The sequence below is a fragment of the Sus scrofa genome, chromosome 14 (assembly GCF_054392235.1).
Source record: "Sus scrofa isolate SSC_HxYL_T2T_F1_AM1 chromosome 14, Sscrofa_HxYL_maternal_Yorkshire_Landrace_v2.0, whole genome shotgun sequence".
Lineage (NCBI taxonomy): Eukaryota > Metazoa > Chordata > Mammalia > Artiodactyla > Suidae > Sus > Sus scrofa.
In genome coordinates, this window is record NC_139396.1 from 70974139 (window position 1) to 71087862 (window position 113724).

A 113724-nucleotide genomic window follows, 5' to 3' on the forward strand; every position below is an offset into this window, starting at 1 on the left:
GGGAGCTGTCAGACATAGCTCTGCAGGGGATCCCCCTTGAGGGAGGAGGGGAAAGCAGAAGAGGGAGGGGCACGGCCCCTGGCTACTTAACCCTGGAGTGGGATGGGGGTGAGATGGGGAGCTGAGCCCAGGATACTGGTTTCCCTTGGAGGGACTCCACTGGGCTCCTAGGAGATTCCATTAGGAAACAGGCTCAGTCAGGCTCCAGCTGTGCCTCTGCCCTGGGCTGGGGACCAGGAAAGGAGCCGCCCAGCGCCACCGCCCAATGCCAGCACCCCTCTCCTTTCACTGCAGAGTTTGCATAATCTCTTGTTCACCTCCCTCCCACTAGTACAGGTGAAGAAACTGAGGCCCAGACAGCAAAGCAGGGAGGGGCGGTGAGGTCTCCCTGGAGATGGTTTCTGCAAGCTCTATAGCAGGTGGGGTGGGAGTGGGGTGGGGAAAGCACAGGCCTGGGACTCAAGTGGGCCCTGCTACCTAGGCTGGGGGTCTGGAGAGGCAGACAGCCCTCTCCCCAGTGGCAGTTTCTCAAGGAGACAGGTTCCTGGACCCCTCAGTGGGGCATGGGCCTAGGTCACTAGGCTGTGACCAGCCTTGGCTGTGGGGGGTCAGCCAGCATTTTGCCCTGGTCACCGCCCCTCAGAGCCGGCTCTCTCACAGATGGCTGGGCTAGTTGGGAACCACAGCTCCCAACTGCATGACTGAGCACCTGGGGTACCCTTCGAACAGGTACCCTGGGTGTGGGCACTGAGGCCTAGCCTGGGGGCTGGTGCTGGGACTCACCTGGGCCTCAGGGCTCAGGAAACGAATGTTCCGGGTGGGTCTGAGGTGTCCTGCGTCCAAGTCAAGAGGGGCTCTAGGCTGATCCCAGGAAGGGGGTGTGAGGGCCTGGGGGAAGGTAGCCATCTTTTCACAGCCTGCACTCTGTTGGTGCCTTAAGAGGGTTGGAAGCAGGAGTGCAGCGTGTGGGCCCTGGGGATCTGCTGGGTAAGTGCTGCCCCCTCAGCCTCTGTAGCCATGAGACGGGCCTGAACCAGGATGGGTTTGGTGCTTCTGGGTTCCCAAAGTGGCTCTGCCAGACCTAGTCTGGGGACCCTGGTGGTGCTCAGCCTCTTGGGCCTTTCTTCCTAGAGGGTCCAGCCCATGAGGGCAGTAATGAGGATCTCTGCCCCCATCCTGGACAAAATGCCGTTCAGGGGAGGCTCCAGCCGTGGGGGTGGTGGCCAAGCCTCACAGCACCGAGAGGCTGGACAGTGTGGAGGGTGGGCTGGACCTCTAGAAACCTATGCTTCCCCACACAAGATGGGCTGGGAGCTGGGACAGCAGGGCTAGCATTAAAATGGTTGTTTTGGGGGGTTTCTGTTCTAGTGCACCCAGTAAGGGATCCGGGGTCTCTGCAGCAGCTTGGGTTCAACCAGAGGCCCGGTACTGTGCTTGGGTTAAGGACCTGGTGTTGCCACATAGCTGTGGCACAGGTTCGATCCTGGCCTGGGAACTTCCATATGTGGCAAGTGTGGCCAAAAAAACAGAAAAAAAGCATGTGGAAGTTCCCGGGCCAGATATTGAACCTGCGCCACAGTGGTGACCCAAGCTGTTGCAGTGACCAGGCTGGATCCTTAGTCTCCTGCACCACAAGGAAACTCTTAAAAATTCTTAATTTTTGAACGAGGAGCCCCATGTTTATGTCTTGTGCTGAGCCCAATTCCCTTGGCTGGTCCTGTCAGAGGGGGAGTGTAGTAGGAGGTTACCCCCGCCCCAGTCCAGGGTTCCCATCACACTGCGGTGCAGGCCAGTCCCCAACTCGAGGGACGGCTCTCAGCCCTCTGCTCCCTCCAGGCCTGGCTCCTGTCTCAGTGGGAAGGGTTGCCCTCTGACCACCCCCTCCCAGGATGCCTGTGGGCCCGGCCCTCCCTGGGCCTGGGTGAGGAAGGTCAGGGGCCCTGGACATGGGGTCACCTCCCCGGGGCACAAAGAGGCCAAGACAACTGTTCCATCTTTATTAGAAAAGCAACCAAAAAAGGACCCTCGCCGCCATGACCCAGGCAGAGCCTGTGGAGCGTGGCATGGCCACCTGGGCTGGGGGCGGGCACATGTACAAAGTCAATGCTTCATAAAAAGGAAGCAGCCTGCTGAGCTCACATGGCCTGTGGCTGGGCAGGTGGGGTGCGGGAGGCCCTCAGACGTCCATGTAGTCATCATCCTCGTCCGTCTCGCTCTCCAGCGAGGACTCTTGGCTCGACGTCTCCAGGACCTCCAGGGCTGGCTGGCACAGGCTCTCCTTCCTCACGTTGGCAGCCGACTGAGCAGACAGGATGGCCGACTGCACAGACCAGGCAGAGCATTGGTCAGTGGAAGCCCGGGCCTGTCCCCGCCCCGTGTCCCACCCAGGACCCTTGGTCACCTTCAGCTTCTGCTTGGTCTCCTCCGAGATGCTGCCTTTGGGCGAGAGCAGGGTAGGGGTGGGTGGCGTGACGGTGATCTCAGGGGGGAACTTGGTGGCAGCAGAGGGGATGACCAGCTTTGGCATGTTGGGCAGGAGGCGTGACTTGGCCCGGCTGGGCTCGGTTTTACCCAGGTGGCCCTCGGGTGGCTGGGCACTCCCACCACTGGGCACCTTGCAGCTGGAGCCTGTGGGGTGGACCCAGGGGGCTGAGCTGAGCTCGTGGCCCCTCCCCTGCTCGGGCCTGTCTTCCCACAGGATGACAGAGGCACCAAGAGGCCACCTCTTGCTGCGTCAGACCGCAGTGCTCTCTCTCGGCTTTTTGGCCTGAGCTGGCTGGCAGGTTCCCAGGCCTCCTCCCGTCCCTCTTGGCCCCTGACCACCTGGCGCTGCTCTGGGCTGCCTCCAGGAGCAGAGCGTTCACTGGGAGCCGAGGGTCAGGACCCCAGCAGCCCTGAGCCTTAGGGACAGCATGTGTGCATGCACACATCAGCTCTGACTTCCCCACAACAGCCTGAAGGCACACATCCTACTGCTCGCTCCTGCCTCAGGGAGGATGCTGGAGCCCAGAGCCTTCCACTCAGCGCCCACCCCCCGCTCACGCTCCAGGGTGAGCCAGAGATGCGACGCGGCAGAGCTGGGTTGGCAGCCTGCGGGAGCTGAGTCTGGCTAGTGTCCACATTCCTCCGCAGCTCCATGGCTTTAAAAGGAGTGCAGCTTACTCAGGGCCCATGCCTGGCCCCCTGGGGCTGGCACAGGGCCCTGCTGTCCTGACTGGGGTCTGTGACAGGCCCCAGCCCAGAGAAGTCCCCGAGGGGCCTGGCTGGTTGGGGGGGCTGGTGGGAACGAGCTCTGACGGTGACATGGTTCCTAGTCAGATTTGTTTCCGCTGCGCCACAGCAGGAACTCCCTGACTGTGACATGGACATCATAGACACAGACATGGATGTCCCTCAGGCTTGGCCCAACCCAGCCACCCTCTGCCTGCCCGTGACTCCTCCCACCACACGGCCCCACCCCACCCACTCTGGGCACAGGCACCCCTTCCTCTTGGCCAGGCAGGATGGGCCTGGGCTCAGCAGTGCCATAGCTAAGCCCCTCTGTGGACCAAGGGTGGAACAGGGGGCTCTCGGAGCCCTTCCCCTGCCCCAGGAAGCTCTCAGCTGGGCCTCCCCACCTGGCCCACCTCTCCCTGTCTCCATCACCACTGGGCTCCCCCCAGGCCCCGGAGGGAAGCAACCCCTGGGGCGGCTGGCCTTACCCTGGCTGCAGGTGGGCTCAGTGCCTGTCCGGGATGTGGCCTCGGCTGGCCAGCAGTGTGGCTCTGCTGGGGGGCCCTCAGGTGCTGTCTTCACCTGTTCACTGCTCGGTGGCTCCTGGGGTGGGAAGCCCGTGCCCTCTGCCCCTTCTCCTGCCAGCTCTTCCTCTGTAGGGACAAAGAGTGGCTGTGGATGACCTGTTCCCCCACCTTGGGACTGGGCTCTCCACCTCTACCCATGGCTATGGACCAGCAGAGGCTCCCCTGGAGCAAACACACGGTGGGGCTAGGCTGGCACCGGCAGGAAACCACTCAGTGGACACAATGTCAACCTGACACAGTGGGGCCCCACCCGGCTCGTGGGAGTGGCCATTAGAACCGAAAAATCTAGCTAAGGTCAGAGTAGATGGAACAGCAGTGGGCACAGCACCCCCCTGCCAGGCCACACCTTCGGGAGCGAGGCAGGGCAGGGAATTGGCCTCAGTGGTGCCAGGCAGGCAGTCAGTCAGCACTGGTGCAGCCTGGCCTCCAGTCCCACACTCTCATTCTTCATGCTGCTGTCCTCATCCTTTTCATAGGACCCTGGACTCTCCCACCACACTGGCCATGACCCTACCCCCCGCCACCCCCCCACTTTGCCCGGAGCAGCTGACACCAAGCCCTCCTTAGCCAGGCAGGAAACAAGATGTGCCTACTGCTTGTTGGCTCCAGCTCCTGAAGGACAGCAGCCTCCTTGCTGCATGACCTCAGACCCTCCCTTCCTCAGTCTGACCAGCCAGCAGTGTCCCTGGGCCCAGTCTCAGGATGCTACAGACGGGGACAAACACCTCAGAGGCTCCTGCCCCACTGGCTCTAGGGTAGGATGCAGGTTACCATGCTGGGCAGGCACCCACAACACAGGCCCAGTCCCTCCATAGGTGGCAGTGCCTGATACTGGTTCCCCGAGTACCTGGCCGAGTGACCTGGAGAGGCTGCTTGAGTGGGAGGGCAGGTAGCTTCCTTGCTGAGAGCAAGGACAGGGATGGGAAGTGGTGGACTGGCAGGAAGTGAATGGTGTCCTCAGAGGAACCAGGTACCAGTCTCCCTCCTGCCCCAAGGCATGGCCCACGCTCCCCAGGCCCTCCCTTCTTGGTGGGCTGCCAAAATGACAGACACTCGGGGCCTAGTGACCAGCAGAGACACTGCCCCAGCCAGGCAGTCTGTGAGAAGGACCACTCTGGGCCTGCTGGGGTGAGGCCTGGCCTGGGGGCTTAGTTTTCAGGGAAGAGTCATCAGGCCATCTCGGGCTCCCTCTGTGGAAGCAGCGGGCCAGGCTAGAATCCTGAGCCCCTGAGCCAACTCTCCCTGCTCCCCATTGCAGACTCACAGCCTTGCTGCTGGGTTCCCAAGGCCCAGTGTCCTAGAGGCCCCCAGGCCCTGGCTCTCAGCTTCTCCCTGGCTCCTCCACAGGCCTGGGGCCTGCCTGGTGGGTGGTACCCTGCAAGGGGAGGTAAGTCTTGCCCCAGCCCAGAGCGCCCACCCCCCATCCTTGGAGGCCTGACCACTTCAGTGAGAGGAACCTTTGCTTGCTTGTGGGCCAGGTGGCGTCTGCAGGAAACTGGGTCCCAGCCTGTAGTGTGCAGGAAGGCAGCGAGGGACCGTAGCAGGGGCTCTCCAGGGGAACACGTGGCAGTCTATGAAGGGGCACATGGGGAGGAACTGAGGCCTCCAGCCCACAGCTGGTGACAACCTTGAGGTCCCCAGTGGCCTGAGAACCTGCAGGTGACTGGCCACCAGCCCAACACTCCTGAATCCCTGATCCTCAAGGGCCAAGAGTCAGGTGGGGGCGGAGCAGGACTGAGGGCAGCAGCTGGGTCTTTGGAGAGTGAGTGGTCGTGGACTGTCATCACTGCCACCACCTGGTGAAGTCGCCCCACCAAAACCCACTGTGGGGTGTGTCTGCTGTCGGCCGCACTGTTCTGAACCCTGGAGGGCTATTCCACTGTGTTTGGACACCCAGACCCTCAGTGACAGCAGAGGAAGTGACGGCAAGGTCACTGGGTGAAGCTGCACTCCCAGAGCCCCAGGGAGGTGGCTGTCTTGGGACCATGGCCAGCAGCACAGTGACTGGCTGGCCAAGGGTTCCTGCACTTCGCTGGCCCTCAGAGGAAACTGGGGACACACTGGGGAGAACGCCAGCCAACCCTTGGGCTCCGTTCAGACAGAGCAGCCTATGTGGGCTCCTGGTCACAGCTGACTGGTCTGGCCCAAGCCGGGTATTCCTGTCAGGGGTAACAGTCCCCTGGTTCAGATGGGTCAGGAAATAATGGAGTGGAGCCTGCATGGCTGGCAGCAGCAGCCTACCTGTGGCCCTTTATGTGGCCAGCAGCTGGGCAGACAGGCAACCTGGCCTTGAGGAGGGGCAGGGTGTGCTGGCAGGTAGGTGCCAGGCCCTGGCCCAGGTGGGTCCACAGAGCAGGGAAGGAGAGGTGGTGGGTAGGTGGGGGAGTCTTTGCCCACTGCCCTCTCACCCACTGGTCTCTGAGGCACCACTTCAGTGCCCCGCCCTGGAGACCCGCTGCCTGTCAGCTGTGACCAGTGGCACCTGGGCTGAGAAAGAACAGGGGCTCTTCTGCCCACAGAGCCTCCAGCCCTACCCTTTACAAGCCAACAGGCCTGGCCCCACCCAAGTCCTGCCTGGCTTCCATTGGCTGCACCCCTGGGGGCACAATGGCCAAGCTGGTCTGCCCCACACCCTGGCAGGCACCTAGGGATGGCTCACAGGCCCATGAGGTCCCGTGTGCACCAGATCAGGATCCCTCTCCTCTCCTAAAACAGCCAGGTGGGTGCTTCTCGGGGATGGCCAAGCTGGAGAGTGCCCTGCTGCCCTGGCCCACACTCTCCCGAGGATGCCCGGGGAAGGGCTGGCTGCTGGCAGGGGCCTGGGTCCCACTCTGGCCAAGCTGGGCATCACTGCCAGGTGGCGGGGATGGTACTCACCTGGGTCCAGGGAGGTGGCCTCGGGCCTGTGTAGCTGTGGGGGCCCAGGGTCCTCAGCCGGGTCTGGGGTAGAAGCTGACGCCGAGGGAGGACAAGTGATGACAGCCGAGGTGGTGGCTGGCACAGGACGAGGCTTGGTGTGGGCATCACTGGGCCGCTGGAGGACATCTGTCGGCATGGGCTCGGAGGCCGTGAGGGCCACAGCCGCAGGGAAAAAGTTTTCTCGGCTGTCCTTGGGGTGCTTTGGGGTGGTGGGTGTGTCCCCTGCAGCCTGTGAGGACAAAGGGGAGGTGAAGAGGGCCAATTGGGCAGGCCTGAGCCCTCACAACTCAGAACTCCTGTCTGGGCCCCTGACGCTGCCAAGGAGGTCCACGGGCCGTCCTCAGGATTCTGCATCCTTCCCGAGGAAGACACTGGGCCCTGCGGCGGCAGGGGAGACTTGACTTGGTGGTGGGTAGGTGGGTGACTCCTGGGTGCCAGGGAGACTTGACTTGGTGGTGGGTAGGTGGGGGAGTCCTGAGTGCCAGCGAGGAAGAAGGTGTTGGTTGTGACCTGGGAACAGGATGGGGACTCCACTTGGGAGGCTAGTTTTGGAGGGTCCCAAGGGTCACTGGGGGGAAGGTCCTAAGAGAGGTGGGTTGAAAAGACTGCAATCCTAAAGCCCCACTGCCCAATGCTGCCCCCAGCACGGCCTCGGCTGCCCTGAAGCACTCCTACCATGGGCCTTCCATGATCAGAGAGCTGGGCCCTTTGGGGCGTCCCTGTCTGGTCCACACCGTCTCCTTTGCTCCCAAAGCCCACCCCTGAGGTGGGTGTGACAGCCACATTTCTCCAAGGCTGCTGCAGGTGGGACAGGGGGATAGATGCACCCCAGCATCTGAGCCATCCCTGAGCCTACCCTTGACCCTGTCTCCTCTGACGTTGGTTCTGCTGGGGGTGACCCATCCTCCCATGGGGCCAGCACCTGGGAGGAGCCTGGACCTCCAGGAGGCGGGCAAAAGAGGACTGGGTCTCTTGGAGGCAGACACAGGAGGAGAAGGTGAGTGCTATATCCCTGCCCTTGCGGGAGCAAGACTCAACCACAGGTGACAGGACTGAGCCTCTAATTTTGTCCCGAGCACCCTCCAGGCGTGTGCCTGGCTGCCATGGCAACTGCGACAGCCTGCAGCAAAATAGGCAGGACATAAAAATGGGTGGGAGCAGTGGCTCAGAGCAGGCCTCCCCCAGTGCTGGCTGGTCCCAGCTTGGTGTTGGGTGCTGGTCATCTGTGGGCCTCATCTCCCCATCTAAGAAATGTGACCCCTCCCTGCCCTTGGCCCCTGTCAGCTCAGAACAGAGACCAGGCAAAGGGGGAAGGTGTCTGGGGGTTTCCTGTGCAGTGCTGTCATTTTCAGCACCTTAGAAGCCTTCTCTCTGGAGGGGTCACTGCTCCCCTGCCCCCACATCTGGGTCAGCAGAGGAGGCAGGGGTGGGGGGGAAACCTCAGAGCCTGAGCCCTGCTCTGGGGCCCCAGGCAGACCACTGCCCCATGGAGCAGAGGCTGTGGTGAGGATCAGATAGCTGCACTGGGAACTCTGGCCACCTTGGCAATGACAGGGTAGTAGGGACCACCAGCAAGGCAGACCTCTCTCTCCAGGGATTCTGGCCCTCAGCTGGGGCTCTGGCCCACAGCCTGATAGGTGCAGGTTGCACCCTGGGCTTCTTCAGACCCAGAGCCCAGGTGGGATAGTGGCCCGATGCTGGACACTGAGAGCAGCTGCCAGTCAGCTGCTGTGGGACCAGGATGCTTCCCGGCTGCAGCTGGACGCCCATGGCCTTGAGCTCCTGCCTCTGGATTCTCTCGTGATGTTCTTCCCCCAGGGGCCCAAAGGAGGGCGAGGGCTGGGAAGGCCAAGCCTGCTGCTGGGGCATGGCGGGCAGGCCACCTCTGGGGACAAAGAGGACACACCTATTCAAAAGGTAAGTACCTGCCCTTTAACCCAGTGACCTGGCCCAGACTGCTCCCACCTTATGAAGGCTCCTGGACCACCTGTGGCTCACCTGACCTGGGCCCTGGCCCATCCGCCCCACCCAACGGTAGGCAGTCTCTCTGAACACAATGAAGGGTGGCGCCCTGCCCACCCCCTTCTGCTCCTATCAGCCTGCACATCCCAGCTCCTACAGCACTTCCTGTCTCTGTGCAAAGGCTCGACCTTTCCAGGTGGGGTCGACTAGGTAAGAACCATCCTTCCCTTTTACAGAAAATGTACAGGGTGAGGGGACCTCAGTTCTCTCACACACACACACATTCTGCAGGGGCTGTGGTCTGTACCTGCTAAGGCCCCACCCACCATGTGACAGTGCCCAGCCCAGCAGGTGCTCCCAAGGGGCCTGAGGCTCAGGTGCCTCCTGCCCATCTTCCCTGGGCCCATGTGACTTCAGGGACAGTCCCAGCCTACAGCCTGGAGCCTGGGGTGTGCCCTCCACCATCAGGCTGGCACAGGCGGGTCATGCTTACCTGCCTCTGGGCGGCAGCCCCAAGATGGACCTGACAAAACTTCACGGCCTGCTCCAGCGCAGCCTCCTCGTCCACCTGAGCAAGGAGATGCCCCAGGTCAGAGGGCTGGGCTGTGGTGGCCAGCCTCCGCCCAGCCCTGGAGTTCCAGGACAACTCCCAGGACCGGCACACCCCCACAGCCACCCCCTCAGGACCCCAACCCTGAGCTGGGCTGGACAGGCCAAGTTCATGTCTGTGGCTGCTGCTGGGGGTGGGGCAGAGGCTAGCAGGGCCCGAGACAGAACTGCCCCTCAAGGGGGAAGGAACACAGTGCCTTTTGGAATCTGGGTGGTGGGCAGGTCTGATGTGTGGGAATGAGGCGGGGAAGCCATGGGGCCCGCTCTGGATGCATAGCAGGCAGGGTGTGAGGTCAACAGGCTGGAGTGGGGAGAGGAAGCCTGGCCTCGTCACAGGGAATGGGGGCTTTTTTCTAGTTAATCAGCAACAATAACAAATAAAAGTGACTGCTAGATGCTGGTGAGGTTGTGATAAAAGAGCCGTTCTCAGAAGTGAGAGAGCAAAGTGACACAATTTGAGAAGAATGTATGTATTGGGATGGCCACCCGTATGGGCCCGTCACACTGCAGGCTTCTCCCTGGGCAAACCACTCTAAACAGAGAAAAAGCCACGTGTCTAATGTGCTTTCATGAAAGATAAAAAAAGGAGGCAAACCGAGAAGGACAGCAGAGGCCCCTCACACTCTGCACCGTGGCCACTTCCTCTGGGCCTGGCTCCCTGTGCTGGACCTGAAGAGATTCCTGTAAAGTAGCTGCCTTTCCTCAAAGGGTTAGTACAAACTTTTTAAAGCTTGTTATTTTTCTTCTTCTTCTTTTGTTTTTGTATATACTCTCCCAGTCTTACTGAAGTATAGATGACAAATAAACCATGACATACTTCAACTCATCTCATGTGCGTGATAGAAAAGCTCAGGTGTAGGGAGTGAACAGCACTCCCAGGGATGGGAAGGAAGGACTCCAGATGCTCCCCCCAGGCCACCTGGCAGTGACCCCACGTGGGAACAGTGCCACCAGGCTCAGTGTGGCCACACACCTGCTTGATGAGCATGTAGGTCTCGGCCATGATCCTTTCAATGCGGCCCAGGTCGTAGGCCATGCCCTTCTGGCCCTGCTGCCACACACGGTAGGCATCCAACAGGAGCGTCTTGCCAGACTCTGTGTCCTCCAGAAGTTTCCTCTTGCGGCTGGGTCGTGGTGGTGCCTCCTCGGGGTGGCTGCCCACCCTGGGTCTGGGGGTAGTGGCGGTGGGGGCTGTGGCTGGTGGGGCTGGGCCAGGTGGGCCAGGCTGCTGCCGGGTGCTGATGCTCAGCTCCTCCAGAGACAGCTCTGCAGGCCGGCTCTCTGGGCCCCGGTCCCTGAGGGGTCGGCCTGGCTGCAGGGGTGGTACCCGCTCTGAGTCTGAGCAGCGGGCAGCAGCTTCCCCTGTGTCCATGGGCTCTGTGGGCCCTGCCCGGGGGTTCTCCCTGTCCTTCCGCTCCCCGCCCTGGTCTGTGCCCTCTCCTGCATCCATAGCCACAGGCCGGTGGGTGAGGGGGCCTGCTTTGCCCCCGGGCTCGGTCCCCGGCCCTGAGCCATCTGCCAGAGGGGGCTTCTTGGGGTGGGGGAGGCCCTCCTGTCCATCCTCAGGACTGGCCTTGTGGGAGACGTCAGTGGTCATCCTGGCTCCGGAGAGGCCACAGGCCTTGGGCCCTGGGCGTTCTGACCCCTAGGAGGAAACCAACGGTAAGCTTCAGTGTCTGCTCTTTCCATTGTAATGAAGCACCATGGGCACCAGGTAGGCCCACCCTGGCCCTCTCCCCTCAAGACAGCTGGCTGGGCCATGGTGGCTGCCTGGGAAGGCCCTCTCTGCTCTGGAACACAGGCCTCAGAGGGTGCTGATGGATCCCAGAGGCAGTGCTGCCCCTAAGGACCAGCTGGTCTGCAGTAGATGGCCTCCTCTACCTGTCAGGGCCACCAATGCTCACCATGAGACCAAGTCCTCATGCTCCAGGCTCTCGTGTGCCCTAATGCAGAGGCCAGGGCGGGGTCTCAGGGGTCCCCTTGAGAAACCTGCACCACTGCCCAGCCAGTCCTCCTGGGCAGGGGCGCTATAACCTGATAGCCTAGCTTAGGTTCAGGGGCCCCGCCTGCTTGGCTGGTGACCTGACCCCTGGGCCTCACAGTGCTCAGTACCCTGGAGCTGGCAGAAGTAAGGGTGCGGGGCTGTTGCTTCACCACTTGTTCCATCGTGAGAGATGCAGTCTCTTGAGTTGGTTCTACCAGGTGGGAAGCATCACCACTGTCCTCACTGGCCACAAAGCCCACAAGGTGCCTGTGAGGTCCTTCTCGTGCCAACCTTCCCACTTGGGGGGCAGGTGCTTGCTGGTCACAGGGGGGTATGGGGACCTGCCCAGAGAAGTGGTGGGGGGTGCATACCTCCGCAAGCTCGCTCAGTGTGTCCTCCAGAACCTTCACTGTGAGGATGAAGGCCCGCTGTGCCAGGACCTGGCGGTCAGCATCTCGCAGATACTTCCTGTAGGCACACGGGGGTGGCCAGAGGAGACAGCAGAGCGTCAGCCACAGAGAACTGTGGCCCATGCCCCTCCCTGATTGCCCCTCAGCATCCCACCCGTCCCACCTGCCTGGGGCCTGCTTCCCAGAAGCCTTACCTAAGCTCCTTCCTCCCATCCAAGCACTAACCAGGCCTGACCCTGCTTAGCTTCTGAGATCAGAAGAGATCGGGCACGTTCAGAGGGGTATGGCGGTAGACCCTAAGCCTCCTCCCTCCACACTCAGCACAGTATCTGGGGCCCTCCGCTAGCCGTGATCCCAGAGGCAGGGTGGGTGGGCCAGGCTCAGTGAAGCTCAGGCCCCAGGCCCCAGCTGAAGGCTCCCGGCACAGCACAGGCAAGTGAGACAGTGAAAAGGTGAGGGGGTGCAGGCACGGTGCTGGCAGCAGGCCTCACAACTGGGCCAGGTCCCGTCTGAGCTGTGGCTCAAGTGGAAGCTGTCCCTAGGTCCTATCTGTCCTAGCCTTTCTGGCAAAGATCACTGGTTACCTCTGAGGCCCAGGCTCATTATCACTGGCCTTCATCGGGGGACCCTGGCTATTTGGACACTGTTGGTCCCCACAAGCTGACAGCATCCCAGAGCCCCGAGCTGGGGGAAGCAGGAGGAAAGGAAGGGCTGGCTCAGTGAGTCTCAATGGGGAAGTCAAACCCAGTGGGCAGAGTCTGTGAGCCCTGAGGAATCTGAGATCCTAGATGGCAGGACAGAGAGGGCCACAGGGAGAAGAACCGAGCTGGGCTCCCCTTGAGGATGGCACGCATGCTTGCACTTGGACCCACAGCAGCACCACCTCCTGAGCTGATGACATGTCAGGCTGGGCCCATGGGCCGGGTGGCTGCACTCACTTGCCCTGGTCTGGGGTCCGCTGCAGCATAGAGGACACCTTCAGCAGGGTGCTATGGTCCCGGAGCTGGGCCAGCACCTTGAGCAGCAGCACAATGGAGCGGTTCATGTGCCAGGCGAAGCTGCCCGGCCGGTCAATCTCATCCACGGGGATCCGCCAGATGCCCTGTGGGGTGGACGGGGCAGCGTGAGAGCAGGGTCGCTGCCACTGAACCTGTCCCATGTGTGTGGGGCGGCAAGGATGCGCGCATGGTTCCGCACCCCTCCTCTCTCCAAAGGCCGCATTGCACATGTTTACTCGATTAGCTCCCAGAAGCACGCAGGCCATGCCTAATCAAATGCCAGGCCTGGAGGAAGCCAGGGCCCACGTGTCTCTGCACAGGTGCTGACCTGGCATGGGACCAGGTCCTGGGGGGAACTGCTGGGTCAAAAGGGGCCACAGTGAGCTGTGGCAGCTGTTGCAGGCCAGATAGCCCCAAGCTGGCCCTGCACCCCCTTCAGCAGTGCCCAGAGACTGGCCAGCTGGCTGAAAACACCTGTAGTTCCCTGGGATGCCAGGTTCCCTCAACACACCTCTGTCCGGCACTTCGTTTTGGTCAGGACCCCCTCCACACATTCTGCCCATTCAACTCCACCATCTGATGGCTGAGCTGGGGCAGGACCGGCTCTGGGGAGCCCTACCACCATCTTCCCCAGGCCGTGCTTAGCCTGCTGCTGCACTGGGCACCCTGCCCATCGCAAGCCCCAAGGTCTGGTTCCCTGCGGTGTCCCCACACCAGCCATGCTGAGAGAAGGAAAGACCAGTGAAAAGAAGCTCACACTCTGAGCTGGCCTGAGGCTGCAGTGCTGTGTCTCCACGTCAAGCCCCCCTGGGCCCTGGCAGGCAACATCCTAGAGAAGTTCTTGCCCAGAATGGATGGGCACTGCTTCCCTCGGCCCACAGCCACTCAGGCTGGAGAGGAGCTCAGGGCCCTCAGGTCCGAGTCCCACAGCCTCCACTGTCACGGGGCTCACGCTGCACGCGGAGGGCCCACTGTGGGCTGGGCCACTGTGTGGAGGCCGACAGCCCCTCCAATCCTGCAGGACCAAGCAAGCACCAACTATGCCCTGTCTGAGGGCCCTGAAACTAGGGCCCAAGGCTGCCGCTCCTCCGGCACTAACACCGACGCCACATCTTCCAGTCCCACAGGTGTGGCTTCTGCAGCAGTTTGGGGAAAACCACCACTGGAGAGGACAAGGGATGGCCAATGTGACCCAGGTCCCCGACCCCAGGTGACAGCAGTGTCCGGGAAGGCACCATCTCTGTCATCTGCTAGGCTCAGCAGCATAAGATGAAGGGCTTGGCCCCCCGAAGCACTACAGGCATCACCGTGGTCCCTACCACAGTACACACAGGGACAGCAACAGTAATGCAGAGCATTTACCTATCTTCTTTTCCCCTTGGGAAGCAGGGGTGCCAAAATGAGCTGTAGTGTGTGCTGAGAAACTCCCTTGAGAATGCAGCGCTCCTCTCCCGGCACCAGGTGGGCTAGCCTGGGACTGTGGGGGTGCCTGACACTGCCAGCCTGCCAGGAATCGCCAGTGAAGACACTTACTGGATGACACCAAGGGGTCTTCCTGCCACCTTCCCCCATCACACGAAGGCACTGCTCACCTGCTCATCTCACCCACTGGGGTCACCCACCCTGCCCTTCCTGCAGCCCTTTCCTGCATCCCAGGGGGCTGCTCCCAGCCGGGCACTGACTGGTGTGCCAATCACACAATCATGTATACTTCTAAGCACATGGCTGGCTGCACTTGCTTGCCGAGTAAGTGGGAAGCAGAGACCAGCGATGGGCAGTCTGCCCTCAGCCACACTGCTGGAGAGCAGCCCACCCAGCCATCCCACCACAGCGGAGGACTGAGCCTGCTAGCAAGCCCCTCCTTGGGCAGGGCTGGGTCACAGCCCCTAGGACAGATCCAGTTTGCACCACAAACTTGGAGGTTTGGCTTGGATCTTTTCACACCAAGCTCCCTCTAATTGCTTTCCTGTGTGGACTGGTGTTCACAGGTGTGATGTATCCTCTTACTGCAGAATGAATGGAAGGCAGATAAGTCCAGCAGGGTCCAGAGGAAATCAGAAGGGAACCAGCTACTCTAAGCCCTGGGGAGGTGCTTGCACGGCCGGCCTAAGGGTGCAGAGGCACAAGCTGGTAGGTGGCAGGCCAGCCAGCAACTTTACCTCTGTCCCCAGTGGGCAGGGTAGTACCACCCCAGCACACCCCCCCCCCACCCCAAGAGCTCAGAGCAGGAAGTCAACACCACTCTCCACTGCCCCTCTGGAGAGCTCTGAAGCCCAAGTGAACAGGAGCCACACACGGGAGGAAAGGGCACAGCCACATCCCACCCACAGCTGCAGAGGACCCTGTGCAGGTCCCTAGCCCATGGGAGCAGCCCTCAGCTCCTGGCTGGCAGAGAAGGTCACCGAGCCAGACTATAACCACGTGAATAATTCATGGAGCCCAGACTCTGGTCCAAGCACTTAATACAAGTTACCAAATGTCCCCTGCCGCCCTGAGAGCCAGGCATCCTCAGATTGCTCTTGAGGAAACCCAGCTTTAGCAGCTGAGCCCCCAGTGGGGTGGGAGTCCCTGGGAGCTAGTTAAACTGTTTCCAAGGGAGCTGAAGCTGGGTCAGTGGCATGCCGGTGTGCTGCTGGGCCAGCCTGTGCCATTGCCCATCAGTGTGCCATCCACTTACAGGGGGACTGGGAAGCAGGGCTGTGAGGTCACTGCAGTCTGGGCAGGTGGCTCCCCAGGGAGGGGACAGACAGCAGATACCTCCGCTGGCCTAGGCACTGCGCCAGGCTGTGAGGTCCATGGCACTCACTGTCTCCAGTAGACTGTGGTCTGGGGAGAGCTGCTTCCTGGAGGAACAGGCGCTCCCCATCCCCAGATTCCCAATTGGCTGGCCAGTCCTTGACTCCCCTAGTTACTCAGCCCTCAGCCAGGGCTCTGGAAGGCCTGCTGGGAACAGATGGGGCAGCACCCCCAGGCCTCAGCATCAGTCTCTGGGCCCTGCTGTGGGAGTGTCCCAGTCTTTCCAGAGTCCTAGGCCCCTCTCGCTGTCTCCTGCTGCCCCACCCTCAGGACTTGGATTGGCCCTTTCCCCACTCTGCTGTCTCTGGTCATGCCCATCGAGGCATTAGGCCCGGCTCACACAGCAGGGCAGAGAAGCCAGCACCCCTGGGAGCACTCAGAAAAGCCACAAAGGAGCCAGGCCTGGGTGCCCCATGGAGAAAGTGAGCAGGGAAGGGCAGCGGGGGCCCGAAGCTCTCTGGGGGAAGCTGCAGAAGCAGGCAGGTGGGGAGGTGACCCAGAAGGGCCTGTGTCTGCTTAGGGCACCCACACCTGTAGCATACAGAGGTTCACAGGCTAGGGTCAAATTGGAGCTACAGCTGTCGGCCTACACCACAGCTATGGCACCTCAGGATCCAAGCTGTGTCTGAGACCTACACCCCAACTCACGGCAACACCGGATCCTTAACTCACTGAGCAAGGCCAAGGATCAAACCCACCTCCTCATGGATATTAGGTTCATAAACTGCTGAGCCACAATGGGAACGCCTTTTTATCTTAATTTTTAACTTAATAACAGAGCACATATATTTTCTTCCAACATCAAAAGCTCCCTATCACTTACAAAAATGCCATCACATCACTATGCACATGCACCCTAATCCAGTCCCTTACTGGCGGGCATCTGGGGCTGAATCTTCAGGATCTTTAGGAAGAATACCAGCTGAATAGCACTCTCCACTGAGCCTCTCTCCCTCTTCTAGGGATGGACCCCCTCCCCTCAGCAGAGGTGTTCCTCACATAGAAGCAGGTGCTGTCTGGGAAGCAAGGCCTGGTGCCTGACCTAAGATGGCAGGGAGCACTCTATCCTCCTCAGTCCTCCCGGCACCAATGGGTCCTGCACCCACAGTGTGACAGGTGATCAAGGCCTCCCTCACTGCTCAGCCCAACATCCCCGTTCATGGTGAACACCATGCTTCAAGCATCCGAGGGAGAGCCTGCTTCCTGGGCAGAGGGAATCCTGCAGCCCCTTTTGGCACAAGTGTAGTGGTGACTCAGCGCTCCAAGCAGGCGAGGGCGGAGAGTCTGCTGGCATCCCAATCCTAGGACGGGGAGCTGAGGGCCGGCTGCCTTGCAGGCAGCTGGGGCTGGAAACCTTTGGCAGAGATGCAGGAGACCAGGGTCCTCTTTTCCCCAGAGAAGCCTAAAAACTCTCTGTTTCCAAGACAACCTTGGAGCTCCCAACCCCAAGCCAAGCAAGGAGTGGGTCCGTCTGTGGACTGTGAGGCCCTGAGTTCAGGAGCAGCGTTGGGGAGAAGAGCAGCACCCTCCACAGTCTTGGGAAGACAGATGCTACCCATAAACCCACACAAACCTCCCAAAGAGAGAGACCAATTGGAGAGGGGTGGGAAAGGGTGTGTAGAGCTGTGCCTGGTGCCCCTGAGTCCCAGGGCCAATGGCACTCACAAGGGCCTTCCCAGCTTCTCCAGCACATGACCCCACTTGCACCTCCCCTGGAGGGACTGGTTCCAGGGCACACAGCCAGCAGGGAGCTGGGACAACACCAGAACTCAGCCTACCCAGCTCTCCCTCCTCCCCTCTGCCTGCCCCCAAGTAAGGGGGCATCCCCCCTCCTATAGCTCGCCCATGGCTCCATTTCCTCCTGGAACTGCCCTGGGTAAGTCTGGAGGCCTTCGGGGCCAGGAGCAAGTTTTCACGTTGCCAACTCCCATACCTCCCGATGTCGCGCAGAGCTAAAAGCCCTGCACCTCCCACAGCAATGAGAGACACCGTCCTGCTCCAGACCTTAGGTTAAGGGCGCGCCAGGGGCGGCAAGTTAAACACCCCTGGGTGCAGGAAGTCAGTCCTGCAGCTTCCACTGCAAACCCATCAGGGGCGCCTCTCTGGCCGCAGGGTTGTGCAGGGGCCGCCAGGGGCGCCCTTGCCCTGCCCCCAGGAGCGGTCCAAGCTGGGCCGCGGAGGGCAAGGGATTCCCCGCGCCATGCACAGGTAATGAATCCCCAGCCAGGCAGGGGCTGGGGAAGCCAACAATTTGCCTGCAGCCAGCGCCCGCAGTTTTCCAGCCTCCGCTGCCAAATGAAACGTCGCACACCGGGTCCCCAGAACTGCCAGGCTGTCCGTCCCCTCCCCCTCCGGAGAAAAGCAGAAATAACAAACTAAGTGCCTGTAGGGAGCCCACCCGACCACTCTACCGCGGCCCCCGGCGCCCAGCCCCTCTGCCCCTCTCTCCACTCTGCGACGGGGCAAGGTCCGGCCCAGCTCCGGGCAGAGCAGGCCTGGCGCTCGCCAAGCCCTGGCACCCTCTTCCCGCCCCCGCACGGCCGCTATTTATAGCTGGGGAAGCACCGCGCGGGCCGCCGCTGCCCACCCGCCGGCCGGCTCACCATCCCCGGGAGCGGCCCGCGCAGCTCCCGGTCCGCGCCACCCGCCGCCAACTTGCTGGCTCGGCTCGGCGAGTGGCTTTCGCTTTCGCGCGCCCACTCGCGGCGCCGGCGGGTCGGCGAGGCTCGCCTGGGGCTCGCCGGCGGGCTTCTCTCGGGCCCCGCCCGCCCCTGCGCGCCGCCCACCTGGCGCTATGCGGGCGCCGCCGGGGGCAGGGGGCGCCGCGGCCCAGCAGCCGCCGACTTCCTCCGCCAGGCGCCCGAGAAACCGCGGCCCGCGGGCTTCCTGCTGCGCCAGGCGGGCCGGGGGCCGGGCGGGGGGCGGCTGTCGAGCCGGCCCGGAGGACTGAGCAAAGCTCGGAGAGCGGCGAGACGGCCGAGCGGAGAGAGGGAGGGTCGCAGCCCCGGCCCCGGGCAAGTTCCTACCCGCCGGCTACGCCGTGGCATCTGTGCACGGAGCTAGGGCGGGCGCCGGGCCATGGCGCGGAGGCTCGCTCGCTCGCTCACGGCGGGCCAGGGCGGGGCGGCAGGGCCGGACGGGGCGCGGGCGCTCGCTCACTCGCTGCTTAGCCTGGAAGCGGGCCCAGCAGCATAACTGACTTTGCCGGCCAATCCTCGCGGGTTCCGGGCCGGACCGCCCGCGCGGCGGTGGTACCTGGGGGCACAGCCCTCACTGCGGGCAGCTGTGGGACCGGGGCATGAAGGGGCGTCCAGGAGTGCAGAGGACAAGGGCGCCAGCAGGGCTGTCGTCCCCCTGCACGCGTGTCCAGCCTCCTGGAGTTGTGTCCCAGGGCTCTCTGCCGGGCAGAGGTGTGGATGAGTGGGGCCTTGACGATCCAGAGGGGCTGTGGGAGCTGTCGACTTTCCCCGTACCATCCTTAGCGGGGAGGGCAGGGAAACTGATGTCTCCCCTAGGGGGCTTTGCAGTTGGGCAGTGAGGCCCAGCCAGAAGACCCTGGTTGGGGTGGGGGTGGGGCGGTGGGGCTGGCCAGGGAGGATCAGGACCATCATCCCCCTCAGATCTCTGCTGATGCCTGAAGAGGGCTGTGCCCATCTAAGATAAGGAATGGGCTCAGCAGGGATGCTCCCCCCGCCCCACCACCACAGTCCCAGTGAGGGAGCACAGGCTGCCCCAGAACTGGCCACAACTCCTGGTTGCTTCTTCTGCCTCTGCTGAGGAGAGAAGACCTAGCAAAGGCAGGGGTAGAGCTAGGTGAGAAGGCACTGCCCCAGCCCTGGCTGGGCACCATGCCCCATAGCCATTTCTCTCCTGCCAGCTTAATGCCTTGCTAACTGCCCTCCCCCCCGCCAAAACACCCAGAGGCAGCAGATCCAACTGGCCCCTATCCTGGGAACATCTCCCTAAGCCAGGCAGTTTCCACCTGTCCCACCCAGGCTTGCCACGTGCCCCAAGCCAAATTGGCCCAAGGCCAACCTTTAGCCGGATATGTCACTCTCTGCCCGCCCTGCCTCCAGAGGTACAGAGGCAGTGTCTCTCACCCCCTGGAGGATCAGGACTCTGCCAGGCACTGGAAGAGCCAGGTCTGGGCTCCCAGAGGTCACACACCTGCAGGGAGACAGGCCACCTTGAGGCCATGCCCACCTCAGGCTGGATCTCAGGGAGGTTCTCCAGCCACATGTCCTCAAGTCACAAGAGCAGCACACTGTCCACACTTGTGTTGTCACAACACCCACAGGGTCACACAGCAGTTAGGTCCAGTATAGCTGAAATCCACCCTCAGGCCTGGTTGGCTCCAGAGCAGGTGGGGACAACCAACCTCCCCCCACCCCTCCCCACTGTCCCCAAGTCTGGAGCAAATACAAAGGCTTACACCCTGCATGGCTCTCAATCTCACTGCATACCTGATCCTCTGTAAGGTCAGATCCAGGGAGGCTCAGCACACCCAGGCCAGGAAGAAACGGGGTGTGCTGAGAGCGTAGTTCCCTGGAAAACAGCACTTGTGTGCAGGGCCCCCACACAGAGCCTGACAGTGGGGTCTCACTGTCACAAGCAGAAGGCAGGCGTGTGGTGAGCGATGGGAGCTCAGGGGCTCTGGGGAGAGATGCCCTGGGCGAATGCCCAGGACCTCAGCCTCCTCCCAGCCCAAGCCATGTCCTGCAGCCCGAGCCATCAGTGCCAGCCTCTCCTGAGACCCAGGGGATGGGGATGGGCATCAGCACCTCTAGCTGACAGGCCATATAACAGGGAGGTGGGGCCCAGAGGATGCATGCAAGGAGCCCCCAGGGCTTCATGTGACAGTGGGGACCAGTAGGCCTGCCTGCACCAGAGCCTTGAGAATTATAGGGGCCTGAAAGAACCTTGTGCCCCTACCCCAGGACTTGTCACGACCCTATGCACGAATGCCCCTTGGGTCCTAATTGCCCACAAAGCACTTGGACATGCAGGACACCAGCCTGTGACACTGCCTGAGAGAAACAGTTCCTCACTCACAGGACCACACCTGAAGGCTCCTGCAGCACTGTGCCACCCTTACCTTGCTCCCTCAAGGCCAACAGGAGCTCCATGTGCAAGGATGGGCCAGTGTAACCTGTGAGTTGGCTGTTCTGGGTGAATCCTGGTGGTGGGAGTGTCCCTGGCCACCGGTCTGGGTGCTGAAGGGTGTGCTCCAGCCTTTCTCTAGAGTCACTCTTATCACTGGCGTGGTCACACTGAGTGCCCAGGGACTGCCTGAGCCTGCACAGGCTCCTGGGAGGAGGGATGTAGAGGTGGATGGAGGGCCTGGGCCGCAGATAGGCCCAGCATCTGAGAAGCTTATACCTCACAAGCCCCCTTGGGAACACACACCTGCTCTTTGCCTCACAGGCCCGCACCCCAGCAGGGTTGGCCCGGACCCAGAGATGGCTGCTGCCCAAGGAGCTGCCCAGGGAACCATGTGGCCTAATGTCCCCACATAGGCACCCCTCTCAAGACCCGAGCCATTGCAGACCTGCAGAGTGCTCCTGGTTCTTTGACCAGGACCCTACCCTGACCTGACCCCTGCCTTGCCCAGGCTGTCCAACATTGCCTCTTGGGTAGCAAAGATGCCTCGTGGAGTTAACAATCCAAATTCTCAGCACTGGAGCTTGGAGCTGCCAGCTAGCTTGGAGGAAGAGCCTTCCCTACTGTGGGACACTGGCTCTGTATGTCAGGTGCCTGGGCAACCTCTGCTATGGGAGTGCCAGCATCACAGTCCCACACCAGGCAGCTCTCTCTCCTTTCCCTGATGGCCGAGACAGAAATGTGCCTTTGTCCTCAGGCACACGGGCCCAGCTGCAGCCCCACATCACCCTCACTAGAGCCTCTGGCATGTGGAAATGGCTCGGACTGCGTGATGCAGCTGCAAAGTGTCCTTGGTTTCACTGAGCCCAGCTGTTTTGCCTGTTTGACCCATGAGTGAGGACCCCGGTGCAGAACAAGGACCTGCTAGGGAAATACAGGGGGCTGGGGGCAAGGGTTCCTATTCCTTGGTCTAGGGCGGCATCTACTTCAGCAAGGCAGGACAAGCACGCATGTCCCTGTTGTGCACACACCCCACCAGCACCTACTGAGAGGGCCTGCCCATGGCCCCAGTCACCATGAGGCAGAACTGGGGTCTCGGTCATGGATGCCAGGGCTCTCACGGGCAAGCATTGACACAACCGTGACCCACATCAGCTCAGCTGACTGGGCACTTCCAGCCCAGCTTGGGGCTCAAGGAGCAGAGCTGGCCACTGAGGAAAGTCAAGGATGGGTGGGGGACAGAGCAGCTTCAGAAAGTAGCAGCAAGTGTCTGGGCTGGGCGCTGAGGGACAGGGATCCCCCAACATGGTGGAGAGGCAGAGTGGAGGTCGGGGGAGCCTGGGACACCAGGGATGGCCAACAGGATGACTTGGAGAGTGAGGGGTGCTTCGTGTGTGCAATGGGGCTGCACATGGCCTTGGGGAGAGGGGATGCTGGGGTCTAGAAGATGGGCAGAGTGGGGGAGAGCCCAGCTCTGAAGCCCATGCGGTGACCTGGGGTTGGGGGTGTGTTTGGTGGGGCCCATAAGAGCCTCCTTGGAGTGAGAAGATGCTGCCCCTGGGCTCCTTCGAGCCCACCCCCCGTCAGGGCTGGAAATGAGCTGCCTGTCCAGGCTTCTAGAACAGCCCGCTCTTTAGAGGGCTGCTGAGCTCCTTTCATCTCAGGAGGGGAGCCTGCATCCAAGAAAAGCCACGTCTGACATGCACACTGAGAAACTAGGACAGCCCATCCATCATCTGACCCTTATGCCTATGAATGGCCTTATGGACTTGGGAGCATCTGCGCCTCCAGCTGGCTGGGCTGCAAGCGAGGCCATGTTTAGGCCACAAGTGGCAGCAGTGGCCATGGCCTGTGTCAAATAGCTTCCTTGTGTGACCCGCGCAGGGTCCTTGTGCAGGAAGGGGCCAGACTGGAAGGGCAGCGGTGATAAGGCACTGACTGCAGAACAGCTGACATCCCAGGCAGGACTGGTGCCTCCACTGGCCTTCGGACCCCAAGCAGCTCACACACACACATCCCACCTCCTCCAGGCTCATCCTGCAGGGCAGGGCTCAATCCCCAATCTGCAGAGTTTCCCCTAGACCAGAACAAGTTCAAGATGTGACTGGATGACAAGACCAAAGCACAGCACCCCTCCCCTCCCTAGAGCCCTGAGCAGCCTCTGCTACGGCCCGGGTCTCCCACCACGCTGAGAGGGAACATGACAAGGCCAGCCCGAGGACTGGGGCCACCATTCACAGCCCTACACCCACTGAGCTGTTGCCCAACTCACAGAGGAAGGCCGAAGTCCACATGCAGCCACTGCCATGTGTGTCCCATCGCTCCATGGCCAGAGCACACCCTCCCTGGATACCCCCTGTCCCCCGTCCCTTCTCAGTCCCATCCCCATGCTCCAAGTTACATGGCCTGCAGGAGGGCTGCGGCCTCCGAGCACTCGTTGTGTCCTGAACACAGCTGTGTCCTGTTTGCCCCATGGCTCCTCCTGCAGCCCTGGGCACCGGCCCCACCCTCTCCAGGCCTCCAGGGTGCCACCACACTGAATTTCCTGTTGTACTGATGCAAGACCGGCTCCACTCCCCACCTGTGAAGGGCTTGGACCAAGTGTGGCCTGAGACAAGTGGCCTGGGCTGAGCAGCCTGAGCCCAGGCTCCCCACCACTCCCCTGATTAGGGCTAGGTGGGCCCCTCTCTGGAAAGAAAGCCCACCACTGAGCTAATGGGGCCAGGAGGCCTTCCCCACAGCCCAGAGCTGGCCCTTACTTGTCCTTCCTGAACAAATTTGCCAACATCCCTGCACATGGGGGTGGGGGGTGGGGTGGCAGGACAAAATCTGAATCTGTCAGAAGATCCCTGGCACTTTCATCACCGTGGCTCAGTCTCCTGGTCTGGGGACTGAGATTCCAAGTCAAGCCCCTGCCTACTGCAGCCAACAAAAAGAAGAATCTGGGAGTTCCCACCGTGGCAGAGCAGAAAAGAATCCAACTAGGAACCATGAGGTTGTGGGTTCAATCTCTCGCCTTGCTCAGTGGGTTAAGGATCCGGCATTGCTGTGAGCTGTGGTGGAGGTCACAGATGCAGCTCGGATCTGGTGTTGCTGTGGCTGTGATGTAGGCCAGCAGCCGTAGCTCTGATTAGACCCCTAGCCTGGGAACCTCCATATGCCATGGGTGTGGCCCTAAAAAGCAAAAAAAAGAAGAATTTGAATCTGTACTGCCATGGTGATGGGCTGTGGTGATGGTCTGGGAGTTGGGAGGTTTCACCTGCTCTGCCACATCCTAATTTTAGATTTTATACATATTTAGAGATTAACATTTCAAAGTTTGTGTTTTTAATCAAACAAATTCCTGCACATCCTTCCCAACTTACACCAAGCCAAGTCACAGGTGTGTTCTTATTCACAAGGCCCCTCCCCCCAGCTCCCTCCTCCTCCTGCAGGGGCTTTCCTGGACCCTCTTGTGGACACAGCAGCCCTGGAGCACATGCAGTAATGGTCTCCTGCCAACCTCAATAACCTCATAAGGCAGATCTGGGCAGCCCCACTTGGCAGATGAAGAAACTGAGTCCCACCAATACTGCCCAGCTTGCCCAAAGCCATCAATCATAGGAGGGGCCAGGCATGCAGGGCATGGGGCTGGTCCGAGCAGAGCAGCAGAGCGGCAGAGCAAGGTGTAGGGAATGGGTGCCCCCCTGTGAGGCCTCTGCCTGCCCGGGTGAGGGAATCTTTGCTCCACCCCCGGGAGTGCTTGGTAGCCATAGCCTGTCACCATGGAAACCAGGCATGGGCTCCTGGAGCCTGCAGCTCTGGTTCGGATTTCATCAAAAGCAACTTGGTCAAACTTTCCAAATGGGAAAAGTGGAAAAAGAGAGAAATTCCCAGTCTGAAGCCACCCCAGAAAGACGGCCTGGCCATTGGGCTGGGGAAGCCTTGTCTGGACCAGCAGTGCTGGCCAAAGAGCCCGAAGCATCCCTAGGGCCTGTGCCCCTCCTTCCAGGGAGCCAGCGGGTGGCAGTGTAGCCAGGGCAGGTGGGCCCAGCCCTTCCTGTTTCATGTTTCCTGGTAGGGTGTGTGAGAAAGAGTTCTTTTGGAAAAAGGGTTGGAAAACCACTGACGTCATCCAGCTGGCCCATCTCTGGAGCCAGGGAAACTGAGGTCAGAAGGGACCAGGACCAGGAAGTCAACAGCAGGGCTGAACCCGAGGACAGGGCAGTGTCACCAGGACAGAGCAGGCTCACAGAAGGATCTGTGGAACCAGCTGACATGGGTGGGAGCCATGGCCTCCAACACTGAGGGCTCCCTGCCCACCCCCCAGCCCCGCCCACAGCCACCCAGCATCACACACAGAAAGAAGGGGCACCAGTAGGGCCAGAGTGTGACCTTCAACCCAGCACACCCAAACCCTGGTGGCCTTCACGCAAGATACCCCTGAACTGGAGCAACTGGCACCCAGCTCTGGGCCATGGGGGTGCCACCTGGGCTCTTTACTCAGGCTCCTGGGCCAGCACCCATTGCTGCAGGAAGGCCATCCTCCCTCGGGGCTTCCATTCCAGCTGAGGATGCCGCTCTGAGCTCCCCGGGGTTCCCAGGAACTGCCCAGAGAGTACCACAGGGGATGGGTGACAGAAAAAGGCAAACCAGTAAATCCTGCATCCCCTTTGCCCTTTTTGGGATGCTCAGCTACTCTCCACCCTGCCCCTCTCCCACCCAGAACCCTCCCTGGAGGGGGTGCTCCAGCCCACTGCCCTCATCGTCCAGGCAGGCATTTAGGAGGCAGAATGGGAGTGTCAAGTGGGGATGACAGCAGGTCAGTCATGCACTCTGCCAGGGGTGGGCCCAGGATGGCCCTGTCCTAATGGCACGAGGCTGCTCCCTGGGGGCTATGTGGCTTGTGGCCAGCTTGACGCTGTTGGGACCACAGGGCTTTCCAGTGCAAGTGCGGGATGCCCATATCTGATCTCACAGACAAGGAGACTGGGTCTGTGCAGTCACATAGCGCCCTGGCTCAATCAAAGGTGCACAGGGCCTATGGGAGCAGCACCCTGGCAGGAAGCAGAGCCTTGGCTCAGCCTCTAACCCTCCCCTTCCCTCTCCCCGGCTCTGTGGCTCAAGGTAACATGAAGCCCCTCCCTCCTGCCAGATTTGGATGGGGGCCAGCTAATTAGGGCACCACAGCCCTGCAGTGTGGGCTCTAACCACAGCTCCAGTCTGGGTGGGAGAGTGAGAGGCATCCCAGCTCTGCTCCTCACAGGTCGTGCAATACTGGGCCTCAGCTTACTTATCGTGAGATGGGGATCATGAGGCTGTGGGGAGGAGTAAATTGGAGTGTCAGGAGAAGTGCCTGCCACTGCCACCGCCCCCCACCCCAGACCCTCTGTGCCCCAGGGAAGCAAGCCCTGAGGCCTCTCTCCCTCACCAACAGTCCTTCCCACCTCAGCCCAGGAGCCAGGCCACGCCCACCACCCTCGCACAAGCTGGGAGCGCCAGAGAGGGCTTGCATCAGGAGTGAGAGCCAAGCTTCCTCCCCACCAGAGGATGGGTTTTTGCAGCGACTCTGCTACAGCAAAGGCCTCAGGGGCCCTAATCCCCCTGGCCCTGAGACGCCCTGTGGTGCCTGCCCTACCGCTGGGTCCTGGAGTCTCAGCAGACACCGCCTTCCCTCAGCCTCTCCCTCGCTCCCAGCCATCCTTGGTTGCTTCGCTTTCCAAAGTCTTGAGAGACCCCAGGCCCCTCAGGAAGTGCCCCCCCCACCCCCCGCCCTCCAGCTGGTGTCCCAGGGGATAAAGCTCAGCCCAAGCTGAGCCTCAGAAAGACACAGCAGGGACACTTATTCCAGGAGCAAGCCTCTGAGAACAACTTGCAGTGGGAAACGATGTTACACCGAAAAATGCTCTTCTCTCAGGAATGTTACGCAGCAAGCACTTGACCATTCTGTTGCGTACACAAACACTGCCATCCTCTGGGAGGGCCAGAAACGCTGGTGTGAAGGCCACCTGCAGTATGTGGGCCACGACACAGCTCCCACTGTGCAAGACCATTGGCGGAGTCAAAATGCTAAGGGATGAAGCACATGCCTTCTGTCCCTGAGTCCACACCTGGACACAGAAAATGTCTGCAAGGGCCAGGCAAGCATGCACATGGGGGAAGCCCGACAGACTGGTTTCTTTTAAAAGTCTAGCTGTTGAACAGGGTGGCCTGATTTGGGCAGGGATTTATATGACTGCTGTCACATCAGAGTGGAAACCTGGGCATCTTATGGCCTTGTCCCCAGACAGTGGGACAAGCCTGTGGGCGGGAAGGCCTTTGGCACCTGCTCCAGGCTGAACCTGCCCAGGAGACAGGAAGCTATGAAGTTCCATGAAGCTTGCTGAGCTGAGGACCTGGGAAGGACAGCTTGGGGCTAGGTTGAGAAGTCACAAGTTTGCTAACCTTTTAAAGACTCTTAAAAACTGGGCCTTTTTCCCTGGAGAACTTGAAGTGATTCTTTTGTTTACTCTGCTTTTGCAACCAGCCCATAGATCATCTCAACAAGACTAAAAATAGCCTGTGGAAGTGCCTCCTACGAGCCAAGGCTCGAATTTCCTCAATCTAAACTTTTCCCTCTTTTCTGTTCTCTAATTTTCACTCATGTGCCTGAGTTTCCTTCAACACACTGTCAGGATGGAGCTGTGGCATGGCCCCTTTGATCTCAGAGGTAACCTGCCACAGTTGTCTCCATCGAGGGCAGGGAAGGGAACTGAGGCCCCTGTTGGGTGGCGTTTGCTGACAACCAATCCCAGACAATCTCTTCTGAGAAGTCAAGGTCAGAATGTGGAGCAGAGCCATCTTCGGGGGGAAAGGGTGGGACAACAAGCCGTGGGCCCATGCCTGGGTCAGAGACACACAGGGACAGTGGGCCTGGGGCGCCAGTCCTAGATGGCTCCCCAGGCCCCCTCCGCCTGCACCCACACTCTCTACTCACTAGCCGTGTTCCCATGCTCTGACCTGGTCAGATGCCTGGATCCCGTGTGGCCAGGCCTGTCTCCTCATCTGCAAGGCTGGGACGATGGCATGACCTGTGCCCGCAGGTCCTGAGGGCTCAAGGCGCTGCTGTGTACAGTGGTGCTGGGAGGGGTGGAGGCTGGAAGCACCCCTGGACTCACCCCAGCCCAGTCTCCCCAGAACATCCGTGTCAGCTGGTGGGAGGTCTCCTATCTCCCGGCCCAGCCCCGCAGTGCCCAGCAGCAGGTGCCCACATGGCGCCTGCCAGCCTCCACACTGGCTCCTGCTACTCTGTGCTGAGGGCACCCCCATCACCTCCCAACCTCCTGCTCAGCCTCAGGCCACAAGGGCTCACCTCTAGGAGGGGTGGGAGTTTGCTCAGGCCTGGGGGTTCTCAAAGAGCACGTGTACAAAAGTGACTGAAAGGGTGGGGCACAGGCAGGGCTGACACTTGCCCAGAAGGACGAGGCTGGAGAGTCGGGGAGGTTGGGTGAGCCTGGGGAGCCTAGGCAGTGACACCTAAGGAGGAGCTGGTGAGGGGGCCAAAGAGGAAAGCCCCCACCAGCATGTTTAAAAAGAAAACACCAAGGGAGATGTGCCACCGCTTCAACAAACCCACCCCTGCCTCACGTCCCCACACTCCTTCCCCATCCTCCCAGCTCCACCCATCCTCCCTGGGCTCCCATGTCTGTTAGGTTACCCCCCAGGGATCTAGGCGCCCTCAGAGTGGGGCTCACACAGAGGTGGTGGGCTTCATCACAAGGTGGTCTCAGAGAAAGGCAGGGGAGGGGTACTCCCCATGAAGGAGGGAGGGGCCGAGGCGCAGTATGCAGTCCCAAAGACCCCCTTGCTCTCTAGAGCCCCACATGGCTGCTGTTCCCACCAGCATAGCAGCTGAGGAAGCCGGCTGTGGATTTGAATCTGGCTCCACTACTTGCCAGCTGTGTGACGTCGGGCCACTCCCTGTCTCTGGCTTCTGTGTCACACTCCCCCCGCCCCCCAGCACCTGCTGTGCAGAAGCCACTGAGCATTTTCTCCCAGGACCCAGAGCAGCCAAGGCAGCCAGGGAGGGGCCTATGAACAGTGCCACAAGCTCTGCTGTCCAGCAGGAGGGGCCAGACCTCCCGGTAGCCTGGTGGCAGAGAGTAGAAAAGCACCTGCTGGTGTCAACCGCCCGCCATACACGTGTTATGGGGACCAGAATGAGTAAATGGGGCTAGTCCTGCCACTGCTGCCCCCCAGGCCAAGCCAGACTAGGCACAGCTGCTCTGGTATCGTGAGCGAGGGTGTAGCCTGTCACTGTCCTCTGCCTCTGGAGCCCCTGTGGGGTGGGCCTGGGGGATCCACCATAGAGGGATGGCCCAACCCAGCAGACAGTATAGTCTCAGCCTCCAGTAGGTGCTGATCAGTACTATGGTCAGCTACTGATCCGGACGCCCAGCAGCCTGGCATTTAGCCTGCCTTCCAGGGCAAGGCTAAGTGCCCGAACCCCAGCCCGCTCCACCCATTCACCTCACCCAGTCACAGCCAGCCCCAGTGTGGAGCCAGCGCTGGCTTTCTGCCCATCCTTCCTCACATGCTAGCCACCACCCACGGCTTCAGCACTAGACAGCGCAAGGTTCACATCCCTCCTCCAGCACAGATGGTTGTGGGACCTCGGCCAAGGTGCCTTACTCCCTGGCGCCTCCATGACACAAGACTGATAATCCAGCCTTGTGGGTTGGCCTGTGGACCCTGGACCTTGCTGCAAATGCAGCTGGCCCAGGGCTGGGCATGCAGCAGGTTTAACACTGAGACATGTGCCTTGAGGTATGGGCAGAGGGACAAGCCATGGTGGAACATGACCTGGTCATAGCAGGGCCTAAATGGAGGGACGGTGACGTGGGTGAGACCAACTTCTGAAAAGCTGTGGGTCTGTTGCCAAGGGGGCACTTCCCATCTTGACAGCTGGGCAGAGCAGGCAGGCGGGCTCTGCGCCGGAGGAGCTGTAATGGGGCTGGAACACCCCTTGTGGGTGCCCTGGGGCTCAATTACCACTGGTCGGCTGCACGGATCTGCTGCTGCCAGGGGGGTGCGTGTAATTAACTAGGTAGAGACCAACACCTCTTCCCTAGGTTGTGCCAACAAAGGCTCTGAAACTGGGGCTGACATCTGGGGGTGACACCAGTGACGTAGCTTGAGGAGTGGGTGAGTAGGGGTGAGGCAGGGGGCTGCATGAACTAGCAGGGTGTCAGGAGAAAGGCTGGGTAGGCCCTGCAGCAGGAGGCTGCTGTTTGGGGCACAGACCCCAGGCCTGGCCAGGGCGAGCTCTGCCCTGCATGGGGCTGCTGTCCTCTAGCTGGTCCTGCTCCAGGGATTCCCTCAAGGACGGGGGGGCCTCATGTGTACCAGGCACTATGTGGGGTGCACTGGGGCAAGGGCAATGCTGTTTCAGATGAGGCCCTACCTTGGGTGGCCAGGTGCACTGGGCTTTTGAGGCTGTGCCCTGACCAGCACCCCCAGCCTTCACCTGGCCCACTGGCTCTCTCCCCAGGGAAGGGAGGCTAGGCAAGGCCTTAGGGTGGGCTGGGCCTGAGTTCAGAGGTCCCTGGCCTGCTAGGTGGGCTCACTGCCCCCACCCCTCCATGTCACCAACATTTGCAAGCAGGTGGAGGTGGGGGACTCCACGTGTCACACAGCCAACTGGGAGGGCTTTGGATAAGAGGGGGGGCCTGGTTCTCACCCAGATGTCTGCTCTGGCCTCAGGCTGACCAACCAGGGGGCCTTCCTCCCAAATTAGGGCCTCATGAGCACTGGGGCTCCAGGGCAAGAACATTTAACAAGACAAGTCCTGATGACCATAATAACTCCCATCAGTATCAGCAACAGGAAGTGAGGACAAACAACCATGTTGGGGGCATGGGGAGCCTGTAGGTGCCCAAGCCGGGGAAAGGCACTGGCCCCGGGCATGAGAAGGAGCTCAAGTATCCCTGGTCACCCCCACAGATGGGGCAAAATCAGTCACCTTTTGTCTGAGTGCCTGAGGAGCAGAGCTGTGGCTGGCTAGAGGGTGCCTGGCCTGGCAGAACGCCAAGCTGAGTGGGAATGCTGGGCACCTGTCCAGAACCCCCAGCACAGGCAAGGATGCAGACCCGGGAAGGCACACTCATGTGAAGCAGTGGAGCACTGAAGCCCGTACCCCACCAGGGACAGCCAGACAGTGGGGTACTCTGCAGCAGTGACCAAGAAGGCACAAGCACTGCCTGTGCCATGGGTGCCAACGGCTGAGCCAGGCCACGCAGAGGTGCCCAGGTGGTAGGTGGAGACAACGGCCACATCTCAGGCTGTCCCACTTGAGCCAGGGCAGGACCTGGAGCCCCACCTACAGCCACACCCCTTCTGGTACCTGCACTGCCCTTGGAAAGCACCAGCAGATCCACAGATAAGCCCTGCAGCCCAATTTCCCAAGCTCAGGGCGAGCTGTGAGATGGGCCAAGAGTGAGCCAAGTGTGTGCCCAGGGCTCCTGTCCACCTGCACGACTACCTGCCAATGGGTTTAGTGGCTGGAAGCCAAGCCCACCAGGGTCCAGAGTCTGTGCTTTTCTCAGTGACCCAGGGCTACCGCCAGCCGCAAGCTGCTTGCCTGAGCTGCAGGCAGACCCCCACATAGGGTGGGGGGCCCAGGCAGGGCAGCCCGGAGGGAGCAGAACAGCATCTCCCTTCCATTCCCTCAAACCCTGGCCACAGCTGCTGCCACCCACACAGCCAGGGAGAAGTGGGAACAGGGCTGGCCAGGCACCCGCTCCCTGTGCTTCTTTCATGGTGGCTGGAAACTGGGTTGAAACAAGAAAAAAACCCTGCCTGCTAAAATCAGCAAACATTTTGGGGAAGGAGGGAGAGCCATCTCTAGCTTGGTTACTATGGGAACATTTCCGAATCTGCTACAAGGAGGATGGAAGTTCGCCCTGGACAGAGCAGCCCAGCTCCAGCCTCCACGGGCCCACCACCTGAAAGTGCATACCACACATGAGTCCAGCACCCACCTACAGCGAGAGCCGTGCCTCCAGCCCACAGGACTCCTCGTGGGTCCCAGCCTCTCCTTTTGCCCCACAGCACCCTACAGGGGCCCACACAAGGGGACCAGCATTTAGGGCTCTCCCACAAGCCTACAAGTGTCCTTCTGGGCCTTCACTGTGCATTCCTGGCCTCCTCTGCAATGGACAGCCCCTCTCAGCAGTGCCCTCAGGCTCAGGCCCTAGCCTGGCTTCCCTGCCTCCCCCCAGGCCTCTGTGTCCTCCCTGCCCCACGCCACCCCCAGTTCACCTGAGAAGGTCACATGCCACATGCCTTCTGCTTGCCCCTCCCCAGGGCCCAGGCCAGAATGAGCCAGGGCAGGGAAGGCCACAGGACCTTGACCGGAAATGTCCAACCACGCCAGCTCTGATCTGCAAAGACCAGGTCAGCAGGGAGAGGCCTGGGGTGATGTGCCTTCAGGTGGGCCTAAGACCTACCCCAGACACGAGCCCTGGACACAAGCCCTGCCCAGGATCTAGCCTGTTCCCCACACGGCATATGAAAAGGTGGTGGAAGCTTTTGCCTCAGTCAAGCTGTGCGACGGCTGGGCTGGAGACACGCCAGGTACATTCCTCTCCCTCAGACGCTCCTCCAGCCACATGGCTGGGCTGCTATGTGCCGCGTCTCTGCCACAGGGCCCAGGCCACCTGCCCCCCAATTCCTTACACACACCCAGCCCTTTGCTGGCCCCTCATGTTCCCCACCAAGGCCCAGCTGGTGCTGCTCTCAGGATATTCCAGCCCCACACTCTCTCCTGCCTGCTCCCTGGCTGAGCAGCACCCACCTTCAGCAGGAGCCCTGCCTCCAGCCCACAGGACTCCTCGTGGGTCCCAGCCTCTCCCTTTGCCCCACAGCACCCTACAGGGGCCCATACGGGGGGACCAGCTTTTAGGGCTCTCCCACAAGCCTACAAGTGTCCTTCAGCAGGGCCCACAGCAGCCAGCACTGGCCAGGCCAGGGGCACACACCTGGAGCCAGCTCCAGGGAGATGATACACAGACATGCAGTGAGCACCTCCTTGGGACACAAAGAGGATGTGGCCCTGGCACAGATGAGCGGGGGTGACCACCCACCAGAGGATCCCAGGCCCGGGCAGACTGCCCCTCTCCTAGGGAAGGTCTCCAAGGCTTAGTGCCTGCCTGTGAGAAAACAGAAGTTACCCAAAAGCCCTCTCCCTGTACAAACACACGCACACACGCGCGCACACACACACACATACACACACACACACACACACACACACACACAATGTGCGTGAGAGAAGCTGCATAACAAACTTATATGATTTTGTACACATGCCCCTGAAAAAAGAGCAGCAAGCCGTTCACAGAGGTGCTCGAAGAAGGGCAGGGTGCCTGGAGGTGGGACCAGGGGTGTGGGCTCCACTGCGTGTGTCTGACAACATGGCCTTAGGTGGCTCACAGTTTTCAAAAACTAGCACTAAAAAGTAACAGGTAGGTCTCCTAGCCCAAGCCCTGAGGCAATGGGGGCTTCAAAGACAGCAGGTCAGAGTGCCGAAGGCCCTTCATCAGCCTCCCTTCACATCCTCCCAAGGGTCAGCCCCCGCCCAGGTCGAAGCAGTAACCCCCAGTGCACACTGGAAGGGAGACGGGCAGCCCGCTCATCCCGAGCCACAGCACAGTTGCCGACAAGGTCCCACCAGCAGTCAGCCCAGGGCCGCCCTAAACACTCCTCTGTAAACGTGGCAGGGAAGTTTACAGAGGACAAATGCATGCTGAGCGCATGCAGGGCCAGCACTTTCCAGTATGCTGGCTGCGAGGCATGGCTGGGAGCCAGCCCGAGGGTCCACCTGTAGCAGCCGCAAGGAAAGAGTGTGTGGATCGGCAAGGGCCATCTGCCACCAGCCAGTGGGGAGCCTGCCCCTGGGTACCACATGAAGGGGGTGCAAGCATCTGTCTGCCCTCTGCCCAGAGGTTCACCTTTCACTGGGAAGCACAGAGGAACAAAGGCTGACCCAGAAGAGGCAGGACCACCCAAAACGTCCCGTTCAGCCTGGGGTTCCCCGGTTCCTACAGGGCTTCTAGCTGTGGGGGCAGCATTACCCAGATGATGGCCTGTGTCCCCCTTGCAGGCACAGCCTGACTGCCCTTCTGGGGGGATTCACTTTCTGGAAGGCTCTGGAAACCACAGGAGGAGCTATGGAGAGTGAGCCCAGCGGGGAAAGGGCTCATAGCACCTGGCCGCCCTTCTGATGTGCTGGGGACAGGCGTCTGAAGGGCTGGCCTCCAAAACTTCGTTGTTGGGAAAACAGGTGTCTCACCCACAGGAGAAAGTCAGATTGGGCCAAAGCACCCCCACTGAGGGGGCAGGGAGAGAGGGAGTCTCTTCCTGAGCCCCAGGTCAGAGGGGGGCACTCTCATTACCTAACTGGCTGCTCCTCTGGCAAGTGATGGGAGCCCAAGGAAAGGAGACTAGCAGGAGAGTGGGGAGACTAAGCCACAAGCCCGGCTCAGAAGAAAAGTTTGCAAAACATCAGAGAAGGCCCCTTTCACTAATATATCAAGAGTTCTTACAGATTAATTTTAAAAAGAGCCAATAATCCAACAGGAAAATGAACAAGAGTAGAAACTGCATAGAAAAAAATTAAAGCTGCTCACCCGTTATCACATTCCATCCCATTCATGCTGAACAGAACACGAGTGTTTATGACCCACTGAAGAGAATGTATGGGTCAGTTCATTAACAGAGAAAGTCCCTGAGTTCAGAGTTGAGGTGGGGCTCGACCTTGTGGGGTATGGCCTCAAACTTCAAGGCACAGCAAACACTTCTGCCTCTCAGAGTTTATCCTAGAAGTGGTCTCCCACACACGTGCAGAGATGTGTGCACGGGCGCTGCCTACAACAACTAAACGCCCATTAACAGGGGTGGCAGGTAAACTAGAGGACAGACATATGACTGGGGTTTTTTTTTTGGCTGTGCCTGCAATCGAGCCTGTGCCATAGCAGTAACCTGAGTCACAGCAGTGACAATGCTGGGTCCTTAACCTGCTGAGCCACCAGGGAACTCCAAGGGACAACCACATGCTGGCAGTACAGGGCAGCTAATTAAAATAATACCAAGTTCTAAAACACCCTCCAAAACACACTCTTAAGTGAAAAAGAAGCCAGGAGCGGATACCTCTGGAAGGACACAACTGGATAAGGGAGAGTGGCTGTGGCCTGGGCTATCCTGGGTGGGAAGGGGCTTCTCTTTCATTGCAAACCTCTTGGTACCATGTAGACTGACTGCAGGTTACAGGTACTACTCGTCTATAAAACACTCACAGACAGAGGGGGCTTCCAGGCTCTGGAGCTCCTGACTAGCCCCTGGGTCAGGCCTGGGAAAGGAGAGTCATGGATCCAGACACCCATCACATGGTGGGCTCTCAGAGGAGACCTCACGCTACATATGCCTGGAGAACCAGCCTTTGCCACACCCCTGCAGACCCAAGACAGGCCCCCTTGGCTCCTGTGCAGGACAATCCCGCCCTTCAGTTTCCCTACATGTAACCAAGGCAAATACAGAAGAAACCAAAGCTCAGAGGACCTGTGTGACGTGCCAGAGCCAGCTAGCTGAAGACAAGTGAGGAAGACAAGCAAGGCCCAGAGGTGGGGCCAAGGGAGCGGCCAGTTCTCTCTATGGGGGCAGAGCCCAGGCTTGGGTGGGGTGGCCAGGAGGGATAGATGTGGTTTCAGGGGGCCTTAGGGACAGACCATGTTCTGCCTGAGGGTGGGTCCCTACCCTGCACAGGATGTCAGAATTGAAAGAGCACTGAAAGCCCAGCACCATCCGCCTTTGTTCTTTTCAGGAGGAGATGGGCTTCAATCAGAAATTCCAGGTGCCTGAGACCACCCGGGGGCACGTGGAGCTGCCCCGGAGGAAGCAGGGCATGGGCCTGGAGCCCCTATCACCACCGCCTGCTAGGGCCCCAGAGGACCACACAGACGGGCAAACCAGTGCTGGGAGTGGGCAGCGACTTGCCAGAAGTCGCATGGCAGGCGGGGCCCCACTCCTGAGTCTGGTGCCCCCCCAGCCTGTCCTCTGAGGATGCCACAATCTGATGGCACTGGGAATGCCCACCCAGGGGTCCGTTCCCACGCGTCCGTGGAAAGCACTGGTGGCGGGAAGCCTCAGAAATCAACAAGGCAAAGTACTCACGTTGAAGAAATTGGTCTTGTTCCTCTCGCAGAAGAGCCCCTGTGCCGGCATGTGCTGCAGCTGTTGCCACGGGATACCGCTGCCTAGCAACACGTCGCGGGCCCACTGGAGGTTCTGGGGAAGCAAGAAGTAGGTTGCAAGTGAGTGTGTGGGCAGCTCAGGGCGCCCACGGGGAAGGCAGGCAGTCCCCTCCTTCCAGGCTCCACTGGCAAAGCAGCAGCGAGTGGCAGCCCCTGCAGACATCCATCCCACAGCGCCAGGCGGCCCTGGCTGCCACTTTGATCATCTGGCGGTGGGGAGTTTCCAGATTGGATTTGCTGCCCTGGGAGAGCGTGGCCTCAGCCTGCCCTCAGAGGACGTGGACAGGGATGCCTTCCCTGACAACTTCGCAAGCTGCTGCATGGATCCAGCACCCCACCTTCTGCCAGGAGACCCCCAGCCCCAACACTCAAGCCTGACCAGTCAGGCTGTCCACAGCCGCCTCAAGCCTGGGAGAGCGGGGGCTCTGCGGGAAGCCAGGGGAGCATGCTGGTGGGGAGGGGCTCTGTCTAGCACACAGGCCGTGGCTCTCTGGACAACAGTGCCTCCTGGCAGAACCCAGGGAATCTGGCAGGGCGGGAACAAGGGCCTTCTGGCCCAGGTGGGACACCAGCCATGGGCCACTCTCAGAGTGGTGCTCTGCTCCTACAACATTGACCAGCAGCAACTTGATTACTGTCTGGCCACTGTGCTCTCCCCAACGACACCCTGGAGCACAGGGCCTGGCATGTTCTCCTCCCTTCTGCTAAAGCCCAGACTCTCACACAAGGCCTAGACTACAGTGGAGCTTCTGCAAACATTTCCTGGCTCAGCCCTGACACAGCCATCATTGCTGTGTGGCTTTAACTGGGCACCGACCTGATCAGGTGAAGGCTCTGGGTCAGAAAGCCAGTCTCCTCCATCTGGAAAGTAAAGGCGGCATGAACATCTGGGCCCCAAGACCCTTGTCAGCCTGGCTGCCCCCTGGGGCAGCGCCAGAACTCTTGGCCCCGCCACATGCTCGCCAGGGTCCAGACAAGCTGCTGCTTCTTTGGGCAGAGTGCTGTGAGCAGCACAACGGGCCAGGCCATTCCCACGGCCTCCACAGTTGGCTTTCTGTCCTCTTTCTCTGAGGACATCAAGCAACCTGGGAGGGCCAGAGAGAACAAAGAATGGGGCTGAGCAGTAACCTCTGGACAAGTAGGTCTGAGAGTGGTCCTGGACTCCATCCTAGCCCCAGGACGGCAGTGAGGGAGGGGACCAGCTTCCCAAGCATCCCAGGCACCCGCTCGGGGAGGCAAACGTCTTTCTGATTCTGGCCATCCTGCTGGGGGCGAAGGCACAGCTCAGCGTGGTTTGGATTATTCACATTTCCCTGCCGGGTAATGGTGCTGAGCATCTTTCCTTATGCTTACTGGCCATCTGTATGGCTTCTTGGAAGAAATGTCTACTCAGATCCTTCACCAATTTGTAAACTGGGTTGTCTTTTAACTAATGAGTTGTAAGTCTTTTAGATATTATAGATATAAGTCCATTATCATACATATAATTTGCAAGTACTTCTCCCATTCAGTGGATTGTTTCACTCTGAGAGTGTCCTCAGAAACACAAAGGTCTTCATTTTCATGGTGTCCGGTGTCCTTATTTTTGGTCTCTTGTGCTTTTAGTATCATATCTACAAAATCATGGCTTAAGCCAAGGTCAAGAAGATTTACATTTACTTTTTTCTTCTAAGAGTCTTAAAGTTTTAGCTCTGAAATTTGGGTCTTTGACCCATTTCACGTTAAATTTTACACATACGGTGAGGCAGGGGCCTGGCTTCACGCATGTGCCCATGGCTGCCCAGTTATGCCAGCACTTTTTGCTGCATAGACTGTCATTCCTCCATTAAAGCAGCTTGGCAGTCTTGTCTCAAAATAACTGACCAGAGATGTATATACTTATTTCTGGGCTCTCAATTCTACTCCATTGACCTACATATCTACCTTCAGACTGGTACCCCGCTGTTTCTTATTTTTAATTGTCGTACAGAACACTTAACAAACCATTTTAAAGTTCAGCAAAGTTAAGCACGTGCACACTGTTATGTGATCGCTTCTGGAGTAACTCTTTCATCTTGCAAAACTGGCCCCATTAAACAACAACATCTACCCTTCCCCCAGCCCCTGGCACACACTACCTGCTTCTGTCTACGAATTTGACTGCTCTGGGACCTCACATAAGTGGAGTCATACAGTGTCTGCCTTCTGCATCTGGGTAGTTTCACAGAGTACCACGTCCTCAAGGTCCATCCAGGTTGCGGCCAGTGTGAGAGCACCCTTCCTTTTTAAGGCTGAGTTGTATTCCACTGTTCTGATTACAGTAGATTTGCAGGGGGTCCTGGACTTGGGAAGTATGGGTCCAGTTCTCCAAGTCTGTCCTTTCTTAAGGCTATTTGGCTCCAGGGGCCATCTTAAAACCTACTGTCTCCCAGACCCCTCACAGCAAGAAGTGAGGGCCTCGGCTGCCCAGATGAGTCAGAGGCAGTGGGTGGGGGGCCCAGGGCAGAGGCACCCATGTCTCAGCCTCTTTCCTGATCCCACCAGCGAAGGCCAGGACCCCATGTGCTGGCTGGATTTTACAAGCAAGGCTGAAGTCCAGGGCTCAAGTCTTGCAAGACCATGCTCCTGGAGATTCAAAATGGCCTTTGCTGAGGCGGGAGAGCACCTGGGTGGGGGGGCAGTTTCCTCGGGCACACATGCCCTGCAAAGGCCAGCAGGATGCTAGCCACTCAGGGCAGACCAGCCCTCAGAAGGCCAGGCAGGGGCAGGAGCCCTGGGCAACACCCACACTGAGGAAGTGGCCCCATGGTCCTGGTGCCCAGGGGAACCCCCACCTCGCCTCATCACAGGTTCTCTGTAGGAGCATCGCCAGAGAAGAGCCCTGAGCTCCATGGGCTCCCAGGTCAGGTTTTGAACCCAAAGCCTAACTCTTCTCCCTCCCCAAACCCTGCCCGTTAGTGGCTGAGCAGCACTGCCTGTGCCCTGGAGGCGCTTCTCCCCAGAGGCCCAGTCCCCATCTTGGGGCATCTGTGTAGGACCAGAGGAGTCTAAAGTCACCCCGCCCAAGCCTCTCTGCTCCAGGCAGCCACTGAGCCTCAAGATGGCAACAGGAAAATGTCAGTGCCAAGCCCACAGGGACATTTTACAAAGAAAGGTGTTACTGTTGAGACCACCGGGCAGGAAGGGCTTATTCCCAACAGCCGTGTGTGGAAAGTGGTCGCTGCTAGTCAGTCAGGGGTTCCGGGGCTGGTAGCATGCCCCGATGGGGCCCCCTGATTCAGCCCTCAAGGCAGTGAGGTGTGAACAACCTCCTCAGCACAGCATCTGGATGAACCAACGGCTCCAGTTGGGTGCAAGCTACCTGGCGAGCACTGAGGCACACCAGGTGCCTACACGCAGCCCACACACAACGCTACGGGAGAACAGGGCTCCTCTGAACTAAGATGGCACTCCAGCTCAGGGGACAGGAAGCCAGCCAGCACATGGTAAAAGGAACCCAGAGATGGGTGTGACGTCCAAGGTGCCCACAGCCCAGCAGCCTCCATCACTGCCGCCAGGTCCCCACTCACTGGGTCCATCGGAGAGGATGTGAGGGGACTCATGGAAAGCACAGGACAGCCCACGGTGAACACAGACATGCTCCTGGTGTGTGTGTGTGTGTGTGTGTGTGTGTGTGTGTGTGTGTGTGTGCCATGCCTGGTGTGTGTGGGTGTGGGTGTGTGTGCCATGCCTGGTGTGTGTGTGTGTGTGTGTGTGTGCCATGCCTGGTGTGTGTGTGTGTGCGTGTGCGTGCGTGTGTGTGTGTGTGTGTGTGTGTGTGTGTGTGTAGGGGGGGCAGAGTGAGCCAGGCTCCCAGTTGCTGAGTTGAGTCAAGGACGAGATCCCCTGCCATGGAGCCTGGAAGTGACAGCCACTGGTGTGTGTGCACGAGAGCTGGGAGCAAAACACGTACACAAAAGAGCCTATGTCTCACACTGGCAGAACCATGGGTATCCCCCCTCCAATGTGTGTCAAAATTCAAGAAAAACACCATTTTCCACTTTAAAAAGCCTGCCCAGCGAAGGGACCAGCTGTGGTAACGGCAGCTTGTGCCTGGCACTGTGCAGAGCCTTTTGATGTGCACAGCCCCTCCACTCAAATTAAAGCCATTTATGGGGGGAAGGGAGCACCAGGGGCCTGCAGCTCAGCTCAGCTCTCCCTCCACCCAACCCCACGACTTCCCCCTCCCCTAACAGAGGTCTTGCACCCCAAATCCTGTTGCAGAATCTGCTTCTGGAGAAGGAAACCAGCCAGTGTGGGAAGGTCTGGGCTCAGCACAGGAAGCTGAGTCTTGCTCAGAGCTGACCACATCTGAAGAGAGGGAGGGCCAGATGATGGCAGCTAGTGTCCCTTCTGCCTGAGATCATGAGAGCACCTGCACTGGACACTGCTGCTCCCAAAAGAGGGCAGGAGAAAGTTCCCCAAGCAACGCCAGAGCAATCCAAGGCCAGGGAGTGTCAACCTTAGGGCCCAGCAGGCCAGGCACCAGAGGTCGGCTCTATGGCCAAGTGCAGCCAGGCAGTTGAGGTCCAGGCCCAGCCCCAGCAGTGATGGACAGCAGCAGCCCAGAAAGCCAGGCACCTTGCAGCAGAGATGGAGGCCCTGCCAAGGTCTCTTCCCAACCAGGCCTGCCGCCAGCCCCACCTGCTCTGCTCCAGGAAAACCAACAGTCACCATGGTGCCTTGCGCCCCTCCAGAATCCTGTCAAGTAACTTCCTGTCACAACCAGTGCTAGGTCATGGTTTGTCTCAGGCCAACTGCCCTTCTTGGTTCTGCAACCATCCCACAGAGAAGCTGGTGAGCAGGTCAGTAGGGCCTCTGGCAAGAGGAGTCTTCTGAGCCCAGGCCTCACTGAGCAGGGGGCCAGACAAAAGCAGAGGCCACAGCCAGACCGCCATGCACCCCACTATCTTCCCGGTAGGGTTTGTCACTGTGGGATCCGTGAGGAGGGAGTGAGAGAACACAGACAAGCTTCACTTCCCCTCAAATCTAAACACCAGCAAGAGATGTGTAGCTGGGAAGCCTGGGCACTAAGAGCTGTGAGCACCAAGCCCACATGCAGCCGTGAAGACTGCCTGGAGGATACATGGAGAGACCAGCCCAGGGTAGGGTGATGGTCTGGAGGCTGTGCAGGATGAAGCCAGAGGGGACAGGCTGGGCGCAAACAAGGCCCTGGGATGGAGGAGAGGGTGGGGAGTGTGGCTGCAGGTGAACAGCAGGGTGAGGGAGCCATCCCTACCCACCGCCCACAGGCTCACCCGGTGGGTCTTGCTGTAGGTGTAGAGAAAGGCCAGCCGGTAGAGGCTCTTGTAGTGCTGGGGGAAGCGGCTGAGGCACAGGCGCAGGGAGGCGACACACTGCTCTGTGAGAAACTGGCGCTGCTCCTCGGCGCCAGCCGGTAGCCCCTGCGGGAAGGCTGCGGGCTCCCCAGGGGGCTCCCCTCGCCTCCTCCCATCCCACGTGGCGGCTGCAGACACTGGAGGCTTGGCAGGGGTGCCAGGGCCTGAGGGGTCTGCAGCTGGCTTCTGGCTGCCTTGCTCTGTGACCCTGATGCCTTCCATGGTCTCCAAGGGCTCCTCAGGCTTCCCTGCAGATGAGAACAAGAAAAGGAAGTCATCTCGGTTTGGGGCCGCTCCCTGTGGTGACACCACTAGTGACGGAGTCACTTCGTGAGGCAGTTGGCACAGCTGGTCCGTGCCCTTACTGGACCGGCTCTGCTCCCTTGTCTCCACTGAGGCCTCTGTGGCCTTGTTTCCACCCAGGTAAAGCAGGCCATCCCAGGGGACACATGGCAGAGGGGACCTAGGCCACAGAGAGCAGGGCCTCCGAGCTGGGCTGGGGGGCCCTGCGCAGGCTGGTGTGGGGAAGCAGTGCAAGGGCGGGCATGGGTGCACAGAGGGCAGCGTCTACTCCATGCTCAGTGCCCCAACACCAGACTGCTTCTGCCAGGGACGGCTTGGGGCCAGGATCAAGGGCGGGGTGGCCCCTTGGGCACTGGAGCTCGGCATAGCCTGCCTGAGGCACCAGCTCCAAAACCTGTTGAGCTCTGGGCCGTGTTCCTGCTGCCCTCAGCCCCTCGGCCTTCCCTGCTGCAGCTGCCCCCAAAGGGCCAGGTAGACCTAGGCCCACACTCCTCTCAGGCTAGGTCTGCGCCAAGCTCACCCACCACCGCTCTTTCTGCCTGGGAGAGAGCCTGGGTGATCTTGCCAGCGCCCCCTCAGCTGCCCTGAGACCAAGCTCTGCTATCCTGCCCAGCTTCCCTCCTGGGTGGCCTCACACCCATGGCTGTGGCTCCTCCTCCAGGACGCACACCTGGCCTTGTACACTCACTCTCACTGCTCAGGATGCAATCAACTCCTCTTCGGGCCTCCCCTGACCCCAGGGCAGTGTCCGCAGGGCGCCCACCACCGGATAGCAGGGACCACTGTGTCTGTGCAATGTCCCTGGCAGGGGGCTGCCCTCCTGGAAGGAAGCGGACCCCATCTGATCCCCGCTCCCAGGGGAGCTTGGCAGAGGGCTCAGGTCATCTCACATGCACCCCAGCCACAGCCCACAACACCACAGGGCCTGGAGGGGACACTTCCACCTTTTCTCAAAGACGTGCCAGGTTGCTAGTGTGGTCAACTCCAAGGCCACACTTCCAATGTGTCCCGACAAGCACAGTCTGAGCAATGATGGGGACCCCACCCTGCAGGAGGAATGAAGCAACAGAGAACTCAAGTTCCAGAGTTTCAAATAAGGCACAAATGCTCAGACATGGACACATGGAAAGTGGACAAAGGATCAGGCATGAGTCCTAAGGCAGCTCAGAACCATGTCTGAGGAGACATAAAGATCAAAAGGAATTGAGATGCCAGAATGAGTTAAAACCCAGGTGCATGGGGGTCTGGGTGGCCTGAAGAGGCCCAAGAGAGGTGGTGATATGCCTCCCCCACAGCATCCCTGGCCCCTGCTGATGGGGCCTCCTAGGTCCTGTTAGCTGAAGGAAGAGGGCAGGAAGGTGGCAAGCCCAGGTACGTTCCCCAGCCAGGGTGCCCAACTCCAGGCCTGCCCAGGACACAGGAAAACAGGCATCCCACTAACAGGAGGTGGCCACATGAGTAGGCTAGTGCCAATAACGGCAGCAAGGGCTGGCTCAGAGCACCCACTGCATGAGCACCAGGCAGGCAGAGCAGCCCAGCCCCCTTCCCACTCAGCAAGCAGGATGAGGTCCCTGGACAAGGTCCCTGGTGGTTGTGCATTCTCAGTCCCAGGCTCAGCTGGCAGGGATGCCCAGGCCCGGCACTGGTGTCCCCTACCTGCACCACATGGGTTGTTGACAACTCTGCTGCCCTCAGAGCAATGTGACAGAGCAGGTTGTTTAGATGGTGAAACTGTGGGCAGCTTTTTTCTCTACTAAAAATATAAATCTGGAGTTCCCGTCGTGGTGCAGTGGTTAACGAACCCGACTAGGAACCATGAGGTTGCGGGTTCAGTCCCTGCCCTTGCTCAGTGGGTTAACGATCCGGCGTTGCCGTGAGCTGTGGTGTAGGTCGCCGACACGGCTCGGATCCCGCGTTGCTGTGGCTCTGGCGTAGGCCGGTGGCTACAGCTCCAATTCAACCCCTAGCCTGGGAACCTCCATATGCCGCGGGAGCGGCCCAAGAAATAGCAACAATAACAACAACAACAACGACAACGACAACAAAAAAAAAAAAGACAAAAAAAAAATATATATATATATAAATCTTTACTGCTGCTACATTCACATTTTAGACTTTTCTTGGGAGCTCTGACTCCTGGAAAGGTGGGCTGAGGGTAGCTGCAAGTCTCCTGGGAGAAGTCTCTTTCTTTGAGGCACCTGGGCACAGATCTGGGTAGAGACCAGGAAGGTAGGTGCATCCTGGGGAAGCCGCTCCTGCCTCCTCAGGGCACCCAGTGACCGGCAGACCTGGGTGCCCAACGATTCACAGAGAATTCGTGAGGAGCTGCACCCTACAGCACTGACCGTGAAGGAAGCAGCACCAACAGGGTGTGCCTGGTGGGCAAGGTGTGTGCAGCACATGGGGCAGGCATGTGCCCAGTGCCGGCCCAGCCCACATCCTGGCTTTGTGCAGGGGCTGAGGGCTGCCACCCACTGGGAGCCATGGTGTGTGTTGGAGACCACCACTGACAGGTTTGGCCTGGAGGGCACTGGCTCAGCCCCTCTTGCTGCCTGCCAGGCCTGGGCTCAGGACCCATCCCCTGCTGTGATTACTCCCCAGCACGAAAGTCAATCCCTGCAGCACGGCGGTGACCAGGAAAAGCAGGGCTTGGAGGGGAAGAGCCCTCCACAGAAGCAGGATGATTCACTTCAGGCCCCCAGTGTCTGCAGTGACTCACTTGACCCTAACCTCCTTGACCAAGAGACAGCCCAACATATTGAGGAGGGATAGGCTATTTTGAGTTTGCGAAGCCACACACACACCGAGCACACTAGAGAGAAGCCTGTGAAGACCCCTGCCCCTCAGACTCCACTGTGTGATGGGCCATGTGCACACGGGTTAGGCCCCACATCTACTAGTGAAAACCACCTCACCCCTTAGATGCCCTGAGCCCCAGCTGCGTGGCAAAGTGCAGGGAGCCGGGCTGCCCTTCCACCCCCCCAGCTCCCTGCAGGCGCTGATGTCAGCCAGAGGGGCCACGGGCCCAGGGCAGGTACACCTGTGGCCTGTTCCATGCTCCTGACCTGACCCTAATGGGGATGTAGCCTCACCTCCCTCTGAGCCCAGCAGGGAGAGGCTGGCAAGGGACAGAGAACTGAGGCAGCCTTCCCTGGTGCAGACAGCTTTGGCCTACTGCCACACCCACTTATGAGCCCCAGAGCCTGGACTCCCCCATCCAGGGCCTGTGTGCTAACTTCCTGGGGTCACCTGCCCCTGCAGCCCACTGGGAGAGGCCGTGTGGGGCATGGCTAAGGGTGCAGACTGAGCCCCTCTGGACCCCAGGTTCTTCTCCTATAAAACAGGAATAGTCAGTGCTTTTCCCCAGGGGGGCTAGGGACCTGCTTGCTGTTGATGCTACTGGCAAGCAGCCCTTTGCCCCATCCTTGGCTGGTATGAGAAAGCTTTAAAAATCCACAGCTGGCTGACAAGCCACAGCCTCAGAGCAGTGCCAGGGACGTCCAGCCTGCCTGCAACCCCTCAGCAAGCCTGATTTCCAATGGGGCCTCAGGACCCTCACAAGCGCTGGGCATACCCCAGGGCCAGCTCAGGGCTCTCTGTCAAAACAACAGAGGTCCAGATTAAAAAGAAAGCACATTTGTGATGTTTAGGATACAAAGACTTTTGGCTCTCCCACAGGGGCCACAGTGAGATCCTAACAACGGGGCTGCGTGAGCACCTTCTGAGATGCTGCATTTAACTCCCAGATCCCAAGAGCAGGCCTTGGGACCCCTTGTATCCTACAGGGAAAACGTCAGAGGCCCAGGGAGGCCAGCAGTTTGTCCAACAAGGCCCCAGGGCAGCTGCAGAGGCGTGAGGCCAGAGGCAGAAGCCCACATTGTCCAGCACTGCTCAGCCCTGGGACACCCACACCCTCCCCACATCCTGTTTCAGGTCTCCATACCTCTCTCCTCTGCAGGACCTTGAAGGTCTTTACCAGGAGGTCCTGCATGGGAACTGGGTGCAGGTGGTCTCTTCTCTGTGAGGGGCTTCCGGGAACCCTCCAGGGAGCTGGAAGGCTCGTTAAAGAAGTCCTGCGTGGAACTGGAATCTGAGAGTGCCACGGCTGTGCTGTCCTGGCTGCGCTCTGCAGGGAGAAGGGAGAGGCGGCAGTGTGAACCCCTGATACATCCGGCACGGGGGGCCCCCTAAGCCACATCTCCCTGCAGAGCCTGGTGACCGCCCTGCGCCGGCCCCGATGCTGCCTGCCCGCCATCCTGGCACCAACTTTCCCAGGGTTTCCACCAAGGGTGGTGTTCTGGTAAATGTTTGACAATTAGATCCTAGGGTAAAAACCTTCATTTGTAGCATTTACTTATTTCTGTGGGTACATACTTGCATCATGGCCAACCTCAAGCCATCAACATGATATATATGAAGTGGAGTTGGGAAGAGATCCCCAGTAGTGTGTTATATGCCATCAGGTAGTATTCCTACCGTAACAGGCGTGCACAGGCAGAACAGGTAAGAACTCAGCAAAACCTCTTAGCTGGTTGCTGAGGCCACGTACAGCCAGTCTATGTGGGGATACAGGCCCCTGGGAGCCGCAGACACCAGGTGGGGGGCGCCCACTTGGCACCTCTCCACGGGCCTCCAGAGGTGCTCATGAGCAAGAGTGGGCCAGGTGGGAAGGAGACTGGTGGACCCCCTCCTGGGGAGCACGCCCAGAGAGAAGATGGCTGTAGGTGTAGGGAGGAGAGGCATGCAAGCCTTCTGCCTTGTGGGGAAGGACGCAGAAAACACCTGCCCTGAGGGAGTGGCAGGTCTCACCCCAAGGCAGGGGGGCATAGCCTGCCAGCACCAAGGCTGGACCCAGACAACAGGGCACCAGACACGCACCCACCCAAGGCAGAACAGTCCCTGCAGAAAGAGGGGGCAAGGACACGGAGGGCCTAAAGCAGAAGGTGGAAAGAAGACCTCCCAGCAAACCCACCCCACCCGAGGTACAGGCACCATCAGAGGGGAACCACAGCATCAGAACCGACACAGCTCAGCTCTGCCTCATCCAACGCACACCCCCCAGCAGCCTAGAAGCAGAGCGAAGCCCATGCCAGGCATAGATAACAGTTAATTCAGTCTCTTCTGTCCTACACAAGACACCCTGTGCTCAAAGTAAAAAGGGTAAGACACACACATACACACAAAAGAAAAGAATGTTGTCAAGAGACAAAATAATCAACAGAACCAGGCTCAACAATAACCCAGATGTTGGAACTACCTGATGGGAGGTTAAAATGGCTAAGATAAGTATAATTAATTCATAAATTATCAATTATATTCACCCAAGGGTAGATGTGATCACGTGAAGATGTATCTTCTTCTTCTTCTTCTTCTTCTTCTTTTTTGTATTTTTTCCTTTTTTTTTTAGGGCTGCAGCTGCGGCATATGGAGGTTCCCAGGCTAGGGGTCTAACGGGAGCTATTGCTGCCGGTCTATGCCAGAGCCACAGCAATGTCAGATCTGAGCCACGTCTGCGACCTACACCACAGCTCACGGCAATGCCGGATCCGTAACCCACTGAGTGAGGCCAGGGATCGAACCCACAACCTCATGGTTCCTAGTCAGATTTGTTAACCACTGAACCACGACAGGAACTCCAAGATGTATCTTCTTAACTGTAAGGCAGTCACTACACTATTGAAAAGGGAGCATAAATAAACCAATAGTAGAGATGGAAAGCACCCACTAAAGAATAAAGCTTAGTTCTACCTTGAACTTTGTGCATCTGAAGGTGAAGCTCTCTAGTCCCTTCCCCACCTCAGAGCTGCAGCCACAGGGTGTCTCCAAGGGGCTTCTGGGGCCACAAGGGGGAGGGCAGACACACCTGGGCCCTGCAGCCTGGGCGCAGCTGCTGGAGAGCCTAGATCCAGTGACGTGCTGGTACCTGCCAGCAGTTCCCTGGGACCCCCGGGAGTACAGTACGAGCTATTGGTGGGAAAACTTAGAACAAAATGGAGAGTTGTTTTGGAACATCAAAAGTCTGGACCCCAGAGACCCGAGTTCAGGTTCTGCTCTGTGCAGCAACAACTGTGTCACAGAGCCCAGGCAATTGCTGTAACTTGTTGACAGTTCATTTTCCAGACATGTAAAGTTGCCTTAATACAAGTGCCCACTTCATGGAGTCGTTAGGAGGATTAAATGGGTTCATACATGCAAAGCACTTGAAACAGGGCCTGATACACAGAGAATGTTCACAAAATGTCAGCTCGACTGTCAATGTTATGATTTCAGCAAACCTTGACCTATTTCATTAGATGTTACACATAGAGATTTAGTTCTAAAGGCCACACTGTAGACAGTGCCTGTTGACAGGGCGGTGACCACTTCTTCCATGCTGACTGGACGGCACCATCCCAAGCAGGCAGGCGGGCACTCAGGACACTAAAAATTAGCCCTATGCTTCCAACACCAGCACCACTGCTCCGGCCTCTTTACCCCCATCTGACTGCAGTCCAGGTTCAGGGACAATGACCTCTCTGGGTCTGCTGTGGCCGCCTCTACAGTGTCCACTGCCCAGTAAGTGTGGGTCATCAGCATTGGCTGGGCTGACAGAGCCATGGACACTGGGACGGGAGGTGTGTGTCTGTGGCCAACACAAGCCCTGCATCTCACTAAGGGGGACCTCGCCCTTGGTGAGGGGTTCTCCCCTCACTGCAAGGCAGACCTCCCCACAAGGCTCCATAAGCCGAGAATGGGGAGGAGGGCAGTGTGAGGGGATCCCCAGTCACAGGGCCAGTGACTAACACCCTTGGCTCCATGGCCCCAGCCCCACATTTCAACCCCAGATCTGCCACTTGGGCTGCTTCAGGCTGCCATGCTCGCTTTTTAACATGTCTATCACTGCTCCCCTGCCTCTGCCCCCGACACACATGTGGGGTCCCCACAGGGGTCACTTAGTATATGGAACACAGACAGAAGTGATGTCCTCTAGCCCTCAGCACTTTCCGGCCAGGACAGAGAACCTAGAAGGCGGGGACAACACAGCAGGCCATGCTGCATAGCTGAGAAACCCTCCTGCCAGTTAGGCAGGCAGTTGCCCAACAGCCAGGCCCTGAGCAGCTGTTGGCCAGGAGGAAGCCTGGCAGGAGAATTTACCAGGAACTGGCACGCGGCCTGATGAGCTAGAGAGCTGCTGGGCTTTGGGCCCAAAAGTTGCTAACCCAGTGCAATGCCGGTTATGATCATTAAGAAAACCAAGGACTGGCTTAAGCAAATGCTGGGACACTTACTCCCAACATACTGATGCCCTGGCAGCGCTGCTCAGCGAGGGGACCCCACACCCTGGGTGTGTGGGAAGGCGGTGCTCTGCACCTCAAGGTGCCTGCTCCTCAGGGGGTCGCATGAGGGGTCTCTGCTGGGTCTCCTTTAAATGCACTCACAGCCACCAGAGAGCAGGACACATGTAAGTGAGGGAACCAGTGGGGACAAGGGTTCCCCTTATTCTGGGGTAGTCGAGGGCACCCAGAGAGCCCTGAGGAAGGCTGAAACTCAGGAGAGATATGAGGAGGTCACCACCGTCATGCAGCCCCTGTAGGAAGGCCATGGTCAGCGATGGCGGGGTGGGGGGGCGGGGGGGGAAGGTGCTGTGAAGCAAGAGTGGGGACGCATGTGCCTGGGAAACAGAATAAGTGTGTCGCCACAAACACGGCTGCCAACAGGGACTCAAGAGGCCCAGGCCAAGTACCTCAAGTCCTTCTGAGTCTCATGTGTCTGAGAGGGTCAGCCTCAGGCTGTTCAAAATGGTCCTGACTGTAAATACTAAGAAGCAAACCAAGGTTTCACACCTAGAAACAGGTCAGAAGAAAGTCAGCTTTGTTTCTTTTACATCGATAAAAATGTCATAAAGTGAAAAACTCCTTCTTAGAGAAGGACTCTAGGGACGTGACCCTTTCACTGCCCGCCTGGTAAATCTACCTTCCCCAGGGCAGCTGACAGAGGCACAAGGACTCTGAGCTGGTCGAACAGACGGACAACAGGGGAGGTGCACCAGGAGGTCCAACAGCCGGGCAGCCGTGGATGGGCCAGCTCAGGGCTGGAGGGACAGGGTGGGACAGGCAGGATAGGCAGCAGGCTCACAGTGCTGGGAAGCTGAGCACAGGCTGGACTTGCAGGGTGGGACAGCGTGGAGATGAGAGGGCCCTGGACTGGGGTGTGTGGAGGCTCTTCTGGGGGAGGGGATGTGCCCTGACCCCCCTGCCCACTCACAGAGGCCTCTGCATGTACCAATTCTAGGTCACCAGGCCCACTGCCAAGGAAAGGCTGGGACACCCAGGGTGGGAACACACAAATGGGAAACCTCTGAGAGAGCAGGGGCAAAGGCACATGGGGTGGATAGCACACAGCCCACCCATCACTCATCACCTAGTGTGGGGACCACGCTCTGTCTGGCCCCTGGACGGAAGCTCAGCCCAGGCCCAGCACCCCCTCCCCCCCACATGCATAGCCCTCCTGCTGCCACTGTGTCCTAACAAAGTAACAAAGTGTGCGTATGCGCGTGCGTGCATGTGTGCATAAGGGGAGGTCTGGTCTGGGGGACACATGGCTTCCACAGGTCGTGAGCAGAGCTTCCAGGCTGCCCCCTACATGTGGCAGTGCCCCCGTGGGTGCCATATACATCGTGTAACCCTGAGCTGGTGTTCAGGAAGGGCCAGAGGGTCTCCTGAGGCTGTGAAGGAAAGGCTGTGTCCCTCCTGCCCACCTCAGCCACCACATGGAGCCTGTGGAGGCGCCTGCCCTGGGGCTTCCCAGGCCTGATCCTGAGGCCCAGCAGGAAGCAGTCAGCATTGAGCCATACTTAGCTGAAAAGACAGATGGCCAACAGGGCTGGGCAGGGAGGCCATCCTAGGAAGGCACATGGGTGGGACCCTGGGACCACGTGCTGCCCAGAAGCCACAGGAGAGAGGATGGCGCTAGGGGCAGGCTATCCAGGCAGCCCTGCTCTTCTTTCAGAATGTTCTTATAGACATCTGCCCATGCTAACCAACACATGAGGTGGTTATGAATGCTGCACTCGTATGTTCACCACAGAGCAGTTCTTTCCACACCTCTGGGCCACTCCTGGCCTCCCCTGAACCCTCAGAAGGAGAAGAATCTGCCAACAAAGCCGGGTGCCCTCCACTGCAGGAGGGACCCACAGGCCCCGTGCAAGGCAAGAATGGGGGTGCAGAGGGAAAGGGGCCGAGGCTGTCCATCCCACTGGGTCTTTTGAACGTTATGTTCAACCTCCCTGGTGGTTCTCAGGATTCCCAGACCGGCCTGAAAGAGCTCTTTGGTTATAAGACACACGTCTCCTGTTGCATCCTTTCCAAGTGCCCAGCAGGATGACCAGGGCCGCTCCACTGCTGTCCAGTCCATTAGTTCAGCTCCACGGGAGTTCAGGAGAGAGGCAGGTGGCTCTGTGATGACCACTGCAGCACCTCTGCCCTGCTAACCCTGGAAAGATTGCAAGGGTTCCACTGACCAGAAAACAATGGGTTTCTAAGAACAGCAAACTTGGGTGGACTCAGTATTTTGAGAAACCTTTCAACCGGAGAAAAACTTGCCCCAGTTGGTCCCTAATGGGGCTGGGGTGTAGGTGGGACACCGGAGGAGACAGGACAGACACCAAGAGACAGCAGACACTGGGGCCCCCCTGACAGGCATCTGGGCGGCCAGGCCCCTGATGGTCAGAGTGGGGAACTTTGGCCTCATGGCCCTTGACACAATGTTGGGGGAAGCAGAGCTGTAAGAAGTGCAGGCAGTGCCCCACAGCCATTGGTGAGATTCCCAACAAGGACGACAGGGGATGGTCTTTCTTGGAGCCAAAGAGCGAGATGCCGAGACACGCCAGCTCCTTGCAGCCCACAGGGAAGAGCCACGCTTCAGGCCCACTGGTTCCAAGTTCTCTTTCCCCAAGGTTTCTTCCACCCACCTGGTCACCTCAGTATCCAAATGCATAGGATCTCCAACCTCCACGTCTTTGCTCCCATTGCCCCTCGCTCAAAATGGCCCTGTAGATCTCTCTGGAGACCCACCTCCTCTAGAAAGTCCTCCTGGTCCACCAAACCCCAGACCCAGATCACGGCACTCCCTCTCAGCACTAAACACTGCCCCAGGGACACACAGGTCCAAGCAGACAGCATGGCCAGGGCACCCTCTTCTAGGCCCAGTACATAGCAGACGCTCAATAATGCACCACCAGCTATGGCCTGAAGTAAAAAGATGAGAATGAAGGAAGGGGACAAAGGAGGTGATGGGCTGTGCCCTGTGACAGCCTCCCTCCCCAGCCCAGCATCTGAGCTGTAGGCAGAGGTCTGTGCACAGAACACAGCTTGCCCACCACACTGATGCCCTCAGCCCAGGCCAGGCCTGCGCTCTAGAAAACCCCCCTGCCTGAGCCTGGATGCTATGCTGCAAACTTGGGGCACACCTCGGAGTGTCCAGCTACTGTGTGCAATGAACATTTTTACACCCTTGTCCTCAGAAAGACAGCTCGGTGTCTTAGAGTCTGTGGCCTTTGTTACTTTAAGCAGGAAAGAACAAAGCAATGGAAATTCAGGGCTGAGCTGCCTGCTGGACAGGCAGGCAGGTGGAGCGAGGAGGCCACCACTGCATGTGCATTTGGCCAGAACTGGGATGATGGGCTGTGGGCAGAAGACAAGCACATCAAACATACACTCTCCAAACTATAGGACCAGCGATGTGGAGGTGCTCCCGATCATGGGGGACGCAGGGAGCCGGACTGAGGGCTAGCATGCGATCAGCTCGGTCCCTGAAGCGAGCCGTGACAGTGCAAGCAGGCAGCCTGGAGAACAGTGTGGCCAGGGTTAGGGGCAGCACGGGCAATATTGGTGGAGGCAGAGAGGGCGAGCGGCGAGGATGAACACAGATGGGACACGACACACGTGGTGGTGGTGACAGTGGCAGTGACGGCATGGCAGTGAGGATGGATGGTCACATGGAGGCTTGGCACAGGCACCCCGGGCTCCCCTGAAGGCCATATGACCCACACCTCCCCCAGGGGTTCATGTTGCAAATGGGGTGCATGGGGGTTCTGTGACCCCATCAGCCCCTGTGGTTCCTGTTCTCCTGACCTCAGCTTGCCTTCCCCTCTTCCCACAGTAGACTCCCCGACACGCATCCCTCGACCTTGCCTAAGCTGCACCCCTCAGAAAGGCTTCCCACCTAGCCAGAGGCTAAATCGGGCTCTCTGGGACTCTGCCATTCACTGATTGACACCTGCCTCAAGAACCAAATGCCCGCCACAGGGCAGGGCGGTGTCAGTGCCAAAACAACTCCAGACGGGCAGGGCCACAGGCTGGCTAGAGAGCCCCACCTTGAGGCCCTTTCTGGCTCTGGCATTCTGAGATGACATGGAGCACCTAAGGCAGGTAGTGGCAATCTTGGCCAAGCCACCACAGACACATTCCATGGCTGAGCCAGGCCAATCCATGCACCAGGCAGTTCTGCAATAGTCCTGCTCCCTGGGCCCTAACACCAACGAGCCTCCGACAGGGAGACACAGATCCAGCACCACCAAACCTGTGAGAACTTCCCCAGTGCAGCCTCACCCATGGCCGGGGGCAAGGACACTCAGACCCCAGGTGCACTGGGCTCCAGCCTGACTAGCCCTGCAGCTTCCCTCCATAGTGGGCTTCCTCATGGAGGACAGGTCATAGCACACTACCCCACTGAGGGTTCCTGCACCTCGGGCAAATCCTGGGACAGACAAAGGGGGAAGTAGGTGGGTGGGGCTGCCAGGAGCGGAGTCCCTACTGTCTCTGTCTCTGAGCTTGGCCAGCGCCCCTTTGGTCAGCTACGGGCATCCTCACCCTCCCAGCTGCCCAGAGGGGACCGGCTCTGACCCCAGTCAGAGTCTCAAGGCCTGAGAGCCAGTTCCAGGGCTTCTCACCTGGGCTGGGGACAGGGGGCAAGAGGCGTCTCACCCCAGTGTGGGTGGCAAAGTCAGGCCATGCTAAGAAGCCAGTGTTACCTGCCCAGCTGCCCATGTACAACTGGAGCCATCTTCCTCAATCTCTCCTGACCACAGAAACATGTAAGAAAGGACCTGGCCAACATCTGTGGTGAAGCACAAGCGCCCTAAAGTGGAGAGCAGCCCTGGACAGGGTCTCCTAGCCACACCCAAGGGAGTCCCTACGCTAGGCTCCCTGTCCAACTGGGCAATGAGCTTGACAGGCTCTGTGCTGCATGAGTCTAGGGCCTCTCAGGGCTGTATGCCCGGGGATACCACCCGCTCCTCTTCTGTGGCCACAGTGCAGCTGGGGAGAGTCAGGGTGCACAGTGAGGGTGAGCGGGCCCATGCTCTGCACTCCTCCCACCAAGCAGCCCCAATGCCCTGGAAGTGTCTGTGTCTAGAGGGCAGCTACAACCTGCAGACATCTGCATTTAACTCCCACAAGGCAGAGGTCACCCCCACCCCACACAGGAGGGCCCTGTGGCTCAGAGAAGGCCATCAGGTAAGTGAGTGACGGGGTTGGGCCTGGAACTCAGGTCCTTGGATCCCAGGCCACTCTACCCTGGCCTCCCCGCCTAACCTTGGGCAGGGCCCTGGGCCTTTCCACGCCTGCTTCTCTCCATCCACCCAGGGCAAGGCACACCCGCACTTGGCCTGTTCTGCACGGCAAGAGACCCAAGGCCTAAACACTCTGGCCCAGAGCCCGTCGGCCACCCCACCGGGTCACAGGAGGCAGAAGCAGAGGTGGGTGGTGTGGACCTCGAGAGCCCAACACAGCCCCAGACACTGGCAATCTGCTGCTTCCTCCCAAACCAGGACCTTTGTTGTCCAAGGACCACTTCTACCTTCTCAGGCCACAGCTATCTCAGGGTCCCAAACGTTTTCACATTGTGGACACTGCCTTCTCCCCAAGGGGAGCGGTATGTGTGGCGGTGTGGTGGGGAATAGGGAGGCAGGTTCCCAGCATCACTCACAGCCAGGCCTGGGTTCCCTGCACACCCGGCTAGGACTGGTAAGTGGGCCATGGGATCTCAAAGGCTCCACGTCATTGACAAGAGGCACTTCACAAAAAAGTTATTACCACCATTCCAAGGTGTACAACCAAAGAAATTACACTTGAGCCTATCTGCACAGCTCCCTACAAACCTCCAGCCCCAGTCACCCAGAACGGTACCATGCCAGCACCTGCCCCCAGCATCGCACTCCCCACAGCTCAAATGGACACGCATGTGCGCATGCCTGGGCCCAGGGACACCCTAAGAGGCGTCCCTCCATCCTGAAACCCGCCAGAGCTAAACTCTCACAGGAAACATCTGGTAGAAAGGAATTCCCAAAGCAGGGACTGATTCCAGGCTGCTTTCTCAATACTCTCAGGAGTAAAAGGTGGCAACAGGCTTTAACTTGATGCGAGGGAGGGGGAGGTCCTTGCTTTGGGAATGTGGGCGGAACCACAGCAGGAGGAGCAGACCCCTGGGAGGTGGTGGAGCCGCAAAGCACACACTCAACTCTGCACTCGGACCCGCAGCCTCTTCACATACCCCACACACCACAAGAACCCTGGAGGGACACCGTCAGTGTCCTCTCCTTGCAGGTCACAAGCCACACCCCCACAAGTCAAGCAGGGCCACCTGGTCCCCCATCAGTTCGGCTCTAGCCCTACTCTCATCCCTGCCCTCCAGGAACACATACACTGGGCCCTGCTGAGGTGAGCCCCAGCATTGTCACTGCCCCCAGGGTTCCACTTAGTGGCCCCCAAGGCTCACCAATCTGCCCCACTGCTGTGAAGGTGAAGGGACATGAAGAGACTGGCATGCAGGCCTTGGGTGTTAGTAAGGAATGTGGGTGACCGGCCACCACCTGCCCGTCCACATGGGAAGCCAGCTGATCCCACCACCAGCCCCTCTGGATTCCTGAGGTGACAGAGTGAGTCATGGCCTTTCCCGACCGTCAGAAAGACATGTCACAATACAGGTGTGAGATGGCTGATAGCCCAGGGCCACTCCGGGCAGCCCAAGACGCCAGGGCCTTGCGACTGCCCTTCGTGTCCCTGGCTTGTAGGCTCAGAGAGGCTCCCAGGTGGGTGGGTGGCAGGTGGCGACCCTGAGCATGTCTGGGAAGCACAGGATCACCGTGAGTCCATGAGGTTAATGAGCGGCCGCAACATTGCCCGTGTCACCCCAGACCCACACCCCCCTCACCAAAAGAGCAACTCATTGCCCCAAGCACCCTCCCCCACGACTGGCGTGCCGCCCTGGGCTGGCAGGAGGGAGAACAGGGACTGTACCGTCCGGCGTCGCCTGCTGGTGGGGTTTTTTACATTTGACGTAATCGTGGTCAATCGGAGTGGCTGTGTAAGGTGGGGATGTCAGACCTGGGCCAGAGGAGGGGAGGGAGGCTCCGGGGCCCGGCAGTGTCCCAGCTGAAGAGTGGGAGTCCTCGTCCACCAGGCAGGCCTTCTCCCTGTGGGGCAGAGGGTGGGGTGCAGGTCAGAACCTCTACATCATGGGAAACAGGAGGTGGGCAGGTCTGGATGGCACTCCACCCCCACTCCTGAGGCCGCTGCTCCCAGCACTTCCGCTGACACCCATGCTGGTTGGTGTCTAGGGGCTGAAGGAGCCGCCCCACAGTGCCCACTAAGGCTCCAGCCCCAGCTGGGCTGGCCCACAGTGCAAGTCTGAGGCCCAGGCCTCCTCAGAAGCACCCACCCAGCACCCCTCCAGGCTGAGTCAGTGCCCTTCGTGTGACACATAGGCCTGACAGATCTCATCCCGATGGATCAGTGTGCAGATCGAACATGTATGGATCAGATCAGTGTATGGATCGATCAGTGTGTGGGCAGAAGAGATTCTGAGATCACTGCACACTCACACATGGACAAGGATACCTGCTGCAATAAGCTAAGAATACAGAAACACCCGAAATGTCCATGGAAATGGCTACAGAATGTACAGAGCACCTATGCTCTGAAGTAACACGGACAAGAGCAGGACCAGACCCACTGCTAGGGAAAAGCAACTCTAGAGCACCTCCAAGAGTTTCTTTTTATAAAATAAAAGAAAATCCATGGGGAGTTCTCTGGTGGCACAATGGGCTAAGGATCCAGAGCTGTCACTGCAGCAGTTGCAGTGCAGTTTCAATCCCTGGCCTGGAAACTCCCGCATGCTGTAGGTGCAGCAAAAAAAAAAAAAAAAAGGAACTCTGATGATTATATTTATACCGTAAGCATGTGCAAATGCACAGAAAATCATTTGTGAAACAACTGTGAATAATGGCTAACTCTGGGAGTGAGAGGAGATTTGTCATGTTTTAGTCTAAACATTCATACACTGCCCACAAAGAAGAAAAAAAAAGTTCATGTACTGCCAGAATTTTATTTATTTATATATTTATTTTTGTTTTTTTGCCTTTCCTAGGGCCGTTCCCACGGCATATGGAGGTTCCCAGGCTAGGGGTTAAATTGGAACTACAGTTGCCGGCCTACGCCACAGCCACAGCCTCGTGGGATCCAAGCTGCGTCTGGGACCTACACCACAGCTCATGGCAATGCCAGATCCTTAACCCACTGAGCAAGGCCAGGGATCGAACCCGCAACCTCACCGTTCCTAGTCGGATTCGTTAACCACTGAGCCACGATGGGAACTCCCAGAATTTTAAACAACTAGAATATATCTGTGTATTACTTGAATAACTATTAAATTACAAAAAAGAATTACAATCAATAAAATACCATATCATTGCATCTTGGAGGCCCTTTATGACTATAACCTCTGGGCATACTGGATCCACCTGGGTGACCTGCCACACGCATGTCCCCTATCCCACAACCCCTCAGGCCTGGGGGACAGGCCCCATGTACAGGTCTGCCTGACACCTGGCAGAGCCCTACATGATACCTGGCTTGGCAAGGGTCCAGAAGTGGGGTGAGCAGTTCCCAGGCCCACTGAGAGAACTGTAGCAGGGCCCCGGCGTTCCCGAGCTCCTGCATCCTTCCTGACTCTCAGGAGAACAGGCAGTAGCCCAGGCCCTCGGGGGCCCTGCCCGTGAAGGATCCAGGGTAGGAGGCTACAGTGTGGACAGTGATGTCCCATAGTGGCCACACAGGCAGACCTGCACCAGGCATGGCCTTAGAGAGAGGTGATCAGGGGCTGCCAGACAGCCTCGCCTTCACGGGCTCAGCAGAAGGACCTCCGCCAAGCTGCCAGGAACCTGGCTGCCAGGCCAGCACTACTCACTTTTCTGAGGCTTTGGGCGCATTCTTCTCCTCGCCCCTGGCAAAGGGCCCTTCTGCGGCCTCCTTCATGAAGCTGACCAGGACCTCCGCACCAACTCCAGAATCAGGCCTCCCTAGGAGCTTCAGGATGGATGCATGGAGCCGGAAGTACACCTGGGACAGTGACACCTGGGTGTGAGCAGCCCTCAGGCTGCTGAGCTTTACCGCCCAGGCCAGGCACCACATGGGAACCACCTGCCAAGGGACGTGCCACCACACGCTGCTAACCCGCCCATCTATAGCTCATTCAGAGCCAGCGCTGACCATCAAAATGGACATGGATTGGCAGCATCCAACCCAGCACGTACCCAGGAGCCTCCTCCACCCACCCAGCACCTCTGAGCCTCTCCTGGCACCACGGAGAGTGAGCTTGCACACACGTGGCCTGCACACTGTGAAGGGGAGCGAGATTTCCACCTGTGTCCCAGCCTGGCCAGCCCACAGGCACAGGCAGGAGGCCAAGCTGTATGGTCAGCCCTGTGCCTGCCTGCCTTCCTTTCCTTGTTCTCACCACCCTTGTGTGTTTACAAATGCATGAGGCCAGAAGCCCAGCACGGCCAGAAGAGACCACACCACAGGTGGCTTGGTCTGCCCTGCCCATGCAGATGTGTGGCCACAGGCTCCGATTAACCAGCCTCTCTTCATCCAGAGGTGATTCTAAAAAGAAACCACTGAGGAGTTCCCTTCATGGCTCAGCAGTTAATGAACCTTACTAGGATCCATGAGGATCCAAGTTCGATCCCTGGCCTTGCTCAGTGGATTAAGGATACAGCATTGCCATGAGCTGTGGTATAGGCCACAGACATGGCTCAGATCCCGTGTGGCTGTGGCATTGGCCAGCAGCTACAGCTCTGATTTGACTCTGGCCTAGGAACTTCCTTAAGCCACAGGTGTGGCTCCAAAAAGAAAAAAAAAACAAAAAACAAAAAAAACACCACCACCTAGAACCCACCCCAGGTGAGATGCCTGGTGGTCCAGCCCAGACCACCCTTTCAAGGGGATACCCTGCACAGAGAGGCCCACACCCAGAGCCAGCTTGTGGACCACAGAGAAAGTGGGAAACTTCAGTTTTAGATGTGGGCACCTGCAGTGCCCAGGTGCCATGCTTTGGGGAGAGCCCAGTGTCCAACTGGCAAAGGTTATTCGAGCAGCAGGTCAAGCACTTGCAATGAAGGCTCAACAACAGAAGGGGGTTTCCACTGGGGTGAGGTTAAGTTCTTAAAGAAAAATGCTGTTTTTAAAGCAAGGCAGGGAGTTCCCGTCGTGGCGCAGTGGTTAACGAATCCGACTAGGAACCATGAGGTCGCGGGTTCGGTTCCTGCCCTTGCTCAGTGGGTTAACGATCCGGCGTTGCCGTGAGCTGTGGTGTAGGTTGCAGACGAGGCTCGGATCCCGCGTTGCTGTGGCTCTGGCGTAGGCCAGTGGCTACAGCTCCGATTCAACCCCTAGCCTGGGAACCTCCATATGCCGCGGAAGTGGCGCAAGAGATAGCAACAACAACAAAAAGACAAAAGACAAAAATAAATAAATAAATAAATAAATAAATAAAATTAAAGCAAGGCAGACTCCTGTTCCCACTGAGCGCCCTCCCCGAAGGCCAGTGGGCTGTGCTGGAGAGTGCGGCCTCGCTGAGTGGAAAGCAAGACAGAAGTGTGATGGGGAAGGACATGGGGCCTGGGCTGTGGATGCCGCCACCAGGACACTGCTGGGGAAGCAGCCCCATGCCTCACGAGGAGCCCACAGAGGTGTTCCAATGCTGCTCCACACTGCACTGCATGCAGCACTTCAAAACAGCAACTTGTTTGTTTTCGGCCACCCCCACAGCATGTGTAAGTTCCCAGACCAGGGATCGCATCTGCACCACAGCAACGACCTGAGCCAGAGCTGTGACAATGCTGGATCCTTAACCACTAGACCAGTAGGGAACTCCGAAAGGCAACTTTATGAGACTTTCTGTTTGCTCACAACACTCACATGTGAGTACAAGCATCCAGTCGCGGGACACCACTGATCCAAGTTAAATGACCCAGGAAACAGTCACAGACGTGCAGCCTGATGCACCCTTTGTGGGGAAGGGGGAGGCCTCACCCAGCAGGAGGGGGCGGGGCAGCCAGTGGGGGCTGGGGACAGGGGGCCTGAGGACAGGGACCGAGGCCCAGCTCTTTCCATCCCACCTTATCCAACGAGAAAAACAAGGGGAAGAGCAGCAAGAAGACATCCCTGAGTGTCACGCACTCACAGGAAATGAAGCCAGAGACAAGGACCAGGCCAAACTGTTCACAGAGACCACTGCGTGGGGACCCAGGACCACTGAGGACCTGACGGCCTCACTTTAAACACTTCTGAATTCCTGGATTCTTATTTCTTAACCACTAATATATGTTAAGAATCAGAAAAGAAAAAAAAAAAAAAAAAAACCTAAAGTAGAAAAGGAATAAGCAAGCAGATTCTGCCCCAAATTTCAATTAGTTTTCTGGGCACATGGGATCAGCAGGAGGGACATGCAGCCTCAGAAAGGACGACGCCAACAAGCCCAGGGTCTCAGGACGCCTGCACATGTCCATAGTCCCACCTCGCAGGGCAGCCCTGGGCAGGTGACAGCATCGTGGGAGACACTTTAGAAATGCTAAATGCAGGAGTTCCCGTCGTGGCGCAGTGGTTAACGAATCTGACTAGGAACCATGAGGTTGCGGGTTCGGTCCCTGCCCTTGCTCAGTGGGTTAACGATCCAGCGTTGCTGTGAGCTGTGGTGTAGGTTGCAGACGCGGCTTGGATCCTGCGTTGCTGTGGCTCTGGCGTAGGCCAGTGGCTACAGCTCCGATTCGACCCCTAGCCTGGGAACCTCCATATGCCGCGGGAGCGGCCCAAAGAAATAGCAAAAAGACAAAAAATTAAAAAAAAAAAAAAAAAAAAGAAATGCTAAATGCAAATCCAAGCAGCACACAGGTGGTCTGCTCTGGAAGGGCAAGGAAGACTTGAACCAGGGGTCTAGGGATCAGGTGGCCCACAGCTCAGTCCCAGCAGGCTGCAGGTGTGACTGCCCACAAATTGGAAGCTGAGGTCACTATCAAACCAGGTTCTCAGGCCTGTGCAGGCTGCTGAGAAGAGAACCCCATGCCCTGCCCCCAGAAAAGATGGGGGGTACCAAAGAGAGAGGGGAGAGGCTGTTTCACTTAACCGCTCAGAGGAGTTCACGGCAGGTTGCAGGAATCAGTGGGACCATTCCCCCCATCCAAACAGCCTCGACCACGCATCCCCACCCCAGGCCCACAGTGTCACCTCCAGGGCCTCCATGGCCAGCTCTGGAGGGTTATGGTAGTGGATCTTCTTAGGGTAACGGGCTGCCTCCTCGTGCAGGTAATGGCCAGCCTGCCGGTAGTGCCGAAGGTACACGGTGGGTGGCTGCTGCTGCTTCTCGGCTACCTTGCCTAGCATGTAGTGGATGAGCCACTCCTCCTCATCCCCGTCGCCCTCGCAGCGGGCCGCCGACGTGAAGCAGTGCCTGGCAGTCTCCAGCATGCTGTCTCGCCGGTCCTCCATCTGTAACGAGACCACGCCGGCCACCCTCAGGCTTCCTGACCCCACAGCGCACCTGAGAGCCCCAGACTCCGAGTGTGATCACCATCTCCCAGCGGGTACACTGAGCTCAGGAGCCTGGGAACTTGGCCAGAGTACCCACCAGGCAAGGCACTGGGCTGCCTGGAAACCCAGCTCACCTCATAGCAACCTGTGTCCTTCCTTCCACCTCCAGCCCCCACATATCTGACAGTTTATGAGCTTATCCAGTACCTTACCGACCACCCTCTGAAGGAAGCCCTGTGCCCAAGAGGGAGCCCCAGCCAACAGCAGCCTGGCCCAGAGGTCTAAGGATGGGTCTAAGGACACGAGAGTGAGCCCTTGTCTCTCACCCTCTCACAGAGAGCAAGTAGAGTGGCAGACGCACTCCTAGGGGCATAGCAGGACCCTGCCCCCCTCCAGAGGGACCAGGGTGTTTGTAAAGGGTGAACTACAGCCTTGGAGACTGTGTGTCTGTGGCCAGGACAGAGGATCAACTCTCAGAGGCTTTCCCTTGGGAGAGCTGCCTCCCTCGGCCCTGGGTAAGGGGCTCCAGCCGGCACTCCGATGCTGTCCACACATGATCTCTGGTGCACGCACCCCTCACCCGAGGCTCAAGGGCTGGGAGCTGAGTGAGAACTCCCATGTGGGGTCACAGAGGGTTTCGGGCCCTCCCTCCTGCCCCGACTCATCTCTCCTCATCTCAGGGCCAGAGGAGGGGAGGGCCGTGGGCGCCAGGCTCTGGCCAGGGCACTGCCTGCAGCCCATAAAAGTAGAGCATGCTTGGATACAGGGGCACCCATGAGTCTGCCCAGTGGATGCTTCTCTACATCAATGTCCTGCAGTGATAATTCTGGGACCACCCCAGTGCTCCAGATTCTTCTTGGAAAAGAAAAGGAGAAACTGTCGCTAGGTGAAATAGGGCAGGAAGAACCGCAGTGTAGGACCAGGACACACTGGCACCAACCACAGTGTGGCTGCCACCTGGGCATGGGCCTGATGGGAGGAAAGCAGCCCCTCACCTGCTGCACAAGCTCGGGGGGCAGCTCAGGCCTCCACTGCTTCAGCTGGCGTGAGGCAAAGGAGTGTAGGGCATAGGACATGGTGCCAAATTCAATCCACAGGGAAAGGTTGGAGCTGTCAATCTCCAGCGCCCGCCGGAAGCAGTTCAGGACCGGCGTCGCATGCTTCCAGATGGGCCCATCACTCTTCAGCTCATTGGAGTTTAGCTTATCCTGAATGCGGCTGGCCCGGGCCAGGGCCATGCCCGCCCAGGAATCGAACCTGCAACCACGACAGATCCTGCTCAACACACTGCCGCCACCCTCACAGCCCCACAGACTCAGTGCCTGCAGCTCATGCAGGCTGGCACATGGATCGCCCCACAGCAACACCACAGCCACCAGTGTCTCTAAGCCTCAGTTCCTGACCCACCTCATGGGAAGATCACCAGGACACAAGTCACCCAACACCCACAGGCCCCCAGGCCTCGTTCTAAGAGCCTGGTTTCCCTCCTCCAGCCTGGGGGGTTTCCCCACAGGATGGCTCTGACAGGAGGGGCAGGGGCTGCTCCACGGGTGCACGGCCACAGCCTAGCCAAGGTATCACCCTGACAGTGGCAGGGGCTGCCGCCTACACTCAGGAGCAGCAGCATGGAATAGCTAAGACCCCTGAAACCCACATCTCTGGTTCCTCCCCAGGACCCTGAACAGACCCTGCCCTCTCCAACTCAGTCCCCAGTGGCAAGATGAACAATGAGGGGACCACACCATGGCTAAGACCAGTTCCTCAGAAACAGGGTGAGAATGCAAACACCTCTCTGAGACACCAAGGTGATTTCTGGGCCCTCAAGAGCCTAGAACTCTGCATCACGTGGGCCCAGCTGCTCCCGTGTGGAAGATCAGGGACCACAGAGGCCCACAGACCTCTGGGCAGTGAGGATGAGGAGGCACCGACCAGGGAGTGGGATACAGGCCTGAGAGGAATGTGGGAGGGAGCATGGGGTAACGCCAGCCTGCCCAGGGGTACCAACATCAGGGACATCCCCCACAAGGAGCCTCCTGTCGGCTCTGTTGCTCTGCCCCAAGGGAAGGACCACGCCATGCAGTAGGCATGAGCCCACTGCTGCCTGAAACCCAAATGGACACGAGCATGAATAACCATAACACGCACACACACACAATCATAGAAATGCTGCTCTCTGCCACCAGGAATCACGTCCTGATCTAGCAGAGCACCACGCAGCCTGCAATGGAGTGCTGGCCTGTGGGGACAGTTGCCCTCAAAGGGCGTGCAGGGTGGCCCTGGTCCATGCAGCCTGGCAGAGGGCTAAGTTGCACTAGGCCAACCACCAGCTTCCCCTCCCAAATGTCACTACAAACTGCCAGGCCAAGTTGGGCCAGTGATCATGGGTGGAGAAAAACACTCCTCCTGGCGTCCTCACAGACTCTTTTCCTGCAGGAACCCCAACAAACACTGCAGCTGGAACACCAGGCCCAGGTCACACCAGTCCCCCTCAGATAGGCGGCGTCACCACGCAACCTTCCAGGTGTGGAGGCAGCGAGGGCTGCTCTGTCCTGCTGGGAGCGCTCAGCCAGGACCACCACCACCACACAGCACCCTGCCTGGATGGAACCACTGGTTGAGCAGAAGGGGGCCCAGGACAGCCCTGCCCCCAGCTTGGTGGTCGTGTGATCCCGGCCCTGCTCCCTGTCTAGGTGGGTCCTGACGAGGTAGAACCTCCGTTCCCAAGAACTCCTGGGAAGGCTGCCTGCAGATGCCACTGGACCCTTCAGACGCAAGTCAGCACAGAGAGGCCTGGTGTTCACCTTGACCTTCCCGAGGCGGGGGTGGGGGGTGGTTCTCCATCAGCATGTCAGATGGATGAGCCTGACGGTTCCTTCAGGACAGGCAGGCCAATCACTGTGTTTTAAAAAGCCACCAAAGGGCCCACTGGGAAGAGAGCACAGGCCTCACGGACAATGGGCTCTCCTGCCGATAGCACTGACTCAGAGAGAGGAAAGCGCTCTGGCCTGGGTGTTTCCATTATTCCCCGCCCCCACCCCCAAACGAGAAAATAGCCACAGCAAAGACACTGCAGTGGAAGAAGCGAGAGTCCACAGCAGCTGATCTCTCAGGGCCCTGCTAACCCGCCCTCGCCTTCTCCCCTGTCTCCTCGCTGTGGGCAACAAACCTCAAACTGGCCCCATGAGAAGCCTGCTGACCTGTTGGGGCAGATGCAGATGTCGTGCATGTAAAACTTGATGGCCTTGGACTGCTCCTTGTTTTTGAAGTGGTAATCAGCCAGGAGGTAGTAGAGCTCGTTCACCACGGGAGGGGAGGGGTCAGCCCCTTCTGGGAGGCAGGGCACCTGGCAGGTGAGAGGGCAGGATGAGGGAGGTGGGGCCAGGACCCTTCACTGCCCAGTGCCCTGATGTCTGGTGCAGAGCAGAGAGGGGACGCGGCCTGCACAGGATCCCACCTCAGCAGAGGTGCCTTCAATGTAGGCGGAGACCTTGTCCAGGCTCAGGGCCGGCCGCTCAGTTCGGGGCACGATGGTGGCAATTCTCTTTAGGAGATTGGCTAGGTCGGCTGACACAGTGCTGGTCTTGTAGCTGTCGAACTCAGGGAGGGTCTTGGGCTTAAAGTACTCAAACATGAAGAGGGCATCCTCCCATATCAGGTCCACCTTGACACAAGACAGAGGCAGGTCACAGTGTGGCCAGGTGAGGCACACAGGAAGAGCCATTCCAAGAAACACACGCATTCAGTGTAGATGAAACCACATCCACTATGGAGCCTGAAGTGACTCCCACATACATAAGAGCCCTACTCACCAACGGCGGTCCCCAAACCCTACTGTACAAGCTGGCACAGGCCTGGTCTCCTCAGGACAAGCGTGGGGGCAGAGAGTGAGTTCAGGGGGCCAAGCCAGAGAGCTGGTCCCACGGCGAGTGAGGCAGGGGCAGGCCACTGATGCCTCCACACCTCAGCGCCTGATCAGTCACCTGGTTGCCAAATACTGACTGAGCGCTTGCTCTGGGCAAGGGTTGAGCTGCATGTTGTGTGGGGTCATGGTGGGGACTCTGTGCAGTGACTAAACTGGAGGAAGAATATACTGAAAAGTGCCAGGCTGCGTTTTTAAATTTTCAGTCAATGTTCATGAAAACTAGTGTTTGCAAGGAGAGCCCCTCCTCCAGGCAGTGCAGTCCACCTGGGAGGCACAGGCCCCGCCTCACCTGCTGGGCCGAGTGCTCCTCCAGGTACCTGGCCTTGCTCTTCTTGCTGGGATAGCTGTACAGGCAGTAGAAGCACTGCTCCAAGGCCGTCTCCAGCTCCTCCTTGTAGGGGTGAGTGTCTTCAGAGGGGGACGCAGCAAGCTCCTTCTGGAGGACGCGCACCTAGGGCAGTGGCAGGAAGAGGTGCCTGGGAGTGGGCTGTAGCCCCTCCACCCCGGAGGGTCTGAACCCCAGTCAGTCTCCAGCAGTTTCTGCTACACGTGCTTACTTAGCCATTCATCTGGCCCCAAATACCCACTGAGCACCTTCTTCCACAGGCAGAGTGAGACACCTGTCTGCCCTTGGGAAGTTCATATTCCAAAGGTGAGGTGTGAACTGAATACGAGCCCATCAGACTTTCACAGACACACATCAGTGAGGACCACAGAGGTGATGACACCTGGGAGTCAGATGCCACAAGTACTGACACACCCAACTATTAGCAAACACACACCTTTTCAAGCATCCATGTATGTTTACCACAACTAGATAAAAAGCAAGTCTCAACAAATAACAAAGACCAGGTATAATATAGACCACATCCTCTGAATATAATCCAATACAGTTAGAAATCAATTACTTAGAGTAAATGATATCAAAACTTGTGGCATGTAGCTAAAAATGTACTTGGGATAAACTTACAATCTTCCAAACAGGTATTAGAAGAGTGATCACTAAACAAAGCATTCATTTTAGTAAGTTAGAAAAAACACAAAGCACATCCAAAGCAAGTAAAAAATACTAAAGTGGCAATTAAAGAACTACAAAGCAAAGAAAAAAAAAAAGGATCCATAAACCAATAGCTAGTATCTGGGGAAAATCTAATTCCGATAAACTTCATGAAAGACTGGTTTTCCAAAAAAAGGGAAAAGAAGCACAAATAAATGATTTTAGCAATGAAAAAGTAGGCATAACTACAAGTACTATGGAGACTTAAAGTCATAAGCAAACACCATGAACGATTTTATGCTTACGTGGATATTATTCCAAACATGTAACTGACTTTAGAAGAAAAAATCTAAACAAACCTATCATCACTAAATAAACAAAGTCAACAGTATAAACTTTCCTGAGGGTGGGGGCAGAGGGGTGGTGGTGGCAAAAGTGCTCTCTAGACCGGGGGTGCGGGGACAGGGGCAAAAGCTCCCAGGCAAACCCTGCATTGCCTCTTTCTGCACAGCCTGGCAGCTAAGAATGGCATTTACACTTTTATTTATTTTTATTTTGTATTTATTTATTTAGGTTTTTTTGGCCTTTTTGTCTTTTTCAGGGCCGCACCTGCGGCATATGGAGGTTCCCAGGCTAGGGGTCCAATCCAATCTGAGCTGTGGCTTTCACCCTATGCCAGAGCTCCTGCATTTTCCCTTCACCTACTGTCTATGGCTGCTCTGGGGCTACAAAGGGCATGCCAAGTAATTTCAACAGAGATCTATAGCCTAAAAGGCTAAAAAACTATCTGTCCCTTTCCAGAAAAGGTTTTGTTGACCTGTGGCCAACAGCATAAGACAAGGGAAAAAAAAGAACTATAAGGACTGAAGTGGGGGGAATAGCTATTTATGGATGATATGACTGTCTACCCAGGAAATTCAAGAAGTCTATAACCCACTAGAATTAATAAAAGCAATAAGCAAAGGAGCCATGCTTAAGAGAAATTTCACAGTCCATCACAAAAGGGACAGACTAAGAAAACCTGGGAGCAGGCCATATAGTCATGGCCCCTGCCACCTGCCCTCTACTCTTAACCACGCCCCCCCCAGTCCACACATGCTGCAGGGCCCCAGGCAGCATGGGGAGGTGGGGCAGGCACAGCCTCCTGCATACTCACTGGCAGGGCAGGGGCGGCAGATCCCAGGGCAGCCGGGCAGACAGTACATACCCCGCCTGGCACAGCTCTGCCCTCGGAGCTCACAAGGTGGGGCAGACACTCTGGCATCCACAGCTGGGGCTGGAGCCCCTGGACACTAGCCAGCTCCAGGGCCCTGAGCTGGAAGGGTCCCTTGGCAAGGCTCCACGTCCTCAGCACCAGAGCTTTGCAAACTGTGAAGTCCTACATGCACATGAGCTCTACACAGTCGCAGCCTCGGTTACTCCTTCTACCCACATATATTAAGCACCTACTGTGTGCTAGGGCCCTGGATGCAGCAGTGAACAAAACTAACAAAATTCCTAACTGCATGGAAGGTGCATCTCAACAGAGAAGAGACAAACAATAAATAAAATGGCATGCTAGAAGGTGACAGGTGGCGAGAGCCATGGGGGAGCAGAGGGCACAGAGGAGACAGAAAGACCCTGGAGGGAGGCTGCAGCCCAGGGAGTGTGCCGAGGAGAGGTTGGCAACTTTTGCTTAAAGAGTAGACAGCAAATATTTTGGTAGCTGGGGCTTCCCAGGCTGCCACAGAGCTGTATAAGCAGCCACGGGTGATCTGCAGGTGGTGGGTGTAGCTCAGTTCCACCACGTCTATTAATGGGCATGACAAGCTGGGCTGGGTGACACTCCGGGCTCTGACACCTGTCTGTGTGCCACCTGGCTTCCCACTCAACAGTGAGGCAGGGGACAAGGATCACCGCCTTGTCCTCAGCGAGCTTGGTCAATCTCAGCTGGCAAGTGAGAGGAGGCCTGGTCGTGCTCCCTAGCATTTACTGACTGGACAAACACACTGGCTACTGACTGAGCAGTAGCTGGAACGACCAGTGCTGCCAGGCAAACAGGACCCAGCAGAAGGCAGTGGTGAATGCAGTGATCACTCCTAGAATTACTGCTAGGGTAACCCAGTCAGCCCCCATGCCTGACATGTAACAGACTCAGTAAAGACCAGAGGATCCACATCCACCCACAGCTCAAGGTCCCCAGAGCTCCCAGCCTCGGGTCACAGGGAAACCAAGCTCGGACGTCTGGCAACTCTGAGCGGTCACAAACATGCAGCAGCAAGGGACGGGCAGGCAAGTCCCGCAGCACTTACATAGAATCGCAGCAGAGCCCCATCAGAGTTGCAGCACCAGGATCTCCGGCCCAGATATTCATGGGCTGTGTTGAGCAGCATGAGGGAGGAGGGGAGCATGGGTGGCTCAGCCATCACTGGGAAGACACCAGACGGACAGACAGGGTGAGCGTGGGAGTGGCAAGGCTCAGCCCCCTCCACTGTTTGCTGTGGCACAGGTTCCCTGGCCTGGGAACTTCTGAATGCCATGGGCGTGGCCAAAAAAAAAAAAAAAAAAAAAAAAGCAGAGTATTTCTTACCAGCTCCACAGAGACTGCAGAACAAAGTGGACAGAGGCTTACAAAAGGGTGTGACAGCCTTTCTGGTCTGGCTCCTTCCCAAGTCCAACACACACAGCCCACTCTGCTGGGTCCCTGCCCAGCTGCGCCCTTTGCCCAGCTCCATCAGGCCTCAGCTGGATGTCCCCCTCTCCCCAGGCCACTCATGCAGGGCACTGTTGGAGTTTTGGTGGTCCCATCTGTCTCCCCCATTGTGAATCCGTCAGAGCCAGGGGTTCTTATTCATGGGAAGTGACCAGTTGACAAACACCCAGGGAGGAAAGGAAAGGACTTCAGGCGAGAGAGCGAGTGGCAGAAAGGAACCAGCTGGTGGGCTCCATGGTCGCTGAACATAGTGGACCTTCTTTGCTGTCCACTTTGCTGAATTGCCAAATTACTGAGGAAAACCCCAATAAATTCAAGCTTAAGCTAGTTGAATAAGTACATAAATACATGTATTATAATCACAGCTATATAAAAGTACAGATATACTAACCAAGTCCAGACAGAAAGCGCAAGAAAACCAAGGGGAAAAATCCATTTGGTAGAATTATAGACACTCTTTACTTAAACGCCATTTAGCATTGTTTTCATGTAATTTCTTTCACTAACTACATTTTCTATCACTGCCCTGACACAGCTTGAGTGCCGTCTCCACAAAGGGTCCTGGCTGGCCACTGGCCCCTTCAGGCCTTCCACACGGCACTTGGCACCACCGAGCTGGCATCAACTTGCCACGACAGTGATGGCTTTACTGCTCCATTCTGCCCTCCAACAGCCCTGAGATGGGGCCTCTGTCACCAGTGTGGACCTGGGGAACAGGCGCTGGTATGGAAGGACTGGACCAAGGTCACACAGCTAAGAAGGGGAACCTCGGAGTTCCCATCGTGGCTCAGTGGTTGATGAATCCGACTAGGAACCATAGGGTTGCGGGTTCAATCCCTGACCTTGCTCAGTGGGTTAAGGATCTGGCGTTGCCGTGAGCTGTGGTGTAGGTTGCAGACGAGGCTCAGATCCCGAGTTGCTGTGGCTCTGGTGTAGGCCAGCGGCTACAGCTCCGATTTGACCCTTAGCCTGGGAACCTCCATATGCCATGGGAGCAGCCCAAGAAATGGCAAAAAGACCAAAAAAAAAAGGGGGCGGGGGGGGACCTGGGCTTGCTGGCTCCAGGAAGGAGCTGGCTGGCACTTCTCATGGGCACCCGCCACCTGTGCCAGACATGAAACACTTCACACCATGACCCCACCCCCACCGCATGATGGGCTCCCTGAGGAGCCTCTGCCTCTGTCCGATTGCCCAGAAACCCTGCTGCCCAAGCCCAAGCCTGCTGGTGGCTCCTGGACAGGGCTGCAACTCTGCAGATACCTGGGCCAAGGGCCTCCCCTACTGGACCATGGTCCACACCTTCATCCACTGGGTTCTGGAGCTGCTGCTGGTGGCACAGGGAGTGGAAGGTGTCCTCCTCCTGCCGAATAATCCGGTGTAGGATGATCCAGGGCAGCACTGAGGATACATGGGGTTCCTTGGGCTCCTCCTGCACGGCCATGCTGCAGTCTATGACCTGGGGGGACGAGAAGTCACACAGGGCCAGCTCTCCGCCGGGACGCAGCCTCAGGGCCAAGTGGGCTGGGTGCAAGGGGGCACACTGCCTGCCCATCCCCACCACTTTGATGAGTTACACCAACACAGCAGCATCCCTATATGTCATTCCAGAGCGCCAGGGCTGGGGGCAGGGGGGCCAGGGGCGGGGAGAGGAGTGCCAGCTCTGATCGTCCTCCCTTGTGCCACATGGAGTTCTGGATGCCCCCAGCACCTACTGTGTGCTTGGCCTTGTGCCAGACATGAGGGTAGCAGAGATGGATGGGGCATGGGGGAGCGGACAGCCCAGGGGGAAGAGAGCCCAGGACCAGCCTAGCTGCTGTGGTGCAAACAGACAAGGGCTGTGGTGGGGCCACAGAGGTGGGGTGGGGACAGGCAGAAGGCTGCCCTGAGCAGTTGTGCTGCGGCCACTGCCAGAAAGGGCAGGTAAGTGGGAGGTGAGGAAGGACAGGGAGGCAGTGGGACAGGAGCAGTGGGTCAGGATGACTGGCCCCTGGGGAAGCTATGGGGGAGGCATTCCCCTAGTTCTTGGAAAGGTGCCTCCATGGAAGGGCAGCAGCTGCACTAGAAGGGCAGGGAGGCCCCGGGAGGCTTGGGCTCAGCAGAGCGGGGAGGCCAGTGGAGCTCAGTGCAGTACCGTCTCTAATCCCAGATGTCGGCCGTGGCCCTGCAGATCTGTCCCTGATGCAGCCAGAAGCCAGTGCCCCGGTGAGGTGCCCATTGGCAGCAAGGGGTGGCGTAGGAGAGCCCTTCTTCTGGGGCCAGCAGGCAGGGAGGGGCAGGTTACCTGAATGAGGTTGTTGGTGAGCCGGGTGAGGCCGGTGGTAGAGGATGAGTCCTTCAGGATGCCACCGCCACTGTCTGCAGAGAGTGCCTGCTCAATGCCCAGGAGCAGCTGGGTCACTGTGGCCACCCACTCCTCCTTGGCAGTGGCATCACTAGCATTAACCATCTGCTGGACCGCCTCATTCAGAGCCACGTCAGAGCACTCGAAGCACTGCTGGTGGTCCTCCAGCCGGAGCAAGGAGTCCTGCACAGGGAAGCGTGGAGGTGCCTGAGAGCTATGACCAGCTCACCATGCCTGGCTCAGTCCAGGGCAGGCTCATGCGCCGGGAACCTCACCCCTGAACCTCAGTCTCTTCATCAAGAAAGTTGGGCACTGCGAGGAGACCAGAGCCAGCAGGTAACCAAGGTGCAGCCCAGCAAGTCCAGCTGCTTGGCCAGTCCTCAACCAAGCTGCCTCCACCCCCGAGACCCAGGCCACCTGCTGCCAGGTGCAGGGAGACCCGGAACATCGCGCTCACTCTCATTCCCCTTCCCATCTCTCTGGAAGCCTGGCTTTCTGTCAAGCTCCCTCTCCTTCGCTCCAGAACCCAGTCCACTTGAACAGCTCAGGTCTGAGCCTCCTTTGTCACTGGGTCAGGGTTCAGGGCGTAGCCTGTGAACCCTCAGGGCTGCTGCTTGTCAGGCTCTGACGTGCCCCAGCCCATCCAACCTTACCACACAGCTGCCACCCTCCAAGGTGACAGACAGGTGTGGGGGCTGAAACGCAGCTGAACACCAATTAAAACCACCAACTTAAAAGCCCTAATTGCTGGGAAAACCAAGCCTGTGTTTTTTCAGGGAAAAGCAGCACCAAGCAGAAGCCACTGAAGTTCACGTGAAGGAGCCAAGGGGGCTGACATGGGGGCTGCAGGCCTGAGCCAAGTCAGTGACAAGATGAGGACCTGCCAGGATCATCCTGTGACATAATCCCCAGAGCTCAAGGCCAGAAAGACCTAAAAAGAATAACCGCCAAGCAGATGAGGAGACTATACCACCCCCAGCTGTGACAAAAACATAAAGGAACTATCAGAAATAAGAGGAATGCAGTGAAGTGGCTAGATTTAAAATAAACATGCCAAAATCAACAGGGGTTCTGTAAACTAGAAGTGTACAGTTACCAAACATAATGACCAGCAAAAACATCCTGCTCAAACCAGCAACCCAAAGTATTAGGCCCAAGAATCAATGCAACCATAAGGAAACTGAACCATTGAAGAACACAGCAGGTGGCTTGTCCACATGGGGAAAGTGAGTCTGCGTGTCTGGGCAGGGCAGGAGCAGAGGGGTCCAAGTCAGACCCCAGCCCTACAAAAGCCTCATGAAGCTTTAAATGCCAACAGGAACCCAACACCTAACACTGCTCTGCCTGTCGATCGACACGCCCCCTGCCGACCTCTCTCCCGCCAGGGCCAGCTCCAGGGCACTATGGGACCTCCAGTCTGTCACTGTGCTCCAGGAGGGTAGCACACTCTTCTAGTCTTGGAAAGGCTTTCTAAGCATAATGAACAAAACCACCAACGTTTGAAAACATCAAGAGGTCTGCTGACATAAAGATTCAAAAAAACACAAGTTGCAATTTAAAAGCAAACAACAAACTGGGAAAAAACATTTGATGAGAAAAAGACTAGTATATAAAAAGCATACCAAGTCAATAAGAAAACACACCCCCATGAGGAAACTGAGCAAAAACCAAGAATCACTTTTGCAGAAAGCAGCAGCTTCCACAGCCCTGGGCCTGGCCCAGCACCTCTGCAGGCAGCAGCCCGTTCCCACAGTGGGGCACCCACCACGCCCGGGGTTCCAGACCACAGAGCGAGATGACCTGGGCCACAGGGCTGGCTTGCAGAGGCGAGGGCTGGTCTTCCTGACATGCCAGGTGTCCCTCCCACACAGCCACAGGCACTGAGGCTGTCACGTCTTGCCCCTGCTCAGCGTGGGCTGGCCCTTTCTCCTGTCTCCTCCTCACCCCATCCCTCCCCTCATCAGGGAGAAGATGCCTCTGCTTGTTCCCAGTCACACCTCTTAGCCACTTCCCAGCTCAAGAGTTATTAAAATGTCTCACAAGATCTAAGCAAAAAGCCTGGGGAAGACGGGGCTCTTCCCAAACCAAAGGGAAAGGACCCAATAAAATAATAAACATAAAGGACAGGGAGAAAGCAGCACCTCTACTGCAACTAAGCACATCCTGTTGATCATCATCTGTGTCTGTCTCCACATCTGACTCCACGAGTGCTGAAGACGGTAGCGGGTAGATCACCAGCCTGTCCAGGGCTTGTACCCACCAGATTGGATGCCAACACACACTGACTCACAAATCCCCACAACAGGCCTCGGAGGCAAGTACCATGGTCATTCCCGTTCCAGAGGGGAGAGGCTAAGTAACCGTCCAGACCCCAGCAAGCTCTCAGCGGGGTTTAATGCTAAGGATAGGAGGCTTGCAGGGAGCCGAGAGGGCAGGAGGGCCTCACGCAACACTCCTATCCTTCTCCACCAACTCTGTGACTCTACGTGGCTCTTTACCTTACCTTGACCCTTCGCAGCGTACAGACACCTCATCCACTTTTCTATGTACCTGATAGCTCATATAGATCAGAATGAAAGCCAGGCAGGTGAACAAAAGGGAAGACGGATAGCTAGAGCCCTGTCTCCCGCACAGGCATTCAGAGCAGGCGCAGGCTCACCTCAAGTCCTGCAAGCCTGGGTTCCAACTCCCCTGAGCCTTCTGACCTGTCTTTCTGGTGCTGAGGTGGCGCATTTCCTTCCACTTCTCCTTAGAAACCGCCCCAAGCAGGAGGCTGAGCGCAAGGGGTCCCAGGCCACACCCACCTGCAGCAGCAACAGCTGGGCCGGCCTCTCTGGCACGGATGTCATGAACTCCAGGTGCTTGGCCCGGTCGAACCCACTGGGGCACAAGGTGGGACGGAGCAGGCGCACCACGGCCTTGTGGTCACCAGCCTCGTACAGTCGCTGAGTCTCCTCCAGGGACTGGCACCGTTCCAGCGACCTCAGGTTCTTGTCAATCTGGAAAATGCCCAGAATCACTGCCTGACAAGCCCCGCATGGGCTCCCTGGGTGCGGCCAGTGTCCTATGTTTAGCACACCCGAGGGAGGTGCACGCTTACAGTGATGCTTCATAAAGAGTATTTCTATGGAGTTCCTATTGTGGCTCAGCAGAAATGAACCCGATTATCATCCATAAGGATGCGGGTTCGATCCCTGGCCTCATTCAGTGGCTTAAAGGATCTGGTGCTGCTGTGAACTGAGGTATAGGTCACAGGGCAGCTCAGATCCCGTGTTGCTATGGCTGTGGTGTAGGTTGGTGGTTATAGCTCCGATTCGACCCCTGGCCTGGGAACTTTCATATGCCATAGGTGTGGCCCTGAGGGGGGAAAAAAAAAGAAAAGAAAGAAAAATAAAAGAGTATTTCTATTAAGGTCAAGACACTTACATCTTTGAAGAACAAACACACAAAATCCAAAACTACCCCAGAAGCAGAGAAGTTCCAGAAAGTGTCTGCCAAGAAGCTGAATGGCCTCATGGTCACAGTTCAGCAAACTAGACTCGTGGACATACAGAGTGTCAGGTGGCCAGAGAGCCAGCAAGCCCTAGGCCCGAGGCTGACCCAGAGAACCCCATCCTCACAGAAGGCCCACTGAAAAGGCAGTAGGGGTACTGCAATCAGACCTGCCCCAAAACACCTCTGTAGGCATCTGAAGGCCATGTTCAGACCATGTGGATATGTCACAGACATGGAAACGTGGGCGCAGGGTCTTAGGCTGCACAGTGAGAACAGGATTAGAACCACACAGCGCTGAGCCAGCACCCGGGCTGGATCAGCACTGGCTGCCTCTTTGGGGCTTTCCTTGTCATCCACTGGGGCTGCTGCCACACGCAGGCCAGGGAGCTGAATGACACCCCTTCTCCATCCTGCCACAGACACCTTCACTCTGCTCCCACCACCTGCCCCCGGATGCACTCCCCAGCTGGGCCTACCTGCAAGTCCGAGGTGCCCAGAGGCCCAGAGCTGCCCTGGGCCCTGGGCCACCCTGCTCAGCTCGTGGGCTGCTCTCCCAGTCCTCATGGACAGCTCAGACCTCTGACCAAGAAAACACCTTTAACCCCCCTCACCTCCTCCAGGGAAACGACCGAGTCGTTGTGGAGGTTGGGCAGGCGGATGACGATGTCCCTCTGCTGGGCCCCTGGTTGTGTGCAGATGGCCGAAGAGCGTTGCAGCATCTCTGTGCAAATGTCGTAGTTCTCCAGAGCCTGCTCCATGTCCCCCTAGGCCAAGTAGGGTAATTGCTGCATGGTACTGGGCACCTGCCTTCCTAACCCCCCCACCCTGGACGCCTCGAGGGCATGTGGGCCCGACTGCTCCCCCCCACAGAGGGGCTGGCACAGAGCTGGGGCACAACAAGCATATGCTGATGATGGAAACCAACTGCAGCTCTAGGGGAGAGCTGTCACTCTCGTGGTGGAAGTGGGGACACCAGGACATCTGAGGGAGGGCGACAATCTGGTTGAGGAATCCAGCAAAGGTGGCAGAGCCAGGACTAGACCCCAGCTGGTTCCAGTTCCAGAACCGATTTTTGCCTGTGCGTTCACTCCACTGCAAGGCACCAGGTGCCAAGTGTGTGAGGGGCAGGGATGGCCGGCCCACCCTAGCCCTCCAGACACACTGCAATCATGGACAGGTGCCCACTCCCATCCAGAAAGCTCTGTGCGCCCCCTTCCCCGGGTGGGCACTCAGGCTCTCTCAGGAAAACATAAGTCAAGGGTCAAAGCTGTGAGGCAACCTCGTGTGGGTCTCTGGGGGCATGTGAGCCCCTCCCAGAGCCGCACTGTGCTCAGATGCACCTCACAGATAGTGGGCCTGCCAGGATTTCCAAGATGCTACAGGTTCCCCACCTTGTCCCACGTCCTCACACTGAGCCCGGCGCCCAGGCCGGTCCCACACACATGCAATGCCCTCCCAGCTCGCTGCCAGGGCACCCTCCCCCAGCAGCCCACCACAGACCAACCTGCAGTGCCAGGAAGCGAGCCTTCAACCAATACACACGGACCACAAACTCCAGCCAGCCATCCTCAAACAGGTCCCGCTGGGATGAGGCAAACGACAGCTGCAGGAGGTCCCCCAGGAAGTGGGTTCCTGGGAAGTCAGGCCCGAACCTGCTGTTCACCACCCCTGCAGGGCAGCTCCGAGGAGACACTAAAAACCATCAGGCCAGAGAGAGTCAGCCCATGTGCAGGCCCTGATGCCCTTATGCTCCCCGACGTTGGCCCCAGTGGCCCACAGCCCGAGGGACAGACAACGGAAAGCCACACAGGCTTGGGAGAGTGGGGGATGCAGAAACCCTGGGGGCTGGAGGCCCTTGAGCTGCAGACTAGACCTGGGTCACATCTTTGGTCACTAGGTGGTGGCTAAAGTCAGAACGATCCATATCACCTTGTCACCTGGGCCAATTACTGGGGACAGGTAAAGTGCCACATGATAACCTGAGTAAAGAGAAATCCCATAACCCTTGATCCTAAGAGACAAAAGCACTGCCAGTGGCTCCCTTAGGGCTCAGCTGCTGTCAACTGTTTTTTGAGCACCCAGGTACTTCGTGGAGACCTGGCTCTCTTCTGAGCAACAGCTGACACAGGCACTGCCCCCTTCAGGTGTGACCCGGCCCCCCACTCCTGCCGCATCCCGGTCGTCCTGCCAGGGATGCAAAACACCACCCTGTACAGGACACAAAACACCTACCCGCAGAGCTCCTGCCCTTGGTCAGCAGCCACTGGTCCAGTTGCAGCTCCATGCAGGACAGGGACATCAGCATCATGTCCTGCAAGACAGTCACCAGGGTCAGCAACAGGGCACAGAGTAGGCAGGGGTGGGGCTGGGACGAACCTAAACTAAAGTTCACTCTGATGAGGGTATCATTCTTTTTCTACCTATGTTTCATTCCCTAAATGATCATCAGTGGCTACCTGCCACAATGTAAAAAGAGGCATGTGCATCACCACTGGGACAAGACTTGGGAGGAGCCAAGTGGCTCGTCCTTAGTCTTGAGGGACTGCCCTGCAGAGGAGGCAGCCTCTGCACCCACCTATAGCCCCCAACCCTGAAAGTGCCCGGGGTGGGCACGTTCTCAGGGCAGGGCACACGAGGAAGCAGCGGCCCAGTGGTAAGAAGGCACTGGCCTGGCCAAGTGGGCACAGCTGGGAAATGACCACCTAGTTTGGGGACTAAAGTCTTAACACCTCACACCGCTGCACACTGTCCCACGAGAGCAGGCCTGGTAGGCAGAGGCTGCCAGGAGGTGGTCCTCGAAGTGTCCCAACAGAGGTGCACGCCCAGGGGATGATGACTCACATGGCCCTATAGATCCTGGGCCCCTGTGGCTACTGCATAGCACTGCCTTCCTTCTCCAATGGGAGCAGAGGCCAAAGCACCCATGTTCTCTGGAGCAGGCATGAGTGCAGGGGCCTGGGCTTAGCCCCCACTGCTGGCAGCCCCACATTTCCCTAGGCAGCCCTCCCGACCTCTGCATCCAGCCATTGAAGCAATAGGTACTGGTCCCTGGACATAGCCTCTCCTTCACTCCCCTCCATCTCAAAAAGATTGCCACTCACCCCACAGCTCCCTCTGCAGTCACCCTGTCAGCTCTGCCTCCAGAGCCACCATCCCAGCGGTACCATCACCTCCCACCCAGGATCTTTCTAGGTGCAGGTCCACGACCTCCCACTGTGAAGGCCCCGGGCCCAGCCCACCTTGATGTGCTGGCTGCTGCAGTCTCTGAGCAGCGGGTTGGGTAGGCTGGCGCTGTGCCTCCTCCAGCTGTGGTAGATGCTGAGCACCACCTCCGCCAGCCCCGGCGGCCACCTCAGCAGGAACCTGTGGCCCATGCTCTTCAAGTAGCGCACTAGCAGCTCCAAGATGCCCCCATTGGTCAGGTTCTCCAGCAGGAAGGCGTGCACATCCTGCCTCTCTGCCAAGGGGAAGCAACCCCCACCTGAACCAAGGGCCCCTGTGCCAGGGCAGGCACCCTGCCCCCACAGAGGCATTGAGGTCAGACTGCCCCTTCCAACCCATTCTGGCTGCACAACTGGAGCAAAAGCCTCTGAAGCTCCAGGCCAAGGCAGGTGAGGAAGGGCTGAGCTCCTGGTGCGTCCTGTGCCCCATCTACACATGAAAGCCACACTCAGAGATGCCGACACGGATGAGCCCAGACATTTCAGCAGACCCTCCCCCAGAACAAGGCCTAAGTGGCTTGGGGAAAGCAGGAGAAGGAGTTCTTGACAACTGAGGCCTGTGGCACTGCCTACCAGACTCCATGAATGTGGCAGAATCAAAGGACAGCCTGTGAGGCCCGACACTCGGAAAGCTCTCCAGCTTGGCTTCTGACGGGACTTCGTAGTTGTTAAAGGGGTCATCCTCCTCCTCTGGGTCCAGCTTTCTCAACCTGCACGAAACACACCAGGCTTGCAAAGGCTACCTCCCCGCATATGAGAAAACCTGAGCCAGCAAAGGAGACACCATGAGAGGCAGGCCTGGGCCTCCATTGACCTGGCCTGGCCAGCACCCGCCCTCTTTCATCCGTCCACCAGCAGGTCATCACTAAGCAGCAAGCAGAGGCAGACCCTGTTCACAGGAAGCTTACCTTCCAGCAGGAGAGAAAACAAGCACACACCAAGAACCCCAATAGGGGCCAACCCCGCAGGGTGCAGGATAGAGGCCACCAGGAACCACCTGGATAGCAGAGTTAGGCGGGTCTCTCAGGTGATACTCATGCAAGAAAGCAGGATGGGGGACAGTGACAGAGGCCACCAGGCACTGCCTGGACAGCACAGTCAGGTGGGCCTCTCAGGTGACGCTCATGTGAGGAAGCAAGACAGGGACAGAGATAGAGGCCACCCAGCACCGCCTGGACAGCAGAGTGACACTTGTGAGAGGAAGCGGGAAGGGGACAGAGACAGGGGCTCCTGCGCAGCCCACAAATGCAGCGGGATGTGTAAAGGCCCCAGGGAGCCCAGGGAGTGAGGAGAAGGTGTTTGGGCACGGCAGGCCCTTCCAAGAGCCCCTCACAGCCGACACCCCTATGTAGACCCTCCCAGGACCCCATGTTGGCCGTCCTTGCGCCCCCCGCCCCAGATGGACAGGCAGGCATCTCTCAACCTCTTCGTGCAGTTCCCCACTTCGGGGACAGTGCTGAGCAGGCCACTGTGTTCCTCTGGCCTGACTGACCATTCCAGGAAACTGACATGGAAACCAACCATTGGATCAAAGTTTAAAAAGAAGGTAAACGCCATCCTTCGCCAAGGGGGTGGTTAGGGGCAAGGCCTGGTGGGGGCAGTGGGCAGAGGGGAGAAGGGGAAACGGTCACTCCCCCAGCTCCTGGTGGGCACCCCAGGAGGAGCCAGTTAGAAGACCCATGCCCTCCACTCACTGAGGACAGCACCATCTCTGAGCATGTCACTTTTTTTTTTTTTGGTCTTTTAGGGCCGCACCTGCGGCATATGGAGGTTCCCAGGCTAAGAATCAAATCAGACCTGTAGCCGCTGGCCTACGCCACAGCCACAATGCCAGATCCAAGCTGCATCTGCAACCTACACCACAGCTCATGGCAACGCCAGATCCTTAACCCACTGAGCGAGGCCAGAGATTGAACCCACGTCCCCATGAATGCTAGTCAGGTTCGTTAACCACTGAGTCACAACGGGAACTCCTACAGCACATCACTTTCACCACAGAAAAACAGAAAGGCAACAAGTTGGGAAAACTGGGAATCTTGCGCAAAACAGATTTACAATCCACCTAATGCTCCTGGCTCCTCTTTGTCCTCCAACTGGATGTATCACTACTGTCCTGAGCCAAAAAGCCAGCTGAGACTCCTGAGGAAGATGCTCACAGAACACATTTGGGCACCTACCGAACTCCATCCCACAACCATGAAGGACTGAAACACTATCAATTCACAAAGGGGACAGGAGAAGGAGCCCCAGCTGATCAGATGCCTGCCCTCAAATGTCAGAAGCCAGAAAGATGAGCAACCAGCAGAAACAGAGCTGCTGGCTGCATTCAGCTCAGGGTGCTAAGAGGTCCAGCCCTGGCACCATAAGCCCCAGAAAGGCTTAGGAATTGAGCATCTGTAGGAGGTGACAGGGCAAGGGCAGAAAGTCCGGGGCCTGGGAGGTGCCCTGGGGCGCAGCACCCAGCTCCAGGCAGCCTGGCCCAGCTCTTTGCAGGAGGCTCCTCTGAGCAACACAAGAGCCCAAAAAGCCCAGGGTGATTCTTCTTGGAACTCGGGGAACCCTGCTGAGCCTGTGGAAGCCAGGAGGCGCCTTCCCTAAAAGTAGCGGCCCAGCTTCCAGCCCGGGGAGGGACTAGTAAGTGCCCAAAAGTTGCGGCTCCCACCTTCAGGAAATTCAGAGGCAGGAGAGGCAAGAAAACCCAAGATCCCAATTCAAGCCCCGCCACCACCACCACCACTAGTGGCCGCCTGCACAGATCTTATGGGAAGATAGAGGGGAGGGGGCCATGGAATTAGAGGATTCACTGGCGGCAGAGGCAGGAGGTTTGTGTGTTTCCTCTTCCCAAACAGAAAAAGTGCACAGTACCTGGATGGTAAGAATTTCACCAGAAGCTCCTGGAAGTCCACCTTCTCTTCTTTTTTGCACTTGGTATTTCGGACACGCGCAGACCGCCGCTTTGCCGTCTCCCCACTCTCCTCAGAAATCTTCTTCCGCTTTACCCCTTTCTTGGATTTATCTCCCCCAGAAACATCACCTTCACAAAGAGTACAAGTGGAAATCTTACAAGAGGCAGGCTAGGGAAGACAACACAAGGCGCATTGGTCCCCTTTTATAACCCTGCCTGCCGGGTTAATCTTTAGCTTCATGGATGTTCAAGAAGTCTCCCAACTCCTCTTCAACAAAGAGCCTGAGAAAAGTCCACTTCAAACTACTTAACTCTCACACCTTTCTTGAATTCAGAGCCCACGAGCCAGACCCCAAGATTACTTTTCATAGCTGCAGAATGGCAGGGTCTCAGAGTCAATCCTCCCAGCAGTGCCTCACCCACTGGCTGGCCCGGGGATGAACCTGGGATGGGACTGAGCAAGTGGCAGTGACACAGACTCCACCCACTGCCCATGGCCCAGTGATACAATGTAGGCAAGATTGTGAGAATCCTAGAGAGCAGAGGGGTGTCACGTACCATTAGGTGAAAGGTTAGAAACAGTCACATAAACATTCATCCAGAAACTCCTTTAACTGCCAGGGGCTCTTTACTGGTGACACCAGAATCAAAGAAAGGCTTAGCAGCTCTTGCCTAAAACTTTTTTACCACTCTGATGATAATAAAAATCAATAAAACTATTCGAAAGTGTACTACCAGGTGTGGTGGTAACTTTGCCAAGTGCTTTTGTTTTTTTTAATGTTATCCAAATTTTTTTTTTTTTTTTTTTTTTGGTCTTTTTGCCTTTTCTTGAGCCACTGCTGCAGCATGTGGAGATTCCCAGGCTAGCGGTCCAATCAGAGCTGTAGCCACTGGCCTATGCCAGAACCACAGCAACGCAGGATCCGAGCCACGTCAGCGACCTACACCACAGCTCACGGCAACGCCAGATCCTTAACCCACTGAGCAAGGCCAGGGATCAAACCCGCAACCTCATGGTTCCTAGTCGGATTCGTTAACCACTGCGCCATGACGGGAACTCCCTACTGAGTGTTTTTTAAGGCCAAAGGACTCATAAGAGCAGTGCAGAGCAGTGCTGGCAGCTGGGCGCTGGGGGCAAGTCAGCAACAGAGCAGGGCCAGCAGAGGGAGCTGCCTGCTCACAGGTCACAAGTGCATGACCTTTCCACCAGGACTTAGCAGCTGGGCTTCACCTAATGGGGTTCAAGGAGCTGCATCCATGAGGACCTCCTTTGGGGGGGTCCACTGCTGAAGCAGCTCCTGATGGGGGAGGCCCCAGGGTTTCTCCTCTGCAGGACTGTCTGCAGGACCCATCCCTCTGGAGCATCTGGGCACCCCACAATCATTCCTGCTCAGCACACAGGGTCTCCCCAGAAGCCAAGCCCAAATCCTGCTCACCTGCAGGGAGGCCCGTCTCCAACAGGCTGGGGCTGTGTAGCGGGAAGCTGGCTGTGGCTACTGGGGTGTAAGAAAGCACGGGCTCTGCCACAGTCGCCGCAGGGCTGGCACTGGCAGGGCTGGGCTGGGTTGCACTGACAGGTGCCACCCCCACGGAGGACAGCAGAGGCTGGCTGGGGTCCTGGTAGTCAGAGAGGTCAATCCTCTTGCCAAGGCTGGGCCGCGGGGGCTCACAGGTGCTGAGGTGGTTGTATGTGGCCAGCAGACTCTCCCCGAGGCACTTCCAGCTGCAAGGAGAGGGTTCCACAGTGGGTCAGCCCCTACCACAGGGCAGCCGGCCAGAGAGGGTGCCTGGTTTCACTGCCTGCCAAGATGGGGCACCCTCCCTCTCCCTGAGCAGAAGCCTGAGGCATCTCGGCCTTGGGCAACTTCAACTCAAGCAGACAGGCAGGAAAGCCACCAACTCACTCAGAAGCTCCTTCCCCATGGGGTCGAATACGGAAAACATTGGTGGCATTGCTCTGTTGTCACTAGTCTGGTCGGGAGTGGGGGAGGGGTGCAAGCACTAACAGGGATGTGCTCTAAAGGGGTTGAAGAGCTCCTGACAGCGCCACGTTACTTGTGTTGCATGCTCCGCTGTGCTAAGGTGTAGCGTGTTCTGTGCTATATGCCACCTGCTGTTTTGTGCTTTACACACTGGCCTGTTGTACATGTGTGCTATGCTGGGCTGTGGGACCATATGGGGGAGATGTGACATATCCATCCATTCTTGAATGGCCTCCCAGACCCCCAGACCGAAACCCAAATTCTTAGCTCATGCCCACTGTGCTAAGTACCCCTGGGATTGCCCCCAGAATGAGGCTGGCATCCAGTGAATACTATGGAAGGCATGAGGACTGTGCTTCAAAATCCAGGATCTAACCAAGTGGACATTCCTAAAGGGATTTCTTACTTTTCCTTCTCTGCTGTTAGTAAGGGTTGCATTTGGATGAGAAAGAATTTGCTCACAAACATAAATACACAGTTTCACTTACTCAGGGCTGGCTTATGCCTAGTAGACACTGAAAAAACCTGGGGTGGGGAGATAACCGTGGCCCATGGCCTATCTGTACAGCCCAAAGCTAAGAACAGTTTTCACACAAAGAATACACAAAAGATACGATACCTGCCCACAAGTCCTAAAGCCTTCCCCAAGTGGTCCTTTACAGGAAAGTTGCTCCCAGAGTTGCTTTCAGTGACCCCACCCCACTCTTAACCACCATGCAGAGCTTCCTGCAGCCAAACCATCTCCCTCTGCTTCTCTCCAGTCATGTCACCACAACTCCTTGGGGCATCCTCGGGCCTCTACTCCCTCAGGGTAACTGGGAGGCACCCAGGGACCCACCCCAACCCCCAATCCACATTCAGACTCCACTGACAAAGCAAGGGGAAGGGCACCCAATAAAGGCCCAGAGCAGCCACATTTCCTGACTGTCTGAGTGCCTGGGTGGGAAGCTATTCCTGGGAGACTCAGTGTGCAAGGACAGACAAGGAGCAGACAAGGTCAGAGCCAGGCCCTCCTGAGCACGTGCGAGTGCTGGCTCTGCTGGAGCCCCTCATGATTGACTTAATCATCCTGACACCCCTCCAGGACAGGGATGCTGCTCTCCCTTTCCTGGGGGGTGGAGGTAACGAGGGGCCAGGGAGGGAGCTGCAGGACCTTCCATGATGTGCCTCCAGCATGAGGTTCATTCACATTATAGGTGTGAGAGTCAATGTCAGAATGTTAGGACCAGAAACTGTAGGCCAGGTCTCACCAAGGTGCTAAATGACCCAACTCTAGGAGTGGCCCTTCCTGGGCTGTGCCAAGCCCACCTTCCTCTCCAGCTTGGACTCGAGAGCAGGAAGCCTGGACCTGGGATTAGCTCAGGTGCCGCCCCCGCACCATGTCCAGGGCTTAGCCAACATTGGTTTCCCTCCCCCTCAGGGTGGGGCAGATGAAAGGGGCTTAGACGGATGTGGGCAGGTGGCAGGGCCAGAAACAGCCAGGGCAGAAGGCTGCTTCTGGCAGCCACCCGCCAGCATGCACCCAGCTCCCCCATGCAGCAGCCCATATAAAGACCACCTACGTGAGGAAGGGGATGGGCTGCACCAGCTTCAGGTCTGGCTCCTTCTCACGTATGGTCAGCGCCTGCCGCCTCCTCCGCAGCCCCAGGGCCTCATCCACAATGGCCTGCGACTCAGCCGCACTCACAGACACGTCATGGATGGACATGTCACTGAAAGAGCACAAGACAGAGAAGAATAACCACGTCACGCTGGAGGCATAGTGGGAGTTTTACACAAAGGGATACAGTTAATACATTTCAATCTTATTAATTTTTCCTACAAATAAAATCACCACTTGATTCTGGGCTGGAAGGGGCAGTAATCAGCATTCTTAAATCCCTGCTTTTAGAACTTAGGGGAGGGGGGCAGACTCACCACTTTAGGAACATGCGGAGGGAATCCTTGCGGAGGCACGGCTGCTCCTCAAAGATCTTCTCCTTGAGAACCAGCCCCTTGCTGTAGCGGCAGTCCTTCTCCAGCGCCTTGCAGATGAAGTACAGACACGCTGTGGGGAGAGACCATGTGACTTCCAAGTTGCATTTGAAGCCCTGGCCTCACCAGCAACACAGAGACACATTCACACTCTGGGGTCCAAGAAATGAAAGGTAAACAACGAGAGGATTTCTGGAAACAAGAATACCCATGGGTAAGGGGCGAGCCCCCACACTTCCAGGGACATAGGCTGTGCAACTCTGTGGACCAGCATAGGCACCACACACAGCCCAGCAATTCCACCTGGAGGCACTGGAACCCTTGGAGGGCCCAGGGGAGTAGAACATCAGGAAGAGGCTCAGTGCCCTGCCAGGCCAGGAAAGGAGGCTCCCCACCCAAGCCGTGCCACATGTGGCTAGGACGGTGCAGGTGGAGCAGAAAAAGGCCGCTGGGTGGCCCGGGAAGAAGCCACCGGCATGTCACAGGGGGACTCGATTTGCACATATGAAAAGGCTCCTTCTCCTCTGCCCCACCTATTTCCAATTCTCCTTTTCTTTATCTTTTTTGAAACCGTCCTTCAAAAAAGGTTATTGCCGGAGTTCCCATCATGGCGCAGCGGAAGAGAATCTGACTAGGAACCATGAGGTTGCGGGTTCAATCCCTGGCCTCGCTCAGTGGGTTAAGGATCGGCATTGCCATGAGCTGTGGGGTAGGTTGCAGATGCAGCTCGGATCCTACATTGCTGTGACTGCGGTGTAGGTCAGCAGCTGTAGCTCCGATTAGACCCCTAGCATGGGAACCTCCATATGCCGTGGGTGCGACCCTAAAGAGCAAAAAAAAAAAAAAGGTATCACCTGCAGTTTAATTTAAGACACATTCATCAGTCCTGCTAAAGCAACAAGGAGGGCTCTCCAGTCAACAATCTGGAAAGCCCCTCTAGAGGTGGCATGAGTAACAGGCTAAACAAACAGGCAGAGAACAACAGGACGGTGTGGCCACTGGAGGCCTGGGCACCAGGATGGCCCTGTGTCCTCCCAGCTCCCAAGTGAGGGCGCAAGTCAAGCCCTCACTTGTGACAAGCAGAGGAGGACGGAGCCGGGGAAAGGAAGAAGAGCCAGAGCAGAAGCAGGATACACATGGAGGCCAGGAGAGCCCTGGGCCACAAACTAAACTGCACACCAGGCAGCCCAGAGGTTTCTGCCTCACACAGGCAAGGACCTGGTTTGCTCTGAGACCATGAGGGGAGTGGGGAGAAAACCAGGGCAGGGGGTGCACTGAGCCTCTGGATGGGGCCAGTGAGCTGCAGCCAGGCTGAGAGCACCTGCTACAGAGGAAGGCCTGGGAAGTGCCAAGGGAACCAAAGGGGGACAGCAAGCAGACCCCAAGCACCCTACCTACGAAAGTGAGCGTATAAACGGCCACTGGGTACTCCTCTGGGGCTTCTGTGCCTATACCTCCTTAAGGGGTTCACAGATACAAGTACCTGCTTAGTCCCCAAACCCATCTTCTCACAGAGAGCTGCACTAGGTAGCAGAACACAGGCGGAGCACAGCAGGCTATGCACCTACAGGTGGCACCCCAACTCCAGGAAAGCACCCAAGAGACCAAATGTCTCGGAAGATGAAGGTGCCAGAGTCAAAACAGGCAACCAATAGCTGTCGCAGACGTTCATGTAAGGAAGTACATGAGAATGCCATGCAGCGGGACACCAGGGCCCAATGTGCAAGCACACGACAGTTACGTGTACAGGGGAACAGGACAGACAACACAGGTGCTCAGACAGCCCTTGGCCCAGGGGCCCACTTGCAGGAGGCTCTGGGCACACAGGAAGTCAGGGCCGCCTCAGGCAGTGAAGCTGAGAAGGGGCCACGGCAGCCTGCCTCTGGGCCCTGCAGACCCTCTCGTGCTGATATGCTTCACTGTATAAACTGGGCCTCAAAGTGTGTACCCGGCTATGCACGCTTGGCCTTGACTGCCCAGGTTTATAAAGCCGTGTGGATAGTAAGTAGGGCCCAGGCTCCTGGTCTTACTCTACTCTGCCCTGAGAAGAGGGAAGGAGAAGCCTCTGATAGTCAGCCTCCCAGATGCACCCTTCAAAGTGAGGACAGTGCTGGTGGCACTTCTGTGCCTGGACAGCCACCCCACACTGGCCTCAAGGGCTGGCAGAGGATCTGACCCAGGAGGCCCAGAGCCCAGTCAGCGCCTGCCTGAGGATGGCCCGTGCAAGGGGCCGATGTGTTCCTTGCAGAGCAGAGGGCAAGGCAGGGCCAGCAAGAGGGGTGACTTCAAGGCAAACTGGGCCCCACCTGGCACAGATCTTTCCAGCAGCTCCAAAGGTGGAGCCACTAAAAGGAGGAAGTGAGCCCCGGGCATTAGGAGTGAGGCTGCCACTGTGAGACCATCTGTCAGCAAAGTACAGAAACAGGCACAGGATGGGACACTGCGGGGAAGGAAGGAGCGAAATGATGGAACACAGATCAGAGGACATGCTTCTTCCCAAGACATCCAAGACACTCACCACATCTCAACCGAGTAAGAAAGACAAGCAGATCACACAGGGAAGCACAAACACCTCCATCTTTCCTGCAAGCTAGGCAGAAAGCCCTCAGTACTAACTTGGCTTCCAGCTTTCCCAAGCGGCCCTCCTGCCTCAGTCCTTGGCCCACTCACTTGTATAATCGCTGAGGGTGTACAGGACAGTGATGAGGTTGTCCAGACAGGGCCAGTGGTCAGGATTGCACCGCAGCCCTTCCTCAAAAGCATGGCGAGCGAGGGGGACCCGGGTGAGCCTCAGGGCCACGTGTCCGATTTTATACCAGAGGTTGACGTCCGTGGAGTCCAGCATGACTGCCTGGAAGCAGCGTGAGCAGAGGCGCACACTCAGTCCCTTGCAGGGATCCATGGTGGCAGGAGGGCACAGCACTAGCCAGCCACCTAGACTATTCCAGGGTGACAGAGAGGTCACAAGGGCCAACTGATCTAACTCAGAGCTTTTCTTGATACATTTCTTGATACTCTGAACATCAGTATTCCTTACATATTCCATATGTTAAAAAAGTGAAAGAAGAGGTTCCCATCCTGGCCCAGCAGAAATGAATCTGACTAGGAACCATGAGGTTTCGAGTTCAATCCCTGGCCTCGCTTAGTGGGTTAAGGATATGGCATTGCCGTGAGCTGTGGTGTAGGTCACAGACATGGCTCGGATCTGGTGTTGCTGTGGCCGTGGTGTAGGCCAGCGGCTATAGCTCTAATTCGACCCCTAGCCTGGGAACCTCCATATGCCTCCGGTGCGGCCCTAAAAAGACAAAAAAAAAAGAGTGAAAGAAGTAGAATTAAAAGAAAATAGAGGAGCCTTCTGGAATCCTAGAAATATCACAGGTGGGAGACAGACCCCAGTTCACAACCCTGCTCCCACGCCGACCAGCAGTGTCATCTCCAGCTTCAGTCGCCTAATCCCTACAAGGACAATAAAGACGCCCCACCTAGCAGGAGGCTGTGGGGATGAGCAGATGAATGGGGGCTGGCACCTCACAGGTGCCCATGCAGATAAGCTGAAGGATAGAAATAACAGAACACCACTGCGAATAGGTACTGGGTGCCAGGCATCAGGCCCCGTTCTCAGCACCCTCTTTACATCACTCCAACTACACCAGTCTAGACTTGGAGGCTCAGAGAAATTAAGCAATCACCCACGGTCACGTGCGCTCTGAGTGGCAGAAAAAGAACCCACACACAGCCCTCTCTGAACCCGCTGTTGTCACCTACTGATGGAGCCCCAGGCACCACAGTGGCCACACCCTTCAGCCAAAAAGTCCATAATCCCACCATTCCTCTAAAGGCTTCAAAAGACATTGCACTTCCATGCAGCACCCACCTTCATGAAGAATTCACCTCCAGACAGCTCTCACCTCCAGGCAGCACCCACCTCCAGAGAGAACTCACCTCCAGGTAGAACTCCACTCCAGAAAAAACTCACCTCCAGGCAGCACTCACCTCCAGGTAGAACTCCATGGCTGTCTCCAGGTCCTCGCGCTGGGCTGCCAGCTGGGCCAGGTTCTTATACGTGGAATACTTCAGCATCAGCCCAGGGTGTTTCAACCCCTCTTTCTCATCACCAGATGAAACTGCCTATGAGCAAAACAAAGGAGCAAAGTGATACAGAGGCCCTGAAGCCTCAGCAGACAGCAGGACACCTGGCTTCAGGACTGGCCTCTGCCACAGGCCTGTGGGCCAATCCAATGCCACCTTCCACTGGAAAATGAAAGTGTGGCCCCAGGACCCCCTCCAGCTCCGAGCACACAGAGAAAAAAGGTCAGACCCCCACAAGGCAGTTTGTAGGCGTCCAGGTACCAAAACACATAGAAGGAACTTTCTCACCACACCCAAGGACGCCAGCTTGGATGGTGACATTTACAGCATAAAGCCAGCTGGCCGCTCCTCCAAGCTACTCCCGGCACTCTGAAAAGGGGACAGGGCATGTGGAGGCTGCATGGAGGCAGTGGACCAGTGCCTGGGCAGCCAACATACACGTCCTACACACCCAGCAGCACAAGACAGGTCACTTTAACTAGAAAGTAGGTGTCCCTGGGAAAACAATCCCAACCCCAATTATTACAAGACAGAGCAAGCTGAAGAGCAGAGCCTACCAACATGCTGTGTGTAAACCATGACCGCGCTAGGAAAACCTTATGACTTCTAAGAACCCTTGATTGAGCTGTGCTAACCATGGAAAAAAGACTAACCATTTTGGCAGAAACCCTCAATGGCACAAAGAGGTCCTTCCAGGGGTGGGTCCACAGGCCCACCTGGTCCAGGGCAGGTCACTTATGCAGGGCTCTGGAGAAAGCCCAGGCAGAACCCACACAGCACAGCCTCGTCCATCACCCTCTACTATCTTGGGTCTCACACTGCCTACATGAACGGCCGACCAGGGAGGGCTTGCCCCAGCTGCCTTGGCCCTCCAAGCCCAGAACTCTTCAAAAACTGGCACGAACATTTTTACAGAGACTAGACAGTGGCACGTCCACATAGCAGTGGAAGCTCTGGTGACCGACCTCCGTGATGGGGACAGACACTCACAGGGACCAGAGGCTCACTGGCCCCCATGAGCCCCTTCAGCACGTCCAGCTCACATGGCCAAATTACACACTTCTTGAGAGCCAGCGTGTTCCAGGCCTGTTTATGCCAAGTGTTTGTGAGACCGTAACTGTGGAATTTAGTTTAAGTACACCTGTGCCAGATGAGTGTGAAAAGAAACTTGCTTGTATAGTTTCTGTACTTTCCAGTTGTTTACAATGAGTGCAGGAGGAAGAAGCTGAAGAATCTTTTTTTTTTTCTTTTAGCTTTTTAGGGTCATCCCTGCGGCACATGGAAGTTCCCAGGCTAGGGGTCAAATCGGAGCTACAGCTGCCAGCCTACGCCACAGCCACAGCAATGCCAGATCCTTAACCTACTGAGAGGGGCCAGGGATCGAAACCACGTCCTCATGGATACTAGTTAGGTTCGTTACTTCTGAGCCACAGAGGGAGTTCCTAAAGTACTCTTTTTAAGGCTGAAAGTGATAGAGAGACGGCCACAGCTGGGAGCAGGAGGCTGACAAACAGCCAGTGCTAGGCCCACCGGCATCAGCTCTGTGCTTCAACCACCAACTCAGTGCGGTGCTTACCCACTCATCCCTCCCGTGGCCTACGAGGGAAGAGCCGCTCCTGAACTGTGCCCAGCACTGGTACCAGCAGTGCCTGGTATGTGTGGCATAAAGTCACTGCCCCTCACTAGGCTACTCATGGCGGGGGAGGGGGGGGAGTGTCACAATGCCCATGGCCTGAATTCCCAGGCACTAAACAGCAGCAAGAATTCCGACAAGCCCTATGGTTAGGTGTAAAGAGACACTGAGGGTGAGAAGAGACAGCTTCTGTGGACAGGGAGGACTTGGCATTCCAGGGCGGCAGAAACCAGCCGGGTACCGTGGAGGCATCTACTTCCTTACTGCACATCGCCTGAGTTTGGCGCCAGAGTGCTTGAAAACAAATCTTTCCTCCTAATGAAACACACATCTTCCTACTCAATTTCAGGTCCCAGCCCATTCCCACACCTCCTAGTGACACATCCATGATCTGCCACCACAGTGAGGCCCTGACACTGGGTGCATGTCCTGCCTGCCCACCCCTCCTGCCACATCTGCATGGCTCCATGTTGCTCTCCCAGCCCTTGCTCTACTGATGCCTGTCAAAGCCCACCATGCATCTACAAGGCTCCCGGCTGCCAAGCTGCACTAGCTGAGTGGCTCTGAGCTATCGACACTCCCAGGCCTCAGCTCACACAATCATGAACTGGGAACGATGCACCCCCTCCTGGCAGTGATTGTGAGGATCAAGAAGGAACAGCAACCAGCACCTACAGTGCCCTCACTCTGAGCCAAGAACCAGCCATATGCTTCTCCAGATTTGCCAGCCACTCACAGCAAGCCCACGAGGTGGCCACGCTGCCGGTAGGGAAGCTGAGAGGCCACTAGCTCAGCCCAGAAGTGGGAGAGGACCTCACCTCTCGCAACAGGCGCGCCTCCAGGAGCTCATGGTAGGCTTTGGCAGACTCCTCAAAGCGGTCGTGTTTCTGCAGATCCAAGGCCTTGTGGTACAAGGCAAAAGCCTCTGCTTCCTGCAATCCAAGACAGGAGACACTGTCATGCACACAGGTTTGTCTTTTTAAGCCAACAACAGGGGGCTGGGGAGAGCTTCAGTCATAGCCATGCCACCAGTCACCTGTACACCCTGTTGTGACCACAGCCTTCCAGGAGCTCATCACTGGGAGGAGAGCCCCTCAGGAGCCCCCCAAGGAACCTTGGGCCACACAGGCTCAACTGAGTCTAGGCAACAGCAAAACCAGGCTGAGGGTGTGCTGATGCTTCCTGGGTAACGTGAGGCACGCAGCCACACCAGCCAGGGGTCCCGGAGAGGCCCAGACGGCAGGGATGTCTCCACTGCTTTCCACCCGCCACTCTGCCCGACAGCCCATCACTAGCAGGGAGGCCAAGCCCACTGACACGACTTGGAGAGCAGGACTGCCAACTAGCAGATGTCTGAGAGGGCTCCAAGCTGTCCCGGTTTCTCCTGGGAAGGTGTATGTTTACTCCAGAGAAAACAGAGACAAGAGCAAGCCCTCGTTATACTTGAAGATGTGGGTGGAGTGTGGACAGGAGGAAGGCAGGCAGGCTGGAATGGACTCGGTGCCAGGCCTTGTGGTAGAGAGGACAGAGCAGGAATCTGGAACACACAAGTTCAATCTGGCCCAAAGACTGTCAGCCAGACCCAGGCCAGGCTCCCTCTAGGGCCTCCTCCCCTGGAAAACAGGGGCTTGCACCAGGAAACCCCGAGGCAGTAATGTGATCCCGCCCCCAGGGTGTGCCAACCACCATGGCCTGCGCGGAGAACAGGCTGCACAGAAAGCTGGCCCTGCTGACAAGGGCCTACACATGCTCACAGAAGAAATAGCGCCACCATCTCAAGGGGGCCATCCTAAGTGGAGAGGATGAACATGATGTGGAGAGCCGGCCATCTTTCAAATGGGGTTTTCCTCTAACATCCCATTAAGGAGATGTGGGAATGCACTTAAAGTCAGGAGCCACCTAAAGAAATGAGAATCAAGACCCGCCTGCAGAGGAAGATCCTGGATTACACACCTGTGCCTCCTTTGTCTGGGTCTTGTGGCTTTTAAAGCTTCCTTCATGATCATCCTCAACTGTGGAGCTGGCATTCAAGGCTGCAATTCGAATCTAGAAGCAGAAGTTGAGGGAAGGTTTGCTCGTCACTCGGCTTGTCAGTAACCCACAATGAACACAGCTCTACATGACACGTTCTGCCTCAAACAGCCATGGCCTCCTCAGAAGGTGGGGACTGAACAACAGAGAATCAGCCAGGATAAGAAAGAGGACCAGAATATTCTAAAGGGGCCAGGCCAAGCTGCTCAGGGACGAGTCCACTCCAACATGGCAAAGCAGATTTCGACACAACAGGTAACTCTGTGCCTTCAAAGCAACTGTGATGAGGCCCTGTAAACCATGTTCACAGGGGCCAGGCACCCACACCCTCAAGTGTGCCAAGAGCCGCCAGGAGGAAGGTTGCCCATCCCAACAGCCCTCATGGTCCCCCCAAGAAAAGGCCCCCCGGAGTGAGTGGAGCACCAGCACGCACCATGCTCAGAGGCCTCAGCACCACTGCCCATCACTGGCGGCCACACCCATCACAGGCTCCTGCAGAGGAAACAGGACAGGCTGAGAGAGGGCCCACAGGAGCTGGCTCCGGCACACTGGAGCAGGAGCCTCGGGGTGGCTGGCTATGTGGTCTGTCACCCAGGGAGTCCCTCGGCCAAAGCCCTTGCCCTCGCCAGATAAGGCACCTGATGCACAAGAGGAAGGCCTGCGCCTGCCCCCAAGCTCACTGTTCACCAGAGGTAAGAGATCTGGAAACAATACTTTGGCAAAGGTGAATGAAACAAAGAGAAATACAGGCAACATGGAAAGGTAGAGAACAAGTCATTGGAAGGGGTGGATTAAGGCCTTCATGAAGCCCCAAGGGAAAAACCTAGGCTGGAGCAGGTAAGCAGAGGCGGGAACTGGAAAGCCAGGGGGCAGAACGTGGAGACAGGAGGGCGCCCTGCCAGGGAATTGGAGCTTTATTCTGCAGGCAATAGGGAGCCACTAGAGTTTTCCAAAAAACAAAACCTAAGAAATACTAAGGGAAAAAAAATTAAAGGTAGGGAGACCAGTGGGAAACCTGCAAAAAATGACAGGATTGGTAAGGATGTGGAGACATCAGAACCTGCCACTGCTGCTGGGAATGAAACCTGGTGCAGCTGCTGTGGAAAATGGTCTGGCAACTGCTCAGGATGGCGAACACAGAAATGCTATTCCTAGGCATTCACCCAAGAAAAATGGGAACATGTCCACACCAACACTTGTCCACGAATGTTCATGGCAGCATTATTCATGACGGAAAAAAATTAAGTGGAGACAACCCAAATGTGTGTCAACTGATAAAGAGATAAAGAAACTGCAGCCTGTCCATACAATGGATTCTCATTCAGTCATAAAACAGACTGAAGTAGTGACACTTGCTACTTGCTACATGGTGGATGAACCTTGAAAACACACTACATGAAAGAAGCCACAAAGGCCACATATTATCTGACTCCATTTAAATGATACATCCAGAACAGACGAATCCACAGAAACAGAAAGCAGACAGCAGGCTGGGCAGGGGGGTAGATGGGCAGGGGCCACTGATAGAGTCAAGGTTTCTCTCCAGTGTGAAGAGAACGCCCTGCAATTGATTGTGGTGACGGATCCACAACTGTGTGGCTACACTAAACTCAATGAACTGTGCAGCACCTTACAGAGCTGAGCCGTCCGGTCTGTGACTCAGGTGCTACTAGTAAAAAAGAGACTCCAGAAGGCTGGCTGGGACAGTGGTAGTGGGGACAGAGGGCACACATCCCAGGGGGCAACTACAGAACTGGGCCCCTGGGAGGCTGGAGGGGCAGCAAGGGTTCCAGATAACACCAGGGTTCTGACCTGAGGGGCAGCACCCCTTAACCAGCCAGGGAAGGCAGAAAGGAGCCAGAAAAAGTCCCGGGTGGAAAGCTGGCAGAAGGCCCTGGCAGGGCCCAGCAGGCACTGGGAAGGAGCCTTGGAGACAGACTGAACCCGTGCTCCCCTGGTATAAACTAAAGTGACTAGCACTACTGGCAACAGAGATCACAGCAAGGCTTCCACGTGGGGCTCTGGGCTCTCATAGGCTTCCACAAGGAAGACAGGAGAGTCCTTTTCACAGACAAAAAAGACTCAAACCTCCACTAGGCTGACTGCTACTTTATCTCCCAGGTTCCACATTTAGAAAAAAAGAATGCTGCTGATTAACTCTGGAAACTGCTGCTTCACCATCAACCATGCTATGATGGACACCGTGACCACCATTCGATCTGGAGAGAAAAAAACCAGAGAAAAGTAGAAACTATGGCACTAAAACCCTGTAGCCAGACTATTATGTAAAACACTCTCAGGGAGTTCCCACCATGACACAGTGGGTTAAGAATCCAACTGCAGCCACTCAAGTCACTGGGAACATGCGGGTTCAACCCCCAGCCCAGCACAGTGAGTTAAAGGATTCGGCATTGCCACAGGTGTGGTTTAGTTCGCAGCTGTGGCTCTGATTCAATCCCTGGCCCAAGAACTTCCAATTGCCAGGGGTGCAGCCATAAATAAATAAATTAAATTAAATTAAACACACTCAGGAGTTCCTGCTGTGGCACAGTGGGTTAAGGATCAGGCATTGTCATAGCTGCAGTGTAGGTCGCAGCTGCTCTGTAGGTCACAGATGCAGCCTGAATTTGAACCCTGGCCTGGGAAGTTCCACATGCTGCAAACATGGTCAAAAAAGAAAACACACACACACATACACACAGAAAATAACAAGCGTTGGTGAGGATGTGGAGAAATTGGAATCCTCGAGCATTGCTGGTAGGAATGTAAAATGGGGCAGTCACTGTGGAAAATAGTACAGAGTTTCCTTTAAAAAAATTAAACGTAAAGTTACCATATGACCCAGCAATTCCACCTCTGGGCAGATAAATACCCCAAAGAATTGAAAGCAGATATTATACATATATCAGCATCATTCATAGTAATAGCTCACTACAGCATTAGTCACAATAGTCAAAAGGTGGAAGCAACCCAAGGGTCCACTGATGGACAAACCGATACACAAAATGTACTTTATTGATACAACGTTATATGATTCAGCCTTAGAGAGGAAGGAAATTCTGACCCAGGCTACAACACAGATGAACCTTGAGGACATGATGTTGGTGAAAGTCAGTCAGTCACAGAAGGACAAACGCTGTATGATTCCACTTACATGAGGCACCCAGCACAGGCATATTCACAGGGAGGGAAAGAAGAATGGGGATGTCCAGGCTCTAGTGGAGGGGCAATCAGAAGCTACCGCCTATGGGTAGAGTTTCTATTTGGGGTGATGAAAAATTTCCAGAAATAGCTAGTGGTGATAGTTACACAACATTGTACATTTTCATCAGTTTAAAATGGTAACATTTTTATGTTTTACATATCTTGCCACATTTTTTAAATGTTACCAATTTAAACGAATCAAAACTACAATGAGGTACCAGCTCGCACCAGTCAGAATGGCCATGATTAATAAATAAGTCTACAAATAACAAATGCTGGAGAAGCTGTAGACAAAAGGGAACCCTCCTACACTGTTGGCAGGAATGTAAATTGGTACAACCACTATGGAAAATACAGAGGTTCTTCAGAAAACTAAATATAGAACCACCATATGATCCAGCAATCCAATTCCTGGGCATATATCCAGATAAAACTACAATTCACAAAAAGACACATGCACCTGCATGTTCACTGCAGCACTATTCACAATAACCAAGACATGGAAACAACCTAAATGCCCATCACAGATGAATGGATTAAGACAATGTGGTACATTAACACAACGGAGTACTTCTCAGCCATAAAAAAGAACAAGATAATGCCATTTGCAGCAACAAGGATGCAACTAGAGATTCTGATACTAAGTGAAGTAAGTCAGAAAGGGAAAGACAAATACCACATGATATCACTTACAGGTGGAATCTAAAATGTGGCACAAATGAACTTACCTACAGAATAGAAACAGACTCACAGACATAGAGAACAGACTTGTGGTTGCCAAGGGGAAGGAGAAAGGAGAAGAATGGACTGGGAGTTTGGGGTTAGTAGATGTAGAATATTACATTTAGAATGGATAAGCAATGATATCCTGCTGTATAGAACAGGAAACTATATCCAATCTCTTGTGACAAAACATGATGGAAAATAATATGAAAAAAAGAATGTACATACATATACATTATATGCTGTACAGTAGAAATTGACACAATATAAATCAAATATACTTTAATAAATTTTTTTTAATTTAAAAAAATAAAATAGAAGCTCCCAATGTGGTGCAACGGGATTGGCAGTCTCGGGAGTCACTGGACACAGGTTTGATGCCTGGCACAGTGGGTTAGGGATCCGGCATTGCTGCACCTGCAGCTTAGGTCTCAACTGTGGCTCCAATCCTTGGTTCAGGAGTTCCATATGCCATGGGGCAGCCTAAAAAAAAAGATGTTCAACATCATTAGACATGAGATATGCAAATTAACACCATGATGAGATACCACTACACCTATTAGCACAGCCAATTTCTTTTTCCTTTTTTCTTTTCTGACTTTTCTAGGGCCACACCCGTGGCATATGGAGGTTCCCAGGCTAGGGGTCGAAGTGGAGCTACAGCTGCCAGTCTATGCCAGAGCCACAGCAACGCCAGATCCAAGCCGCATCTGCGACCTACACCACAGCTCACGGCAACGCCAGATCCTTAACCCACTGAGCAAGGCCAGGGATGGAACCAGCAACCTTATGGTTCCTATTTGGATTCATTAACCACTGCACCACGATGGGAACTCCCAATTTCTTTTTTTCAATGATAATGCTAAGTTCCTGTCAGGACACAGAGCAATCAGAGCTCTCATACATTTCTAAGAGGAATGCAAAGTGGTACAGCCATGCTGTAAAACAATTTCTCATAATGTAAAACGTACATGTACCATTTAACACAGCAATCTCACGCCTACATATTTACCCTAGAAAAACTTCCACACGTCTGTTATGTAAAAGTCTATATCAGCTCCATTCAAATCACCGAAAACTGAAAACAACCCCAACACCCTTCAACATGTAAATGGATAAACTGGTATGACAGATAGGTACTGCTCAGCAGGACCCTACTGATACAATGCAATACAATCACCAATTAAAGAACAGTCAATACATTTTTCAATGTTCATGAATCTCAAAGTCATTATGCTAAGAAGCCAGTCTCAGAAGGCTGCCTATTGTATAATTCTATCTGTATGCCATTCTGAAAAGACAAAACAAACACATTAGTGGTAGTCAGGGGTAAGGGAAGTGTGTCAGGACTTTGAGGGTGACAGGACAGTTCTGCATCCTGTTTGTGGTGATGGTTACACAAATCTATGCATGTGTTAAAAGTCATAGAGCTGTACACCCCTGAAAAGCTCAAATATTTTAACTTACTGAATTAAATTTAAGAAATATAAAACATTTTACTAAATAAATACAATTTTTAAGAGTGCAGGGGAGAGATTCAGATGTTAGACAAAGCATAATTCAAGCCTAAATGTTATTAAATGTGACCAAAGGCACAATTCACATTGATGATATAATACTTAAGAATATACACCAAATAACACAGCAACCATTTTTTTCTTTTTTTGCTTTTTAGGGCTGCACCTGTCGCATATGGAAGTTCTCACACTGGAGTAAAATCAGAGCTGCAGCTACTAGGCTACACCACAGCCACAGCAACACCGGATCCTTAACCCACTGATCAAGGCCAGGGATGGAACCCATATCCTTATGGATACCAGTCGGGTAACTAAGAGCCACAGCAGGAACTCCACACAGCAACCAATCTTAAGGAACAAAAGCCACAGGAGATGCTATTAGATAGAAACTCACCCCTCTCCTTACAAGACAGATCCAGTGGAGAAGAAATAAGTAAGGAGACGGAAGATCTAAACAAAACAAATAGAGGAGAATTGTATAGATGTTACCAAACTCTACCCCCGACAACAAAGACCACCCACTCTCCTCCAGGGCCACAGCACATTCACAGGAAATGATCCTACATGAGGTCACCAAGAGAATATCTTCTATAAAGTACAAATATTAAAAACAACACTCTCTCCCAAAGCAACAGAAATAAAAGAAAAAATAAACCAATGGGACCTAATCAAATTAACAAGCTTTTGCACAGCAAAGGAAACCATAAAAAAACCCAAAACGACAACTTACAGAATGGGATAAAATAGTTTCAAATAATGCAACTAACAAGGGCTTAATCTCTAAAATATACAAACAACTCAGACAACTCAACAGCAAAAAAGCCAACAACCCAATGGAAAAATGGGTAAAAGACCTGAATAGACATTTTTACAAAGACGACACACAGATGGCCAACAAGCACATGAAAAAGTGCTCAACATCACTGATTATTAGAGAAATGCAAATCAAAACTACCAGGAGGTACCACCTCACACCAGTCAGGATGGCCACCATTAACAAGTCCACAAATAACATACGCTGGAGAAGGTGTGGAGAAAAGGGAACCCTCCTGCACTGTTGGTGGGAATGTAAGCTGGTACAGCCACTATGGAGAACAGTATGGAGGTACCTTAGAAAACTATACACAGAACTACCATATGACCCAGCAATCCCACTCTTGGGCATATATCCAGACAAAACTTGCCCTGAAAAAGACACATGCACCCACATGTTCATTACAGCACTATTCACAACAGCCAAGAAATGGAAACGACCTAAAAGTCCATTGACAGATGACTGCATTAAGATGTGGGGAGTTCCCGTCGTGGCACAGTGGTTAACGAATCCGACTAGGAACCATGAGGTTGCGGGTTCGATCCCTGCCCTTGCTCAGTGGGTCGGGGTTCCGGCGTTGCCGTGAGCTGTGGTGTAGGTCGCAGACGTGGCTCAGATCCCGCGCTGCTGTGGCTCTGGCATAGGCTGGTGTCAACAGCTCCGATTAGACCCCTAGCCTGGGAACCTCCATATGCCGCAGGAGCGGCGCAACAAATGGCAAAAAGACAGAAAAAAAAAAAAAAAAAAAAAAAAAGAAGATGTGGTATATACACACAATGGAATACTACTCAGCCATAAAAAAGAACAAAATAATGCCATTTGCAGCAACATGGATAGAACTACAGATTTTCTTACTAAGTGAAGTAAGTCAGAAAGAGAAAGACAAATACTATATGATATCACTTATACCTGGAATCTAATATACAGCACAAATGAAATCTTTCTACAGAAAAGAAAATCATGGACATGGGGAACAGACTTGTGGTTGCCAAGGGGGAGGGGGAGAGAGTGGGATGGATTGGGAATTTGGAGTTAACAAATGCAAACTATTGCCTTTGGAATGTATAAGTAATGAGATCCTGCACTGGGAACTGTAGCTAGTCACTTATGATGAAACATGATAATGTGAGAAAAAAGAATGTATACATGTATGTGTGACTGGGTCACCTTGCTATACAGTAGAAAACTGACTGAACACTGTAAACCAGCTATAATGCAAAAAAATATAAAAATCATTATAAGATTAAAAAATAAAAACGACACTCCCTAATAACTTAAAACTAGGTAAGTGACAACCACCCCACCAGTAGCAGAGGAAGAAAAGTCCTTATGTCTAAAAATGTAGGAACCGGAGTTTCCTTCATGGCTCAGCAGTTAACAAACATGACCTGCATCCATGAAGACGAAAGTTCAATCCATGGCCTCGCTCAGTGGGTTAAGGATCCGGCGTTGTGGTGAGCTGTGGTGTAGGTCACAGACGTGGCTCAGATCTCCTCTTGCTATGACTGTGGTGTAGGCCAGCAGCTGCAGCTCCAATTCAACCCCTAGCCTGGGAACCTCCATATGCTGCAAGTGCAGACCTAAAAAGCAAAAAATAAAAATAAAAATAAATAAATTTTAAAAATATAAAAATAAAAATGTAAAAACCTCATATTAAACAACTTCCAGGGAAAAGGAAATGCAACTAAAATTCTAGACATTTAAAGAAATACAAACAATGAAAACACGTCACATACGTAAAAACACAGTGTACTCATCCGTGGGCGGAGGGAGAGGGGGCAATAGAAAGGATTATCTCCATAGAAAAGAAAGCCTATGACAAAATTCAACACCTATTCATGATATTAAAAAAAAAAAAAAAAAAGGCACCTCAAGAAAACCAGAATTTTCTGTATTCTATATATATATATATTTTTTTTTTTTGGCCAAACCAAGCCACAGCAGTGACAACACCAGATCCCCTAACCTGCTGTGCCACCAGGGAACTCCTGGAATTTTCTTAACAATGTTAAAACACACATACCTTAGTCTAAAGCCAAAATTTATTAAATGAAGTAACACCAGAAGGACTTCCTTTAATACCAGCAATAAAGGATGCCCACTGAAATGCCATTTCTCACCTAACACACTGGCAAAAACTAAAGCACAAAGGCACACTCTTGGTGGTAAGGTTGTGGGGAAACAGGCACTACTCTCAAACACCTTTGGTGGGAATGCAAATTGGTACAAGCCCCCCACAAAAAAAACAAACAAACTAGTATAGCCCCTCTGGAAAAGAGTATGATAACAGGCAACAAAATCACCAATGCACTTACCTTTCAAGCCAGCAATCCTAGGAATCTACCCTGAAGATGCATCTCCAACCATGTAAAAATACATATGCACAGGGTTCCAGCACTGTTTGCCATTGCAAGATCTTGAAAACCACCTAAATGGCCACAGATAGTCCAGGATATGAATAAATAAACTATGGCACCTCCATACAATGAAGTAACATTGCAGCTGCAAAATCCATGAGGGAATGTTCACAGCTACATTATTCATAATAACCAAAGAGAAGAAACAACCCAAATGGCCATCAACTAATTTCTGGATAAACAAAATGTGGTCCAGCCATACAATGGAATATCAATCAGCCATAAAATGGAATGAACTAATGAAAACACAGATGAACCACAAAAACATGATGCTGGGAGTTCCCACTGTGGCTCAGCAGGCTAAGAACCCAACGTAGTGTCCAAGAGGATGCAGGTTGGATCCCTGGCCTCAGTCAGCAGGTTAAAGATCTGGCATTGCCATGAGTTGCGGTCTAAATAGAAGACTCAGCTCAGATCTGCATTGCTGTGGCGTAGGCCGGCAGCTGAAGCTCTGATTCAACCCCTAGCCTGGGAACTTCCATATGCTGCCGGTTGGGCCCTAAAAAAGCAAAACAAACAAACAAACAAACAAAAAACTCAGCAAGGCCAAAAAGTTTAGAAGTTTAGTAAAGACTAAGTAACTGGTGGAGTGCTGTGGATGCTCCAGTTCTATCCCCAGCGGGGCGCAGTGGGTTAAAGGATCCCCCTTTGCTACAGCTGTGGCACAGGTCAAAGCTGTGGCTGTGATGCAACCCCTGGCCTGGGGAACTTCCATTATGCCACAGGTGGGACCATAAAATTTTTAAAAAACCAAAAAGGCACATTCAGGACTTAAACCTCATGAGTTTCCAAAATCTTTATGGTACAGTTTTCATGGCCCTCAGAACACATGACAACAGCACACCCTGAGCACCTCACCCAGATCCAGTGATAAGGGGTGATGTTTCTTAGCAGGCTCTGGCCTGGGAATGGGGAAGCCTGGGCCGTGTGACTGACATGGCATCAGATGCCGGTCTCTAGGTCATTTCCCTCCACTGTATGAGGCTTTGGGCTAGACTTGGGATCCACAAGCTACCAAGCCCACAGTTTCTGTACAGCTCAAGAGCAAAGAATGGCTTTTTCTTTTTCTTTTTTTTTTAATGGCCATACCCATGGCATATGGAAGCTCCCAGGCCAGGGATTGAATCTGAGCCACAGCTGCAACCTACCTACCCTGCAGCTGCCGCAAAGCTCGATCTTTTTAACCCACTGCTGGGGATTGAACCCCTGCCTCAGAAGCAACCCAAGACGCTAGGGTGGGCAGCACAACCCACAGTACAATGGCAAGAACTCCCACTTTTTACATTTTTAAATGGTTGAAAAGTTCATGACACATGAAAATTACTGACAACATAAAATTGCAACTTCAGTGTCCCTAAATGAAATTTTCTTGAAACAACTTTACGAACTGTCGTTGGCTGTGTCCACAATACAGCAACAGAGCTAAGAAAACTATGCCCCCTCCTCATTATAAGCACAATTACACTCATTATTGTCACAAGGAATAGTATCATATAAACTACTCTATTTAGAACCGAAGTTTGCTGACCCCTGAACCAGACGTCTCTGAGGACACATGGGTCCTAACCACGGTTATGTACCACACAGAAAGAACCCCAGCCGCTTGGTCCGCATACACAGTAGGCCCTTCACCAAGGGGTGAAGGAACCCCTAAAGCCGCCTGTGCAGACACCTGCCGACGTCAGAAAGCTCCACCTGGCCTCCTCCGGGACGGCAGTGGGTCCAGGCTTTTAGTCTGGAGTCGGCTAGCCTGCCGGGAAGCTGGGGACTTGGGACAAGCGGCCGCACCACCTCTCGGCCTCAGTCCCCATCCCGCGAGGGGCGCCCACCTGGTGCCCGCCGCGCAGCGCCGCCGCGAAGGTTAAGTGGAAGGACACGCAGCAAGGGTGGGTGCGGGGCCCTGTTCCGCGACCGCAGACGGGACGGCTGAGTTGTTGAGACCCCCACAGCGTTCCTGAGACCCCCGCCCCAGGCCCCAAGCGGAGCGGGAGCCGCCAAGAGGTTCGCGCGGCAGTGGGGCCTGGCTCGGCCGCTCGGGCTCCCAGCCTGGGTTTTTCCGTGAGCAGCCCCCAGCCAGCCGCTCCTCAGCACCACACCTCCAAGCCTCACCCCAGCCCGGGGCCTCCCCAAACCTGCAGTACGCGAACTCACGAGTCGTCTCCACGGCAACAGGCCGTCCGCCGGACCCCCGCGCCCGTCGGAAGGACTGCGCGCCTGACAACAAGGAGCGCTCCCATTGGCTCGGGAGCCGGCTCCGCCAGCCAATCGGCGAGCCCGCACGCGCCTTCCCGAGAGCCAGCGCGCGGGGACCTTGAGGGCCTCTTGGCGGTAATCTGCAGCGCGGTTGGTGACACCTGCTAAGTAATCGGCAGCAGTGTTCCAACTGCGACAGGTGCTCGGAAGGTGGAAACCTGGGGACACTTGGAGGGGACCAAGGGAGTAACAATATTCTCATTCCTATGCCCGTGGCTCACCTTTTTCCGAAAAGGATTTGAAGCCTAAAAACCACAGATACAACGAACTATTGAAGCAGAGAGTACTGGGGGCGGGGAGCGGAGGGCGGGTAGTCTGTTGGGAGGTGAACGGGCGGGGGAGGGAACAACAGAATTTAAGAGCCTGGAAGAGGGTTTCTGACAACCGGCTGGGACTGAGATGTTACGCTCTTGGGAGCTAAGCATTTTAGGGAAGGGCTTCCCTGGTTCAGATTTATAGGTGCATGAGTCCAGGAAGTATGATTTAAATAAGAATGAATGTTAGGAGTTCCCTGGTGGCTCAGCGGTTTAAGAATCTGACCTTGTCTGGAGTTCCCGTCGTGGCGCAGTGGTTAACGAATCCGACTAGGAACCATGACGTTGCGGGTTCGATCCCTGCCCTTGCTCACTGGGTTAACGATCCGGCGTTGCCATGAGCTGTGGTGTAGGCTGCAGACGCGGCTCGAATCCCGCATTGCTGTGGCTCTGGCGTAGGCTGGCAGCTACAGCTCTGATTCGACCCCTAGCCTGGGAACCTCCATATGCCGCAGGAGCGGCCCAAGAAATGGCAAAAAGACAAAAAAAAAAAAAAAAAGAAGAAGAAGAAGAAGAATCTGACCTTGTCACTGCTGTGGCTTGGGTTTAATCCCTGATCCAGAGAACTTCCACAAGCTGTGAGCCTGGCCAAAAAAAGAAGGATGAATCTTACGCCCTTTCTCTTTGACTTTGTTTAAAGACGGTAAAATCATGCTGAAGAACTCAATTCAGTACAGTAAAGCTTTAATGATATGCCAGGAGGTACAAAAATAATTGAGTCACCAAGCTTGATTTTGAAAGGAGTGTAACCTGGGCAGGGGTGGGGAGCTGTAAATAGAGAGTAAGCAGATGGTTTAGAAGTTTCATGAATGACTTGCAGCCTTGGACGCAGCTCCCACCCCCTGAAAGATGCTCTGAAGTAAAACAATTGAAAAAAAGATGCGGGAGTTCCCGTTGTGGTGCAGCGGAAACGAGTCCAACTAGGAACCATGAGGTTGTGGGTTCGATCCCTGGCCTTGCTCAGTGAGTTAAGGATCTGGCATTGCCGTGAGTTGAGGTATAGGTCACAGACACAGCTTGGGTCTTGGGTGGCTGTGGCTGTGGCGCCAACTGGACCCCTAGCCCGGGAACCTCCATATGCTGTGAGTGCAGCCCTAAAAAGAAAAAAAAAAAAATTTAATTTAAAAAGAAAAAAAGAGATAAAGGTGGTCCAAGCAGCAGGAAGCTGTGTGGCAAGGGTTTAGAGTTAAGAGTGCAGGCCATGCAGGAACATCATGCAGTCTGGTGTTAAGCAGCAAAGCTCAGGAGCACAGTGGGGAGAGATACTGCCAAGCTGGTGGAGGGGCCAGTCACTACAGTGATGAAAGATTGAGGTGGGAAGACCAGACTGGCCCTGGCAAGGGTTAGGCCTGAATCCCTCCTTGGGCACTTCAACCATTCATTTACATTCAACCCACAAACATTCCCCATGTCCCTTTGAGAAGCGGGACATTCATGTTGGCAGGAAAAAGTGCAGAAACAGGAAGGGAAGCAAGGGGCAGGAACTTGGCATTGGTTAGGTACAAAGACCAGGCACAGGTGCATTCCTTTGGAAATGCACCTGGACTGCATAGACTAAAAATCTGTTTGGTATTTCATTGGTGCACAGGATGATGAAAGCTTTAACTGTGTAGGGAAACATAGTGCCCACAAATGTCTGAGATTTAAACTCAGCATCAAACATCTGGAAGAAAACTGATGGAATTTCCGTTGTGGTTCGTTGGAAACCAACTGGACTAGTATCCATGAGGGATGTGGGTTCATTCCTTGGCCCCACTTGGTTAAGGATCTGGCGTTATTGTGAGCTGCAGCATAGGTCGCAGATGCAGCTGAGATCCTGAGGTGCTATGGCTATGATATAGGCAGACAACTACAGCTCCAATTTGACCCCTAGTCTGGGAACTTCCATATGCAACAGATACAGCCCTAAAAAGACCAAAAAAAAAAAAACCAAACCTGCAAGGAAACTGAGGAGGCTTCTTTGAGGCTTCCCCCACCCCACCTGTATATCCTCTGAAATGCCAAAGCAGGATTTGGTCTTTAGATAAGGGGGTGGGATCTTACTCATTCTGTTTCTAAAGACAGCCATTTCCGGGTTTGCCATCCTGGGCCATGGATTTCACAGGGCACACAGTAACAGAATTATCAGCAAGATTTATGGGACATGGAGTTTGGCAGGGTCCTGGGAAGGTCCCTGAAGCCCAGCCCCACTGCTCCCCTCCCAGGCACAGCAGTCCATGGGCAGTGAACTGTCAATCCTGAGGATAGGAGTTCCCGTTGTGGCGTAGGGGAAACAAATCCGACTAGGAACTACGGGGTTGCAGGTTTGATCCCTGGCCTTGCTCAGTGGATTAACGATCCGGCATTGCCATGAGCTGTGGTGTAGGTCACAGATGCAGCTCGGCGTTGCTGTGGCTGTGGTGTAGGCTGGCAGCTGTAGCTCCAATTAGACCCCTAGCCTAGGAACCTCCATATGCCACAGGTGCAGGCCTAAAAAAAAAAAAAAGACATTAAGAAAAAAAGACTGAGGATCAGAACATCTGGTCAGCATAGTCTGCAGGAAAGCCCAGGCTAGACCAGCTGCCAGCCCCTCCCCACTAACCTGAACATGGGCATGGAGCACGCTGAGCCCTGCAGACCTCAGATTTGAGCAGCCAATGTATAAGACAGAAACATCCCACCTCCCATGTTCCCTAAGGTTCCCCACCTGATAAACTATCCTTGCTGCCCAGGGTGGCCCAGAATGCTGGGGAAGAGTAAAGGGAGGCAGAGAGATCATGTCTGAGAGACAAAAGCTTTTTTTGTTTATTTGTCAGGTGAGGTCACAGGCATGTCTGGACGTGGGGGTGACAGAAGTTGGCATCCATCAGACCCTCACCCTGCCGGGAGACCTCTCTGGAAGGGGCTGCCAGCTTACAGATGTCCTGGATGCCCTCCATGCCAATCACAAAAAAGTCATGATTGTCCCTTTCTTGCCGATCTGCCAGGGCTCCAAAGGGAGAAAGCGGATAATTATCCTTCAGGAGACAGAGAAAAAGATGTCATCAACTCCATGGCAAATGCTTCATTTCAAGACCTCTCACCAGGTACTCCCACCAAGGGCTCCCAGGCCAGCCTGCCCTAGGCCACCGGGCACTTGGAAAGCTTGCCTCACCCCAGTAATACTCTCCCCTCAACCCTGGACGTAGGCATGTTAGGGGCAGGATGGTGATAGCACATCATCACCCACCCAGGACATTCAACAGAGCAGCCTCTGTGGCCACTATCTGCTCAGCTTGTGGGTTCAGAGGGGGGGCTCTCTCTTTCAAACTGCAGGCTCCCTGGGGGCAACGTGCAGTGCACCAGCCAGCTGTTTTCTCAAAGCCTAGCTCAAGAAAGCCAGGCTCAGGACAACACCTGCCCCAGGATGTCTATGGAGTGAGTGAATATGAAGTGATAGGAAGTTCTTTGTAAAGAAACAGGATACTTGGGATAGCCTGGAGCCGGGGAGGTATATGTGACAACCTCAGTTTTCCCATCTGTAAATAGGCATAATGGAGATATCCACTTCATGAGGATGACATGTCCACATGCGGGGTATAAAGAGGGCAACAAAATATCTAAGGATCATGAATGTAAATTACCTACAGAGTATGGGGCACATGGCAAATTACATGTTAACATTGTTGGAATTATTATTCCCCACCACCCCAGCCCGAGGACCAGGTCTGAGTATCCCCCGGAAGTGACCATTCTTCACCAGCCTTTCTGGGCCAGCAAAGGCTCCATTCTGGAAGGTTTTCAAGCTTCTCCTGCGCTTAGTTTCTCATAGGCATGGACTTGGCTCAGGGATATTTTTCACCCAGGAAGAAGCTTTAACCATGCCACAGAATCCCAGATTTGGGAGCTGTAGGGGCTTCCAGGGGATTTTCTAATCCGTGCCTCCATCTACAGAAGAGGAGGCTACAAACCAGAGCCTCACTTCCAGGCTTGTCTGGGTCCCCAGCTGACATTCCCAGGTCTCCAGACATTCAGGCCAATGCTCTTTCCACTACTCCATGGCACCTCATCTGGGACCTGGTTGGACCATAGGCCCAAAGGTCACACCCTCAGGACATGGGTATGTCCTGACCAGCTTTGGGAAATTCTAGGAAATTACTCCTATTTTTTTCCTAAGACATGGAGAAGCCTGAAGGCAGATATAAGTGTTTATGGTTTTGTCAGGGTAATAACATCCTACTGTGCCAAGTGCCAAGTCAGGTACAGTGTACTGCCATCCATGCAGTGCCCCCAGGGAGCCGTTAAAGAAAAGCCTTCCCGCTTCACAGATGGAAGCCCTGAGGTCCAAAAGGCCACACCCTGCCCAGGTTCACTGGGACTACTGCAGAGCCAGGCACCCATACAATTCTACTCCCACTCTCAAGGTGGACTCACCACCAGCGCCCTGAGGCACCAAACCTCTCTCTCGGCAGGGTAAGGAATTTATTTTTTTCCCCAGCCTTAGGAGGAGCCCTGAGGTCGGATCCCTGGCCTCAGTAGTGCGCAACAGTCCCAAGAGTCCTCTCCAGCTCCTACGCACCGGTCCTGGGCCAGGTCTAGCTCCTTAGTAAGGAACTCGAAGAAGCGGGCGCTGTGGACGCGGTTCTCCTCAGCTGTGCCCACCACACCGATGGAGGAGACGAGCAGCTGCGCGGCAGGCTCTGCTGAGCCGTTCAGCGCCATGACCAGGCCGGGCCGCACCGTCACGTTCACGCGCTGCGGGGACACAAAAGTTTCGCCTGAGACCGGTACAGACCGGGATCGTGTGGAGGACCGGGGAGTGCGGCGGCCCCGCGGGATCAGCGTTGGGGCACGTCGGGGTCACGACTGGGCAAGGCGACACAGAGCAAAGGTGGGGATGAGGCCGTGGGTCATGGAGAGCCAGAGGTCAGAGCTTGGCGGGCGGCGGACGAGCGCGAAAGAGTCGGGGTCGCAGTGGAGAGGCCGGACGCGGACAGAGCTCTACCTCGGTCGCCAACCGCCTCCCGCCCCCTGCTTCCTAGCCCATGCTCACGTCCTCAGGCTTGCCCAGGATGGAGGCGGTGGCCGCGCAGAGCCGCTTCTCCAGTCCTGCGGCCAAGCGGTCGGCGGGCAAGTTCGTGTCCAGCTCTACGAACGGCATGTCTGGCGCGAAGGCGCGCGAACATTGGCCAGGGAGAAAGGACCTGCGGAGTCCAGATTGGTGTTCCTGAGGGTCGGGCCACAAGGCGCAGGGGCGGGGCACCGCGGAAAACCGCCGCTCATTGGCTGGGCGGGCACGCAGCGCCCTCCGCTGGGCTGTCTAGGCCACACCCCCGGCCTCAGCAGCCAACCTCTGCAAGCGCTAGCGCTGATTTCCGGAAGTGTTGTACCCCGGCCGGCACCGCGTAACCCCATCCCCAAAGGGACATTGGCCGGGCCCGGCCCCGCCCATGCGTCGGGTCCCGCCCACTCCCCGGGCGCTGTAGCTGCAACCTGTTTCCCGTGGTCGTCTGCTTTTTAACCAGTTTTAGATGGCTAAAAACACCCAAACATGGACAGCCGTAGGAGCCTTCCCCAGGCTCCATCCTAATAACCTTACAACGTTACAGAGGCTTAACATTTTTTTGAATGAGTTACCTCTATGTCAGTCAGGCAACTTCGCGTTCTATGTGGGAATCTACACCGGTCTAGATCAGGAGACCTGGTGGCAGGTGTGGGCTCCAGTGGGGCGGGCAGAGAACCTCGGGCTAACTGCATCCCTACCTGGCCCTTACATACATCTGCCTTTGTGCCCCTTCGTGCCTGAGGCAACCTTGCCTCACTGTGAAGGACCACCCACCAGGGGGGCAAGAGCCAGGTCCCAACTGAATTACCAGCAATGTTTATAGGACGGACTTTATAGTTTTACAAGTGAAGTAAAAGGTGTTATTTAAAAAGTGAAAGGAGTTCCCACCGTGACTCAGTGGTTAACGAATCCAACTCGGAACCATGAGGTTGCGGGTTCGATCCCTGGCCTTGCTCAGTGGTTTTTGCCGTAAGCTGTGGTGTAGGTAGCAGACGCGGCTCAGATTCCGCGTTGCTGTGGCTCTGGTGTAGGCTGGCGGCTATAGCTCCGATTCGACCTGGGAACCTCCATATGCCGTGGGAGCGGCCCAAGAAATGGCAAAAGTAAGTAAATAAACAAATAAATAAATAAAGTGGAAGACGAAACTAAACATGGTACTCATCAGCGTTGCAAAGTTGTTTGAATTGTAAATGAAAAATGAAATTGTGTACATGTATATGAACAATTTCAGTTATACATCTGAAATTCTATGTAAGGGTGCATATTTAAGGAGCCTCCAGAGTTCCCTTGTGCAACAGGTTAAGGATTCAGCATTGTCAATACAATGGTTCAAGTTGCTGCTATGGCATGGGTCCAATCCTTGGTCCAGGAACTTCCACATGCTGTGGGTGCAGCCAAAAAAATTTAAAAAATAAAAAAGAAAAGAACTTCCATAGGAGGCAGGCAGGCTGAGGCTCTGTCTGTCCATGACCCTATCTCCTTAGCAGTTTATTAGATGATTCAGATATCTAGGACACAAGACAGGTAGATTATGACCATCCTGAGGGTCAAGTGTCAAGTCTGGGACCCAGAATGGGGCATGGAGAAGGCAGTGGTTGGGTTACAAGTAGGCACGGGAGAGCAAAGCATCTCCATAGCACCTGGGGGTCAGGAAGTAGCCTGAGACTTCCCTCCCTGCAAGGAGGTTCAAGAACCAGCCCTGTACCTGACTTGGCCTAGGGCAAGGTCAAGGATTCTCCCCACAGAAGGATGTGGTAACAAATACCAAAAGACCAGGAGGAGGACCAGATAAAAAAGGTAAGGAGGGGCCTGTAAACCAAGGAAATAGCCTGAGCCAAGGCCAGGAGGCCCAGGGGGAAGCTGGGAGCTGGGGATTGAGGTGGGAAGCAGGAAAATGACTGGCTACTGTGGGAAAATGGGGGGTGGGGGGGCAACACCTCAAATGCAAAGGTCATGGTTCAGGGACTTACCTTTTGTCCTTTAGTCTCAGACCAGTGAGGCACCAGGGAAAGTTTCAAATAGGAGAAGGTCAGGGTCAAAGTTGTGTTTACTAAAGCTCTTTCCATTGGTCATGAGGAAATCAGCGTGCAAGCAGTAAAGGCAAAGTTAGCAAACAGACAGGAGGAGGAATCCTGGCCAGGTGTGTGGAGGGCACTGGGGACCAGACTCTGCCTGGGGTGTCTTGCTCACCACCAGGGTGGGAAGAGGGCAGCAATTCTGGTGGCTCTGCAGGCCCAGCCCACACTCAGTGCAGGAGAGGCTGCACTAAGGGCTTTAGCTTCTCCTTTATGGCCTTATCAGCTGGAGGCAAGTCCTTGGCCTTCATGATGGCCGCATGGGCCTCCTGGAAGAGGTCCTCCCCCACTTCGGCTTCCACACGCTGGCGCCACGCAGCCAGCTTCGGCCGGCTCTTGAAGAGGTCGCAGCCAGCACTGACAGGCTGTGGGGAAGAGGGAGAGCCAGCTGGAGGGATGGGGCCCAGTGAGGCACAAGACAGCATGACCTGGCTTAGGGATCCTCTGGGTGGATCTTCCCTCCTCTGCCACACATGTCACAGGCTAGGTGGTCTCTTCTAGGAAACACTGGGAAGCTCCTCAATATCTGTGCAGGGTGGGGTTTTTAAGCACCACCCCCCCACACACCTTTTTTTGCTGCCTCCGCAGCATGTGGAAGTTCCCGGGCCAGGGATCAAACCCACGCCACAGCAGCAACCCAAGCCATTGCAGTGACAATGCCAAATCCTTAACCCGCTGTGCCACAGGAAACTCCTTAAGCCCCTTTTGACAGATGAAGAAGGACACTGAGACTCAGAGAGGAAAGTGACCCACCTAGGGCCCCCCAGACAGAAAGGGCTAGTACAGGATACCCCACAGCCCCACAGGCCATCCCACCCCAGAGCCCTTACATGCATCAGCTCTGTGATAGCCACCAAGTCAGCCATGGAGATGTGGGGCCCAGCCAGGAAGTCCTGGTCCTTCAGGAACTTGTCCTCCAACAGCTGCAGGCACCTGTCCAGCTTGGCCAGAGTAGACGCCAATGTCTCAGGGGGCACCGGTTGGCCCAGGAACACAGGTAACAGCATCTGGTAGGTGGGCCAGCAGAGAGAGGGCTCAGGGTCTGCCCAAGGCCTGGCCTGGCTCCTGCTCTCATCCATCTATCAGACCTTTGGGTTCCTCCTCGCTCCCATCCACTTCTTTCCACCCACAGCCACCACTAGTCCCAGCCTCATCTCTTACTCAGACACTGACGGCCTCCAGCTCTCCCTGGGTCCTCATATCCGGCAGCCAGGGGGAGCCTTCTGCAATCCCAGTCTGCCCATATCTTCTCCCTGCACAAAGCCTTCCATGGCTCCCCAGTGCCATCACCACAAAGGCCTCAAAACAAGGTAGCAGCCATCCTCTCCCACCCCACACCAGGCTTCTCAAACAGTGCATGCAAATCTCCCAAGGATGTATGTAGTTCAAGTGTACATTTCTAGTCGGTACACCTGGGAGGAGCCAAAGACTCTGCATTTCCAAGCTCCCAGGTGATATGCTCCTGGTCCATGGACCACAGTTTGAGTAGTTAAGGTCTATATTCACTGGCCTCAATTTGCCTCCATTCTGCCCTCGAGTGCACCAAGCTTCCTCCACCACCAGAGCTTCGAAAGCTAGGGAAATCTTCTTTATGCCAAATGGGCCACCAGAACAGTGGTTCCACACCTGTGGCAGGGCCTGGGCAGACCCGCTTATACACCCTCACACACAGGGCACCTGCCATGTGTGGGGCACTCCACACTTTTCAAAATCTTCTGCACATTTGATAAGTAAAAATGGTATCTGCATAGCATTTTAATGGGTATTTACTTGATTTTTACTCAAGTTAAATGTGTTTTCAGGAGTTCCCATTGTGGCCCAGCAGAAACGAATCTGACTAGTATCCATGAGGATTCAGGTTCGATCCCTGGCCTTGCTCAGTGGGTTAAGGATCCGGCGTGGCCATGAGCAGTGGTGTAGGTCGCAGATGCATCTTGGATCCAGTGTTGCTGTGGCTGTGGTGTAGGTCAGTAGCTGTAGCTCTGATTCAACCCCTAGCCTAGGAACTTCCATGTGCCGCAGGTGCGGCCCTAAAAAGTAAAAAATAAAAAAATAAGAATGTTACTTTCGAACATATCTTTGCCAGGATCTTTCCCAGTTTTTTGCCTGTTTTAAGTTTAACTATTTTTTTCCTTACACAAGTTTCACTGTGTAAAAGTGATTCGTCTTTAAGTATCCCACTGTTATTACATGTATATATGCTTGCATACTCAGAAATCTGATCAATATCTATTGAAATATCTCATTTCTTCCTAGTTTGAGTTTTTTCCTTAACACCTCCCCACCTGGAAAGTATATGTGTAGCAAAATGGGAGTTTGATTCTTTTCTCTCCTTAAAGGCAGTATTCCCAGGCAGGCTGGCAGGTGCAAAAGGACACGGGATTCAAGTAATCAAGGCCCACTGGGGGAGTCATTCCCTGGCTCTGTGCCCTGGTTTCCCCTCTAGGAAACAAGCCCATTGGAATAGAGCATCTCTGGCACTCTAGAATTTGGTACTCTCGGGTCTCAGGTCTCAGGTCTGAACAGAATGTTTTCGACATAAAGCACCAATCCCCAAGCATCCTGAGAGTACTTCTGCCCCTCGGCTCACCTTCTGCCACATGGTCCGGATGCAGCTAGTCTGCAGGTCTGTGTGCTGCCAGGACAGGTACTCGTCCACCCGGGCTCGGGTCTGCAGGTCCTGAGGGTACCAGTGGTCGGGCGCCTCATACTTGCGGCTCAGATACAGCAGGATGGCTACACTGGGGGACATGG

The 113724-nt window shown here is 56.1% G+C and overlaps 3 protein-coding genes across 59 annotated transcripts in view; all 3 read right to left on the bottom strand.

Annotated features, from left to right (window-relative positions):
• Nucleotides 1-1983: 1983 nt before the first annotated feature.
• On the bottom strand, nucleotides 1984-103517 carry CABIN1 (calcineurin binding protein 1). Of its 50 annotated transcripts, none has more exons than XM_084993925.1 (38): nucleotides 103457-103517; nucleotides 94719-94849; nucleotides 93064-93122; nucleotides 92553-92645; nucleotides 91418-91531; nucleotides 88871-89005; nucleotides 87548-87728; nucleotides 84821-84950; nucleotides 84466-84615; nucleotides 82358-82644; nucleotides 80882-81050; nucleotides 78590-78726; nucleotides 78035-78252; nucleotides 77028-77106; nucleotides 76300-76487; nucleotides 75407-75559; nucleotides 74105-74299; nucleotides 71241-71483; nucleotides 70259-70415; nucleotides 68559-68674; nucleotides 65560-65721; nucleotides 64803-65009; nucleotides 64546-64691; nucleotides 62344-62605; nucleotides 61046-61306; nucleotides 57729-57880; nucleotides 55868-55956; nucleotides 45448-45630; nucleotides 41121-41449; nucleotides 35765-35878; nucleotides 12623-12786; nucleotides 11646-11742; nucleotides 10264-10935; nucleotides 9175-9249; nucleotides 6678-6948; nucleotides 3702-3866; nucleotides 2402-2628; nucleotides 1984-2320 (listed from the first exon to the last, which is right to left on the bottom strand). In XM_084993925.1, the coding sequence occupies exons 3-38, from the start codon at nucleotides 93064-93066 to the stop codon at nucleotides 2177-2179; spliced, it is 6468 nt and encodes a 2155-aa protein (XP_084850051.1). In that variant the 5' UTR covers nucleotides 93067-93122; nucleotides 94719-94849; nucleotides 103457-103517; the 3' UTR covers nucleotides 1984-2176. The 50 variants fall into 50 exon arrangements, 25 of the variants coding, with proteins under 25 accessions (XP_084850051.1, XP_084850046.1, XP_084850052.1 ...); XM_084993920.1 differs by having other exon boundaries at nucleotides 55781-55956; XM_084993926.1 differs by lacking the exon at nucleotides 94719-94849 and adding an exon at nucleotides 101204-101316.
• Nucleotides 103518-106626: 3109 nt separating this feature from the next.
• Nucleotides 106627-109029, bottom strand: DDT (D-dopachrome tautomerase). Its single transcript, NM_001243557.1, has 3 exons — nucleotides 108884-109029; nucleotides 108410-108585; nucleotides 106627-106868 (listed from the first exon to the last, which is right to left on the bottom strand). The coding sequence occupies exons 1-3, from the start codon at nucleotides 108989-108991 to the stop codon at nucleotides 106796-106798; spliced, it is 357 nt and encodes a 118-aa protein (NP_001230486.1). The 5' UTR covers nucleotides 108992-109029; the 3' UTR covers nucleotides 106627-106795.
• Nucleotides 109030-110924: 1895 nt separating this feature from the next.
• LOC100153094 (glutathione S-transferase theta-1) overlaps nucleotides 110925-113724 on the bottom strand; it is a 12796-nt gene continuing 9996 nt past the window's right edge. For 2 of the 8 annotated variants that reach the window (XM_084992679.1, XM_084992682.1), the window contains 3 exons: nucleotides 113561-113706; nucleotides 111801-111977; nucleotides 110925-111335 (listed from right to left, as the gene is read on the bottom strand). In XM_084992679.1, coding sequence (XP_084848805.1) covers nucleotides 111141-111335; nucleotides 111801-111977; nucleotides 113561-113706 — 518 coding nt within the window. In that variant the 3' untranslated portion in view covers nucleotides 110925-111140. Of the gene's footprint in view, nucleotides 111336-111537; nucleotides 111673-111800; nucleotides 111978-112131; nucleotides 112224-113560; nucleotides 113712-113724 lie in introns of those variants that run through there. The other 6 variants (XR_014825512.1, XM_084992681.1, XR_014825511.1 and 3 more) reach the window with 6 other exon arrangements.

Excerpts from the sequence above, each read along its gene's own strand:
- CABIN1 (XM_013983134.3), bottom strand. Across the intron at positions 78,727-80,881 it reads GTGAAATTCTTACCATCCAG|GTTGAGAAAGCTGGACCCAG; the intron begins GTACTGTGCACT and ends TGTTTCGTGCAG. Across the intron at positions 70,416-71,240 it reads TCACCAACAACCTCATTCAG|GTCATAGACTGCAGCATGGC; the intron begins GTAACCTGCCCC and ends TCGTCCCCCCAG.
- DDT (NM_001243557.1), bottom strand. The coding sequence starts at position 108,991 with ATGCCGTTCGTAGAGCTGGACACGAACTTGCCCGCCGACCGCTTGGCC. Across the intron at positions 108,586-108,883 it reads TCCTGGGCAAGCCTGAGGAC|CGCGTGAACGTGACGGTGCG; the intron begins GTGAGCATGGGC and ends GTGTCCCCGCAG. Across the intron at positions 106,869-108,409 it reads CTAGACCTGGCCCAGGACCG|GATAATTATCCGCTTTCTCC; the intron begins GTGCGTAGGAGC and ends TGTCTCCTGAAG.